Source organism: Manis javanica, chromosome 4, assembly GCF_040802235.1.
Source record: "Manis javanica isolate MJ-LG chromosome 4, MJ_LKY, whole genome shotgun sequence".
In the NCBI taxonomy this organism is placed as follows: Eukaryota; Metazoa; Chordata; class Mammalia; order Pholidota; family Manidae; genus Manis; species Manis javanica.
In genome coordinates, this window is record NC_133159.1 from 94,807,354 (window position 1) to 94,951,532 (window position 144,179).

Genomic DNA, 144,179 nt, shown 5'->3' on the forward strand with positions numbered 1-144,179 from the left:
ATAACTTCTTAGAAACATGCCTGTTACTCAAGGTCAGGTGGAATTCCAGTTAGCCGGACTATACTTCCACACATAACAACTGTGTTGCCATCTAGTGGTTGAGCTGATACTTCATTCAACTTCTTCAATCAACTACTGATCAAACATCTGAAAATATGGGTACTATTCTAGACAGCAAAGGTATAAAGAGTAAGATTTCATTCCTACTCTCTGGTTGTTCACAGTGTGCAGTTAAAGGATGAATGGATACAAAGATGAAAAAGAGTATTTTGTGAAACATCTCAGGAAGTAATGTCTTTTCAAATGGAAAAAGAAAAACAAACTCCCGTGTGTTTCCACATTCTGTGCAGGTAGCCATAAGCACAAGTGTGGTCCAGACAGCATGCTTGTACTAGCCCTAATGTAAGAATCCTCCCCGGGTTTCTGAAGTTGAAGTTCTGTTTGCTGAGTATTTGTAAGTTTCTGAGATAATCTTGTTTTATTTTATTTTTATTTATTTATTTTTTTTGAGAGGGCATCTCTCATATTTATTGATCAAATGGTTGTTAACAACAATAAAATTCAGTATAGGGGGGTCAATGCTCAATGTACAATCATTAATCCATCTCAAGTCTAATTCTCGTCAGTCTCCAATCTTCTGAAGCATAACGAACAAGTTCTTACATGGTGAACGAATTCTTACATAGTGAATAAATTCTTACATGGTGAACAGTACAAGGGCATTCATCACAGAAACTTTCGGTTTTGATCACGCATTATGACCTATAAACAATCAGGTCAAATATGAATATTCATTTGATTTTTGTACTTGATTTATATGTTGATCCCACATTTCTCCCTTTATTATTATTATTATTTTTATTTTTAATAAAATGCTGAAGTGGTAGGTAGATACAAGATAAAGGTAGAAAACATAGTTTAGTGCTGTAAGAGGGCAAATGTAGATGATCAGATGATCAGGAGTGTGCCTATGGACTAAGTATTAATCCAGGCTAGACAAGGGCAGCAAAACATCCACGGATGCAGCAGATTTCTCTCAAAGCAGGGGAGGTGACGTTCTGAGCCTCACCTCTGTTGATCCCCAAATTCTCACCTGATGGCCCCCCTGCGACTGTGCCTGTCTTAGGTTGTTCCTCCCTTGAGGAATCTTACCCGTCTCTGGCTAACCAGTCATCTTCCGGGGCCATACAGGGAAATGTAAAGTTGGTAAGTGAGAGAGAAGCCATATTGTTTGAAAAGGTTAGCTTTTTACTTCTTTGCAGATTTATGCCCTGTGGCTTCTATGCCCAGCACTTGTCTCGAGGTATCTTTACCACCTGGAGGAATTATGATACTCGGTAAATTCGATATGAGGCACGAATTCTATTTAAGGGTTGTAATTAGGAAGAAAGAAGAAAAGCTACAGATGTAGCATATGGAAGGAAACATGGGAGGATTGATTATTTCTTTGACATATCTTCTTGTAGAGTACCTTAAGTATGTATAGGTTTTAAACTAACTAATTTGCACACACATATTAACATAATAGGAATACGGTGACATAAACAAAGCAAATCTATAATTACCATCCATCTCCAGTGAAGCCAAGAAAACCATTTAGGCACCCTAGGCATTTGTGAAAATTTGTCTATGATATGATGGATATTGTCCAACTGTACTTGAACCGTCTGAGAGAAATCAGACAAATTAAAGCAGCCCATTTCTGGGATCTGTTCACATCCCATATGTTCTTTTAACCGTAGATAGTCTATAGTCATAAGATTTTGGAGTGCTACACCTTGCACCCCTCCCAACACCTGGTTGAGTTCCAACAGTACAGATCCGGTCAAATTCGTTGTCTCACTGTATGCACATGCCAGCCTAGACATCTCCCTCCTCATTCCTATGGCAAGTCCAGGAGACGGTGGGCTGGATGCAGCCACAACCGCAGCATCGTCCGGATCCCTGTGGAGGCTTTTTGATGATCATCCCCTGGCACAAGTCCTCCAGAGAGTGCTGATGCCGGAAGCTCCTCCTCATATCTTATCTTAGTTCATTTTCTGGATATCCAAGCTAGGCCTTGATCTTCTGCATAGAAACAAACAGACCCTTTGCCCACACTTTGACATGCCCTCTATACCACTGTGCAGAACTCATTGGAGGTCAGCACACAGTAACTGCTTTTTTTTTTTTTTTTTTTTATTAAGAGAAAGGAATATTATCAGAAAAGAGTACCTCCATAGCTGATCATCTGACACCCTTTAAGTGATCAACATTAAGGATATTTAAAGCATGCGTTGATCTTTGATTTACCAATAGTTTTAACCTATCAAGGAGTAATCCCCCTTTTCTTTCTTTCTTTCTTTCTTTTTTTTTTTTTAATTTTTAATCTATACCTACATGAAGAATACTATGTTTACTATGCTCTCCCCTATATCAGGTCCCCCCTAACAACCACATTACGATTACTGTCCATCAGCTTAGCAAAATGTTGTAGAGTCACTACTTGTCCTCTCTGTGTTGTGCAGCCCACCCTCCCCTTTCTCCCTCCCCCCCATGCATGCTAATCTTAATACTCCCCTTCTTCTTCTTCCCCCCTTATCCCTCCCTGCCCACCCATCCTCCCCAGTTCCTTTCCCTTTGGTACCTGTTAGTCCATTTTTGGGTTCTGTAATTCCGCTGCTGTTTTGTTCCTTCAGTTTTTCCTTTGTTCCTATACTCCTCAGATGAGTGAAATCATTTGGTATTTCTCTTTCTCCGCTTCGCTTATTTCACTGAGCATAATACTCTCCAGCTCCATCCATGTTGCTGCAAATGGTTGGATTTTTCCACTTCTTATGGCTGAGTAGTATTCCACTGTGTATATGTACCACATCTTCTTTATCCATTCATCTACCGATGGACATTTAGGTTGCTTCCAATTCTTGGCTATTGTAAGTAGTGCTGAGATAAACATAGGGGTGCATCTGTCTTTCTCAAACTTGATTGCTGTGTTCTTAGGGTAAATTCCTAGGAGTGGAATTCCTGGGTCAAATGGTAGGTCTGTTTTGAGCATTTTGATGAACCTCCATACTGCTTTCCACAATGGTTGAACTAATTTACATTCCCACCAGCAGTGTAGGAGGGTTCCCCTTTCTCCACAGCCTCGCCAACATATGTTGTTGTCTGTCTTTTGGATGGCAGCTATCCTTACTGGTGTGAGGTGATACCTCATTGTAGTTTTAATTTGCATTTCTCTGATAATTAGCGATGTGGAGCATCTTTTCATGTGTCTCTTGGCCATATGTATTTCTTTTTTAGAGAACTGTCTGTTCAGTTCCTCTGCCCATTTTTTAATTGGGTTATTTGTTTTTTGTTTGTTGAGGCATGTGAGCTCTTTATATATTCTGGACGTCAAGCCTTTATCGGATGTGTCATTTTCAAATATATTCTCCCATACTGTAGGGTTCCTTTTGTTCTATTGATGGTGTCTTTCGCTGTACAGAAGCTTTTCAGCTTAATGTAGTCCCACTTGCTCATTTTTGCTGTTGTTTTCCTTGCCCGGGGAGATATGTTCAAGAAGAGGTCACTCATGTTTATGTCTAAGAGGTTTTTGCCTATGTTTTTTTCCAAGAGTTTAATGGTTTCATGACTTACATTTAGGTCTTTGATCCATTTTGAGTTTACCTTTGTATATGGGGTTAGGCAATGGTCCAATTTCATTCTCCTACATGTAGCTGTCCAGTTTTGCCAGCACCATCTGTTGAAGAGACTGTCATTTTGCCATTGTATGTCCATGGCTCCTTTATCAAATATTAATTGACCATATATGTTTTGGTTAATGTCTGGAGTCTCTAATCTGTTCCACTGGTCTGTGGCTCTGTTCTTGTGCCAGTACCAAATTGTCTTGATTACTATGGCTTTGTAGTAGAGCTTGAAGTTGGGGAGTGAGATCCCCCCTACTTTATTCTTCTTTTTCAGGATTGCTTTGGCTATTCGGGGTCTTTGATGTTTCCATATGAATTTTTGAATTATTTGTTCCAATTCATTGAAGAATGTTGCTGGTAATTTGAGAGGGATTGCATCAAATCTGTATATTGCTTTGGGCAGGATGGCCATTTTGATGATATTAATTCTTCCTAGCCATGAGCATGGGATGAGTTTCCATTTATTAGTGTCCCCTTTAATTTCTCTTAAGAGTGACTTGTAGTTTTCAGAGTATAAGTCTTTCACTTCTTTGGTTAGGTTTATTCCTAGGTATTTTATTCTTTTTGATGCAATGGTGAATGGAATTGTTTTCCTGATTTCTCTTTCTATTGATTCATTGTTAGTGTATAGGAAAGCTACAGATTTCTGTGTGTTAATTTTGAATCCTGCAACTTTGCTGTATTCCGATATCAGTTCTAGTAGTTTTGGAGTGGAGTCTTTAGGGTTTTTTATGTACAGTATCATATCATCTGCAAATAGTGACAGTTTAACTTCTTCTTTACCAATCTGGATTCCTTGTATTTCTTTGTTTTGTCTGATTGCCGTGGCTAGGACCTCCAGTACTATGTTAAATAACAGTGGGGAGACTGGGCATCCCTGTCTGGTTCCCGATCTCAGAGGAAATGCTTTCAGCTTCTCGCTGTTCAGTATAATGCTGGCTGTGGGTTTATCATATATGGCCTTTATTATGTTGAGGTACTTGCCCTCTACGCTCATTTTGTTGAGAGTTTTTATCATGAATGGATGTTGAATTTTGTCGAATGCTTTTTCAGCATCTATGGAGATGACCATGTGGTTTTTTGTCCTTCTTTTTGTTGATGTGGTGGATGATGTTGACGGATTTTTGAATGTTGTACCATCCTTGCATCCCTGGGATGAAGCCCTCTTGGTCATGGTGTATGATCCTCTTGATGTATTTTTGAATTCGGTTTGCTAATATTTTGTTGAGTATTTTTGCATCTACATTCATCAGGGATATTGGTCTGTAATTATCTTTTTTGGTGGGGTCTTTGCCTGGTTTTGGTATTAGGGTGATGTTGGCTTCATAGAATGAGTTTGGGAGTATTCCCTCTTCTTCTATTTTGTGGAACACTTTAAGGAGAATGGGTATTATGTCTTCTCTGTGTGTCTGATAAAATTCGAGGTAAATCCGTCAGGCCCCGGGGTTTTGTTCTTGGGTAGTTTTTTGATTACCGTTTCAATTTCTTTGCTCGTAATTGGTTTGTTTAACTTTTGTGTTTCTTCCTTGGTCAGTCTTGGGAGGTTGTATTTTTCTAGGAAGTTGTCCATTTCTTCTAGGTTTTCCAGCTTGTTGGCATATAGGTTTTCATAGTAGTCTTTAATAATTCTTTGTATTTCTGTGGAGTCTGTCATGATTTTTCCATTCTCATTTCTGATTATGTTGATTTGTGTTGATTCTCTTTTTCTCTTAATAAGTTGGGCTAGAGGCTTATCTATTTTGTTTATTTTCTCAAAGAACCAGCTCTTGGTTTCGTTGATTTTTGCTATTGTTTTATTCTTCTCAATTTTGTTTATTTCTTCTCTGATCTTTATTATGTCCCTCCTTCTGCTGACTTTAGGCCTCATTTGTTCTTCTTTTTCCAGTTTTGATAATTGTGATGTTAGACTATTCATTTGGGATTGTTCTTCCTTCTTCAACTGTGCCTGGATTGCTATATACTTTCCTCTTAAGACTGCTTTTGCTGCGTCCCACAGAAGTTGGGGCTTAGTGCTGTTGTTCTCATTTGTTTCTATATATTCCTTGATCTCTATTTTGATTTGTTCATTGATCCATTGATTATTTAGTAGCAAGTTGTTAAGCCTCCATGTGTTTGTGACCCTTTTTGTTTTCTTTGTAGAATTTATTTCTACTTTTATACCTTTATGGTCTGAAAAATTGGTTGGTAGAATTTCAATATTTTGGAGTTTACTGAGGCTCTTTTTGTGAGCTAGTATGTGGTCTATTCTGGAGAATGTTCCATGTGCACTTGAGAAGAATGTATATCCTGTTGCTTTTGGATGTAGAGTTCTATAGATGTCTGTTAGGTCCATCTGTTCTAGGGTGTTGTTCAGTGCCTCTGTGTCCTTACTTATTTTCTGCCCGGTGGATCTATCCTTCGGGGTGAGTGGTGTGTTGAAGTCTCCTAAAATGAATGCATTGCAGTCTATTTCCCTCTTTAGTTCTGTTAGTATTTGCTTCACATATGCTGGTGCTCCTGTATTGGGTGCATATATATTTAGAATGGTTATATCCTCTTGTTGGACTGAGCCCTTTATCATTATGTAGTGTCCTTCTTTATCTCTTGTTACTTTCTTTGTTTTGAAGTCTATTTTGTCTGATATTAGTACTGCAACCCCTGCTTTCTTCTCACTGTTGTTTGCCTGAAATACGTTTTTCCATCCCTTGACTTTTAGTCTATGCTTATCTTTGGGTTTAAGGTGAGTTTCTTGTAAGCAGCATATAGATGGGTCTTGCTTTTTTATCCATTCTATTATTCTGTGTCTTTCGATTGCTGCATTAAGTCCATTTACATTTAGGGTGACTATTGAGAGATATGTACTTATTGCCATTGCAGGCTTTAGATTCGTGGTTACCAAAGGTTCAAGGTTAGCTTCTTTAGTATCTTACTGCGTAACTTAGCTCGCTTATTGAGCTGTTATATACACTGTCTGGAGATTCTTTTCTTCTCTCCCTTCTTATTCCTCCTCCTCCATTCTTCATATGTTGTGTGTTTTGTTCTGTGCTCTTTTTAGGGGTGCTCCCATCTAGAGCAGTTCCTGTAGGATGCCCTGTAGAGGTGGTTTGTGGGAAGCAAATTCCCTCAGCTTTTGCTTGTCTGGGAATTGTTTAATCCCGCCATCATATTTAAATGATAGTCGTGCTGGATACAGTATCCCTGGTTCAAGGCCCTTCTGTTTCATTGCATTAAGTATATCATGCCATTCTCTTCTGGCCTGTAGGGTTTCTGTCGAGAAGTCTGATGTTAGCCTGATGGGTTTTCCTTTATAGGTGACCTTTTTCTCTCTAGCTGCCTTTAAAACTCTTTCCTTGTCCTTGATCCTTGCCATTTTAATTACTATGTGTCTTGGTGTTGTTCTCCTTGGATCCTTTCTGCTGGGGGTTCTGTGTAATTCCATGGTCTGTTCGATTATTTCCTCCTCCAGTTTGGGGAAGTTTTCAGCAATTATTTCTTCAACGAGACTTTCTATCCCTTTTCCTCTTTCTTCTTCTTCTGGTATCCCTATAATACGAATATTATTCCTTTTGGCTTGGTCACATAGTTCTCTTAGTGTTGTTTCATTCCTGGAGATCCTTTTATCTCTCTCTCTGTCAGCTTCTATACGTTCCTGTTCTCTGGCTTCTATTCCTTCAATGGCCTCTTGCATCTTATCCATTCTGCTTATAAATCCTTCCAGGGATTGTTTCACTTCTGTGATCTCCTTCCTGACATCTGTGATCTCCCTCTGGACTTCAAACCACTGCTCTTACATTTTTCTCTGCATGTCATCCCATTGCTCTTGCATTTTTCTCTGCATCTCTGTCAGCATGTTCATGATTTTTATTTTGAATTGTTTTTCAGGAGGACTGGTTAGGTCTGTCTCCTTCTCAGGTGTTGTCTCTGTGATCTTTGTCTGCCTGTAGTTTTGTCTTTTCATGGTGATAGAGATAGTGTGCAGAGCTGGTACAAGTGACCGCTGGAAGAGGTTCCCTTCTTGTTGGTTTGTGGCCTTCCTCACCTGGGAGAATAGCGACCTCTAGTTGCTTGTGCTGGGCAGCTGTGTGCAGACAGGGCTTCTGCTTCCTGCCTGGTTGCTATGGGGTTTATCTCCGCTGTTGCTGTGGGCGTGGCCTAGCTGGGGCTGCTCCTCCAAAATGGTGGAGACCCATTGGAGGGGGAGCAGCTGGGAGGCTATTTATCTCCGTAAGGGGCCTCTGTGCTCCCTGCTGCCCAGGGGGTTAGAGTGCCCAGAGATCCCCAGATTCCCTGCCTCTGGTCTAAGTGACCTGTCCTGCCCCTTTAAGACTTCCAAAAAGCACTCTCCAAACCAAAACAACAACAGCAACAATTAGAGAGGGAACAGAAAAAAAAAAAAAAAAGGAAAAAACACTTGATTTTTTTTTTTGTCCTCAGGCGCCGGTCCCAGGCACCCGCTCACTGGTCCTGCTGCCCTACCTCCCTAGCACCAGGGTCCCTGTCCCTTCAAGGCTTCCAAAAAGCATCTGCCCACTGGTCCCGCAGGGAAAAACGCGCGATATTCTTTGTCCTCAGGCGCCAGTCCCAGGCACCCGCTCACCAGTCCCGCCACCCTGCCTCCCTAGCACCGGGGTCCCTGTCCCTTTAAGGCTTCCAAAAAGCACTCACCAAAAAGAGGAAAAAAAAGGGGAAAAATGCGCGATTTCCTCCGTCCTCAATTGCCGGTCTCAGGCACCCGCCCACCGGTCCCACAGGGAAAAACACGGGATATTCTTTGTCCTCAGGCGCTGGTCCCAGGCACCCGCTCACCAGTCCTGCCGCCCTGCCTCCCTAGCACCGGGGTCCCTGTCCCTTTAAGGCTTCCAAAAAGCACTCACCAAAAAGAGAAAAAAAAGGGGAAAAACGCGCGATTTCCTCCGTCCTCAAGTGCCGGTCCCAGGCATCCGCTCACCGGTCTCGCCACCCTGCCTCCCTAGCAACGGGGTCCCTGTCCCTTTAAGGCTTCCAAAAAGCACTCGCCAAAAAAAAAAAAAAAACCACTCCGGTTTCTTTCCACCCGCCGGGAGCCGGGGGGGAGGGGCGCTCGGGTCCCGCCGGGCCGGGGCTTGTATCTTACCCCCTTCGCAAGGCGCTGGGTTCTTGCAGGTGTGGATGTGGTCTGGATGTTGTCCTGTGTCCTGTGGTCTCTATTTTAGGAAGATTTTTCTTTGTTATATTTTCATAGCTCTATGTGTTTTTGGGAGGAGATTTCCACTGCTCTGCTCACACTGCCATCTTGGCTCCGCCCGAATCTTGTTTTATTTTATCTTGGCTTCCTTGTCATCAAAATAATACAAATGGCTAAATGATACATTCATTCTATTCTCACAGTTAAAAGGGCATTAACTACCATTATGTGTATCTCCATCTTACCTACGAGAGGGTAGTAGAATACATACATGTTAATTCCTTTATTCATGCATAGAACATAGGCCAGATTTGGTTTCATATTTGGTAATTGAAATTCCATCTGTCTCATTTTGCAAATAAAATTTCCTGAATGCAAAATTTGAACTTTGAAATAAATTTGGATTTTGAAATAAATTTCAAAACCACGCTATTCTAGCCTAAAATTTCATTTTAGACAACTGGGAAGTTTTCTATTTTCGGCAGGAGGGCAGCATAGTCCATAAAGATCGCTGTTCAAAATTTACTACAAATGTATTCACAATTATTTCTTCACTGAGACATGATTTTAAAAGTATCCAAATTGCTTTTTTTTTTTCATAATTAAAGATAATTCCTGTTTCATTGTCCACAACACCTGGTTTCACAACGGTTTGGGATATGCAGCTTTTATTGCTTTGGCTAATTTGGCCTGTGACAGTCATCTGTGATGTGTAACCAAACACCTCTCTTTCCCGCAGTCTTCTATTTTGGTACCTCTATGTGAACAGATGAGGGAAGACTTGGTCAGCAGTCCCAAAGAGGCTCTGGCTGGGTGGGGTGGGGTGGAATGGGGCAGAGCGAAGAAGGGTGGGGTGATCAGCGAGTGCCTGGGAAACAGGCTCAACTCATCCTTGACTGCAGCCTTGGTGAAACTGGGCTTCTGCTCGCAGTAGGCACACTGCCATGCACATACCTTAGTATGAGCGTGTTGCAGGCGTAGTGCTCAGGCATGTGTGTCACCACAGGGCGTGGCGTGGGGCCCACCTTCGGCACTGAAAGTATCAAAGGCACCCCTGCTCTGGGACTTCAAACCTTGGATGTTCAGAGAGTTATTTGTATATGTTTACCTTTCAAGTTGGCACTGTACTGCAATTGCCTGAGAAATATTTGCTTCTTGAGCTCAGCCAGAGAAATGGTGCTGCTCTTTCCCTGGAGAGCCCAGGCCTAATGCGCCCGGTGGCAGAAGACAAATCTGTGATTTCCTTGAGTGAGGTTTCATTTAGATTCCTTAATTAAAGTCGGCTTTATCTCGTGGGTAGCTGTTGAGGGTCAACTTTCATGTGAAGTTCAGGTTTACCGCCGTGGCACCATCCGGCGGCAGGCACGGCTGCGACGATAAAGCTTTGGCTAGAGGTCTCGGTTCTGGCGCGGCGCGGACTCAAGCAGGGGCGGTTCCTCTCGCGGCTGTCCCCGGGAGGCGACAGGCGCCGAGCGTGACGGATGGGAACAGCAGCCAATAGGCACCCGGCCTTGGCGGGGCGGGGCGGGGCGGGGCCTTCAGCCGGGCCTGCGGGGGCGGGACGGAGCCGACCCCGAGTGGGAGACGGAGGAGACCCGGTGTCTCCGCGGAGGGGACGGGACCGTCGTAGCTCGGCCGCGGAGGCGGTGTCCAGACGCAGGGCAGGTACTAGCGGGGCGATCCGGGGCGGGGTCTGAGGCCGGGGCTTCGGCGCCTGGTGCAGTGGGCGTCACACGCCTGGCGGCGGGAGCGGGTCTACGGGCTGCCGGACGCGGTCTGCTGGTGGCCCGGAGCCGCTGGCGGGGCTGTCGGCTCCCCGACCTGCAGTCTCGCCGCCTCCCCGGCCTCGGGGGACGCCCGACGGTCCCGCGGCGCGCCCTGTGGACCACTAGCTTGGGGAGACCCCTCGTTCGCCGCGGCGGCGGTGTCGGAGCCAGGCTGAGGGTGTCGGCGCCGCTCACTGACGGAGCGCCCGGCAGTCGTGGGGAACGGGGAGCCGGAGTCCCGAATCCAGCGGGAAACGCGGGCTTTGGCCAGGGTGAGCCGGTGAGCTTGAACGTACGCGCTGAGACGACGAACTTTAAACTTTATGCGTTTTGATTTAAACATAATCTTACAAGCACAATACTGAAAGTATTTTAAATCAAGCAGGATTTCGATTTTAAAGTCTTACAGAGGAACATCTGAAAGCTCTTGAGTAACTAGTATAGCAGAAGATGATTAGATTATGAGTCAGGGGCTGGAGTCTCATCCAGGACCCACGTACTAGATAAGATACCCTTTTCAAATGGACTTTTCGGGGCCTCTGTTTCCTTAACTGTAAAACTGGGATAGTTATGCCTGGGGGTATTCGAAGGGTCAGACGGGTAAGTGGGGTATTCTGTAAGTGCTAGGCATTGTAATATGTGCACCAGTAGAGTGCATAGTCTCTAAAACAACTACTGAGTGCCCGCACATAGTAGACACTCTGTAGCTTCACCCTAAAGCTAGTGATTCACCTACAGTGTTTTAGATAAAGTCCAAAATCTGTTTACTGTGTAAATAAGTTGTTTGAACTCTTTTGCCACAGAATCACCATTGTTTCAAATGTGGTCCATTTTTAACTGATTAGTGAATTTTTCTAGAATACCACATGTTATCTATACACTGTTACTGAATCATTTACCGACGGAAGTTTGATAGCAAAAAAATAATCTATTTCTTGGCTTCAGGTGAAGAAACTACTTAAATGTAGTTTAAGTTAGCTATAGCAATGTAAGCTGAGAGTATTGCTTCAATCAAGACTTTAATTTGCTTTTGTAAGATTTAAGTCCTCCAAAACAAAATTAATATATAGCTGTATTTTTTTGCACAGCCTTTATTATAGACATTTGCAGTCTTTTTTATGGATATTATGAGTGTGTGAGGGGCTTTAGTGGGGAGACTGGAAATGAAAAAGGGTATATAGCAGTTTGTAACCAGCATACTTTAACTGGGGATAATTGTAGGCATGTTCTGAAGTAGTTTCCCAGGCAGAAATCAGGAAATGTAGTAATTATAGCTCATGGCTGATAATTAGTTTTTTTGAGTGTTGAATGTGACAGTAGATTTTTTCAAATACAGATATAAAGGAGGAATATTAATTTTTCTGATGTGACAAGCAATTTTCTCAAGCTGGAAATTATATTTTAAATGATCTGTAGCAAGTCCTATATTATTAACAAGAATTTTAGACCACTAGATATCAAGATCAAATCAAATAAAGGAATAGAGGGAAAGTTCCTACTGAATATGATTTTTGTGTTCTTTTAAGTTTTATGTTTCAATAGTTCAGTAGAAGATGGGTGATTGGAAACTACTTTAAAATACCAGTTTTAAACAGGTACTCCATATGTAAGTTTTGCGGTGATTTATAATTTGTTGATCTTGGAGGTCTGAAGCCTTATATTCACATCATGTACTGAGTGCCTTTTATATTCCAAGACACAGTTTTAGCACTTATATTGTACTCGTGTGGCAGAATATAATTTCTTCCATCAAGGAGATTACCCTTTTACCAAATGGGCTAAAGTAAATACCAAGAAAGCTATTTTTAAAATTGATGATAACAACATCAACTAGCATTTATTGGAACCCACTCTGAGTCAGGCAGTGTTCTGAATTTTTTACATGCATTGATTGCCTTACTTAATTCTTATAACAGCATCATGAAAGGTGTTTCAGTTATGATCTCTTCATTAAGAGATATAGAGAGGTTGAGTAATTTGCCCATATCAAATAGCCTAGGTAGCAGAGCTAGGATTGAAACCAAACTGCTCAGCTCCAGAAATCCTGATCTTAACCTCTGCACTATACTGAGTTTCAAATTCTGTGAGTGAGATAGAGATGCAGTCCCACAGATACTTAAAAGAGAGTTCTGTAAAGAACGTTTTCAAAAAGAAGGAAAGAGAGAAAGAGAGAGAAACTGGTATTGCAAGATGCAGATGAAGGCATGTCCAAGCTGCAATTTAATTATGCTTTGTATATAAGAGCATTTTTTTCCTGGTGAATGACATGGGATTCTTTTTGTTTCTAAGCTCTCAGTCACTCAGTTACCACAATTATGGCAGTATCTTAATTTAAAAAAGGTGATTATTTTTCAATAAGAAGTTTAAAATGTCTGTTCTCAGACTATAAGTTAAGTAAGTTTCAATAAGGAGTTTAAAATTTCTGCTCTCAGACCATAGATTCAAGAAATGAAAGTGCTTCCCTGCCTTCAAGAAGCTTATAACCATACATGTTAAGTCCATACAATTTCAGTGTGGTAAGTTATAACAAACCTATAGATAGAACTTAATGGGAACATTGATGAGGGAAAATAATTCTCTATATGGTAGGGAGGAGGATTAGAGAGAAGATACCATATTTGAATTTGACTTAGAAGGATGAATAGGAGTTTGCTGAGTTGGAGAAGGGAACAGAAGATATGGATATGTGTGAAAGAAATATTACGTGAGAGTATACAGTATGTTTGAGAAGTGTGTTGTCCATTGTCACTAAATTTAGGTCAGAGTGTATAGAGATAAGTGGTGAGGCTAAAGGAGATGATGCGTGAAAATAAGCTGGAAAAAGAAAATTGCAGAGCTTGGTTGCTGATCACAAGATAACTTAAATTGCTAGAAATTAGGTAAGTGTGGGGTTTCAGTTTGGAATAATAACCTCTCATTTGGAATAATGAAGATTTATCCAGTTTGGCAAAATATTTCACTGTTTTATATGGTTAAAGATAATTTTTATATTTTGAAGTATAGTATATGTTATAAAACAATATACAGATTTAGGTGCGTAAAAAGTTCAGGAAAAGAAAAAATAGGTCTGTTAATGTCAGTGTGTTGAGGAGGCATATCATGTACATCATGCTAAGTACTTTGGACTTGATTCTAAAGACAATGGAGAGCCAGTGAAGTTTTAAGTAATTAGGACAGATAACATGGACATGGTATGGATAGAGAGAGGCAAAAGGTAGAGAGATAAGTTAGAAGGCTATTGCTACTGAAATAGTCTAGATAAGGGAGGATAAGGGCCTGGAGCAGAAAAATAGTAGAGATGAAGAGAGAACAGATGATGAAAATGCAGACTTTACAGCGCTTAAACATTGATTGGCTTTGAAGGTGAACAGAAAAGTAAATGACTTAGTTTCTTGGCTTGGGAAACTATGGGTAGAGGAACTTGTTGTATTTTTTAATGAGAGAGAAACATAATTGTTTCAGTTTTGAACATGTTGAGTTTGAAGTGTCTGTGGAACATTCAGGTGGAGATGTCAAGGGACAATCCAGAGCCTAGAAAGAGGCTGATATAGGTGTTTCAGATTTTGGAGTCAGCCACTAAGTAGTAATGGAAGCCTGTAAGAGCAGATGAAATTGCTCAGGGAAGGCATATGGAATTAGAAAGGGAAAAGGCCAAGGATAAATGATTTGCTTTGTTTGAATGGAAGGGATTATGTATTTATGTATTTATTTGTGCTAATTCTGTTTTATAAGGTGTGATTATAAAACAATAATATTGGTTTTAATTGAAGGTTTAACAACTTTTATACTGAAATGAGGCCTGTTCTTTCAAATTTCATTTGGGAATCACTCATTTATTCCAAAAGTGTATGCTGAAAGTATAATTGGAGTTCCTTTTTTGTATAAAAATCTTTAAAGCAAATTCACAGCCACTCAAGAAAGTAGGTCTTCTAGCTTTACTATAGAAGTTTCTTCCTCCTCTCTACCATTTCCATGCATATAGAATCTATTTACGTTGAATCAAGGCTATGAAAGATATAACTGTCCCTTCACTTGATTGTTAGCTCTTGGAAGTCAGAGATAGTGCTTTTTTTAAAAAGAAAACTTTGCCTCCATAAATTTAGATTATTAATAAATGTTTACTCATTGATTCATCTTTATAACCAGCCTAATTCAGTCTTGGCTCCAAATGGCTTAGTTGTTTCCAAAATTCATACTCATCTTCAAAGAATGAACATTTGCTACCACTGAGGAGACTCAAAAGAATAAATGACTTTTCAAAAAAGGCATATTCAAAAAAGGAGTATCAAAACTATTTTCCTAATTTGTAGTATCATTAGAATAAGTGTGTGGGTCTTCTGAGGCAGAGAGTGGCAAAGTCTTTATGTGAAGGCCTAGATAGTTAAATATTTTAGACTTTGTGGGCCATAAATCTGTCACAACTATCCAGTTCTGAAAAAGAAAAAAGAAAGAAACAAAGGCCATAGACAGTTCTTAAATGAATGAGCATGGACTGTGTTCCAATTGAAGTTTATTTATGGACATTGAAATTTGAATTTTATATAATTTTCACATCACAAAATATCATACTTCTTTAATTATTTTTTCAACCATTTAAAAATGTAACCACTCTACTCAGAGGCCATACAAAAACAGGTGGAGGGCCACAGTTGGCCCACAGGTAGGCCTTTGACCCTGTCCTAAGCAGTGTTTGAAGTACTTAGATTTGTAAGTTTAGTTTTTAAAAATAGTTCTTCAAATTCTGCTTCCTCATCCATTTCTTACATAAAGTAGAAAATACTCCCATTGAGAATACAGAGAAATAAACTTGTACAATGTCAGAATTTAAAGTATGTTTGAAAATATTTTTCAATATTCAATACTCCTTACTGAACCAGTAAAACACTTATTTTTTTGCCTAGGTGAAAGTAGGCATTGAAAACTAGATGGAATAAAAGACCAAAATTTGAAGCAGTGTCCTGCACTATCCCCAGAGGGTTGGACAGAATGGACTCTTATTTTTTTCCTCTCTAACTTGCATGAGTAGTTTTTATCCAAAGGAAAAGAAGTTTCTCTTCACATCATGGGCATTTTAGCAGGATATAAGAGTGAAGGATTAAGTCACTGATGATGAGGTAAAAGAAGGAAATTTAAAGGACTTTTACATATCTAGCCATCCCAGATGTTTATAACCCCCTATTCTTGAGGAGGAAATTCAAGATTTCCTTATAAATCTGAGATTCCTAGTTAACAACCTGAAAATAGAATTTTTAGCATTCATTGCAGTCAGTATTAATCCTTTTATATTAGTTAAAGGTTATCACTAGTACTCTTTTTTTTTTATTAAAGTATCATTGATATACAGCTTTATGTTGGTTTCACATATACAACACAGTGGTTCATTACCCGTATTATTAAAGCCTCACCCTCTCTAGTAGGTTACTATCTCTTAATGTAGTAAGATGTTACAGAATCATTGACTGTATTCTCCATGCTGTACAAGTTGGTCCCTGTGACCAACTTATTTTGTGTATGTGAATTATTGTGCCCCTTTATCCCCTTCACCCTCCTCCCACCTGCCCCAACCCCTCCCACTTGGTAACCACTAGTCCCTTCTCAGTGTCTGTGAGTCTACTAGCACTCCATTTTTTTAAATTTCTGACTTCCGTGGTTTTCATAGCAGTGATAAATGTTTACATGGCAAAAAATAATTCATTTTCCTTCAAAATTTAAATTCATAGAGATGGCATGTATGTGGATTTTTTTCCTGTGTAGATGTTAAAATTTAGGATAGGTTGTAGGGGTGGCGTATGCTCTTGTAGCTACTATTTGAGATGTGCTTTTTTTTGGTCTACTTTTTTCCATTGAAGTAAAAAAGCAAAAAACTCCAATTGTTTAGGATGTTTTTGAGTTGGTTAATTAGCAATATGAAGCATGATTTCATATTTAAATATCTGTGTTCAGTGATACTCTGATTAAATGAGTCTGTCAGTTCCAGAACTTGCTTTCTGAGGAAGCGTGCTGCTTAGCGTGGTCTTGTTAGCTTCCACCGTGGCCTGCCGCAGCCAGGGCCAAAAAGTGCGGAAGGTGACAATGCTGCCCATCAGCCTCTTTTTCTTCAGATACTTGCAAAATAGATCTCAGATTTAGCTGTGGCTTTATGAGCATGTGAATATGCAGACAGGGCTGTGTCACTGGTTGTGATGAGTATATGAACCTCTTATTAGATGATGCAGAAGAGATTCATTCTAAAACGAAGTCAAGAAAACAACTAGGTCAAATCATGCTAAAAGGCAGAATTACTCTGCTCCAAAATGTCTCCAGCTAGAAATGATGAATGAAGTAAGAAACTGTTGGGAAGGCAATACAGTTTGATTTTTTAGGTGTCCTTTGTTGGGAGTGTACTTCTAAAATATTTGTGTGAATTGTTTTGATGGTCGTATATTATTACCAGATGACAATAAATGTTGTGGGATTATTTTTATTAAACAAACAAAAAAGAGTTTATCAAGGCTGACGATGATAGGGCCTGCTAGGAGGAAATGACACAACCCGCTATACCACAGTATTTACTGCAACTCCCCCTTTCCCTGGTTCCTACTTAAACCGTAAGGGATAACATGGAACAAAAGAGGAACATGATGTGACTTGAAGTGTTGGTCAGTTTGATCACTATCATAATGTGATAGTTAACTTTACACAGTTAATTGATATTGACATAATTCAAGGCCCAGCAAAATATGTTTTGAATTTTACCTTCCAATGACAAAAGTGGTGGTATGTTATCTAACCATTTTATTTTTGAATTTTGAATGTATTCTTCATGTGCAATATTTTTAAGAGTTCAATGATAATTGTAATTTAAAAGAAAGCTAGATCAATTTGCCCTTAAAATTTATTTAATTATTAGAAGAAGAAAGCATGAAGTAGAACATACAGAGACATGTTCAGTAGCTGAGTCTGAAAATATTTTTATAAGCCTTTTCAAATATTTTCAAACAAAGAAAAAGAAAAAAAAAGTCGTCTCAATTTCTTCTTTATTCAAAGACCTTTGCTGAGGAAAATTCATTATTACTTTATTTAGTTGCCTTAGAGAAAAATGGCTACACATCTTTCACCAAAAGTACTCCTCTAGAATGCGTGTATATCCTGGGCTTTTGTTTGTTGGTAGTTTTGGGTTACGGATTCAGTTTCATTCCAAACATTGGTCTGTTAACGATTTTGTTTTTTTCTTGATTCAGTCTTGGCTTGGTATGTTTCTAGGAATTTATCCATTTATTCTAGGTTATTCTAGGTTGTTCCATTAGTTGGCATATAACTATAGTAGTCTCTCAGGATCATGTGTTTTTCTGTGTCATCAGTTTTAACTTCTCCTTTCCTTTCTGATTTTATCTATTTGAGCCTCCCTTTTTTCTTGATGAGTCTGGCTAGAGGTTTATCCATTCTGTTCATTATTTTTTTAAACCAGCTTTTTTAGTTTTGTTGATCTATTTTTTTAAGTCTCTATTTCATTTGTTTCCACTCTGGTCTCTATTATTTTCTTCCATCTACTAATTTTGGCTTAGAGTGTTTAATTTTTTATCTTAGTAATAACTTTGATCACTTCTAAGTGATACTGTTGGGCTTGAAGTTTATGTATTTATTGGACACCTAATACTTCATGTGTTTTAAATGTCAATTTGAGGGATGTCAATTTAATAACCATGTGCATGCAGTTTAATTTTTGTTGCTTCCAGGTTATCAAGTGAGATAAAAATATCCAATGAATATGTAATTTGGGGACGTGATTTGAAAACTTGAGATGTCTCTTTTCTAGCTTTTTAGCTTTAGAAGATAGAAAGTTATACATTGTACAATGGATATGAATTCATGTTTTAGGAGAGCCTGTTATATCTATACTTTTAAGTCCTTAAAAGTGCATCTTTTTAGACATATGCACCCCTGTGTTTATCGCAACACTATTTGAAATAGCCAAAATATGGAAGCAACTTAAATGTCCATCAATAGATGAATGATAAAGAAGATGTGGTACATATACACAATGGAATATTATTCAGCCATAAAAAGAAAACAGGATTTGTTTTCTTTTTTATGTAACACAAAATAGGAGTAGGCTACAATTACATATACACTGTAATTACAACTATATAACAAAATGCTCATGAAGAAAGGGAGGAAATATACCAACATTTACAACAACATGGATGGAGCTGGAGGATATTATGCTCAGTGAAATAAGCCAGGTGGAGAAAGACAGGTACCAAATGATTTCACTCATTTGTGGAGTATAACAACAAAGCAAAACTGAAGGAACATAGTAGCAGCAGACTCACTGACTCCAAAAAGGGACTAGTGGATACCAAAGGGAAGGGATTGGGGAGGGTGGAGGGAAGGAGGGAGAAAGGGATTAAGAGGCACTATAATTAGCACTCAAAATATAGGTAGGTCACCGGGAAGGCAGTACAGCACAGAGAAGGCAAGATAATGACTCTATAGCATCTTACTTCGCTGATAGACAGTGACTACAATGGGGTGGGCAGGTGAGGGGGTAATTGATAATACAGATGAACGTTGAAACCATGATGTTATTCCTGTGAAACCTTATTAAGATTATATATCAATGACACCTTAATTTTTTTAAGTGCGTCTTTTTATGTAACACAAAATAGGAGTAGGCTACAATTACATATACACTGTAATTACAACTATATAACAAAATGCTCATGAAGAAAGGGAGGAAATATACCAAAATATACTAGTGATTATGCTGGAAGTGATAAGCTTATTTTTCCCAAGTCTTCTTTATTTTCAGTATTTTTAAAAAGTAGTAGTATTACTTTATGACTTTTTAAACTTTTTAAAAATTGCTTTTTTAGTTTCTTGAAATTTTTTTAAACCTTTGAACACTATAGTAAGAATTTTGCTGCCTTTATTTTTCCCTGTCTTGCTAAGAAGAACTTAGCTAACTTTGAGTTTGTGATTTAAAAACTAGGTCACTTTAAAGTTATTTTGTAGCTATTTGTATAGTTTAAAAGTTCTAGTTAGGGGCAGTTATTTCTTATTTTAGAGGAGGTGTTAAACAGATTAATTAGATAAAAAAAGATTGAGGTAAACTTCATTTAATTATTTGGATAGTTACTAACACTGCCTTAATTTAATGAAATTCTAAAGTTTCATGTTACTGAAATTAATTTTATATGTAATTTTCCACATTGTGGCATCTTATAAAACTTCCTCTTCTGTTGAAGCATTTACATTTGACAGTTGTACCTAAGCAGTCTTTAAAACTTAGCTATGAACCAGCATTTTTTATCCCACCAGGCAGAAGTCCATACCAGTCCCAATGTACCTCCTACTGCAGGATCCTACTACTGTTAAGGACTCTTGAGTGGTTATCTTGAGGTTCCAGTCCCTTGACTTAAGGTGGACAGGAAATACCTCCCCCTTTTCCCTTAGAAGTCTGGGAAACATACACTACCTAGTTTCTTTAAAGAAGTCCGCTCTATTGTCCCATGGAATGCATACAATTAACAAATTTTAATTATTTTCTTACAATCTCCACAAAGGTAATGAACTGATGTCAGCAGAGCCAGTTTTTGACAGCCCCACTTCATAAGCCTTGACCTTCTCTTTAGAATGTGGAGGTATTTGATTCCTGTTGTTTTGATCTTGGCCTTTGAACCCCCTGCTGAAACTCAGAAGACAGGAAAAGTTGTGTTTGACATCCTGTTACATTAGCTGATATTATTGTTATGTCTGCCCACAAATAAGTAATACATAGAAGTTAAATGCACAAGCTTTGTAGTAAAGCAGAACTAAGTTTGTATTACCTTGGGTAGCTTACTTAATCAGTTCATTCTCAGATTCCTCACCCACAGAATGATGATAACTAACTGTCAGAGCTCTGAGGATTAAATGTAATAGCAAAAGTAGGTACTAAGAAAATACTTGGCACATGCAAGCACTTAATAAATAATAATTATTATAATTTAAAACATCACATTACTCTGTAAACATACCTCTTCTGCATCTTGTGGATTTTTTCTTTTTATATTTTATTTGCTGAAAATATTTGGATAGTGGTAATTAGTTCTGCTGATCAGAACTATGTAAGAACTAAATTAGTCTGAGGGAGTGCTTTGACCTCAGTCATACTACCAGGTGACATTAAATACTCTCCTGTTAACTTACAGCCTTTTTTTTTTTAATTTTTTTTAAAATTTTGATATCATTAATCTACAATTACATGAAGAACATTAAGTTTACTAGGCTCCCCCCTTCACCAAGTCCCCCCGACATACCCCTTCCCAGTAACTGTCCATCTGCATAGTAAGATGCTGTAAAATCACTACTTGTCTTCTCGGTGTGGCACAGCCCTTCCCGTGCCCCCCATGCACTATACATGCTAACATGCTACTCGTAATGTCCTCTTTCTTTCTCCCCACCCTTATCCCTCCCTTCCCACCCATCCTCCCCAGTCCCTTTTCCTTTGGTAACTGTTAGTCCATTCTTGGGTTCTGTGATTCTGCTGCTGTTTTTTTCCTTCAGTTTTCCTTTGTTCTTATACTCCACATATGAGTGAAATCATTTGGTACTTGTCTTTATCCACCTGAGCATAATACCCTCTAGCTCCATCCATGTTGTTGCAAATGGTAGGATCTGTTTTTTTCTTATGGAACTTACAGCCTTTTTTAAGGGAGAGGAACAATGGTGTGGATAATGAACTATATCATTAGTTTATTTGGAAAATATCTCTTAGAACTTTGAGATTCTACTATATATTTTTCATTTTTTCAAAGTATCTTTACATTTATTTTTCTTATTTTCATTTTTTTCTTATTGAGTATCTTTAAAATGCTGGTGTTTGTAAAAACATTATTTTATAAGTTAACTGCATTATAGTGGTCTTTTATTTTTAGTATTATTGTGTTTCAGTCCAAGGATGTGATTTAATCTGTGCTAATTAGCATATATGTTATAACAGAAGTTCTGCTATAGTTTGCATTCCTTTCACAAAAATTACCTGGAAGAGGTGATTTAGAAACCAATTGAATGGTTTGACAAACTGGCAGAATATTAGAGATTTGAGTAGTGTGGATTATCATTTTGTGGATCAACTAGACATACATAATCTAATTTCAACCATTAAGAGTGCCCACTGTACAAATTAAACTCTTCTCATCCTCTTTGGCCAGAACAATAACACTTTCTGTCTCTCTTTTGCTACATCTAACATCTGCGTCTCTATTTTGCTCTTTTGCTACATCTGTTTCATCCATGAATGAACCTCTTTATTCCTTTCACATCAAAAATTGAATATGCTTCTCAAATAAATGTATGGGTTTATAAAGGAGACATGGGGCAAGGTAGGAGATAAGGATTTTTAGCACACAAAGCACTTTTGGCTCCTGTGAATCTAATTTCCAAGCATGTATTGGTTTACATACAAAAGTAACTTTGGAAATTAGAATTTTCCTTTAAATTCTAAGAGGTATGGTTAATTGAAGAGTCTGCTACCACATTCAGGGATTTTGAATTTTTCTATAAATTCAAATATATAGTTGGCTAACTTCAGGAATGAGAAGCTGGTTTGGGACGTTAGTTCTTTCCCTACTTTAAGGCCTATTTTTCCAGTGGCCCATACAGACTCTTAGGACTGATATATTTCTATATGGGGTACAGTTTTACAGTAACTTACCTAGTTTGGGCTCAAAACGAGATTACCAGCTGGAACACCAGACTAAGGTCCACTGCAGCAGGAACACAGCTATTGCTGTGATTTCTAACCTTGATATTTAGACTGAGAAGTGGTTTTTCCACATGCATTCTTCTTTCTGCCTGCCTCCAGTGCGTTCTCCCCTTCTCTAGGCTACTTTTGTGTTTCCCTGTCATTCAGGAAAGCCTAAGGACTATCCAGATGCAAGTGACCTATAGAGATGTACTTGGCATCTTTCAAAAAATAGTTCTTGGTGTGAGTATAGTTAACAGTACTGTTGCTAAGAAAGTAGATCTTAAATGTTCTCATTACCAAAAAAAATTAGTAGTGAGGTGATGAAGGTGTTACCTAACCTTATTGTGGTAATCATTTCATAATATATACATGTATCAAATCATCACATACACCTTAAACTTACACAATGTTTTATGTCATTTGTATCTCAATAAAGTTCTTGCTTCAAGAAAAAATAGTTCTTGCTTCTTCTGAATACTCCTTCTATTTGAGTTTCAGAGGGAAGGGTTGTTTACATTTCTTACAGAACTTCTGGCCACCTGGTTACTTTAGCAGACTCCTGAGTATGCTCAGTTTACCTTTGTAAAATTGTAAACATTAAAGTTAATGCATGTGTAAAATTGAAATACCTTACTTCAGTACTTAGGGTTGTCTGTGGATGTATAAGTGATACATTACAATATGAAAAGAGCTTTAGAATTGTTACTTATATTAGTTATCACCTAAAAAAGCAATACATGTAGCTTTACTAAATATTTAATATACAGATCGACACTGGTGTCTTCCTTCTTGTCAGATTTCATCCAGGGGATTAATCAGAAGAGAAAAGTGGTCATTCCCACAAAAAGGAGTTGGCAGCAAAATCCTCACCTGTCTGTTCACTTTGAACTATTGCAACACATGACGTTTGTGTCTGAGCAGGTGGATTTACAAAATATAAACTGTGAGTGATAGAATCATTACAATCCTCTGAAAAAAAGATTAACAATGTAGCCATGAAAATATTTTGTATCTCATAGTAGTTCTCTAGTTTGTCATGGAGAAGTATTTTTAAAATTCGCCTAAGTTAAAATGTTACAATTTTTCTTTACCCCAAGAAAAATTCCAAAATTGTTGTTTTTCTGTAATGACAAGTAGTTATTGGCAGAAACTTTTAAAAATATTAACATACTCAGTATGTGTCTTCAAAGTAAAAGTGATGTTTTAATAATGAATGAGAAAACAATTGTTTTCCTAAAGAAACTCATGATTTGGATAGAGAATTTGATACTTAGGAATGTTTCCATTGCTATTTGTTGTTTCCCAAAACAGAGTATGTATGTCATCTATAAAACTCTCATATCTGCCCACTTAGAACTCTCAGAAACAGTTTTCTAGTCTGTTTTAAAATCTTTCAAAGTAGTATCAGTGGATTTTTAATCAGTTTGTTAAAAATTTAGGTAATGTGACACTGACCAATTATTTTGCAAGTATAGCTGATAGACATTGAAGAAGATGGAAATATGCAAGTCATATTTCAACAAAAACCTTTGCTTAATTGGTGAATGAAACAGACAAATGAGTATTTTGATTAAGGCAATGAGGCTCTTTTCATTGGCTCTGTATATTGTGGCGAGTTATCTTTTTCAGTTACTACAGCCCTTTGTACTAGTCAGCTCAGGCTATCGTAACAAAGTACCTCCCACTGAATGGCTTAAACAGCGGAAATTCATTTTCTCACAGGTTTGGGGGCTAAAAGTCTGAATTCAAGGTGTTGGCAAGGTGGTTTTTCTCCTCTTTCCTTGGCTTCATAGATGGCCGTCTCCCTGTGTCTTCCCTCGGTATTTGTGTCCAGATTTCCTTTCCTTGTAAAGACACCAGCCACATTGGATTAGGGCCCACCCTAGGGACCTCATTTTAACTTCATTATCTTTTTAAAGACTCTGCCTCCAAATACCGTCATAGTCTGAATACTGGGGGTTAGGATTTCAACATATGAATTTTGAGTTCACAGTTCAGCCCATAGTGCCCTCAGAATCAAGTACTGAAATAAACTGAATTAAATACTCGTTAAGTCAATCTCTTTTCTTCATAAGGGTTTGGAATAAAAATTTGAAGACTCCTGACTTAGATATTTCCCATTATCAAAATGTTTTTCTATCCTGAAAGTATTATGCTTTGTGCTCTACATAAGAACAAGGGCTTTAGAATTCAACTTTTGGTTTTCCCACTTGTAATAATGTATATGACTTTAAAAAGTTATCTAACCTTGCTATGCCTCTATTTCCTCAACTAGAGTTCTTCCCCTAAGGATTGTTATGAGGATGAAATGAGATTATGCATGTTGTATTTGGCAAATAGTAAATGTACTAAAGTCCATATTACTGTGGTACTTATTATTTAAATAAATTGTTTTGGTGTTATTCATTTATTCTTAAAGTATTCTAAGATGTTTTCCCATTCTACAAATGGGGCAACTTCAGATCATTAGAGGTACTTAAAATAATAGGCATTGTTAATTTTCATATATCTTTCCCCTTTGTACATTCTTATATTCAGGATTTAGTCATTCATTCAATAAGTGTTTACTGAGGGATTACTATATGGCACACACTCTTCTAGGTATTGGGATTATGGTAGTGAATAAGCTTATGTTCCAGTAGGGGAGAAAAAGCTGTGTTTCAGTAGGGAGAGTAAATAGTAAACTCTATGGAGAAAATATAGCAGGGTGAAGACATAAATATGTGGGGAAAGAAGCCGTCTTTTAGAAAAGATGGACAGGAGGGGTGAAAATTGAGTGAAAATTTAAAAATGGAAGCAAGAGAAATGATGGTGGTATGGATTAGTGCAGTAATGTGATGATGGTAAGTGGTCAGAGTTAGAGGTATTTTGAAGGTGGAGCCACTAGGAATCATCATTTGGCTTAGTCTGCTTGGGCTGCTATAGCAGAAATACCATAGACTGGGTGGCTTAAAGAACAAAAGTGTATTTCTCACAGTTCTGGAAGCTGGGAAGGCCAAGATCAAGGTGTTGTCAAATTTGGTTCCTGGTGAGGGCCCTCTTCCTTTTTGGCCATCTTCTCATTGTATCCTCCCATGGTGGAAAGGAGAGTCATACCTCTCATGTCTCTTCTTGTAAGAGTACTAATTCCATTCATGAGAATTGCACCCTGATGACCTAATTACCTGTCAAAGGCCCTACCCCCAAATACCATCATATTGGGGATTGGAGCTTCAACATGATCTGGGGACACAAACATTCAGTCCATAACAACACTGGGTTGGTAATGGGGAGAGCCCCTAGATTCACACTGCTGTGGCAAATACAACTTCCACTAGTACCCATTAGAATCAGTAAACAGCAAAGAAGAATTATAGTCATTTGGAAGTTTTTGAATAATGTGAATAACCAACCATGTAACACAGTCACAAAGCTAGCATTATTCTAAGTCTTAGGTTTATGCCTCAAAGTTCTGAATATAATCTGCGTTAAATCAACTAACATTTTTCATTCTTCCATTAAAAAAAAAAGCTTCAAAAAACTCCCACGGCAGATGTCTTAACAGAGCTGATAAAACTGTTAAATAATTAAACTTACTTTTTTGAAGATTCATATTTCTCACTTTGCAATTACATACAATAACTGCTTGAGAAGTTTATGTTGTCTATTATCATAATGTTAGGATTTTTAAAGCTTATTTGCTATTTTGGGAACCATTTTTAGTTACCTATAAGGCTGTTTCCTCTGATAGGAATGAGATAAAAGGCTGATATCCTGTATGTGCTTGCTTTAGAAGATTTGTTATTTAAGGAACAGTCAACAAGATGGTAAAAGTTTGAAAGGTAGAAGCCAGTTTAACATTTGCTGTTTTCCTCTACTGCTCTGTTCATGTATCATTTGCTTTAAAATATTTTTAGCTAAATTCAATGAAGAATTTAGTGCAAACTTTATTCCTGTGGATTTTATTAAAAATGTATCCAGAGGCTTTACAAATGAAGTACTATATTAATATTTCAATTAAGTATACTTAATGGAAAATTCAAAAAAGCAAATAATGTGAGCAGTTCAAATTCCTACCCGTCTTCCAGGGCAGATTTTATTATATTCAGTCTTGCTCTGACACATCTTCGCATCTTCTGCTGTACTAAGTACAAGAGTGACATTCTGAGGTTTAAGTTTACTTTAGGTCTTTCAAGACAGCATCACAGAAGCATTTATCCCTCTCTGGCTACTAATGCTCCCTTTCTTCTCATTGTCATGTCAGTGTTTCCATTTTGTCTAAGTACCTCCATCAAAAATGACTCTAGAATATTAACATTCTTAAGGTCATGGAAAAGGTATGCAGAACTATTTGTTGTAAGGGGGATTCAAAACTGGGAAATGATTACAGAATACTAGTAAGGGTAATGGGAGCATGCAGAAAGAGTGACTAACTGGATAAAGGGCTGAGGAAGTTTTCACAGAAAAACTTTGAACTTGAGGAAGCAATAGTAGCTATCATTTATTAGGCAGTTATGATATGTCAAGAACTGTTTTAAACATTTTATTCACATCATCTCACATGTAATCCTCACAACAACCTTATAGAATAAATGCCTATGTCTTTTGTAGCAGAGTCCTATAGTTACTTAACCTCTTTGTGTCTTGTTTCCTCATCTGCAAACTGAGGATAACAGTAGTGTTTATCTCATGGGTTGTTACAAGAAATAGATGAGTTAATATTGGTAAAGTGAATAGAACTATGCCTGGCTCATAGTAAGTGCTTAACAGAATTATCTGTAATCATTATGATCATTCTATAGATAAGGAATCAGGCTTAAAAGGATTAACTAATTTGACTAAGGTTACACAGCCAAGAACCAAGTCTGGTGGTATTTGAACCCTGTGGAACACCAACATTCCAGCCCTAACCCACTAAAAAGTGCAAATTATTTGACGTTACTGGAATGTAGCATGCAAGCAAGGCAAGTGGCAGGAGTCAAAGCTGAAATCATAGGACAAAACACCTTATATGTTATGCTAAGGAGTATACATTTTAATTGTCTCTGGTACACTGTGAAATATTTACATGTTTAATTTTATCACTTAAACCAGAAACTATTTTAGCAGCAAAACTATTTTGTGTATGAGCTATGAAAACACAAATGTGTTTATGTCTCACGTTTTATTAATTGAACTATCATTGACACACAATCTTATATTGATTTCAGGTATACAACACAGTGGTTCAACAGTCATATTACTAAGTCCACACCCCACCAGTGCTGTTACTATCTGTCAACAAAGGAAAATGTTACAAAATCATTGCCTATATTCTCCACACTGTACTACCATCCCCATGGTCAATTTATATTATGATTGAGAATTATTTTGCCCCTTTCTCCCCCTCAACCTCCACACCCACCAACTCCAGCCCTTCCGCAATGGTAACAACTAATCACTTCTCAATGTCTAAGAGTCTATTGCTATTTTGTTCATTTTGTTTTGTTTCTATATTCCACAAATAAGTGACATCATATGGTATTTGTCTTCTCTGCATGGCTTATTTCACTTAGTATAATAACCTCTGGATCTATCCATGTTGTTGCAAATGGCAGGATTTCTTTTTTTTTTTTGTTTTATGGCTGAATAATATTCCATTGCATGTATGTACCACCTATTCTTTATCCATCTATTGATGACACTTTGGTTGCTTCTGTATCTTGGCTATTGTAATTGCTACAGCAATAAACTTAGGGGTGCATATGTATTTTTGAATCAGGGATTTTATTTTCTTCAAGTCAATTCCTAGAAGTAGAATTACTGGATCAAATGATATTACTATTCTTAGGTTTTTGAAGAACCTCCATACTGATACTGCTTTCCACAGTGGGTGCACCAATTCGCCTTCCTACCAACAGTGTAGGAGGCTTCCATTTTCTCCACATTCTCACCAACACTTATTATTTCTTGTCTTTTAGATGGAGGTTATTCCAACTGGTGTGAGATGATACTTCATTTGGGTTTTGATTTGCATTTCCCTGATGATTAGCAATGTGGAGCCCCATTTTATGTGCCTGTTGGCCATCTGTATTTCTTCTTTGGAAAAATGCCTGCTCAGGTCCCTCTGCATATTTTTTTTTACAGCTTACATTCTTTTATTTTTTTTTAATTTTGGTACCATTAATATACAATCCCATGAGCAACATTGTGGTTACTAGACTTCCCCTATTATCAAGTTTCCACCACATACCCCATTACAGTCACTGTCCATCAGCATAGTAAGATGCTACAAAGTCACTACTTCTCTTCTCTGTGCTATACTGCCTCCTCTGTGTCCCCCCAACTTTATGTGTGCTAATCATAATGCCCCTTATTCCCCTTATCCCTCCCTTCCTAGCCACCCTCCCCAGTCCCTTTCCCTTTGGCAACTGTTAGTCCATTCTTGGGTTCTGTGATTCTGCTGCTGTTTTGTTCCTTCAGTTTTTCCTTTGTTCTTATACTCCACATGTGAGTGAAATCATTCGGTACTTGTCTTTCTCCGCCTGGCTTATTTCACTGAGTATAATACCCTCTAGCTCCATCCATGTTGTTGCAAATGGCAGGATTTGTTTTCCTCTTATGGCTGAATAATATTCCAGAGTGTATATGTGCCACCTCTTCTTTATCCATTCATCTACTGATGGACACTTAGGTTGCTTCCATTTCTTGGCTTTTGTAAATAGTGCTGTGATAAACATAGGGGTGCATATGTCTTTTTGAAACTGGGCTCCTGCATTCTAAGGGTACATTCCTAGGAGTTGAATTCATGGGTCAAATGGTATTTTCTACTTTTAGTTTTTAGAGGAACCTCCATACTGCTTTCCACAATTGTTGAACTAATTTACATTCCCACCAGCAGTATAGGAGGGTTCCCCTTTCTCCACATCCTCGCCAATATTTGTTGTTGTTTGTCTTTTGGATAGTGGACATCCTAACTGTTGTGTGGTGATATCTTAATGTGGTTTAAATTTGTATTTCTCTGGTGACTAGCGACGTGGGGCATCTATTCATGTGCCTGTTGGCCATATGAATTTCTTCTTTGGAGAAGTGTCTGTTCAGATTCTCTGCCCACTTTTTACTTGGATTATTTGCTTTTTGTTTGCTGAGGTGCATGAGCTCTTTGTATATTTTGGATGTCCATTCCTTATCAGATATGTCATTTATGAATATGCTCTCTCATACTATAGGATACCTTTTTGTTTTACTGATGGTGTCCTTTGCTGTACAAAAGATTTTTAGTTTGATATAGCCCACTTGTTCATTTTTGCTTTGTTTCCCTTCCCCGTGGAGATATGTTCATGAAGAAGTTGTTCATGTATACATTCAAGAGAGTTTTGCCTATGTTTTCTTCTAAGAGTTTTAATGGTTTCATGACTTGCATTCAGACCTTTGATCCATTTGAAGTTTACTTTTGTGTATGGAGTTAGACAGTAATCAAGTTTCATTCTCTTACATGTAGCTCTCCAGTTTTGCCAACACCAGCTGTTGAAGAGACTGTCATTTCCCTATTGTATATCCATGGCTCCTTTATCATATATTAATTGACCATATATGCTTGGCTTAATATCTGGACTCTCTATTCAATTCCACTGGTCTATGGGTCTGTTCTTGTGCCAGGACCAAATTGTCTATATTACTGTGGCTTTGTAGTAGAGCTTGAAGTTGGGAAGCGAGATCCCCCCTGCTTTATTTTTCCTTCTCAAGATTGCTTTAACTATTTGGAGTCTTTTGTGGTTCCATATGAATTTTAGAACTATTTGTTCCAGTTCATTGAAGAATGCTGTCCGTATTTTGATATGGATTGCCTTTAGTCTGTAGATTGCTTTATGCAGGATGGCCATTTTGAAATATTAATTCTTCCTACCCAAGAGCATGGGATGAATTTCCATTTATTACTGTCCAATTTAAGAGTGTCTTGTAGTTTTCAGGGTATAGGTCTTTGACTTCCTTGGTTAGGTTTATTCTTAGGTATTTTATTCTTTTAGATGCAATTGTGAATGGGATTATTTTCCTGATTTCTCTTTCTGCTAGTTCATCATTAATGTATAGGAATGCAAGAGATTTCTGTGTATTAATTTTGTATCTTACAACTTTGCTGAATTCAGATATTAGTTCTAGTAGTTTTAGAGTGGATTCTTTAGGGTTTTAATATACAATATCATGTCATCTGCAAACAGTGTCAGTTTGACTTCTTCCTTACTAATCTGGAAGCCTTTTATTTCTTTGTATTGTCTTATTGCCATGGCTAGTACCTCCAGTACTATATAGAATAAAAGCAGGGAGAGTGGGCATCCTTGTCTTGTTCCTGATCTTAGAGGAAAAGCTTTCAGCTTCTTGCTGTTAAGTATGATGTTTGCTGTGGGTTTGTCATATATGGCCTTTATTATGTTGAGGTACTTGCCCTCTATACCCATTTTGTTGAGAGTTTTTATCATGAGTGGATGTTGAATTTTGTCGAATGCTTTTTCAGCATCTATGGAGACGATGATGTGGATTTTGGTCCTCCTTTTTGTTGATGTGGTGGATGATGTTGATGGATTTTCAAATGTTGTACCATCCTTGCATCCCTGGGATGAATCCCACTTGATCATGGTGTATGTTCCTCTTGATGTATTTTTTAATTCGGTGTGCTAATATTTTGTTGAGTATTTTTGTATCTATGTTCATCAGGGATATTGGTCTGTAGTTTTCTCTTTTTGTGGTGTCTTTGCCTGGTTTTGGTATTAGAGTGATGCTGGCTTCATAGAATGAGTTTGGGAGTATTCCCTCCTCTTCTATTTTTTGGAAAACTTTAAGGAGAATGGGTATTGTGTCTTCTCTAAATGTCTGATAAAATTCAGTGGTGAGTCCATCTGGTCCAGCAGTTTTGTTCTTCGGTAGGTTTTTTGTTACTGATTCAATTTCATTGCTGGTAATTGGTCTGTTTAGATTTTCTGTTTCTTCCTGGGTCAGTCTTGGAAGGTTGTATTTTTCTAGGAAGTTGTCCATTTCTTCTAGGTTATCCAGCTTGTTAGCATATAGATTTTCATAGTGTTCTCTAATAATTCTTTGTATTTCTGTGATATTCATTGTGGTTTTTCTTTTCTCATTTCTGATTCTGTTTATGTGTGTAGATTCTCTTTTCTTCTTGATAAGTCTGGCTAGGGGTTTATTTATTTTGTTTATTTTCTCAAAGAACCATCTCTCAGTTTTATTAATTTTTTTCTACTGTTTTATTCTTCTCAATTTTGTTTATTTCTTCTCTGATCTTTATTATGTCCCTCCTTCTGCTGACTTTGGGCATCATTTGTTGTTCTTTTTCCAGTTTCAATAATTGTGACTTTAGACTATTCATTTGGGATTGTTCTTCCTTCTTTAAATAGGCCTGGATTGCTATATACTTTCCTCTTAGAACTGCCTTTGCTGTGTCCCACAGAAGTTGGGTTGTTGTGCTGTTTTCATTTGTCTCCATATATTGCTTGATCTCTGTTTTAATTTGGTCATTGATCCATTGATTATTTAGGAGCATGTTCTTAAGCCTCCATGTATTTGTGAGCCTTTTTATTTTCTTTGTACCATTTATTTCTAGTATTTTACCTTTGTGATCTGAGAAGTTTGTACAATTTCAATCTTTTTAAATTTACTGAGGCTCTTTTTGTGGCCTAGTATGTTTTCTATTCTGGAAAATGTTCCATGTGCACTTGAGAAGAATGTGTATCCTGCTTTTGGGTGTAGAGTTCTATAGATGTCCATTAGGTGCATCTGTTCTAATATGTTGTTCAGTGCCTCTGTGTCCTTACTTATTTTCTGTCTGGTGGATCTGTCCTTTGGAGTGAGTGGTGTGTTGAAGTCTCCTAGAATGAATGCATTGCATTCTATTTCCTCCTTTAATTTTGTTAGTATGTAGGTGCTCCTGTGTTGGGTGCATAGATATTTATAATGGTTATATCTTCTTGTTGAACTGACCCCTTTATCATTATGTAATGTCCTTCTTTGTCTCTTGTTACTTTCTTTGTTTTGAAGTCTATTTTGTCTGATACAAGTTCTGCAACACCTGCATTTTTCTCCCTATTGTTTGCATGAAATATCTTTTTCCATCCCTTGACTTTTAGTCTGTGTATGTCTTTGGGTTTGAAGTGAGTCTCTTGTAGGCAGCATATAGATGGGTCTTGCTTTTTCATCCATCTTTAACTCTGTGTTTTTTGATTGGTACATTCAGTCCATTTACATTTAGAGTAATTATCGATACATATGTTCTTACTGCCATTGCAGGCTTTGGATTTGTGGTTACCAAAGGTTCAGGGCAGCTTCTTTAGTATCTAATCATCTAACTTAGCTCACTTATTACACTATTATAAACATAATCTGATGATTCTTTTTTTCTCTCCCTTCTTTTTTTTTCTCCTCCACTCTTTATATGTTAGGTGTTTTATTCTGTACTCGTTGTGTTTCTGATGACTGACTTTGTGGACAGCTGATTTTATTTTGCCTTTTTTAGTATTTAGTTGGTCTACTTCCTTAGCTGTGGTTTTATTTTCTCTGGTGACAGCTCCTCAGCCTTAGGCATACTTCCATCTAGAACAGTCCCTTTAAAATATACTGTAGAGATCATTTGTGGGAGGTAAATTCCCTCAACTTTTGCTTACCTGGAAATTGTTTAATCCCTCCTTCTAATTTAAATGATAGTCTTCCTGGGTATTCTTGGTTTGAGGCCCTTCTGTTTCATTGCATTAAATATATCATGCCATTCCCTTCTGGCATGTAAGGTTTCTACTGAGAAGCCTGATGATAGCCTGATGGTTTTCCTTTGTAGGTGATCTTTTTTCTCTCTCTGGCTGCTTTTAATACTCTGTCCTTGTCTTTCATCTTTGTCATTTTAATTATTAAATGTCTTGGTGGTATCCTCCTTGGGTCCCTTATGTTGGGAGATCTGTAGAGTTCCTTGGGCTGAGGGACTGTTTCCTTCCCCAGATTGGGGAAGTCTTCAGCAATTGTTTCTTCAGAGACACTTCCTATCCCTTTTTCTCTCTCTTCTTCTTCTCGTACCCCTATATCCGAATATTGTTCTGTTTGGATTGGTCACACAGTTCTCTTAATATTCTTTCATTCCTAGAGATCCTTTTTTCTCTCTCTGCCTCAGCTTCTCTGTATTCCTGTTCTCTGATTTCTATTCCATTAACAATCTTTTCCACCTCATCTAGTGTGCTCTTTAATCCTTCCATTGTTTGTTTCATTTCTGTTATCTCTCTCCTGAATTCATCCCTTAGCTCTTGAATATTTTTCTGTAGCTCCATCACAGCATGCTTATGACTTTTGTTTTGAATTCTTTTTCAGGAAGATTGGTGATTTCAGTCTCACCAAGCCCTCTTTCTGGTGTTTGAGGGATTTTCGATTGAACAAGGTTCTTCTGCCTTTTCATGGCAATGGGAGTGGTCGCTGGCGAATGGTGCGTGTGTCAGCTGGGAGAATAAAGTCTGTGTCTTCCTGCTTGCTGGTTGCCTTGCCTGTCTCCGCTGTCTGTGCTGGTTAACCGCGCCCAGGGAGCAGCCTCTGGGTTAATCCCCTAGGCTGCTGTAAATGGGGTGGCCCTCGGGATGGTCTAAGGCACTGGTGGGGGTCTCAGGCCTCAAGGACAAGGCCCTTCATGCCTCCCAGTCTCTGCACCTATCTCCTCCATCTGTGCTGGTCAACCATGCCATGCAGGGAGAAACCTCTGAGTTGATCCCCTATGCAGCCTTGGGCGGGGCAACCCTTGCGTTGGCCTAGGGCACTGATGGGGGTTGCAGGCAGGCAGCGCCTGTTCTGTCGTGAGAACAAGGCCCCTTCTTGCCTCCTGTTCTATGCACCCATGTCCACTGTCTGTTCTGGTCAGCCACACACAGGGAGCAGCCTCTGGGTCTGGGTTGGTTAGATGTGGGCAAGGAGAAGCCTCTATGTTAAGCTGTGTGTTTACTGTAGGTGGGTCTGCTCTCCAGCTGGTCTGCTGCAATAGCGGGGTTTGCTCACAGGTGCTGGCAGGGAGGTAGGAATGGCAGGCTGCCTATCGCAGTGAGGGGCCTCAGAGCTCCATTGCCAACCAGGCGGATAGGGCTCCTGAAGCTCCTTAAAGTTCCCAGCCTGCTGGGCTGAGTGTGCCAGGACGATTTTGTCTACCTATTAAACCCTTGTCCCTTTAAAACTTTTTAAGCACCTGCTTTTCTTTTGTCCTAGGACAGCTGGTTGTGGGAATCTGTTCACAGTCTTAGTCTCGGATTTTGCTTTTCTGCTCCACTAATATCCAGAGCACCATGCAATGTTTGTCTGTGCTCCTGGGGCAGATTACTAGGGCTGGTTATTTACCAGTCCTGTGCTTCTTCTCCCTCCCTCCTCTAATTCTTTTCCTTCCACTGGTGAGCTGGGGTGGGAGAGTGCTCAGGTCCCACCAGGCTTTGTACCTTACTCTTCTCTATGAGATGTTGGGTTCTTGCAGATGTAGCCTGACTGGTGTACTGCATCTTCTGGTCATTCTTTTAGGAATAGTTGTATTTGCTGTATTTTCAAAATATATATGGTTTGGGGAGGAGATTTCTGCCACCCTACTCATGCCGCCATCTTTTTTTTTTTTTTTGAGAGGGCATCTCTCATATTTATTGATCAAATGGTTGTTAACAACAATAAAATTCTGTATAGGGGACTCAATGCACAATCATTAATCAACCCCAAGCCTAGTTCTCAACAGTCTCCAATCTTCTGAAGCATAATGAACAAGTTCTTACATGGTGAACAAATTCTTACATAGTGAATAAGTTCTTATATGGTGAACAGTGCAAGGGCAGTCATCACATAAACTTTTGGTTTTGATCACGCATTATGAACTATAAACAATCAGGTGAAATATGAATATTTGTTTGATTTTTATACTTGATTTATATGTGAATCCCACATGTCTCCCTTATTATTATTGTTATTATTTTTTTTTTAAATAAAATGCTGAAGTGGTAAGTAGATTCATGCCACCATCTTATCCTCTCTCCCCTCTGTCCATTTTTTAATCAGGTTATTTGGGTTTTTTTGGTGTTGAGGTGTATGAGTTCTTTATATCCTCTTGTTTGACTGATCCCTTTATCATTCTGTAATGTCCTTCTTTGTCTCTTGTTACTGACTTTGTTTTAAAATCTATTTTGTTTGATATAAGTACTGCTACTCCTACTTTTTTTCTCCCTGTTATTTGCATGAAATGTCTTTTTCCATCCCTTCACTTTCAGTCTGTGTATGTCTTTGGGTCTGAAATGAGTCTCTTGTAGAGAGCATATAGATGGGTTTGTTTCTTTATCCATCCTGCTACTCTGTCTTTTGATTGGTGCACTCAGTCTATTTACATTTAAGGTAATCATTGATAGGTATGTACTTACTGCCATTTTTTTGTTTTCTATTTGTTTTCATACTTCCTCTCTGTTCTTTTCTTCCTCTTTTATATTCTTATCTTTTTATTTGATGATTTTCTTTAGTGTTGTGATTGGATCTCTCATTAAAAAATTTTTGTGTATCTATTATAGCCTTTAGGTTTGTAGTTACCTTAAGGTTCAATGATAGCTTCCTAACTATATAACAGTCTATATTAAGTTGATGATTGCTCTGTTTCAAACACAGTCTAAAAGTACTTCTTTTTTTCTTCATCTTCCTCTTCCACACTTAATGTGTTAGGTGTCATAATCTGCATTTTTTCTATATCCCTTGACTAATTTTGTATATAGTTGATTTTACTACTTGTGTTTTCTTTTTTTTTTAATTTCATACTTGCTTACTAAGTAATTGAAACACTACCTTTACTGTGGGTTTATTTTCACTGGTGAAAATTATTTAGGCTTAAGAAGATTTCCATCTACAGAAGTCCCTTTAACATATCCTCTAATGCTTGTTTAGTTTTAGTTTTTGTAAATTCCTACAGCCTTCATTTATCCTGGAAAAGTTCAATCTCTCCTTCAAATTTGAATGATACTCTTGCTGGGTAGAAGATTCTTGATTGAAGGTCCTTCTTTTTCATTAGATATTAGATATTTCATGCCACTCCCTTCTGGCCTGTAAAGTTTCTGCTGAGAAGTCTCCTGATAGCCTGATGAGGTTTCCCTTACAACTAATCTTTTTTCTCTCTCTGGCTGCTTTCAGTACTCTCTCCTTATCCTTAATCTTGGTCATTTTAATTTTTATGTGTCTTTGTATTATCTTCCTGGGGTTCATTTTGTTAGGGACTCTCTTCACTTCTGTGACCTGGGTGTCTATTTGGTTCCCCAGATGGGGGAAGTTTTCAAAGAGACTTTTCTATCCCTTTTTCCCTCTTCTCTTTCTGGTACTCCTATTATGCAAATATTGTTTTGTTTGGAGTTGTCACACAGCTCTCTCAACATCCTCTCATTTCTAGAGATTCTTTTTTCTCTCTGTTCCTCAGCTACATTGTTTTCCTGTTCTCTAATTTCCTTCTCATTGTCTTCTCTACTTGCATCAGTCCATTACTCATTCTTTTTCAACTCTTCTCTTTGTTGACATACTCCATGAGATCCTCAATACTTATCTGCAGGTCAATGAGCCTATTTATGTCTGTTACTATGCAGTCTTTATCAAGAAGATTGGTGATCTCCATTTCATTTAGCCCTCCTCTTTCTGGTGTCTTATCCTGTAGTTTTGTTTGGAACATATTCCTCTGCCTTCTCATTTTGTCAGGGTTTCCATGTTTCTTCCTTTGTATTAGATGGACATGATACCTGGTCTAGAGAGTAACAGCTTCATGAATAAAGTGTCCTGTGGTGCCCACAAGCTCAAGACCCTTTACTCTCCAGTTCCTTGTTCTCCTTTGCTGTGAAACCCCAGTTGCTGTTGGTGGGATATAGGTAAGGATACCTTTCTGTCTGTCTGTGGGAAATGGTTTATCTCAGTTCATTGTGGCTGGCAGTTTGCCTCAGTTGCCCTTTGTGAGCAGAGCAGTGGCATTTCTGCTGGAATCATTGTGGGTGGGACCACCCTTTGCCTCCTCTACAGGAATAGCAGAGCTACTGGGTTAACAGAGTGGGTGGGGGCAGTTACTCAGCTCTGGAGCAGGTGTGTGGTGGTAATAAGTTGCAGGTTCACATTGTGGCAGTGGCTACAGGGCACACTGATATGCAGTGGGGCTTGGCATGCAGCACCAGGCTGGGCTGCCTACAAGGAGGAAGGAGTGCTTGTAGCTGGCTCCTGCAGGCACCTCTCTAATTGGGCTGAGACAAAGTTGAGAAAGCTGTGAAAGCCTTCCTTTGCCTGCCAGGCAGAAACCTCTGACACTGCTGGGCCAGGCTGGCCAGGCGAGCAGGTGGGTGCACAGGGAAGCACCTCAGGGCTGAGCCACCAGCAAAGGGAATGGAATGTTTGGGGCTCCCAAAAGTGCCCAACCTGTTGGGCAGAGGGAAGGCTGGAAAGTATCATCCACCTGCCCTTTCTCCTGTGGAGAGAACTCCATCCAACCCTCACCCACCTCTGGCACTCTTCCCACTACTGGTAAATCTTTCAAACTACAGCCTCTATTTTGGGTCTCAGCACAACCCACGGAGCCTGCCTGTCCCCACAAGCTGCTGGATTCTCAGCCTCCAAGATTACTCCAACTCTTCCCAGTGTCCAGCCCCACTAATCATTAGAATTCATTGCAAAGTGGACCCATGTTTCCAGAGAAGATCTCCAGGGCCAGGTGTGCAGATCTTCTGAGCACCTATCCTCTTCCTACTTCCTTCTTCCTCCCACCTGTGGACTGGGATGGGGGAAGAGCTGAGATTAATCATGTCTCTGCCACTTTACCCTTTTTTGTGTGATCTTCTCTTCTTTCAGAGACTGCTGTGATTTTGATAAGGATTGTGTTGGATCTATAGATCAATTTTGAGAGAATATGATATCTTAACAAAATTGTCTTTTAGTTCATTAATGTGATATAGCTGTTTTAGTTATTCTTTTTTTCTCAGCAGAAGCTTATAGTTTTAAGTGTAAAAGTCTTGTGCCCTTAAGTATTTCATGTTTGTTATGATACTATAAATGTTATTTTATTTCTAATTGTTTATTTCCAGTAGGTGTAAGTACAATTAATTCTTATGTATTGACCATACAGGATCCTGAGACCTTGATAAAATTTTCTGATGAATTCTACTGACTTGTAATTGTAGATTCATTAGGATTTTCTACATGTACAGTCATGTGGCTTACAAAAAAAAAGTACCTTTTCAAACTGAATACCTTTTATTTAATTTTTCTTGCTTTATTTCATTGACTATGACTTATCATACAGTGTTGAATAAAAGCAGTGAAGCAGTTTATCCGATCTTAAGGGAAGGTGTTCAATCCTTTAACATTTAGTGATATTAGCAGTACTTTTTCATGCATGCCCTTTATTAGATTGTAGAAATTCAACTTCTGATTTGCTGGAGAGATTTTTCCTCCAATTATGAATGGATGTCAATTTTTTTCATGTTTTTTTCTACATATATTAAGATAATCATATAGGGGTTTTTTGGTATGTATCATAGATATGATGACTTTCAATGTTAAAGCAACTGCATTCTGTTATGAATTCTACTTAGTCATGGCATAGTAACTTTTTAATATTTATTTAGGATTTTATTTGAAAATATTTTTATAGGACTTACAAATTCATGTTCATGAGTTATATTAATCTCTATTCTTCTATTGTGATGGTGATGTCTTTGGTTTTTTTAACATGGTAATTCTGGTCTTATGAATTAGAAAGTATTTCCTCACCCTTGATGCTACTTCTTTAGGTGTTTAATAAAATTTTGTGACACTCTCTCTGGTTCTGGATTTTTCTTTATGTGTATATTTTTTAATTAAAATTTTAATTTAAACTATATCTTATTGCATCAGTTTTGGTAATTTGTATTTTTCAAGGATTTATCCATTTAATAAGTTGTCTGGCATAAATTTATTCATAATAGTACTTTATATCCTTTAATGTAGGATCTGCAGTGATGCCCTTTTTTTCATTTCTGATATTGCTAATTTGTGCTTTTTCTTTTTTATTTGCTCAGTCCACCTAGAGGCTTGTCAATTTATTGCCCTTTTCAAATAACTTCTTTTATTCTATGATTTTTCTGTGTTGTTCATCTACTGGTATTTCATTGATATTCACTGTTACTTCCTTCTTCCACTTGCTTTGGATTTTGGGTTTTATTTACCTTTTTTTTCCTTCTAAGGGAAAAGCTTAAGTTATTAGGATTTTTTCAGCTGTTAGGTAGAATAATGACACTCAAATTTCACTACATGGTTTGGAAGATATAATATTGAAAAGGATGGTATACTTTGTGCAGCATTGGCAATAGGATAATTTAAACAGATGTTAAGCTTGAGCATTTAATCTGGAGAGAAATTTAAAATAAATTGAAATTTAATATGGTAAAAATGTGTTTCAGTTTAAGAGCACGAAATAGTTTCCTCATTCATTGTTTTTAAACCTTTTTTCTTTTGCAATGTAAGCATATATTTCCAAATATTTTAGTATTTACATATATCTTTTGGTTGTTGATTTCAAAAATTCGGTTCCATTGTGGATTAGAGAACATTTTTAGAATGATTTCAATCTTCTTAAAGTTATCAAGTCTTATTTTTTTAGACCAACATATGGTCTATTGGTAAATGTTCCATATACTTGAACAGAACATATATTCTTTTGTTGTTGGGTGTAGTGTTCCAGAATGTCACTTAATCAATTTCATTTGGTAGTGGTATTCAAGTCTTTTATATATTTATTGATTTTTTTGTCAATTTTTCTACCAGTTATTAATGAAGAGTGATCCTCACTAAAATTAATGGATTTGTCTGTTTTCTTTTTAGTTCCTACATTTTTTTGCTCTTGCACTTCAAAATGGTTATTAGGTACATTAACATTCAGGATTGTTAGGTCTTCTTGATGAATGACTCTCTTATCTATTTGAAATGTTCCTCATTATCTCTGGAATTTCTTTCCCAGAAGTCTAGTTTGTCTGATGTTAATATAGCCTATCCAATGCTCTTGCATTGTATTTACTTTAGTATTTATATCTCTTTACTTTAACAAATCTATGTCTTTATATTCTAAGTGAACTGTTTATAAAAATGTGGAGTTAGGTCTTGATTTTTTGTCAAGTTTGATTATCTTTGCCTTTTATTTAGAGCTGAGCATATTACATTTACTATAATTATTGCTACAGTCAGATTTAAGTGTACCATCTTGCTGTTCATTTCTGTTTGTCCCATGTGGGTTTTTCGGTTCTTGTTCTTCTGGTTCTTCCTTTTTTCCCCTCCTTCTTTTTCTGCACTGAGTATTTTTTAGAATTCCATTTAATCTTTTCTATTAACTTCTTGCCTATTTCTTTTTTCTTTCAATTGTATTTTAGAGTTTGCAACATACAACTTTATCTCCTTCAAATAATGTATCACTTCATATATAAAGTAAGAAACTTCGAGTACTGTATTTCCATTTTTCTTGCCCTCCTTTGTGCTCATCTTACATTTTACTTCTACATTGTGATAAATTCCACAGTACATTATTATGTTTACTTTAAACAGTCAATCATCTCAAAAGAGATTATTAATGAAAAAAATATCTTTTTGGTTTCCCATGTGTACCATTTTTGGTTCTCATCATTCCTTTGTTTATATCCAAATTTCCATCTAGTATCATTTTTCTTCAAATTGAATAACTTTCTTTAATATTTCTTATAGTGAAGCAGAGCCAGATTCATGGGCATACAATCAATGTGGTTGCACAGTGTCCTGCACTTAGAAGGACCCTCTGGAATATTATGCTCTTCAGTAGTGAACTTGAAATTGTGATAATTTTATCTTTGACTTTGTGTTTTGTAAGCGAAGTCTGATTGGGCAATGTAGTGTGCACCAGGGACTTAGAGCCTGAATTCACTTAGGGTCCAGCCTACTACCACCTCCCTATAACGGGTTCTCAACTGCCCTCTCTCCAGCTCCTGGCACACCTAGCTCTGCCTGGTTTCTCCTTCCCCACCTATACCCTCTGACCACTACCACCCTCTGCTCTCAGCAGAAGCCTGGGTATCTAAGGGTTGAGGTTAGGCATGTACATGGTGTCTTGAGGCGGGCATGATGATGACTACCCTGCCCACAATGTAGCACCGTGGTGTATCTCCTGAGCAGCCAGGTGGAGGCTTTGGTTTTGTTGGGGCAAGCCCATTATCCACCCTGATCCATACATCAAGTGTTTTGGGCAGAGATTTAAAGATCCTTGAGGGTTACCTATCTATCATGAGTTGGGGAGACAGGTCTGTGTGATGAGGAGATACCTGGATGTACTTCCTCAGACCATTACCTCAGCCAGAGCATGGCACATTGGTGGCTGGCAGGAGAGGGGATTCCAGCAGCCGTTAAGCCCAAGTGAGCATGTGCATGCTCTACATGAGAGGACTCGGCTCCCACGTTCCTGTGAGTATCCGCATTCTCCCAACAAGTATCCCAAGGGCCAGTGAACATTCTCTTGGCTGGTTCCGTGCCTAAGGGAACCCTCTTTTCCTCCCTCCAACCTTCCTGAATCTGGCTGTATTTGTTTCTTCTGGCCAGCTTCAAGGTACCCTTCAGGACAAGCAACAAAATAAGAATTATTTTCTTTCAATGATTCGGTGCACAGATTAAATGCTCCAATATTTGTATTTAAGATACATTGCACAATGTATAGATAAATGGTAAAACTCATGCTAAAAGTTAAAATTTTTTAATTTTTTTACTTAACACATTAAATAATAATTTAAAAAAAAACACCGTGACTAGTTGAAAGAGAGACTCCAGAAGAAAGAAAAAAGCTTCATGCATACCTTAATTTAAAGCACTTTTCCTGTATCTTGAATAAAAGAATGTGGGGCCCCACATTTTCAAATTGCACTGCAACCCACAAGTTACACCACTGGCCCTGAGTACAGGTTCGCTGTTGACAAATTCTCACAGCTTTTGTTTAACTGAAAATGTCTAATTCACCTTCATTTTGGAGGCTATGTCTAGAATTCTAGATTAACAGTTTTTTTTCCCCCAGCACTTAAAATATATTCCATTGTTTTCTGGCTTACTTTATTTCCCTTATATGTAATTTCCCCCACTCAGGCCACCTAAGAATTTTCTCTTTATCAGTGAATTTCAGCAACTTGATTATAGTTTGTCTTAATAAGACTTTCTTAGTATTTACCTTGTGTGGGATTTATTGAGTCTTTTGGATCTACAGGTTTAGAGTTTTCATCAAATTTAGAAAAATTTCAACTCTCATTTCTTGAAATAGTCTCTGCCTCCTCACCCCTTTTCACTTCTGGGATTCCCATTAGTAACAATTTGGGTTTACTTGCCAAAGTAAACCTCTTGATATTGTCCCACTGAGGTTCTGTTTTTCATTTTTTTCTCATTTCAGCATTAGCCTTTTCTTCTCTCTGTGCTTCAGTTTTGTTTTTTGACAGTTTCTATTGCTTCTTATTCAACTTCATTGATCCCTTCTTCTGCAATATCTAAAATCTGCTGTTTAACCCATCCAGGGAATTTTTCATTTCACATAGGGTATTTTTAAGCTCCAGAAGTTCCATTTGTTTTCTTTTTCATATCTTCCACTTCTCATTATGTTCAGATTTTCTTTTAAGTGTATGTTTAATTTTTGAAGTATCTGACTTGAAGTCTTGTCTGCCAGCTCCATCAAATCTGTAATTTTTGGTCCTTTTTCTGCTGACTGATTTTCCTCCTGATTATAGGTCTCATTTTTAAGCTTCTTTGCATGTTTAGTAATTTTAATTGGATGCTGGGCATTGTAAATGTTAATTGCTGAGTGTTTGAATTTTGTTTTCTTCATGTAAAAATTATTGAGTTTTGTTTTCATAGCTACTTATTTTACTTACCAATCAGTTTGATCCTTTTGAAGCTTTTTTAAAGCTTTGTTAAAATTGCTCTAAAATAGCCTTCTGTAGGGGTATTTTAGTCCTGCTGGTAAGCCATAATCTCCTAATGTCACTACTGAACTACCTGAGGGACCAACAAGGCTGCTCCTCTGTAGATCATTGGAAGTTAAACATCTCCCATCCTTTGTGAACTCTGGGTATTAATCAGTTTACAGGTCCCCAGTAGTTGTTCTTTCCCCAGAAATTTGTTATCCAGTCTTGTGCGTTGTTACCCTATGCGTTAGTAGCTTAGTATTCAACCCAAGATTCAGTGGGATCCTATATTGATTTCTGGAGCTTTTTCTCTGTGTTGCTCCTCCTGTCTGAAACTCTGCCCTGCAACTTCCATCTGTCTCAGCCCTTCCAAACTCTGATCTCTTAATCCTTAACTCAGCAAGGTTACCATGCTCTCTGCTAATTTCGGGAAAGACCCTCCAGAGTGAAAGCTGGGCCATCAGTGCCTGCCTCACTTGTTTTCCTTCTTTCAGAGATCACAGTCCTCTGCTGTCTGTTATCCAATATCTGAAATCATTTTTTAAATTAAAGTATCATTGATATACAATCTTATGATAGTTTCTTATGATTACAAGTATATCAAGTATATCAAGTATCACTGATATACAATCTTATGATAAACAACACAGCGGTTTCAACATTCACCCATGTTATCAAGGCCTCATCCCCTCCGTTGTGGTCACTATCAACGGAGTAAAATGCTCTTCTCCATGCTGTACTGCCCTCCCTGTGACCTACCTGTATTGTGATTGAAAGCATTTATTTTCTATATAAGTTGAGTATTATAGTTATGTATGTTGGGAAGTCTCGTCTAGTCCAGTTAACTCCATCATGGCCACAACCAGGGAGTCTTCCTTGTCCCTTTCATCAGTTTTCTTTCTAATTGAGGAAGATTTGCATAACAAAAAGTTAACCATTTTAAAGTGTGCCTTTCATCAGTTTTTAAATCAACTTTCAGAATGTTCCAAACCCTTCCTGTTTTGCAAGGTACTTATATTTAATCAAATAAAATATTTTAAAGGATTTGGAGTAAGAAACTTTACCTATGTAATACTTGAGTTAAGTAAAATAACAGCATCAGTATTCTCTTTCCCAAACAGAATTTCATTTACCTGAATGGGTTCAAATTGGTTTCTTTTAATATGTTAAAAACACAGAATCCTGTATATGATAGGGTTTTTTTTTTATACATTACACAGTCATGCTTGATTTTTCATATTTCTACTTCTTTTGTTCACTGAATGACTTGTTTATTCTGTTGCGATTTGCCCATTGTGATTATTGTGTGCCCTACCTTCTCATTTTTATGAGTCCTGCTTGATTTAGTAGTCTTTAATAGTTGAAGTCTTTGACTCATTTTGTGGTATTAAGAGAAGAAACAAACAGTTTTAAAAATTGTTGGAGCTATTGTATATCTCAGCCTGTGTTTCTGTTGGAATGTTCAAGCAAGCTTGAGAATGCAGTTTCTAGGGACAGTATGTGAAAAGGTTGGTTTTCAGGAGTTTTCAAAAGATGAAGCTTGGGAGACAGCTAGGACTTGAAAGCTGGGTCAACACACACAGTATTTAGAATGTCCACTGACAAGTGGAGGTCAAGGCAAGAAACTGGAGAGGTGAACATGGAATGTAACCCATCTTGCAGGCCAGGAGAACCATGGTGTAAGAGATGCTGGGGGGGCAAGGTAGCTTTCGGGACAGTCAGACCTGAGATGCCTTTAAGAAAAAAAGTGAGGCAGCTCTTGGTGAATGAGTCTTATTTTTTGGATGGAACAAAAATCACAACTTGTATGTATGAATAGGCAAGCCACATTATAAAGGGTTTAAGTCAATTTGACAAAAATTGAAACTGAGAAGTCAGATATAAAGACAGTTTATACTATCAGTACAGGCATTGATCTAGTTAAAATATATTAAAACTCTTTTGGTTTTGAAATAGTTTGTCCATTTTTGAAAGCTGCAATATATTAATACATATATTTGGGAAAAGTAGCGTTTCTCTTTATACTTACCTATGTTAGGAGTGTCTTATGTTGCTATGGTACTCTCTTGCCACTGAAACACTATCAGCATACATCATTTATATTTGTGTGTGAATTCCATAGATTAAGCCATTTGTTGCCAGTAATTTTCAAGTTCAAAGTTTTTTCCAAGCAGTTTTCATCTTTTTCTTCTCAGTTTGACCCATTCATACGTAAAACACATTTACAGGGGAAGAGTAAAGAAAGAGTTAACAAGGACTTCCATAAATCTCTACCAGGTCCTAGGAGAGAGAAAAATATTCCTATCTTGTTTCCAGTGAAGAAAACCTGAGTGTCAAGAATACCCTAAAATCCTTAGGAATCCTCCATAAACATCAGAACCAAGAAAAGGATTTTCAGCATTCTAATAATGAGCTGTAACTGAATAGGTCTTCAGGTTCTATTCATTAGTTTTTTATCAAGAGTTCTGGCCTGCCTGCCCCCCAGTAGTAGGGGAACTCAGAGTGCTGGCCTGGAACAGTGGTGGCACTGACAAAATAAAAAAAAGAGTTCTGCACATTAGCTTTGGTATTTTGAGGTGTTTTTTTTTATGGACAAAGTATCGTTCATTAATTTAATGTTTTTTGTGATGTCTGGGCTTGTGTTATTTGTTATTCTCATGCATAGGTTTTATACTTCATGTCTTTTTTTTTTTTTGGTATCAATCTACAATTACATGAGCGACATTATGGTTACTAGACTCCCCCCATCACCAAGTCCCCCCCACATACCCCATTACAGTCACTGTCCATTAGTGTAGTAAGATGCCGTAGAATCACTGCTTGTCTTCTCTGTATTGTACAGCCCTCTCCATTTTGAGGTTTTTATTTTGTTAGTTTTTTTTTTCCATCCATGTGAGTTTAATTTCTTAGGGTTTTTTAGAATAGCTTTTCTTTGCATCAGACTCTCATCAAAGTTTATCCGCTGGCAAAGCTGGTTTTCCTGTAAACTTGTAGGAATGATTTAAATAAAAGTTGATGGAAATGCCTAGAATAAACTCTGTGTGTGTGTGTGTGTGTGTGTGTGTGTGATTTCAGTTTTGGTCAGCTATACTGACAGAGCTAGGCCAAGATATTTTCCTGCTTGTTAATCAAGGCCACACAGACAAAGCTTGAGGAAGGATGACCCCTGCCTCAGGAAGTTTTGAATCAGTTGCTATTTATAAGCAGTATACAGTAGAACTTGGGATTGGGTCTTTAATCAGTTGATAGGAAAGGTTCTCTGCCAAATTTTACATTTGAGGAAACAGTTTATGGACCTAAATGACTGAACCTTCTATATAAAAGGAAGGAATGTGACGGTGACTGTAAGTATTTTTGCTGATTTGGGTCAAGGGTGTGGTGGCAGAGATGTGGGAAGTTCAGTCAATGACAAAATAGGTTATTACATTTTAAAGCTACTGATAGTTAATGGCACTTTGGACTGTCTTTAGCACTATGTTCATGGAATCCACTCTGTATATGCTACTAAGAGTAAAGTTGAGATAAGAGAATATGATGGGCTAATATTATCTCTCAACATGGGACAGGAGGAGGAAATTAGCAAAGGTGTGTTTCCAGACTAACTGGCTCTTTTTCTGGATATATGCATAAATCTTTTGATTACTTGAGATGTATTTCTGTATATGTATGCTTTTTATAATATTTTGTTGGTTCTTGTTTCATTAAGAGAAGTCTTCATGAAGAATTGGTTTATTACAAAATAATATTGGATACTACTACATGTAATCTCTTATAAAACCTCATTCTACCTAACTTTAGGAAACTAAATATGGCAAAACATTAAAGCTGACAATTTGAGACACACCATAATTATTATTTTCTCTGTATTGAATCACCATCTTAGGAATATACTCATGGAGTTGAATTACTTAATGGATGATAGGTACATTTTTACACATGCAATGTAAGTGAATTATTTAGGGATAAGTAAGCAGTGTTTTAGTGGAGTTTAAATTAGGAAATTTTAAAACTATTTTAACATATTCTTGTCTCATTTTAATAGGACTATTCAAGATAAAGTTGTAGACATTTTCAACATGGATCAATGGTCAAAGTTTTCCTTTTTAAAAAGAAATTTCCAAGTTAAAGATAAAAGGAAAGTACTGGAATTATTTGGATCCTAACTGACAGGATAAAGAATATAGTATTTCACAGTTACTTATAATGGAAACTTAGTAAAATTAATCATTTGTCATGCACCCAATGGGGAACATGGATGTTGGTTTTTCTCGTTCTGCTGTTCAGACATTTTCAAGAAGCCACTGCAAAAATATCAAACAAAAAATTTCTCGGTGGGAAGGAATAACTAATGGTACATCTAATCCAGATAAGTGGCATCCAAAGGACTCTGGAGTGAGGTACAGTAACTGTCATCAAGAAATTCTTCTCAAGAAAAATCCTGTTGCTGAGAGAAAGAGCAAAAAGTTGAATGCAAACTACTCTCAAAATGTTGGTGTAGGTATTAATGAAGATCCCGAAAGGCAAGATCAAAGTGAGGATGAAAGTGAGAAACATGAATATGATGATACACACTTTTTTAAAAATGGATCTGAGTCCAACTGGGTATGTTCTCAGGTCAAACAAACTGAAAGCTGGAAAGAAGTTGTTTTGGATCCAGACACTTCATTACCTCCAGGAAATTTCTATACCTCACAAATATTGTGGAAGAAAATAGAAGCACTTCCCCCAGATAAAATCTTAAATTTGGCTTTAGAACATTGCGACTCTTCAGAAAAAGAACTGAATTTCAGAGTTCTAGATAGTTCAGATGGAATAACCAAGAGCTTAGAAAATATTTACTCTGAGCCTGAGGGACAAGATTGTGGACCTTCTGTAAATCCTTTGCCAAAACCTCGTAGGACATTCAGATACTTATCTGAATCTGGTGTTATGCCATGTAAAGAAAGAAACTGTGACAGAAAATACTGTGAGCATAATTCTTGTGCAGAGTCTTCTTTGGCCTCTTCTCAGGAATCTGAACCAAAGAAATATGGTAGACAAATCAGAGGGAGATCTAAAAGGTATGTTTTTATGTGATAAGTAATGATTTCTAAGTATTTTCCATACAGAACTATTGAGCGTCTTTCTCCTTTTCAAACCAATTTCCATTTCTCTCCAGGGGTTAACAGCCCTAGCTGCATTGTACAGATGTTGATTGACCTGAAGAGGAGATATGTACAAGAGGAAATAGTAGAAGTAGACAATCTACTGACATAAGAGCGTCAGAAAAACTTTCATTTTATATCTTTAAGGATGTGTAGGCAAGCAAGTGTTTTCTGCTTCACTTCAGGCATGCTGGCCTTAGCCTCAGTATTCATTAGAGAGTGAATTTAATTTAATAAAGGTACCTCATGAAGAACATTAGTGTAATAGACTAAAAGCCCAGTTTTCTCATTGTACATATAGAGCACCAGTCTATTGTTCTTAGGTATCTGATAAAGCACCTTTTACTTCTGCACAGGTCCTTTACTTACTAATTTCTATCATACCAATTTAAAGAGAATTAGAGTTTTAAAAGATACAACTTAAAAATATGTCTCCTTGCTTAAGGAAATCCTTTGAATTTGAGGATATTCAGCACTTTCGAAATCGGAACTCACAGAATATTCATGAAGAACTTAGGAGAAAATCTGGCTCAGCACTTTATTACACACAGTCTGAGGACAATATCTATGAGGATATCATATGTAAGTGTCCACAAACTTTGCAATTAAATTTAATGAGTATGTATTTCATAGAGCCCTTAACTATAGAATGGTATTTTCTCTTACAATCAAGCTTATCTTGCTCTAGATTTTTCTACGATGGAAACCTTTATTGTGTAAGTTCTTTTATTCCTTAGTGGATTTGACCGCTAGTTGAATGGACTGCTTGTTTCAGAATCTGGACTGAAATGAGACTGCTTGCTCATTTCAGAAGTAGATGTTGATAATGTCGTATCTTGAGAACTCGTTTAGCTTGGTTGGATACCTGAGTGTTTATAAGTTTCAAGTGCAATTGATTTTGAGGCCTACATCCCTACAGCAATGTAAGTCACTTTGTTTCCATTTAATTATGTTCATCTAAACTAATTTTTTCAAGATCCCAGCAAAGAAAATCCATATGAAGATATCCCAGTGCAGCCTTTACCCTTGTGGAGATCCCCTTCAGCATGGAAGCTGCCACCCCCTAAAAGCGCTTTCAGAGTACCCAAGGTATAACCAGAGAATTCATAGAAGAAAATATTAGAACCTTGTTTATGACCCCTACAAAAAGGTTAAAATGGTCTAACTAGGGCCAAAACTAAGAGACATTGAAATGTGGGTTTTGTTGGTTGGACAGCATACAGCTTTCTGTTTTCTTTCATTTGGGGTTTTTCTTGTTTCTTTGTTTGTTTTTAGCACTTCAAAAAATTTTGAATATGTACACTTTTAGATAGTCCATGAACTGTCAGTTCACCACAGCTACTACATCTCCCTGTTAGTTCACATCAGCCTAAATTATCTGTCTTATCCCTGAAAGCATTCACCAGCCCTGGATGCAGAGGCTGCCTTGAGTTAATGAGGACTCTGAGTCATTATTTTCTGGAATCTTTATTACACTATAGTAGAGAATTTGGGATTAGAAACCTGAGAAACTTCTTTACAAATAGTGAAAAAAAATTATGGTATCCTCACTTGGGATAATTTTAAGGGAAGAAATATTTTTCTGGGTTAGCTTTGACTTTGAGAACACAGGCAGTAACTAAATGATCCTTACCAGTACTTTTTTCTGGTTTAGCTTCCTCACAAACCTCAATTCCTTCACCGAAAGACTATGGAACTGAAGAGCTCACAAGCTTATTTACGGTCTAAGTTCACAAAGGACACCACTTTGCCTGTCACTTTAACTGAATGGAAGCTTTTCCGAGCTGGAGAAGTTGTAGACAGGAAAAGGAAAAATCTTCCAAGGGTAAGGACTCTGGTACTTTCATCTTTGATTCTTCAGCATTTCCGTAAACGAGAATGAATAAACTTTAGACTGCAATGAATAATAGGTTAGAACTGATCTACTGGAGTTAGAATATTTGGAAAGCAGCCTTAAGTTTAAGTTTTTGCTCATGCAAGAAAAATGCATAAATGGCTTTTTCCAAGGATTCTTTATGGACTTGGAAAATTGATTTTAGATGGAGAGCTTCACTTCAGTTACCTTAGTTCCCATTAGAATCAGCTGCCTGTTTCAAACTAGAATCTCATATCAAAGTCCATTCTAGTAACTGGCTTCATTCAGTGTTGTTATTCTCACTCATTTATATAATTGCCAGAGTGAATTCAATTTTGTTCCTGAGTTTACATATTTTCAGTAATGACACAGTATATGCCATTACTTTGGGACAAAATTTCCCATTTAAAGGAAGGAAAAAAATATTGACTATTACTTAGGAATTGAAATTATCAGCAATTATACTAAATAACTGACTTCTTTCTCAAGGGGGAAAAAGCCATAAGTCTGTTAACTCTCTCAACTAAAGCCATTGAAACCAAAATGAGAAACTGGGACTATTTGTAGACGGATTTTTTTTTTTTAAAGAGAAGCACTTGAGAAATTATATAAAATATTTTAAAACTCTTTATGTTACTTTGTTCTTCGTAATTCAGAATATTTTCAGGATTACTATAAAGAATGAAGAAGTCAGATCATTTAGAATTGCTTGCCTTAATCCCATCTGAATTAGCTGTATGTATTCACTGAGCACACAACTTTTGTACCTGAGTTTAACATTAAACAAAAATCACAGCTGTTTCTTGGTTTATTAACTGCTGATTGGTTCCTTGGGAAATATTCTCTTCCACAATCACTCTAATTCTGATCTATTTCCTGCCCCTCCCTCTTTAATATGTGAAGAGTAAAGACACACAGTTTTTAAAAAGCACTATACTGATCTCTTTCAGTGGAAAAAAAAATCTTTAGCTATTTATTCTCTTGTGTATGGTGAGGAATATTTGAAAATCAGAGATTTAAAGATTTGCTAGGTATTCTACAGTAGTTCTCTCCTTTGATAGATCTTTGCTAGCACAACAAATTAGCCTCCCATAAGGCCCAGAAACAAGAAATCATGTGTTTGCAAGGGCAAGAACACAAACACATAAGGGATTACATTTAAGGTGTGGCTCTTCCATGGCATTAACACATATTTAGGAATTAAGGATGGTAGAGTTTGAGACCTGAGGAGGTGTGCAGTGCTTTCATTTCATGCCTCAGTATTTTATGTACCAAAAATCCCGAGTACTCAAAGGAACACCCTTTCTGACTGTGGGTGACACGATCCAACCTTTCCTTTTCTAATGTTTTCCCAAAGGTTTTTTTGAGGTGCTGTGAGGTGAAGAATGGTGAAACTCTTGATTGTCAGGCAGGAACAAACTGTTAGCTTTTCTACTTGTGATCATCCTTGGATTAAATCCTTTTAGGATGCCCCATTTGCTAAGTTTGGCTTTGGAATTCCTTCAGGAACAACATTCCATGAGGAAAGCAGTTTTCATTTATTTCCCCTTTGATGATTAGAGCTATCCTTGGAAGGAAAACTGGTTTCATAGTTTGAAAATCACTGACTGAGTCCATATGCCTCATCCCCACCCTTGCTTTCTTTTCCTGCTGTGGAAGCCTGTGTGGGATTGTTTGCTACAGTAGATTTCCTGGTGTTTTATATTGTTCATGTCAAGTGTGTACAAGCAGTATGGTTTCTATCATTTCTTAGGAAGTATATTCTACAGTATTTCCTGCAACTAGAAAGTAAATGATGTAGGCTCCTCTCCTTAGCTCATAAATAAAATTTAAATTTTATTACTTTATCTCATATGTCTAGAACAGATAGTTGCCTTTCCTTAAAATATTTGAGTATACTTTGAGTATACTTTTCAAATGCACATTAATAAATGCACTACTTTAACCATTATGTCCCCAAAATACATGTTTACTCATACATCTTTCCTGTAGCCCCTAACAATGCCCTTTTATGTTGGATTCTATTATTTGTTTTTTTATAGTGGTGATATTTAAGAACATTGGTAATTTTTCACTTGAAAAGAACAGAGTCATCCAAAAATGTGGGAATAATCTGCATATTGGAAGCACATGTTTCTCACATGTTATTTTTCTTGCACTGGACTGATTCACTACCTATGGATTGCCAGGATTGCTAGAGAAACAAGAACAAAACAAAAAACATTTTTCTCAAGCAACTTTGTTGGTTATCCTCTTATATGATGTTCCTAACAATTGCAATTCTGGGCATTAGATATGTTAAATAAGGATTAATAATTAAGAAACATCTTGGAATCTTAAGAAAAAAGAAAAATATATATGGAAAACTAATGAAGTACTCCTTTTAAATGTGGCTATTGATCAGCTTTGGTTCTTTCCCGTTTTTTAACCTGTGTGTGTGTGTGTGTGTGTGTGTGTATCTTTCACACACACCTTCCAGCAGCAAAGAAATAATTCTAATGAGTAATGCTTATTAAATGGTGCAGTTTTTGTGTTTGAGCATATTTGAGAGTCTCCTATTTTTATTTATCTAATAAATTATAACATCAGTGCTCCCAGTAGCAGAGTACTCCCTTTGACAAAAACTTTCTAAGCATGATTCTTTGCAAAGAATTCCTGGGAACAAAAATAACTGAGCTTCACCCTGTCCTCCAAGTGAGTAAGTATTCCACTTCCTACTCTGGGCAAGTGAAAACTTGAGTCCAGTAGTAAAGGCTTGGTCACTATAAGGAATGCAGCTAATAGCCACGTCTCCTGTATGTTGGGATGTGGCGTGACTAGGAATCTCTCAAGGAGCCTGTGCTGGGTTCTTTGGGAAAAGAGTACCTTTCCCATTTCTCTTACCCACTGTTACATGGACTTTGTATTAAGACAACATATCATCTAACTAAAGATCATTTTATATTCAAGATTGAGAAATGAAGATTTTTATTTATAAAATGGATCTTTATAAGACTCACTAATTAATATCATGAAGCTGCAAAGCTTGTTGGTGTTGGTTTCAGCTTGTACTTGTCTGGTCTTTTTTCAGCTTGTATTGAAAATAGATGACATATTTGAATCTAAGAGAGGGAAAAAGAGGGTAAAGTTACACCCTTATGCTGGAAAAGATGTGCCTCCCTCAAAAGGTAAGAATTGTTCCAGCTGTCCATGGCTATCACCATAAGAGGAAAGAATCATTATATAACTTAATATTTGACATAAATTATAATTTTTAGATTACTTTTCTATCCCATTTAAATATAGACTTCTTTAGCATAAGGGGCTATTTTTTATTCTTCTTCAAATCCCTTTTATTTAGTTCTGTTCCAAGTAATAACTATTAGATGTATATGTAAATAAATTAAAATATAATTTTAAACCAATGAGACTAATTGTCATAGGCAGATTGCATTATTATTTTGTAGTCCTACTTTGTTTGACATATAGTCATTTATCACGATGGACACTTCCAATGGAAAAATGAAAACTGAAGGTATGTGGTACTCACCATGTAGTCATCTAACAAGTTTGGTAGTTTTATCATTCAGATACTTAGAGACAACTTACAGTGTATCAATTAAACCTTCCACATCCATAGTGAATTATTAGTATTTTCTTTGAAACTTATGCAAGATTCTTAACTTAGTTGTCTGGCAAAGAATATGCAGAATTTAGTAGTTTTTGTCTATCAGATTCAGAAATGAGAAACAACAGCCAAGTCATATAAGAGAAGAATGCTTTGTATTTTTGCAGATTTCCAAAGATAGAAATGTCTTAATTTCTCTTGAAAATCTATTCTACACTCTTACAATTACTTTCTGAAAATAAAATCCTCCCCGTTACAATTTAAGTCTCTTTCTTCTGTGATGTTTAAAATCAACCTGTCACCATTTTACATGTAAATTTTCATATTTTCAAAAGTTTTAAAACATGTTTCAGTCTTCTGCAGAAGAAATATGTTTGGTTATTGTTACTAATAACAACAATTTATTGAATGAAGTAATAGTTTCTTTACATCTTTTTCTCATGTATGACATATGACACTAGGAGGTAAGGACTACCCTAATTTTACAGAGGAAAAGCTGAATCAGAGGCAGAAGCATGGATTTGAATCAGTGAGCATGGCACCACAGTCTTCCCCTTTTTATCACCAACAGTTCCTCTCAATTTTTCTCATAAAGCTTGATTTTTAGCATTTTAATCTCCTCTCCATGTGTTTCCTTATCTTCAAAAAGGATACTGTCAAAGGCTTTTTTTTGGTATAAATCATAAGTAGTTACAGAAGATGAAAACTGATACTAAATAAGTATGCTGTGTCCTTTCAGATGCATTTTCATTAATTTGTTAACAACCTTATATGGCAGATATTATTGCCACTATTTTATAGTAAGGCAGTAAATTATAAATTGCAAATTATGTAAAATATCAAGACCCTGGAGTCAAGACAAATTCTTAGAAAGCATTATCATTTTCTCATAATAACAGCAGGCTATTGATAACTGTTCTCCAGACATGCCACTCTCAGTAGGTTATTACTGATCTCTTATTTTATTTGTATGCCTTATGCTTTGTGATTAGGAACATTTAAGTAAATTTGGCTGTAAGACAAGTCTTTGAAGAGCCAAATCCTTTTTTCACTGTATCATTAGTAAAAAAAAAAAAAAAATTCAACAGGATGAATTGCCAACCAAAGGAAAAAAAATAAGAGGAGCAGTCCCTAAATTGTAACCCATTCCTACAAGTTAGTTTTTCTTCTGCATGGCTCAAAGAAAATATGCATTTACCCAGTCGCTGTCATCAACTTCTCCAGTGGACCAGAACAGTTTCTCTCATGCTTGAGGATCTCCTGGCTCCATAGTCACACTTCTCAGATTTTTGTTTTCCTTATTAAGCTTTTGTCTGTGTATCAACAATAACTAGTAGAGCCAAATAATTACATTTATCTACTCTGTCAGTACATGCTAGGTTTTACTGAATCTATTCCAACCTAAACATTTCTTAACTTTCAGTTATCAGGTGTTACAAAATGATTTACTGCCTTTCCTCAATTCTATCATAATTTTGTGTTGAAGTCACATAAAAAAGAAACAACCTAGTACTTTTTTGATCCTTACAGATTCTCAGTAGATCTCCCTAATTGCTTATAAACCCCTTAACCTTCATTCAGTATCTTGGAATGCAGATCATCAAAACCCACAGATATGAATATATTAAAGCCACTTAAATGATCTTTTACAAGGTCTTTTCCAGTTGTATTACTTTCCCTCCTTTTTCCCTTTCTTTTTCTTTCTTTCCAGACACCTCAGAGGTTCCTAAGAGGTGCCTGGTGCTAAGGATATACAAATAGTACTCAGGAGCTCAAAATGTTTATTCCTTCATACAACAGTATTTGTAGCCCCAGTATACTTTTTGTCAGGGTAATTAATTTGAAGTTTTAAAACCTATATTGTACACAATATTAAAATAGCTACTTCTGTAATTTCTCTTATGTACCTTTCCCACTTATCTTATGAAAAGGCAGTATTCTCTTAATGTTCTATTAGCCCTTATAAAATTTAAATGAGCAAAGCAAAAAATTATAATTATAAGGAATAATATTAAATGAAAAGTCAGTTTCCCAAACATCCTCCCACCAATCCCAGACAATTGCACATGCAAATATTTTTTCTATCCAAATAGTTTTATACCAGACTTCGTATGTCTTGCTTTTTTCAAGTAAATGTAATTAATATATTTCAGAACTTTTTCACTATCAGCACACAGATCCACATAGCTGTACTGTTTCATTGTTTAAATGTAAAAGGATTTTATTTAGATGGTAGACATTTTGGTTGTTTCTAACATTTAACCTGTGAATATTTTAATTCTGTGTGTGTGTGTGTGTATAATTTTGCTCTTCAAACAATGCTGCAATATACTTCTTTTTGTTTATATTTTTGTATATTGGTAAGAATACATTTTGTATATTGATGTAGAATAAGTTCCTAGCAGCAGACTTAATCAAAGAACATATACATTTAAAATTTTTATTGCTGCTGCCAAATTGCCCACAGCTTATGTTTCTATGAACAGCATTTGAAAGTGACTTTTTCTCATAATTTTCACTAACACTGTTTTTATTCTTTTTGCCAATGTCATGTTCAAAATTGTATCTTATTTATTGTTTTGACTTACATTTCTTCAATTATGAATTTGGACAGTTACCATGATTATGAACAGTTATAAATCTCTATGGATTGCCTTTTCCTACCCTTTATTTGTTTTTCTGTTGTGCCTAATTTTTTCCTACTCATTTGTAACAGCTATTTGAGTATTAAGAAATTTAACCTGTGTCTATAACGTGTATCACAAATATTTTTCCGGTTTATTGTTCACCTTTTTAATTTACTAATGATTTTTTGGTTAGATAAAAATTTTTACATTTTTATATAATCAAGCTTACATACATTTTTCATTTATGACTCCTAGGCCTTGTTTTTCCTGGTACATACAAAGATTTTCCTTCCTTTACATTTTTTTAAACTTTGCTTTAACTTTTCAGACTTAATCTAGAAATTTTTTGTTCCCTTGTTCATAAAGCCTTTTTTTTTTTTTTTTTGGCAAATTGCCTGTGTGCGTAGCATTGTGGTATAAAACACTCCTGTAAAAGCATAGCCTTTATCCTCAAGATACTTAAATCTGATTGGAGAAAATAAGAGCAGTTCAAAGCAGTCTGAGTACTGTAAGAATTCAGAATACAGGAAAGTTCAGTGTGGCCTAGAGTTAGCTTAGAAGCATCATAAAAGAGGTCAAATGTTACTTCATAAACTTACTTGTCAACCTCTCTCAGCCCTATATTTTTCTAAATTAATAGTTTATTCCATGTTGAGATTTTTGTGTAGCCAGGTTGGTGTTCTGGAATAGAAAGGCAAGGATATGAATGTAGAGGTGGAATCTACTCTGAAGTAGATGTCTTAAAACTAGTCTGAAATGCTGTTAATTTCCAGAATTCAGGACTGTGAGGGGAGCTGAGGGAGGGGCGCAGGGTGTGGGAAGAAGATGGAATAGAGTAGTTTCCCTCCTGATATAACTAAGTGGTTTGGAGGTACAACTAAGACTTAGCATCTGTATTATTTCTTCCTCCAAGTCCCCAGGTCCATGGAAGTTTAACATTGTTCTTATCCTCATGTACTTCTTAACTGTTGGACATTACAAATGGAAACTCTTTCTTTTCAGGCGAAACCAGTGGGAACGAAAGTGATGCTGAGTATCTGCCAAAGAGTGAGTGAGTCAATGGGCTGCTCCCTTTCTCCTGGTGATCATGGTAATAGGTGGAGTGACACCTGCCTTTGTGATTAAACATGTTTTTCCCACATGAGGTTTCATTTTGTAGGTGATTTCTTCACTACAAGAACCTGTTGAGATTTGGGGCACTAATCAGTACACTGTCAGATGTTTGACAGCTTTAAAAATCTCCCATGGTGGAGTGAGGCAAACCAGTGTGCTCCTAAGATGGAATGTTCTTAGGGGAGCGGCAGAGCTGCATGTTCAGACATATGTGCAGCAGTTTCCCAGCAGCCAGAACAGTGTGTGACACATCCTCCTCTCATCCTCTGACACAAATACTTAGCATTAAATATCTGATCTTTCATAGTCACTCAAGTGTAAGTATTTAAGTAACTTTGATATATCTGTCATTGAGACAGGAAACATTGATCTGTTCCTAATTCATAGGCATTTATTTATATTCCAAATTAATGAGTAATTTATTTTCTGTTAGGATATAGAATATGCCCTGAATTTTTGGCTGTGTTTGTTTGAACACTTCATGGTGCTCCATTTCCTTCATCTAATGGATTTTCACAGCAAGTTGTTTGGTTCCTGTTTAATTGACTGACATACTGAGGCATGGGAAAAGTTGGAGAAATGAATTATCAAAGCTGAGGACAGGGCAATTCTAAGTCTGATCCTCTGAACTTATGATTAATGGTCATGTGCTCCACTGGCCTGAATTGCTTTGGATGTTTGATTCTATAGCCTGACTGAAGGTGAAACCTAAGTCATTACCAGGTTCAGCCCAGATGTGTAAAGATGACTAATTAGTTCTGCTGCTACTGAGAAACAGGACTTAAAATTTTCTTGACTTGAACTGAGCCATTCAGGGTAAGGAAAGCTTTGCTTAGAGCACTGAATGTACTGGATAATTCTGGGGAGCCACTCCAAGATGAATTTTTTAAGTGTTCTTAATATTTTGATCTGTAGTATTATTTCTTTAGGAGCAGAATGAATCATATCTCAAAAGAAAAGCAAGCAGTTAGAGGATGAGTCTTTCAGTCGTTGGCTCAGAATGACACAGAAAATCCCTGGGACACTTAGACTTTCTTTTGCAAAGTACTGTACTTCCCCTTAATGGTTCAGAATTTGGAGATAAATGAGAATAAAGGATAAATGCTATCCAGTTTTGAATGGTGTTGTTCATACTGTTCAAATAGTATGCTTCCTTAATTTCATTCTTTTGAGAAATAGTCTGTTAATAGATGTCTTCTACTACTTCATTTTATATCACCTTGCATTTAGCACCATTTGTTGATAAAAGCTTATGTCCATTATTCAGTCCATGGCAGAAAGGCAAAAGACGTTTCTTTAATGTAAGGATAGTTTTTGTTTTAGATTTATCAGATTTGTCCCTTTATGTACTTACCCCCTGTTGGACTCGGTTCTTTCATCAGATCTTCCATCCCCACCTCTGATTCCAACATCTGCTGTCAGGCGAGTACTTTTACTTGACATTTTCCATGTGTGCTGGTGTTATGCCATAAAAGACAGGATACCATAGGGTATGTATGAGGACATACATAGAGTATCAGTTGGGGCACTGAACATCGGTCCCACCACAGGGCCCCAGGTCACTTGTGGGAGTCTGCACTTGTCCCCCGAGTGTGTCATAGCCCTAACAGGTGTGTGTGTGTGTGTGTGTGTGTGTGTGTGTGTGTGTGTGTGTGTGTGGCAGACATTGGTTAGTCAACATTCTTTCAGCAGTGACTGAGTGAAGAGTAGTCCCACATGGCTCATGACCTCGGAGTGTCAGAGAGAAGACAGGGCCACAAAGGACAAACAGTGCTCCTTGATCTCATTGCAGATCGCCACAAGCGCTTAGCACAGCTGCAGCAGTCTTCCAAGAGGAATCCACACTACCAGACCCTAGAGCGAGATCTTATAGAATTACAGGAGCAGCAGCTCTTTGAACTCTTCGTGGTGGTGTCTCTACAAAAGAAGCCATTAGAAATAAGCTACATTCCCCAGATCATACAACAGTTCCCTAGCAAGGTAGGTGCAGGGGGGCCAAGAGGCATTCAGGAATGGTCCTGTCTGTGTCTCTGTGTGTTTTATTTCCTTTCTTCTTCTTTATTGTTATCTCAGTCAGCTTTTACTAATGCACTTCTTGTAGGATCTCGTGAGTGACTCTGATGACAACTTATGTCAGGCATGAGCTGCAGCCAAGGGCATAAACAAAATCCATTATCTGAGTTGGCTTTTTGTTGTTTGCTTTGCTGTTTATTAAGTGCCCTTTAGCAAGTTACAAAGCCTCAATTTTGTCATCCTTAATGAGGGCAGTAATAAATGTGGCAGAACAGGCAGAAAAATAAATGTTTATTATTTATTACCTGTCACATGGTAAGCACTTGATAAATGGTAGCTATCATTAACAATGTTATTTGATTTGCTCTACCTTTTCAAAAAAATGATTAATTTATTCATTTAATCAAATATTTCTTAAATACCTACTTAAATTTGCTGAGATTAGGTCCTGAGAATACAACTAAAATAGATTTTCTTGGTCCATGCCCTCACAGGGTTTACAACATAGACTTCAGATGCAGCTCTATCTACCCTTTAGAGTGGCAAATGCAAATAGAAAAACTGATCATTACATCAGGGCTCGCAGACTGGTGGCCTCCCAGCAAATTGAGCCCAAAGACTTTTTTTTTTGGTTTGCATAGTGTTTTTGTAAAAATAATAAAAATAAATTTTTGTTGCCATTGTTTAAAAATCAAATTTCACATAAAAATCTGTATTTCTGCTTTTTCCTGAGACAATGGAAAGAGGGCTAACACTCAGCCCACATTCATAAGTGGCAGGAATTGGCTGAAGCTGAGCAAGGAGCAGGACTGACTTCATGGGCATGTGACCAATATAGTCATACAAGGGTTTAGTGCTCTGTAGTGAACATTACAGTTCTTAGTAATTTTGTCTTTGAGCTTGTGTTTTGTAAGTGAGGTCTGATGGGGTACTGGGGCATGTGCCAAGGTCTTAACGCCTTGGTTCATGCATGATTCACTTCCAGCCGCCTCTCCAAGATGGATTCTCTAGTTGTCCTCTGTTCCTGGCAGGAGTTGGGGTATGAAGAAGGTCAGGATCTGGCAAGCACTACCCTGCAGGGTCTCCAGGTAGCGCATAGGGAGGCCCTCCCTGCCCTGGTCTGCCAGTGCTGCTTGTGTTAAGTGGGTGGCTTGGGTTAAGGTTAAGCCTGTCCACCATCCCCAATCCAAGTACCAAGCACATCCCTGCATGGAAGCTACAGCCCCTTGATGGTTGCCCAGCTTCTGTGGGTTATAGCAGTGGGGCCCATGGGAAGGGGAGATGCCAGGCTCAGCTTCCCCACCCCCGATCATGACACACAGATACTTTTAGTCCTGTGACTGCCCAGAGGGAAAACCCCACAGCTGGTGGGCTGCTTATGCACCAGATTTGGGGCCAGGGTCCCTGGGCATCTGTGAGGGTGAGGGTCTGCACTTGTCCTACATTTGATCAGTCTTAACATTTGAAGAGAGAAATCTCAAGGTTGAACCTGTTTTCAAGACAGCCAGAATTAATGGGTTCAGAACCAGATTAAGGAGCCATTTGGCTCTGGCAGTGATGAAGGAGTGTCCCTAAGGAAGCGACTTAGCATCTTTGTTATGTTAGGCACCCAGATATTAGGGAGAGGAAGAGCTGACCAAGGCCCTCTTTTCTGTTGTGGAAAACCCTAAATGAAGATGTGAATTGTCTAACAACATAAAAATAATAGGTTATTGATACACCTAAATTTCACTAGAATGCCTTTTCATTTCTTAAGAGCTTAATACCCTATGCTCATGTGAAATAAGTCAGGCAGACAAAGACAAATACCATATGATTTCACTTATTTGTAAAATATAAAAACAAAGCAAAACAGAATGAGCAAAACAGTAGACACATAGACATTGAGAAGTGACTAGTGGTTACCAAGGGGGCGGGGGATAAAGGGGCACAATAATTAGGAATCACACAATGTTAGTTGTTCATGGGGATGGTAGTACAGTGTGGAGAATATAACCAATGCTTTTGTAACAACTTCTTATGTTGACAGATAGTAACTGCACTAGTGGAGATATAGAGTTAATAATATGGGTAAACCACTGTGTTTTATATTTGAAACAAATGTAAGATTGTGTATCAGTGATACTTCAATTAAAAAGAGCTTAATACTCAAGTGACCCAGAATGACTACATTTTTGTTTTAGAAGTTAAAGGATAGATCCATTCAAATTAGTTACATGAAAACAATCACTACATTTATTATCTGCTTGTTTTTATACTAATTTTTAAATTAGTATAAACTGACTTAAACTTTTGCTTTAACTAAATTTAGACTATTGTTTAAAGTACAGTACCAGGTTTGTACAAAAATCTTCCATGCTAAAATTTTACAGGAAGTTGCAAACCAGTAGTTAGGTAGCAGAGATTATATGTTAAGGGAAATGATTACACAGGGGGTGTATTTTAAAAACAGTATCTTTTCTAAATAACATTCATTTGTCTTTTCAAAACATCTTTGATTATTGATTAGAGAGTATTTCGGCCTCACTAGGTTTTTGTTACCAGTATATTGCAGAATAGATTTTTATTTTATGCCCCTTGATTCATAAAAATACTGAGTTCCCACTAGGATGTGAATCCTGAATTAAGATTTTACCTCTAGATAAGAAATTATTTTCAGTCGTATCTCTTATATCAGATTATAGGAGTGCCATTTCTATGTAAAAATAGAATTCTTTATTCTTAGTAACTCTGTTCTAGGTGTATCATCAGTGGTGACCAGTCTTAGCCTCCCTGTTTTGTTAAACAGCACAAAACCATGCTGAGATGACTACTCAGGCTTATCAGAGACCTCTTTTCCCAAGACCAGGCAGAGTTTTTAAATATCTGTTCTCCATTTACAGAGAATATTAATCAACTACAGTGCTGTCTTTTTCAGGGTGACCATGGCTTTAAGCAATCCAGAGACACTGAGGAGAGGCTCAAAGTTATCCCCAAATTTTGTTTTCCTGATTCAAAGGACTGGGTGCCAACCTCAGACCTCAAGAGGTAAATGGGCTACTTTATCTGTTTTCTATTTGTTGAAACTGCAAAAGTGAATTAGAATATTTCAGAAAGGGGTATGGCCAGCAGTGAAGCCGTGTGGACACTGTGGCAGGTCAGGGATGCTGTGGGAGGAAAGGAAGAAACAGAATTACAACATTTCCTACATGGACTCAAAAAAGAAAAGCACTGAATAATTTCAGCATCAAAGGGAAAACAAGTTTGCCAATTCTGCAGAAAAAAAAAGGTTCCACTTTACATACAATCAGGAATGCCACCAAGTGGACAGAAGAGGAGAAAGGCCTTAGGAACTACTTAGAAACAGAGATAAAACAGAGAAATGTCTGCATCTTTTTTCTCCTTCAAGTTGATAGAAGAGGTCCAGCCCAGATTATATGTTCCCCTGTGGATAAAGGGGAGGTTTTGTACAAAGGGAGGTTCCATTTGGCAGGTGTGAGTGTACTGAGAAGGGAAGTACAAAGAATTGCTTCCTGGTATCTAGAGGAAATTAACCATGCTCAGTTCATAAAGCATCAGCATCTGTGAATCCTACTTTATATATATAACTGCTTTGTTCCAAGCTGTAAGCATTGATCATGCTATGTAGGCCGAAAAACATGATTATGTACATTATGTCACATGCCAGTGACCTGTTGGAAGGCAGCTGCAGGTGTTATCTAAGTAGCTGCTCTGCCATTCCAGCTCATGTTGCCACCAGACTAAGCTGCCGTCTCTCATGACCAGCTTAGTTAGCCTGATCGCCACTCTCATCTCTGAGCTGTCAGTCCTAACCACATAGGCAGCTTCTTCCATACTGGCTTGGCTGCTCCATGGTTGGCTTTCCCCCCAACAAGTTCTGTGTGCTTTTTATAGAATATATGGAAAACACAGAGTAGTAAATAGAAAGCAGAAACTAGAAATTATTGGTATGCTGGTTACTCAGAGATAATCACTGTAAATATTTTGGCATATTCCCTTCCAGTCTTTATTTCTGGCCATATACAGACATATGTATTCATTGTTCAAATTTGGATTTCTTTGATTGTTAATAATTTCTTTATTAGTCATCTTCAGGTCTTCTTTTTGTAAATAATATAAGCATGTCTTTAGCCTGTCTTTCTAACGAGTAGAGAACTTTCCTATTAATTTTTATAATTAAGAATATAACCCTTTGCCTATCCCTATTCCATGTGACCTCTCAGAACTAAATAGAAGAATTCAGAAGGGAAAAACAGCTTATCAAAATCCCTTATAGTTCACCTGTATGTTTGACTAAGTTGGGCATTCAACAGAAGGAAAATAGACTTAACAGCTAGCCTGGATAAACAAAAAAGTAAAAGGAGGCCATGATATTAACAGCTCATCCTGTATCTATTCTATCACTCTAGTATAAGGCAAGGTATTCTCAAGGCCTGGACATTCTCTCAGGAGGACTGTGACTTATAGTACATGTAGTACTAATGCATCCTCTTACATCACTGAATGACTGCTGTTGGACTCTAGTTTTCAGTTGTTTGTTCAATGAGGAATATCATAGCAGTTGTTTGGATCTCAAACTGTTGACTGTTTTTTCAGTGAGACGTTCTCCTTTGTCTTAACTGGTGAAGATGGGAGCCGGTGGTTTGGTTACTGTAAGAAGCTCTTGGTAAGTACCAGACTTGCGCTACAGGCAGGGTTGGTCAGGAGTAGTAGAGTCAAACTAGGAACTTGAGAAACACTGTCTCTGAATGAGTTTGAGGGCCACCTGATGATTTGTGTATTTACTGAAGAAGCTGTGTTAGCTTTAAACAGTAAGAGCAAAGCTGGGTGGGGTTCCTCAGAGTGTTCCAGAATAAAAAGGCATGGATTTATTTTATTTGTTTCTTTATAATAGATGAAGGAACCACTGACGTAGTGGCTAAATATCAGTCTGGGTATATCAAGGAATGGAGTACAGTGAGCCAATCAAGGAAGCTCAGAATTACTTTCTTCTTAGTGGATTTATTCTGCTAAACCTGGAATAAATCATGCTATCATTTTTCAGCATTTTCCCATCTTTCTGTGTCCATTGGGATAAGAGCCTTGGTTTCTACTCTGTACTAAAGAGTATTAAAAGAGTTTTAATAGTCCAAATTAGTAAAGCCTTGTGATGATTAATTTTTGCCTGTTGTTTTCTTCTTTCAGCCAGAAGGCAAAGGAAAGAGACTCCCTGAGGTATACTGCATGGTCAGTCGCCTAGGCTGCTTCAACCTTTTTTCAAAGGTGAGTAGAGAATGGGCCCTTTGAAAAGTAGTGTTCTTTCCAGGCTCTGAGTGTGTGTTTCTGATGACTTCACTGGACAATATTAAGTGGCATAGGCTTTAACATACTTCTTTAGAAAGGGTTCCCCGATTAGAACCACAGGTTTGAAGGCTTAAACTTAGATCTCTAATCCAGGTGCAGTTGCCATGTCATCCTCATTTTCATTTTCTAAACCTCCCAACTCAAAGGAGAACATTGTCTGAAGCTGATCGTGTTTCATGTCTTTCCTGGACACCAGACTGCAGGATGTCATTGTCCGTGTCATCTTCTTTGCCTCTACCTTAGTGAAAAAAAAGGGTCTCCTCTTCTAAAAATAGATTTATTTTAGTAACTTTTCTTAGGGATGAAAAGATATCCCCAAGAGATACAATACCTTTAATGAATTTTATTCATTGGCAAAAGCTTCTTTCTCTTAAAATCTGTTGGTGTTATTTTCAAGTTTGTGCACCAAGTTTGGCAGTTCTTTAATAGGATTCTTTTGTTTTTCAACTGAATCCCTAATAACATATTTTACGCGTATAGATTCTGGATGAAGTGGAGAAGAGAAGAGAAATGTCTCCAGCCCTCGTTTACCCTTTCATGCGAAGTGTCATGGAAGCTCCTTTCCCAGCTCCTGGACGCACAATCACAGTTAAGAGCTATCTCCCTGGGGCTGGAGATGGGGTAAGTTGCTCATTATGAAAAGGTTTGATAGTTGCCAAAAAGCAGGCTTTATACTAATAGAACTTCCAGAAGCCTCAAGGCATAGTTTTCCCTTTTCCATAAACTGTGCAGAATATGGTTTAGTTCCAAAAGGCACTGGAGAAATAGCCAGTTAATCTGTGAGATGGTTGAAGCAGAGGTTTTCTGCCATTCCTAGATTGAGCCTCTTCTTAATGACAATTTCAGTATGATAAATGAAGAAGATACCTACTATTGTCAGGTTGCATAACGGATTGTACCAGAAATTTATGACACAAAAATAAGGTGTTAGGTTTTGAGATTAGTGCAGGCAGCTTCACAAACTGTTCTCAGCAGACCCTTTTTCTTGAATTTTACTTGTAAAAGAATGACAGGATCCATTGGTGGTGTCATTAGGGATTGTTTTCCAACCCCAAGTCCCCTGATTTAAATCTCTGTATTTCAGTCAATTGAACTCTGCCGACCATTGGATTCCCGACTGGAACATGTTGACTTTGAATGTCTCTTTAAGTGCCTGAGTGTGTCTCATCTCATCCAGGTCTGTGCCTCTCTCCTTTTGGAGCGGAGGGTAATATTTGTTGCCAACAGCCTCAGGTGAGAGATAAATATCGTCTGTCACTTCCTACTAGCTTTTTACTTATTCTTACTGTTTTTAAATTGGGACACATTAAAAAACTGTAGGATCTCAAATACCTAATGCTATAGTGACATGGATACCAACTGGTAAATAATCCAAAAACTATTTGTATTAGGCTATAGCAGTGACTTTCTGGGGTTTTTATTAATTTACCTTACTAAATGTGTTTTACATAAACTTATTAAAGGTTGGTATTGCTTTTCTAACTATACACCAATTTTTAGCAATATAAATTGTAGAAAAGAACTGGATTGAGATCAAAGATTTTCAGTGTTGTTAAAATTTCAAGTAAAATGTTAAAAATTAATGATTAATCACAGAATTGTTCATCTGTGATCACTAACCAGCACCAGTTTGTAATTCTGTAACATAATATCTGAAACACTTCCATATGTTGCTCTGTACGTGACACCATTTGCTTTCTTTGGCTAGCACCCTGTCAAAATGTGGCCATGCTGTGGTTGCCACCCTGTATCCATTCACCTGGCAGCATACCTATATCCCAGTCCTGCCAGCATCTATGATCGACATTGTGTGCTCACCTACTCCATTCCTTATTGGAATCCTATCTTGCTCTTTACCACAGCTCCAGGACCTACCCATTGAAGAGGTAAGGTGGAAGAAATAGTACCTATTGGAGCACTGTCAAATGAAAATAAGTGATCTTTAAGAGTGATGGAGCTGTCATTAGTTAATATTAACATATTATTATTAATATGTTATCATTTTTTGTATCTTTTTATTAAAGTGAGAAAAATTCTGTAGTATACATGAATCCAAAGTTGTATCTTATTTATAATAGTGAACCATGGGCTCATTCTTGTGTTATTCTGAAAGGAAGGTCTTATTGTTTTTAATCAAACAAAAATTACTTGGGTTAACTTAAAAAATCATTTCATATACTTGAAACCAATGTAAGATTGTACATCAACTATATTTCAAGAAAAAAATTGTTTCAAATACAGTACACGTATAGACAAGTACCCAAAGCAAAATGTATAGCTCAGTGACTTATCACAAAGTAAATGCTTATATAACCAACACTCGAATAGAATGGAAACATTATAGCAATGGAAACAGTGTCTGGCACCTAAGTCCCTATCACATCTCCTAATCACTGTTCCCTTCCCTGCCCCCTTCAAAAGTAACTACTCTCTTAACTTTTATGGTGTTCATTTATTTGTTTTTCTTTGTAGTTTTACACATTAGGCATGTATCTGTAAACAATATAGTTCAGCTTTGCCTGCTTTTTAAGCTTGTTATAAATGGATTCAAACAGTGTATATGTATTTTTAATCTGGCCTCTTGATCAACATTTTATCTGTAAAATTCATCCACATTGATGAGTTTAACAGTAGTCTATCATTCTAATTGGTATAGTATTCCTTTGTGTGACCATATCACAAATCCATTATCCATTCTATAGTTTATGGACATTTGAGTTGTTTCCAGTTTGGGGTTATTATGAGTAACGCTGCTATAAATTTATTGTACATGACACTTGGTACATATATGCATGCAGTTCTGTGGTTATATACTTGGAAATGAAAATGCTGAGTCATAGGAGGCATATCTTCAACTTTAGTAATAAATTCAAACTGTTTTCCAAAGCAGTTGTGACGTGTCAACACTTGTTATCATCAGTTTGTGTAATTTAGCCTATCTGGTGGTGTGTAGTGGTATTCTTGTGTGGTTTAATCTGCATTCCTTGATTACTATTGGGGGTAAGCATCTCTCTACATATTTATTGGTAATTGAATAACATCTTTTATAAAATTCATTATCTATCTTCCTGGATTATTTACCCTCATTGATTTGTAAGAAGCCTTTTTATATTCTTGTTATCAGCGCCGTTGTGGCTTGCCTTTTCATTCTCCAAAATGGTGTTTTTTAATGCAGAGTTCTTAATTTTAATGTGATCAGAATTATTTTTTCCTTTATGGTTAATAGGTTTTTTTGTGTGAGCTGCTCAAATTTTTTTTTGGTATCATTAATCAACAATTACATGAGCAACATTATGGTTACGAGACTCCCCCTCATCAAGTCCCCACCACATACCCCATAACAGTCACTGTCCATCAGTGTAGTAAGATGCTACAAAATCACTATTTGTCTTCTCTGTGTAGTACAGCCCTCCCCATACACCCACCCCCACATTATGTCTGCTAATCGTAATGCCGTTTTTACCCCTTATCCCTTCCTTCCCATCCATCCTCCCCAGTCTCTTTCCCTTTGGTAACTGTTAGTACATTCTTGGATTCTGTGAGTCTGCTGCTGTTTTGTTCCTTCAGTTTTTGCTTTGTTCTTATACTCCACATGTGAGTAAAATCACTTGGTACTTGTCTTTTTCTGCCTGACTTATTTCACTGAGCATAATACCCTCTAGCTCCATCCATGTTGTTGCAAATGGTAGAATTTGTTTTCTTTTTATGGCTGAATAATATTACATTGTATATATATATATATATATATATATACCACATCTTCTTTATCCATTCATCTACTGATGGACACTTAGGTTGCTTCCAGTTCTTGGCTATTGTAAATAGTGCTGCAATAAACATAGGGGTGCATACATCTTTTTCAAACAGGGCTGCTGCATTCTTAGGGTAAATTCCTAGGAGTGGAATTCTTGTGTATTTCTATTTGTAGTTTTTAGAGGAACCTCCATACTGCTTTCCACAATGGTTGAACTAATTTACATTCCCACCAGCAGTGTAGGAGGGTTCCCCTTTCTCCAAATCCTTGCCAACATTTGTTGTTGTTTGTTTTTTAGATGGTGGCCATCCTTACTGGTGTTAGGTGATATCTCATTGTGGTTTTAATTTGCATTTCTCTGGTGAGTAGCGATGTGGAGCATCTTTTCATGTGCCTGTTGGCTATCTGAATTTCTTCTTTGGAGAACTGTCTGTTCAAATCCTGTGCCCATTTTTTAATTAGATTTTTTGCTTTTTGTTTGTTGAGGTACATGAGCTCTTTATATATTTTGGATATCAACCTTTTATCAGATCTGTCATTTATGAATATATCCTCCCATACTGTAGGATGTGTTTTTGTTCTGTTGGTGGTGTCCTTTGCTGTACAGAAGCTTTTCAGCTTGATAGAGTCCCACTTGTTCATTTTTGCTTTTGTTTCCCTTGCCTGGGGAGATATATTTATGAAGAAATTGCTCATGTTTATGTCCAAGTGATTTTTGCCTATGTATTTTTCTAAGAGTTTTATGGTTTCATGACTTACATTCAGGTCTTTGATCCATTTCAAATTTACTTTTGTGTATGGGGTTAGACAATGATCCACTTTCATTCTCTTACATATAGCTGTACAGTTTTGCCAACACCAGCTGTTAAAGAGGCTGTCATTTCTCCATTGTCTATCCATGGCTCCTTTATTGTTTATTAATTGGCCATACACGCTTGGGTTAATATCTGGACTCTCTATCCTGTTCCACTGGTCTGTGGCTCTGTTCTTGTGCCAGTACCAAATTGTCTTCATTATGGTAGTAGAGCCTGAAGTTGGGAAGCGAGATCCCCCCGCTTTATTCTTCCTTCTCAAGATTGCTTTGGCTATTTGGGGTCTTTTGTGGTTCCGTATAAATTTCAGAACTATTTGTTTCAGTTCGTTGAAGAATGCTGTTGGTATTTTGATAGGGATTGCATTGAATCTGTAGTAGGCAGGATGGCCACTTTGACAATATTAATCCTTCCTAGCCAAGAGCATGGGATGAGATTCCATTTGTTAGTGTCCTCATTAATTTCTCTTAAGAGTATCTTGTAGTTTTCAGGGTATAGGTCTTTCACTTTCTTGATTAGGTTTATTCCTAGGTATTTTATTCTTTTTGATGCAATTGTGAATGGAATTGTTTTCCTGATTTCTCTGTTTGTTCATCGTTAGTGTATAGGAAAGCAACAGATTTCTGTGTATTAATTTTGTATCCTGCAACTTTGCTTAATTCAGATATTAGTTCTAGTAGCTTTGGAGTGAAGTCTTTAGGGTTTTTTACGTATATATCATGTCATCTGTCAGCAGTGACAGTTTTACTTCTATACCAATCTGGATGCCTTGTATTTCTTTGTGTTGTCTGATTGCCATGGCTAGGATTTCCAGTACTATGTTGAATAAAAGTGGGGAGAGTGGGCATCCCTGTCTTGTTCTGATCTTAGGGGAAAGGCTTTCAGCCCCTCACTGTTAAGTATGATGTTGGTTGTGGGTTTGTCATATATGGCCTTTATTATGTTGAGGTACTTGCCCTCTATACCCATTTTGTTGAGAGTTTTTATCATGAATGGATGTTGAATTTTGTCAAAATCTTTTTCAGTATCTATGGAGATGATCATGTGCTTTTGATCCTTCTTTTGTTGATGTGGTGGATGATGTTGATGGATTTTCTAATACTGTACCATCCTTGCATTCCTGAGATGAATCCCACTTGATCATGGTGTATGATCCTCTTGATGTATTTTTGAATTGTTTGTAATATTTTGTTGAGTATTTTTGTGTCTATGTTAATCAAGGATATTAGTATGTTATTTTCTTTTTTTGTGTTGTCTTTGCCTGGTTTTGGTATTAGAGTGATGCTGGATTCATAGAATGAGTTTGGAAGTATTCCCTCCTCTTCTATTTCTTGGAAAACTTTAAGGAGAATGGGTTGTGTCTTCTCTATATGTCTGATAAAATTTAGCAGCGAATTCATCTGGTCCAGGAATTTTGTTCTTGGGTAGTTTTTTGATTACTGATTCAATTTCATTGCTGATAATTGGTCTGTTTAGATTTTCTGTTTCTTCCTTGGTCAGTCTTGGAAGGTTGTATTTTTCTAGGAAGTTGTCCATTTCTTCTAGGTTATACAGCTCATTAGCATGTAGATTTTTCATAATATTCCCTAATAATTCTTTGTATTTCTGTGGAGTCTGTAGTGATTTTTCCTTTCTCATTTGTGATTCTGTTTATGTGTGTATATTCTCTTTTTCTCTTAAATCTGGCTAGGGGTTTATCTATTTTGTTTATTTTCTCAAAGAACCAGCTCTTGTTTTCTTTGGTTTTATTCTTCTCAATTTTATTTATTTCTTCTCTGATCTTTATTATGTCCCTCCTTCTGCTGACTTTGGGCCTCATTTGTTCTTTTTTCAGTTTCAATAATTGTGACTTTAAACTATTCATTTGAGATTGTTCTTCCTTCTTTAAATAGGCCTGGATTGCTATATACTTTCGCCTTAGAACTGCCTTTGCTGCGTCCCACAGAGGTTGGGGCTTTGTGCTGTTATTGTCGTTTGTCTCCATATATTGCTTGATCTCTGTTTTAATTTGGTCATTGATCCATTGATTATTTAGGAGCATATTGTTAATCCTCCATGTGTTTGCGAGCCTTTTTGTTTTCTTTGTACAATTTATTTGTAGTTCTATACCTTTGTGATCTGAGAAGTTTGTACAATTTCAATCTTTTTAAATTTACTGAGGCTCTTTTTGTGGCCTAGTATGTGGTCTATTCTGGAAAATGTTCCTTGTGCACTTGAGAAGAATGTGTATGCAGCTGCTTTTGGGTGTAGAGTTCTGTAGATGTCTGTTAGGTCCATATTTTCTAGTGTGTTGTTCAGTGCTTCTGTGTCCTTACTTATTTTCTGTCTGGTGGATCTGTCCTTCAGAGTGAATGGAGTGTTGAAGTCTCCTAGAATGAATACATTGCATTCTATTTCCTCCTTTAATTCTGTTAGTATTTTTTTCACATATGTCCGTGCTCCTGTGTTGGGTGCATATATATTTATAATGGTTATATCCTCTTGTTGGACTGACCCCTTTATCATTATGTAATATCCTTCTTTATCTCTTGTTACTTTCTTAATTTTGAAGTCTATTTTGTCTGAAACAAGTACTGCAACACCTACCTTTTTCTCTCAATTATTTGCATGAAGTATCTTTTTCCATCCCTTATTTTTAGTCTGTGTATGTCTTTGGGTTTGAGGTCTCTTGTAAGCAGCATATAGATTGGGCTTGCTTTTTTATCCATTCTGTTACTCTGTGTCTTTTGATTGGTGCATTCAGTCCATTTACATTTAGGGTGATTATCTATAGATATGTACTTATTGCCATTGCAGGCTTTAGATTCGTTGTTACCAAAGATTCAAGGGTAGCTTCTCTACTATCTAACTAACTTAACTCTCTTATTAAGCTATTATAAACACAGTCGGATGATTCTTTATTTCTCTCCTTTCTTATTCTTCCTCCTCCATTCTTTATATGTTAGGTGTTTTATTCTGTACTCTTTTGTGTTTCCTTTGACTGCTTTTGTGGATAGTTGATTTTATTTTTTTGCCTTTTGTTAGTATTTGGTTGGTGTGCTTTCTTTGCTCTGATTTTATTTTCTCTGGTGACATCTATTTAGCCTTAGGAGTGCTTCCATCTAGAGTAGTCCCTTTAAAATATCCTGCAGAGGTGATGTGTGGGAGGCAAATTCCCTCAACTTCTTCTTTTCTGGCAATTGTTTAATCCCTCCTTCAAATTTAAATGATAATTGTGCTGGGTACAGTATTCTTGATTCAAGGCCCTTGTGTTTCATTGCATTAGATATATCATGCCATTCTCTTCTGGCCTGTAAGGTTTCTATTGAGAAGTCTGATGATAGCCTGATGGATGTTCCTTTGTAGGTGATCTTTTTTCTCTCTCTCTCCAGCTGCCTTTAATACTCATCCTTGTGTTTGATCTTTGCCATTTTAATTATTATATGTCTTGGTGTTGTCCTCCTTGTGTACCTTGTGTTGGGAGATATGTGGGCTTCAGTGGTCTGAGAGACTGTTTCCTTCCCCAGATTGGGGAAGTTTTCAGCAACTGTTTCTTCATAGACACTTTCTATCCCTTTTTCTCTCTTTTCTTCTTCTGCTACCCCTATAATACGAATATTCCGTTTGGATTCATCACACAGTTCTCTTAATATTCTTTCATTCCTAGATATTCTTTTATCTCTCTCTGCCTCAGCTCTGTATTCCTGTTCTCTGATTTCTATTCCATTAACAGTCTCTTGCACCTCATCCAGTCTGCTCTTAAGACCTTCTATTGATTGTTTCATTTCCGTTATCTCCCTCTGGACTTCATCCCTTAGCTCTTGCATATTTCTCCGCAGGTCCATCAGCTTGGTTATGACTTTTATTTTAAATTATTTTTCATGAAGATTGGTTATATCTATCTCACCAAGCCCTCTCTCTAGGGTTGTCTGAGCAATTTTTGACTAGACCAAATTATTCTGCTTTTTCATGGCGATAGAAGTGGTCGCAGGCGGGTGGTGTGTGTGTCAGCTGGGAGAACAAAGTCCTTTCCTGCTTGTTGGTCGCCTTGCCCTTCTCTCCTGCCTGTGTTGATTACCTGCACATGGGAGCAGTCTCTAGGATAATCTCCTGAGCTGCCGTGGTCAGGGTGGCCCTCAGGATAGCCTAGGGCCCTGCGGGGGGTTCGCAGATGCGCCGGGTGTGTTCTCCTGCAAGAATGGCACCCTGTCGTGCCTTCTGGACCTTGCTCTGGCTTTCTTTGTCCATACCAGGCAGTTGCACACTGGTAGCAGCCTCTGAGTCTGTCCCAGTTAGCTGCATGCTGGGAGAAGACTCTGTGTGGTTGCTGTGGACAGGGCTGTTCTCCGGCTGCTCTGCAGCTGTGGTGGGTCAGCCAGTTTGCTTGCAGCACCAGCTAGTGGGTAATGAATGGCAGGCTGCTTATCACTGTGAGGGGCTTCAGGGCTGCGTTACCCACCAGGGGGTTAGGGCACCTGAAGTTCCTTAAGATTTCAGCCTGCTGGGCTGAGTGTGCCGGGATGATTTTTCCAGCTGTTAAGCCCTTGTCCCTTTAAGTCTTTTAAAAAGTGCCCGCTTTTCTTTTGTCCCAGGGGAGCCGGCTGTGGGGACCTGCTCGCAGTCTCCATCTTGGATTTTACTGTTCCATTTCTCTAATATCCAGTACACCATGCAATGTGTGTCTGTGCTCCCAGTTCAGATTACTAGGGCTGGTTATTTAGCAGTCCTGTGCTTCCACTCCCTCCCCACTCTGATTCTTTTCCTCCCCCCAGTGAGCTGGGGTGTGGGGAGTGCTCGGGTCCCTCCAGGTCACAGCTTTGTATCTTACCCGTTTAATGATATGCTGAGTTCTTGCAGATGTAGATGTAGCCTGGCTGTTGTACTTTATTTTCTGGTCTCTGTTTTAGGAATAGTTGTATTTGTTGTACTTTCAAAAATATATATGGTTTTGGGAGGAGATTTCCGCTGCCTTACTCACGCCACCATCTTGAGCCCCCTCTTAAGTTTTTCTTTTTATTAACTTTGTGGAGATACCTTCCATCATTATCTTCTAGGAGTTTTGGAAGCTTTAGTATTATGCCTTTAATTTTTATTTATGAATGGTGGGATTTTATTTTTTTGTATATGATGGGCAATAGGGAGCATTTTTTTAAATGTGTCTAGCCAACTATCCCAGTACTATGTATTGAAAAGACTGTTCTCCATTACTCTATGCAGATTAACTTCCTCCTGCCCCCAGTTTTTTGAGACATAATTGTCATATTATACTCTATTAGTTTAGGATGTATGACATAATGATTTGCTATATGTATATATTGCAAAATACATACCACAGTGAGTTTAACATCCATCTTCTCACATTGTTAGAAAATTTTTTTTCTTATGGTGAGAGCTTTTAAGACCTACTCTCTTAGCAACTTTCAAATACACAATACAGTACTGTTAACTGTTGTCACCTTTCCATTACATCCCCAGGAATTATTTACCTTGTAACTAGAAATTTGTACATTTTGACCATTCCCCACCCTCTACTTCTGGCAACCACCAATCTGTTCTCTGTATCTACAAGTTCAGTTTTTCTGGATTCCACATAGAAGTAAGGTCAGACAATATTTGGCTTTCTCTGCCTGACTTACTTCACTTGGCATAATGCTCCATGGCCCATCCATAGTGTTGCAAATGGCAGGATTTCTTTGTTTTTTATGGCTCAGTAATATTCCTGTGTATGTATATGTGTGTATACACACCACATCTTTCTCTGTTCATCCATTGATGGACACTTAGGTTGCTTCCACATCTTGGCTATTGTAAATAATGCTGCAATGAACATTGGGGTGCAGATATCTTTTTGAGATAATGTTTTTTCCTTTGGATATAACCCAGAAGTGAGATTGCTGGATCATATGGTAGTTCTATTTTCAATTTTCTGAAGAACCTCCATACTTTTTCCCACAGTAGCACCAATTTACGTTCCTACCAACAGTATACAAGGATTCCCTTTTTTCCTCATCCTCACCAACACTTATTATTTCTTGTCTTTTTGATGATTACCATTCTAACAGGTGTGAGATGATATCTCATTATGGTTTTGATTTGCATTTCCCTGATGACCAGTGATGTTGAACAGTTTCATGTGCTTGTTGGCCGTTTGCATGTCATCTTTGGAAAGTGTCTATTCAGGTCCACTGTCTGTCCATTTTTCAACTGGATTGCTTGTTTCTTTGCTATTGAGTTGTCTGATATTAAACCCTTATTAGATATAGATATATCATTTGCAAATATTTTCTCCCATTCTGTAGGTTCCCTTTTCATTTTGTTGATGGTTTCCTTTGCCATGCAGAAGCTTTTTAGTTTGATGTAATCCCACTTGTTTTTGTGTGTGTGTGCTTGTTGCCTTTGCTTTTGGTATCAAGTTTAAAAAAATCATTGCCAAGACCAGTATCAAGATACTTATACCCCATGTTTTCTTCTAGGGGTTTATGGTTTCAAGTTTATATTCAAGCCTTTAATTCATTTTTAGTTGACGCTTGTGTATGGTATAAGATAAGGTCCAGTTTCCTTTTTTTTTATGCATCCAGTTTTACCAACACTATTACTGAAGAGACTTCCTTCCCCCATTGCATAATCTTGTCTCCTTTCTCATGAAGAGAGAAATGAATCAAGTATCTGTCGGTTTATTTTTGCACTCTCTATTCTATTCCATTGATCTAGATGTCTGTTTTTAGTTCAATACCACACTGTTTTGATTACTATAGCTTTCAGGTCACTGTATATTTCTACTACAGAAGTCAGGAAGTGTGACATCTCCAGTTTTGTTCTTCTTTCTCAGAATTTCTTGGCTCTTCAGGGTCTTTTATAGTTCTTCAGAAGTTTTAGGATTGTATGTTCTATTTCTGAAAATATGCCATTGGCTCTGTAGATTGCTTTGGGTTTTATGAACATTTTAACAATATTCTCCCAATCCATGAGCACAGAATATTTTTCCATTTATTTGTGACTTCAATTTATTTCTTCATTATCTTAGAGCTTTCAGTATATAAATTTTTCACCCACTTGGTTAAATTTATTCCTAGGTATTTCATTGTTTTTGATGCAGTTGAAAATTGGGTTGTTTTCTTTATTTCTTTTTCAGATAGCTCATTGTTAGTGTATAGAAATGATTTTTGTATTAACTTCTTATTAAATATTTATTCTGGAATTTTGAATATATATATATAAGTAAACAAAAGAGTAAAGTAAATCCACAACTGCTGGTGAAGATGTGAAGAAAAGGGAACCCTCCTACACTGTTGGTGGGAATGTGAATAGATGCAGCTGTTATGGAAAGCATTATGGAGGTTTCTCAAAAAACTAAAAATAGAAATACCATTTGACCCAGTAATTCCACTCCTAAGAATTTCAAAAAGTTATATGCACCATTATGTTTATCACCACACTATTTGCAATAGCCAAGATATGGAAGCATTGTAAGTGTCCATCAAATGCTGTATGGATAAAGAAGATGTTGTACATATACACAATGGAATATTATTCAGCCATAAAAAGAAAAGAAATCCTCCCAATTGCCACAAAATGGATGGATCTAGAGGGCATTATGCTGAGTGAAATAAGCCAAGCAGAGAAAGACAAATACCAAATGATTTCACTTATTTGTGGAATATAGAAACAAAGCAAAACAGAAGGAACAAACCAGCAGTAGACTCATAGAAACAGAAGTGACTAGTGGTTACCAAGGGGTTGGGGTTTGAGCAGGTTGGGAAGCAGGGTGAAGGGGAAAAGGGGGCCCAATAATTCACAATCACAATGCAAGTTGGTCACAGGGACGGTAGTACAGAGACTACAGTTAATGATTCTATAACATCTTACTACGTATAAGATTGTGAATGCACTAGATGGGTTGAGGATTTAATAATATGGGTAACTGTTGAACCAGTGTTGTATATTTGAAACCAACATAAGATTGTATATCAGTGATACTTTAATAAAAAAAGTAAAGTAAATATTATCACCCTACTTTTCAGTATTTACCAAGTTATAGCCAGTCTTTACCCCTTCCCATTCCTCTCTCCCATATTTTGAGTCTAGTTTATTTGAATTGGGTTCCAAATAAAGTCTACCCATGGCATTTGATTAGTCTCTCAATATATAAATTTGTCTACCATCATTTTTTTTACTTGAAATTTATTTGTTGATGTGTTAATGAGTTAACTTTTAAGTGGGCTACAGCTTTAAGTTAATTTTGTTTAAAACTATTCCCATTACTTGAAAGAATCAAACCACTCTTCCTAATCTAGGAGTGCCTAATATGAATGGCTACTGCTTTAACTTACCTGGCTCCTTTATCCCATAGGTGCTGATAGTTGACCTCTGTGCAGACAAGTTCTTACAGGAGGTGAGTGACAAAGTAGGTGATTACATAATGTTTGGGGATAATTGGAGAGAAGATATGTGAAAGTACTTAGAGAAGATGACTCAGGGAAGACTTTTAGTTCCTACACATACTTGACTTGACACTATGGTCAGACTGACCTGAAAAATTTGGCTTGGGTTTATAGCTGTCTGTCCCAAAGAAGGAAGAAGGAAACAGAATAAATGTCATTCTCAAAACTGGTAAGCCTCCCTTCAAGTCCAGATAGGTTGACATATAAGCCTCTAGCTTAATTAAATTTAACAAGCACTCAGTGCTGATTATTTCTAGATTTTGTTAGTCAGAATCTAAAGGTGAGTGAGACAAGTTTGAGCCCTCAGGTATCATATAGTCTAGTGGCAGGGATGGGAGCAGACATATCCATAAAGTTTTAGAAATGGTGTAATAAAAATTTGTAAGGGGAAAAAAGAAGTAATTTATTCTGGATATTGAAGTGGAGTGGAAAGTTAGTAAAGCCTTCCTAAAGCAGTCCTGTATGTGACCTCAGTATGGGTTTGTGAGCACTGGACACAGAATGAAAGAATGTTTGCCAAGACTGTCTTTTTTCAAAATCAATTGGCTCATCACATTTGAAAGACCATTTATTTGACAGTGATCTTTGTAATACAGCATAAGACTCATGGATGAGAGATATTTAGTGGAAAAGTAACAGAACGTGTTATGAAGTGTATTTCTTAATATAATCAAAATCCACCATAAACATCATGGATTCTGCTCAAGATAGGGAAAGAAGCCTCAGACTTAAAGTTCAACCACAATATATACAAAGTCATCTGTAGAATTTTGGGGATTCTTACTAGTGCATGTTTGAGACTCTCAAAGTTCATGGAAAATCTCAATTTCTTCTCTTAAGGTATCTGATGAGGATGAAATTCTACCACCTAAACTCCAAGCTGCCCTGATGCAGATTTTGGAAGAACGAAATGAAATCTTGGCTCAGGAACAAAATTTTTCACAAGGTATAAGACAAATGATCTGAGGACTTAAGGACAAGGCAGTAAATATTTACTGAGTGCCCAGTACCCTGTTAGCAGATATATAAAAGTAGTATGAGATTGCCTATGCCTTGAAAAGCTTATAATTAGCTCTCTTGCTCACCTTACTAGGTATACAGGTCCCCTTCTATTTCAGGACTTTTGCAGTTGCTCGGTTCCATTTATGGAATGTTGTTCCCCCACATGTCCACACGGCTCCTGCTCTTTCTTCCTGCAGGTCCATGCTCAAATATCACTTTCTCAGGGAGGCCTTCCCTGACTGTCATGTTTAAAATTGTACCTGTTCCCTTAGCACTCCCTATGCTCCTCTTTAACCTTATTTTTCCCTATGGCTTTTCTCACCATCTGATGTGCTAGATAGACTATAAGTTCCCCAAGAGTAAGGACTTCTGTTTTGTGTTCTATTACTAATATTTTAAACAGTACTCAGTAAATAGGTACTCAACAAGTATTTGCCGAATAAATGGGTGAACAATATTTATTGGGTGGCTTTCTCTGAACCAGGCATTATGCTCAGCACTTAGCTTACATCTTATTTTATCCTTGTAATACCCTTATGAAGTAGGTATCATTGTCCAATTCCCATTTGACAAATGAGAAAACTATTTGCTGATGGAGAACATTAGGGAAGGAGCAGCTTAGAGGAGTAATTATAAAACCTCAGTTTAAAATACTACATTTAAGATACATATTAGGTATACAATATCCAGCAGACATCCAACTGCATGTATCAGGTAGGCATTTATATACGTGAATTTGAGATTCAAAAGAAAAATTTAAACTAGAGATATACATTTAGAAGTTGCTGTCTTAAAGCTGTGGGACCAGAGATGAGATAGAGTGAATATAAATAGAAAATAACAAAGATTTAAGAATTGAGCTCCAGGTTGTTTGGGAATAGTGTGGTTAGATTTCTAGCATTTGGCAGTTAGGAAAAGAAGAATCTAGCCAAGGAAACTCAATGGTGCCACTAATAAAGGAGGAGAAAAACCAGGAGAATGTATGAAAAAGAAAACAGGAATGCAATATTGTAGAAGCGGAGTGAAGACGGTATTTCATGAAAGAAAGAGTAAACAGTTATGTGTAAGTCTGCTAAGAGGACAAGTAAGATGAAGACTAAGGATTGACCTGTGGGGGAAGGTATCTGGAAACCTTTGTAACAGCAGATTCAGTGAAATGGTGGGGAGAAAGCAAGACTGATAAATGTCCAAGAGAGAATTGGAATGACATTCAGCTCTTTGAAAAAATTTAATGAAAGTACACAGGGCCAGAAATAGCTAACAAACTCATGAAAAAGAACAGTATTGATGGGCTTGCCCTACAAAACATCGAGATTAATCATCAATAAGAGATCATTTGGTTTGGGTACAGAAATAAACAAATCGAGCAATGGAAAGAATAGAGTGTGCACATGCATAAGAAACTTGATTTGGGTCAACATCAACATGCAGATCCGTGGGAAAAGAATGAACCATTCAGTAAATAATATGAGGACAATTAGTTCTCTGTTTGAAAAGAAATGAATATGGATCCATACCTGACATTATATAAAAAATTAATTCCAATGAATTAAAGACTCAAATGTTAAAGTAAAACATTAAAAAATATTTAGAAAAGAACAGAAGAAAATATTTTATATTTTGTGACAGTACTTAGATTTCTTAAATGTGGCACAAAGAGCACAAACTATAAAGGAAAACATTGATTAATTGACAATGTTACATTATTTAAATGTTCATCAAAGGGTACCATGGAAAAGAAATAAAAATCAAGTTACAAACTAGGAAAAGATGTTTCCAACAAATATAACTAACAGAGGAATAATATCTAGAAATTATTATTTTTTATGTCTACAATTCAGTAATAAAAATATGAACAATGCAAAAAAAAACCCTGGAAAAAGATATGAATGACCATTTTCTAGAAGAGGCAATATTGAAAGACCCAAGACATATCTGAAGAGATATACAACCTCATCAAAATAGTTACATCAAAATATAAACTAAAACCACAGTGAGATACAATTTTATGCCCACTGTATTGGCAAAACTTTAAATCCGATGATGTTTATGAGAATGTGTAAATTAGTTCACCCATTTGGAAAAAACAATTTGACATCATGTAGTAAAGTTAAAAGTATATATATATATGAACAGAGAGAGGATTAAAGATGGTGGCGTGAGAGGTGAGACAGAGGTCTCCTCCCAAAACCACATATAATATGAAAATATAATTAATACAACTAATCCTGAAAGAGCAACAGGAAAGAAGGCTGCACCAGACTGCATACACCTGGAGAAAAGAATAGACCTCACGGAACGGGGTAATGTACCAAAACCGTGATACAGTAGGACCCAAGCCCTTCCCCCACCCCAGCTCACCAGTAGGAGGAAGAGAAACAGAGCCGGGAGGGAGTTGAGGCCTGGGGCTGCTGAACACCTAGCCCTGGAGATCTGCTCTGAGAGCATGAACCTACATTTCATGGTGCTCTGGTGATTAGTGGGGTTGGAAAGCTAAGACAGGTGGAATACCTGGAGAGACTGAAATTCCAGCCACTTGTGGAAAACAGGGATCCATATCCAGCGGCTCTGGGACAAAAGAAAGGCGGGCACTCTGAGAGACTTCCTAACAGCAAGAGGGCTGCTAAAGGGGCAAGGATTGTGCAGAGCTTACTGCTCAGGAGAAAGGACAGGTAGACAAAATAGCTGGGCACACTCTGCCCAGCAGGTTGGGAACTTTCAGGAGCTTCAGGTACTCCATGCCCCTGGCTGGCTACACAGCTCCAATGGCCCCCACTGTGATATGCACCCTGCTGTGCCTTCCTCCTGGCCACCCACACCTGGCTCACAAACCGGCAGTCCCTGCCCTGGTGTCAGGCCAGCCAGAGAGAAGCCCCAACTACAGCAGCTACAAATGCAAAGCATAGGCTTACACCTGTGTGTTCGGCCCACTGATTCTGGCTGTGGAGACAGGCATAGCAATCAGGAAGCAAGAAACAGCTCTTTCTTCCCACCAGGCACCAGCACTGCTCCCCTGCAGCCCCTGACAATGCTTCAAGGGTTGAGCAGCTCCAGAGAGGAGAGCTTCTGGGCACTAGAGGGCGCCGCATACAAATATGAAATGTCAAAGGACCCTGAATCAAACCAAAATCCCAAAAATACCAGAAAAGGGGTCAAGTGAAATAGAATTCATCAATCTTCCTGAAAGAGGTTTCAAAATAAAAATTATAAACATGCTCATGGAGTTACAGAAAAATATTTAAGAACTCAGGAACAAATTCAGGACAGAGATGCAATCATTACAGAATACAATGGAGGGATTTAAAAGCAGATTGGATAAGGTGGAGGAGATGAAAACTGAAATAGAAATTAGGGAAGAGGAATACAAAGAAGCTGTGTCACAGAGAGGAAAAAGGTCTCTAGGAATGAAACAATATTGAGAGAACTGTGTGACCAATCCAAACAGAACAGTATTCATATTATAGGGGTACCAGAAGAAGAAGAAGAGAGAGAAAAAGGGATAAAAAGTATCTTTGAGGAGGTAATTGCTGAAAACTTCCCCAATCTATGGAAGGAGATAGTCTCTCAGGCCATGGAGGTGAAGATCTCCCAACAAAAGGGACCCAAGAAAGACAACACCAAGATATAATGATTAAAATGGCAGAGATCAAGGATAAGGACAGAATATTAAAAGCCAAGACCCATCTACCTGTCTGTATGCTGCCTATAAGAGGCTCACTTCAAACTCAAAGACATACACAGACTAAAAGTGAAGGGATGGAAAAAGATATTTCATGCAGCTAATAGAGAGAAAAAAGCAGTAGTTGCAGTACTTGTATCAGACAAAATAGACTTCAAAACAAAGAAAGTAACAAGAGACAAAGAAAGACATTATATAATGATAAAGGGGTCAGTCCAACAAGAGGATAAAACCATTATAAATATATATGCACCCAACACAGGAGCACCGGCATATGTGAAACAAATACCAACAGAATTAAAAGGTGAAATAAAATTCAATGCATCCATTCTAAGAGACTTCTGCACTCCACTCACTCCAAAGGACAGATCCACCAGACAGAAAATAAGTAAGGAGACAGAGGAGGCATTGGACAACACATTGGAACAGATGGACCTAACAGACATCTACAGAACTCTACATCCAAAAGCAGCAGAATACACATTCTTCCCAAGTGCACATGGAACATTTTCAGGAATAGATCATACACTAGACCACAAAAAGAGTCTCAGTAAATTCAAAAAGATTGAAATTGCACCAACCAGCTCCTCAGACCACAAAGGTATGAAACTAAAAATAAATTATGCAAAGAAAATGAAAAATCCCACACATATGAAGGCTTAACAACATGCTCCTAAATAACCAATGGATCAATGACCAAATAAAAACAGAAATCAAGCAATATATGGAGATAAATAACAACAATAATTCAACACTGTAAAATCTGTGGGATGCAGCGAAGGCTGTGCTAAGAGGGAAGTATATTGCAACACAGGCCTACCTCAGGAAAGAAGAACAATCCCATATGAACAGTCCAAACTCACAACTAACAAAACTAGTAAAAGAAGAACAAATGAGGCCCAAAGTCAGTAGAAGAAGGGACATAAAAAAGAATAGAGCAGAAATAAATATAATCGAGAAGAATAAAACAATAGAAAGAATCAATGAAGGTAGGAGCTGGTTCTTTGAGAAAATTAATAGATAAACCCCTAGCCAGACTTATCAAGAGAAAAAGAGAGTCTACACACATAAAAAGAGTCAAAAATGAGAAAGGAAAAATCAACCACAGAAATACAAAGAATTATTAGAGAATACCATGAAAAGTTATGTGCTAACAAACTGAATAACCAAGAAAAATGGACAACTTTCTAGAAAAATACAACCTTCCAAGGCTGACCCAGAAAGAAATGAAACTCTGAACAGACCAACTGGCAGCAACAAAATTGAATTGGTAATCAAAAAACTACCTAAGAACAAAATGCCTGGACCAGATGGCTTCACCACTGAATTTTATCAAACATTTAGTGAAGACCTAATACCCACCTTCCTTAAAGTTTTCCAAAAAGTGGAAGAGGAGGGAAAACTTCCAAACTCATTCTAAGAAGCCAGCATCACTCTAATACCAAAACCAGGCAAAGACAACACAAAAAAGAAAATTACAGACCAATATCCTTGATGAATATCGATGCAAAAATACTCAACAAAATATTAGCAAACCAAACAAAAATACATCAAGAGGATCATCCATCATGATCAAGTAGGATGTATTCCAGGGATGCAAGGATGGTACAATATTAGAAAATCCATCAACATCATCCACCACATCAACAAAAAGGACAAAAACCATATGATCATCTCCATAGATGCCAAAATAGCATTCGACAAAATTCAGCATCCATTCATGATAAAAACTCTCAACAAAATGGGTATAGAGGGCAAGTACCTCAACATAATAAAGGCCATATATGACAAACCCACAACCAACATCATACTTAACAGTGAGAGGCTGAAAGCCTTTCCCCTAAGATCGGAACAAGACAGGGATGCCCACTCTCCCCACTTTTATTCAACATAGTTCTGGAGGTTCTAGCCATGGCAATCAGACAACACAAAGAAATACAAGGCATCCAGATTGGTAAGGAAGAAGTCAAACCATCACTGTTTACAGATGACATGATATTGTACATAAAAAACCCCTAAAGAATCCACCCCAAAACTGCTAGATCTAATATCTGAGTTCAGCAAAGTTGCAGAATACAAAATTACTACACAGAAATCTGTTGCATTCCTATACACTAACAACAAACTAGCAGAAAGAGAAATCAGGAAAATAATTCCATTCACAATTGCATCAAAAAGAATAAAATACCTAGGAATAAACCTAACCAAGGAAGTGAAAGACCTATACACTGAAAACTACAAGATACTCTGAAGAGAAATTAAAGAGGATACTAACAAATGGAAACACATCCCATGCTCATGGATAGGAAGATTTAATATTTCAAAATGGCCATCCTGCCTAAAGCAATCAACAGATTCAATGCAATCCCTATCAAAATACCAACAGTATTCTTCAACAAACTAGAGCAAATAATTCTAAAATTCATATGGAACCACAAAAGACCCTGAATAGCCAAAGTAATCCTGAGAAGGAAGAATTAAGCTGGGGGAATCATGCTCCCTAACTTCAAACTCCACTACAAAGCCACAGTAATCAAGACAATTTGGTACTGGCACAAGAACATAACTGTAGACCAATGGAACAGACTACAAAGCCCAGATATAAACCCAAGCATATATGACCAATTAATATACAATAAAGGAGCCATGGACATACAGTGAGGAAATGACAGCCTCTTCAACAACTGGTGTTGGCAAAACTGGACCGCAACATGCAAGAGAATGATACTGGATTCTTGTCTAAGCCCATACACAAAAGTAAACTCGAAATGAATCAAAGACCTGAAGTCATGAAACCATAAAACTCTTAGAGGACAACATAGGCAAAAATCTACTGAATACAAACATGAGCCACTTTTTCCTGAATGCATCTCCTTAAGCAAGGGAAAAGAAAACAAAAATGAATACTATATCAAACTAAAAAGCTTCTGCAAAGGACACCATCAACAGAACAAAAAGACATCCTAAAGTATGGGAGAATATATTCATAAATGACATATCTGACAAGGGGTTAATATTCAAAATATATAAAGAACTCACACGCCTCAACAACCAAAAAGCAAATAAGCTAATTAAAAAATGGGCGGAGGATATGAACAAGACAGTTCTCCAAAGAAGAAATTCAGGTGGCCCACAGGCACATGAAAAGATGCTCCACATCACTAATTATCAGGGAAATACAGATTAAAACCACAATGACATATCATGTCACACCAGTAAGGATGGCCAGCATCAAAAAGACTAAGAACAACAAATGCTGGTGAGGATGTGAAGAAAGGGGAACCCTCCTACACAGCTGGTGGGAATGTAAGCTAGTTCAACCATTGTGGAAAGCAATATGAGGTTCCTCAAAAAACTAAAATTAGAAATACCATTTGACCCAGGAATTCCACTCCTAGGAATTTACCCAAAGAATACAAGTTCTCAGATTCAAAAAGACATACGCACCCCTCTGTTTATCACAGCACTATTTAGAATAGCCAAGGTATGGATGCAACCAAAGTGTCCATCAGATGAATGGATAAAGAAGATGGGTACATATACACAATGTAATAACATTTAGCCATAAGAAAGACACAAATCCTACCATTTGCAACAACATGGATGCAGCTGGAGGATATAATGCTCAGTGAAATAAGCCAGGCAGTGAAAGGCAAGTATCAAATGATTTCCCTCATTTGTGGAGTATTAAGAATGAAGCAAAACTGAAGGAGCAAAACAGCAGCAGACTCAGAGTTCAAGAAAGGACTAGTGGTTACCAAAGGGGAGGGGTGGGAGAGGGGAGGTGGGGAAGGAGGGAGTAGGCATATTGAAGGGTATTATGGTTGACACAAATGGTGTGTGGAAGATCACAGGGAAGACAGTGTAGCACAGAGAAGGCAAATAGTGACTCTCTGGCATCTTACCACACTGATGGACAGTGACTGCAATGGGGTATGGGGGGGTGCTCGATAATATGGGTGAATGTAGTAACCACATTCTTTTTCATGTGAAGCCTTCATAAGATTGTATATCAATAATACCTTAAAAAAATTTTTAATTAAAAAAAAATGTAACTTAACAGATGAGATTATGTTAAGGCTCCTGAAATGGAGATGGTAACCTAGATTTGTCCCGGAGGGCACATCACCAGGGTCTTAACAAGAAGACAAAGAGTGAAAGAAGGCAATATAACAAAAGCAGAGATCAGGAAAAGGGAGAGTTTGAAAGATTCTACACTGCATACTTGGAAGATGAAAGAAGGGACTGAGCCACATGACGCAGGCATCCTCTAGAAGCTGGAAAATGCAGGGAAACAGAGATTCTTCTCTCAGGAAGGACTGAGCTCTGTTGATACCTTAACTTTAGCCCAGTGAGACTTGTTTTGGACTTCTGACTTCCAGAACAGTAAAATAATTAATTTAAATTGTTTTTAAAAAAAGAAAAGTATACATATCCTCTAACCCAGCAATTCTATTTTTACATGTATACTCTAGAGAAACTCTTGCAGATGAAAACTAGGAAACAAATTCAATAATTTCTATTGGCATATCATATGTGATAGCAAAAACTAAAAATAACCTGAATGTCCATTAACAGAGGAATATAGCATTAAAAAAGAATCTTAAAAACACAGATTGAATAAAAAAGTGAGTTGCTGACGAACATCATGTTTCATATAATGTGCAAAGACATACAAAACCTAACAATATGTTGTTGGGATTGTGTGTGTATGTAGTGAAACTATAATGTAAAGCAAGGGACTGATAAATACAAAATTCCAAATGGTGGTCGCCCTCTATTGGAGAGTAGGTGAACAACAACACTGAGAGGGGATCCCACAGAGAGCTTCAAAAATACATGTGATGTTCTGGTTTAAGCTTTGTGGTGGATACTTGTGTATTCATTTCACTGCTGACCTTATGAAATATTCTTACATGCAAAAGAACATATAAAGCATATACATTGAAACAGAAACAAATAATATGAGATAAATTATAGAAAAACAAAATTTTAAAAAGAAAGGGAATTAGGTGTAAGAAAGTGGGTATAATAGGTACAAACAACTCTTCCAATAAATTTTGCTGCAAAGTGGAGGTGAAATGGGATGGTAAATAGAGGGGATGGGAGGGAAGGGAAAAAGTGTTGATAATAAAAGCAGCTGATGGACCGTGGAGTCTCAGCTGCAGATGGAAGAGATGAGAAGGAAGTCTGTTGAACAAAACAAAACAAAACAAAAGATAGGTTAGATTCAAAAGGTAATAGCAGAAGACACTATAGAAATTGCCCAGCAGCCACCTCATTATACAGATAGGGAGAGGATAGGAGAGGTAGAGCAAGTTGCCCTCTATATTCAGCTGCTTCATGGTGGAACTCTGACTAAACCTAGGTCCCTGATACCCAGTTCAGGGTGGAGCCCATAGGAAAGAGCAAGAGACATTGTGAGAGAAAAAAAATGGGATATATAATAAAAATTCTTTGAGCCTAGAACCTGGAGGGCCATGTATTGTAGCATATCATAATGGTCAAGAATCACCTGCCTTGGGCATCCAGCAGCTTTTCCACTGTACTAGATGAGAAGACCCTGGAAAACGTCTTTGTTTCAAGCTTCAATTTCCTCAGCTGTAAAAAGGAATAATAATACCTACCTCATTGAATTATTACATTTGTAAGAGCACTTCATGCAGTGCCTGACCCATCTTAAGCACTCAGTAAATTATTATTTATCATGGAATAATCATGGTGCAATAGGAAATGGGAAAGTTAAGAGAGAAATTGATTGGTGGAGAAATATAATGAATTTGGTTTGGGAAATGTATTGTTTGATTCATTATTTGATTGATTTGATTCATTATTCTACCAATTCCCCAAAAGGGGAAATGGTGACTTTTAGACAAACAGAATTAAAGTGCTAATGGGACAGCCAAATGATGATTAACCACAGGTAGCCTGAAAATGTAGAAGGTGAGTTTTGGTGAATTACCAGAGCTGGACATCTCAGACTGGGAATTATCAACGTGAAAAGCCAGCTCTATTGCTATTCCAGTTAGCTCTTTAAGAAAGGAATGTTGAAGAAAAGTGGTCTGAGGACCATGGTCAGGAAGAGGAAGAAGAGGCAAGAGAAAAACATGTGCAGTCATAAAGGCAGGCAAGGAATGAGGAAATGAGGAGAGGATAAAGTTGTGGGAGATGAGAGGAATGAAAAAGAGGTCAGCACAAATGCAGTGTAGAATTTAAACGACAATAAAAGTAGAAGAGCAGATAAAATTTGGCTAGTTCTCAGTGATGGCCTTTGAAAGAGCAGTTAGAGTGAAAATCACAGATGTGCAAGCCAGGGGGAAACATGTAAAGAGTAAGTGTGGGAAGAAAATGAAGGTAAGATATAAGCCACTTGATTTTTGCAGGTCATGGAAAGAGCAAGAAAGCTAAGAATGAGGATTCCTACATTTGTCAGTTCTTTGATTATGATTTCCATGGCATTACTTTCATAACAAGCCAGTGTTTTCATAAACAAAATTTAAGGGATATTTTTTCTTTTCTTTCTTTTTTTTTTTCATTTTGCAGCAGATGTTATCCTCAACTCTCTGGTGTCTGAGGCATTTGTCAGGTTTTTTGTGGAGCTTGTGGGACATTATTCTTTGAGTATGACTGTCACGGAGCATGGGGAGCGTGTATTCCAAAGGGAGCCATTCCGTAAATCCCACACCTCACGAAGTGTACGCCATTTCCTGGATCTCTTCATGGAAACTCAGATGTTTGCAGGATTCATCCAGGACCGAGAGCTTCGGAAAAGTGGGGTGAAAGGTCAGTTTCATCATAAAGTTTTGCCTCTCTATTTAGTGAGTGCTTGAAAGGTTTCAAAATAATATAAACCAAAAAACAGCATAAAGCTATAAGGGCTCAATATCTGAGTTGTTTATTTTGAGAAATATTTACTTTGTAATATTGTTTTAGCTATGGAAGTGTGTTGATAGTGAGCACAGAGTTTCATTCAACTTGATTTCAATCTTGAGTGTTAGACAATTTCACAACGTGCATTTTCCTTATAGGTTTGTTTGAGGTCCGGGCCCTCCAGTATTTGGAAACAATTCCTGAGTCTGAGCCCAGTGGGGTAAATAGAATTTTGCGGAGTCTTGGTGAGTTGCTGTGTCTTCCTGTTAGATAAATGTGGTTGAAAATACTTTGCAATAAGCACACCTCATCACACAAACTTTATAATCAGATCAACAATATAACAAGTAGGCTGACTAGAAACCGTGACCTTAGTTCCAAAGTGTTTTAGAGAACAAGAAGTCTTCCTCGGAGGTTGGAATTCTCCGTCAGTTGTCCATGGGACCATTTTCCTTAAATTAAGCTCCTGTATGATATAATAATCTGCATATCATGGTTATTAATGTTTTCTAGGTCACCTTCCTGGGAGAATCTTATAAAAACTGTGGACCTTTTTCCCAGAAAAAAAAGTTTTCTGGGAAAAATTTTGCATACAATTTTGCATACAGTTCATGCACCTTGGAGCCCATCCCTAGACTCCAAATTAAAAACACCTGGTTTAGAGAGGATCTGAGGTGAAAGATTTCCTGGAAGTCTCTAACTTTATATTTCATAAAGAAGCACAGTTGTTTGTGATTTTTCAATTATAATTAACTTTTAATTATCAAGTATAATATGGGAGAACAGTAAGTCATGTGGTAGCCCAAAACACTGAAGAACCTATATTCTGTGGTAATTCTATTGGTCTTTAAAATATATGCCCGTAATTAAAATTAAGCCCTATCTGTAACGTCTTTCCATTTTGACGGGTGAGGATTTAATAATTTATGTAACTGTTGAATCATATGCTGTATACTTGAAACCAATAGAATATGGTTTATCAACTATACTTCAATATAAATAAATAAAGTAAAATAAAAAATTAGGCCCTATCCTTAACTAGCTGAGAAACCATGGACAATTTATGCCTAAAGGTATTTCATCTTTATACTATGGCATATTTCATACTTTATACTGTAACAGTGGTTCTCAGCTCTGAATACAATAGTATAATCTCTGGGGAGCTTAAATAAAAATCCCCTCCTACCCCGAGCTCCAAGAAATCACTAGGGAGCAAGCCAGGTGATTTGAACCTAGAATTAGGGTTGAAAGCCACTGGATTAGATAATGTGTGACTTCTATCTCTACAATTAGACACTCGGGGTTTTACTGACAGCCTGAGATGGCAGCTTACTCCTGGGCTGTTTTGAATGACTAGATTGTTAATACCTTGCTTCAAATAATGTAAAATAAATAAAAATGAACCAATGAGAGCCCACTCTACTCTTTTCTCCTTTTAGGAAGTAAAATGAAATTTCTGCAGAAGAAATAAAATCTTTGAGTGACCACCTCCATCCTAAAAGAGAACAAAAAGTGCTAAAGAAAATCCATTTCCAAGACTCAGGCCGCCCTGACGTATTCCACAACAGCCTGGGAAGCTGGAAAGGTTACAGAGTGGGCCAGGCTCTTGCAGGAGGAGTCTCCTGTTGCTGCTGTGGTGGTCACTGGAGAATTGTTGGGAGTAGTCTGGAACCAGTGCTTTCTTTACTCTGTCTCCTGGGTTTTTTTAAGTGGCCTTCTCTGTTTGATTCTTGGGCTCATTTGTGTTTCATTATTCATCTGTGAAGGCACTTGTCTTTTACGAGGGAAAGACTTAGTGTTCCAGTTAAAAAAACAGCTCAAAGATTAACACAATGAGAGAACTGCTGAGTTTAAGGCACTAGGGAGGCATGATAAAAGTGTAGAACACTATCCCTGCACACATAATCTCAACACTGAACTACCATGGCAGCTATGGGGCTGTTGGAGCTTAGAAATATACTCATCATGTATCTTTTTTTTTTAATGTTCTGTCTAGGGGAATCTCACTTATATGGAAACCCTACTTATTAGGGCTGTTATCATATAGAAGCAGACATCTTGCAACTTCTCAACATTATGTGACATTTGAATAGCTTGTCATGCATATCAATGATAAACTTTGTGGCATTATAGTTAATAGGAAAATGTTCTTTCAAGGGCATGAGAACCAGTTTTTTTTTTTAAGTGTCCACCCTGTGCCATGCACTATTGTACATGAACATATATGTCATCTTACTCAGTCTTTTAGTCAACTTCATGAGTTATTTGCATCTCCATTTTACTAATGAAGAAACTGGAATTCAAAGAGATTAAATGACTTGTCCCAAATTGCACAACAGAGCCAGAACTGAAGACAGGACTATTTGTTTATGAACACAGAGAAAATCGGTTAGCCCTGCAGGAAATTTGAGCTCTGTGGGAATATAGCTATTAAAAAAGTTCTCTTTTAAGCTGAAGTATACTAGAGCCAACTCTCAGCTCTGAGGATAAGGAAATTCAAACTTCAAATGCCTAAATGAGATACTTTTTTGGTTTCCCAAGAATTGCTGATCTTCTTGCTCTAGTTAAATTGGAATATGAACCCAGAATATGAACATTTCCTGCACACACACTGTATAATTGCCCCAGCCCTAAATATTTAAAGTGGTGGTGGTGACTGGGAAGAGGAATTTGTCAGGAATGGTGCAATTTTAGTAAATGCCATTTGTTTTCTTCAACTCCAGCTGTTCTTAACTGTCATAAAAGTATTCAAGCCTAACAATCTTACAGGTTGTATTATGATACACTTTATTGATGTGTACAATACTGTCATTACAACTAATTTGGGTTTGCATGAATTTATCTGAAACAGACACCATTTTGAGACTGGTGCTGTTAATTCCTATAGATGTAGATCCAGAAAACAGTACTGAGCCTGTGTCTTTTAAGAAATGTTTAAGAAGCTTACCCCAGCGGGGCTCCTAAGAGAACATCTCCATATTTGGCCTCTTCTAACACTCCAACCCTGAGGGAACAATTAATTGGGAATTAAGTTCTCATTAGAGTGTACGTTATTGTGGTGGATCTTGGCCATCTCTCTGAGACCTTTTTCTCAGGGATGACTGTGTTTTATCCCTGAGAGCTGAAGCAGTTTCCTTTTTTTAGGTCTGTTTTTTGTTTTGTTTTTGTAAAGTATGAATTCCGAGCATGTTTGCAAAATTGCTCAAGTTTGTGTAAAATATTGTTTACAGATCTTTTAATGAGTGAGCACAAAAGTTCCGTGGATCTCCTGGAGAATTTTAAATAAAATTGCCTAAGATGCAAAAATCTTCTACTTAACTTCTACTTAAATCTATAGCTAGCACATTTATGTGATGGTAGGTTAAAAGATAATCCAAATCGATCCTGAACACTAACCAGATTTACCAACCGGGGCCAACATTTTCAGGCTCGTAGCAAAGCCTGGATGTAGATTGCACGACGGTCAGGGTATATAATATAACACCCTTATTTGGTCTTTGACTTAGTCGCAGGGATGTGGGAGCGACGGGCCGGAGACCAAGAAGCAGAGCGCGGCTGGGAGGCTAGGCGGGGCACTATTCTATTACCGGAAATCGTAAAGGCAAATAATAGGACTTTCTGTGGCCTTGAAAGCAAAATGACAGGGTTTTTTAAAGTTGGGGTTGGTGGGCAGTTATCGATCTCAATCTCCATCCCTAAAGATCAGGTTCCTTTTCTTACGGAGATCCTAAAGCTTCGCGACTTCACTTGAATATTGGCGCCTACTTCTACAATCTAGGAAAGAACTGCACTGATCCAATTGATTGTCAGGGCGCCGAGAACGAACGGTGGGGATACAGCAAAGTTCAAGGGCAGCAAAGCCCAGCACAAGAGACAATAAGTTTAAGGGGAGAAGGTAGAAAAGGAAGCCTAAGTGAAAAACAAGGTTCTTTCTCCCCGCCAAATCCTAAAGCCAGTATCCCCTCCAAACGATTTAAAGGATTCCCCTCCCAGATACCAGCTTCCTGAAAGAGACCAAAAGCCCAACTTCTTTCCAACGCGCTATCAGTCGGAAGCAAAATAGTGGAACAGGCGGGGACAGGAAATTGAGAAATTCCCTTGAATCTAGGAAACAGCGGAGTGCGGGACGTCACGTCCGACCAAAACAATATGGCCGGGCAATTCCAACCAACCGGGCGAGCGCGCTTTCGGAATTATCACCTGAGCATGCGCCAAATCCAACGCGTAGGCGACGGGGAGTATATCAGCGGCTGGCGCAGGCGTAATAAAAGGGACCTGAATTTGCGCCGACTCAGAAAACTCAGGCGAGCCTGAGAATGGCGGGCACGGGTTTGGTGGCCGGAGAGGTTGTGGTGGATGCTCTGCCGTACTTTGACCAAGGCTATGAAGCGCCTGGGGTGCGGGAAGCGGTGAGTTCGGGGTATCTGTGTAGCTGGCCCAGCGCTTGCTGGCCCTTAGTGCTGGAAGAAGCGTCTTATAATTTACGGCCTCTCTCCTGGCCCCCGTTTCGTTCTTAGGCGGCGGCGCTAGTGGAGGAAGAAACTCGAAGATACCGACCTACGAAGAACTACCTGAGCTACCTGACGGCCCCGGATTATTCTGCCTTTGAAGTAAGTGCAATGTCGTGAGCCCACCGTATGAACTAGGGTCCTGTGAGTCTTTATTTTGGATTGAGAGCCTTAGCCACGTAGAAGCGAGTTTTAAATTCCGAACTTAACTATTGCTTGCCTAGCTGCTGTTTACCTATTTGTACACGTGTAATCAGTCCATGCGAAACACCTAAATAGATCAGCCTTCTCCAGGGTTTTTATCCCGAGATTCAGAATTGGGACTCTGCGAACTACCTAACTGCAGAAATAAGTGTGTCAGTTTTTACGAGTTAGGTTCCTTGTGTAAATTCTCAAAAGGAGCCTCTCCTCTCAAAGGTCGATTCTAAAACAAGTGATGGAGAGTTTTTAAATACATACAAGCCTCATTTGCTAAGCTTCTGAGAACCACTGTACGGCGACCTTTGTATCCACGCCTAGGTGTTAACCAAGTCAGTGTGAATGACTGAGGCAACAAACCCTATGTCGGTAATATACCGTTTAAATATTTAGCCTAGAAGTGCACCCAAGATACTGTATAGTGTCTAATGAGCTAAATGAAATGTAAAATATCATTTCTAAATTAATGAATTCTATTAGGCATTTTAATAATATATGTTTGGGGTTTCTCCCATTATAGGTAAGTATTTATGAAAGAATTCTGTTATTAAAACGCAGTATTTGTATTGAAGTAGCAAGAAAAAAATGTTGGTTAAGTTTTTAAGTAGGAGAGAGATGTTCCTCTGATACACTGTTTCCCTTTTTCTAAATGTCAGCCAAATATAGATGTTACCACATGAAGAACTAAGTACAGCAATGCTTCCTTATTAGATTGAGTTTTTAATGTTTTGGATAACTGCACTCAATGACAAACTTTAAAATAGTTGAACCAGTTTTTTTTTTTAGCTCTCTTAAATACAACATATGCCCTCTGTCTTAGTAATTAGGATACTGATTATTTAACCTTTTTAAAGAATAGGAGCTAAATAATGTCCTGAGCTCACTCTCTCAATCCTGTAAATAGCCCTGTGAACTGTATGACTATATGCTTATTATGCCAATTTTTTAAGATGGAAAAAGTGCAGCTTAGAAAGCCTAACTAATTTGCCAAGACCTTAAGTACTCCTTAATCTGCCTTTTCGAATCTGCTCTTAAATTAGTAAATTTATTTATGATGGTCTGGCACACAGTAAGTATTCATTAAATAAAATATACCAGGTATTGGGAAAAAGGATAGGCAAGGTCTATATACTCATGGAGCTTTCTAGGGCAAAGACATAATTAAGCAACTGAGATTGATAAACCTATATAGAGAATTAAAGTAGTGAGGGATAGAGGGTGGCTGGGTGACTGCTTTAGGTAGGATGGTTGAGGAAGGCCTAGCTAAGCGGGGATGAGAATGCTCCATGCTCAGGGATCTCTTTTGTCTTCACCACTCAATCTTCATTACTTAGAACAGTGCCTGTTACACATAAGCACCAGATATTTATCAGTTGAATGTATGAAGAACTTCTAAGGCAGTTTTATTTAATTAATACTTACTGTGTGCCAGACACACCTAGAGTTCTTTTCATGACTTAGCCCCCTGATGTTTGGCTCAAGCTTTGGAGAGAGTTGAGTTAAAATTCCAGGTCTATTACTGGCCGTGTGAATTACATAAGGGCTCCTTCCTTTGTTACAGGGCTCCAGATGGCTTGCACTGCATTTTTATAGTTTCTCTATTACCTGTTAGTTGTTCCTCCTTGTATGTCACTGTGCATAGCCTTATAGCTAGAATGTCTCAGTTTTCTGAAGGAAACTAAGATAACCACACTTTATAGAGTTGTGTGTAACTAAGCAATAATACAAAAAAATACTTTTTCCAACAAGAAATGCTTAATGCAAAACTTAAAGAGTGTGGGCTTCTGAAAGGCTTCTTTTGCTTACTCTTTAGTTTGATTGTTAAGATAGGTGAAACCCTCAAAAAATGGAAATTAGGTGGGATTACTGAGATACTACTATAAATGAATATTTCACTTAAGCAGTTCTTTACTTTCAGGTCATGAAATATACAGAACAGAAGTGGAATAGGATATTGACCAAAATAATGGACCTAAAGAAGTAGAGCTATACCATATCTTTATTTTTTTATTTTTTTTATTTTTTATTAAGGTATCACTGATAAACACCCTGTGAAGGTTTCACATGTAAAACAATGTGGTTACTACACTCACCCATATTATCAAGACCCTCCCATACCCCTTCAGTGTAGTAAGATGCCACAGTCACTACTTGTCTTCTCTGTGCTACACTGCCTTCCCCATGACGCCCCCACCCCTGACACCATGTGAACTAATCATGATACCCCTCAATCCCCTTCTCCCTCCCTCCCCACCTGCCCTCCCCCACTGCTCCTCTTTGGTAACCACTAGTCCCTTCTTGGAGTCTGTGAGTATGTTGCTGTTTTGTTCCTTTAGTTTTGCGTCGTTATTATACTCCACAAATGAGGGAAATCATTTGTATAGCATATCTTTGAAAATAGTAAAACTGTTAGAGCAGATAGCATAACTGGTTTCTTTTGCTTCTTCCTCCTCTGCAAAGAGTAAAGTGTGAAAATGGCAGCCAGGACCAAAAAGAAAGTGTAGGTTTAGACTAACAGTCCTAAAGCAAATTATTTATGTCCAAGTCTACTCCTCTCTTCCTGTGCCCTCAGTGAATACAGAGATCCATAGTTCTCGACACTGGCTTCCCTTTACAGTCAGCTGGTGAGTTAAAAACAAAAGTTATAATCATGTCCAGTTTCTTTCTAAGAAAATTCAATCAGAGTTGGGGAGAGGGGTGAGATGTGACACACTGGAATTGTTTTCAAAGCTTCCAACTGATTCTGATGTGCTGCTGGGACTGAGAAGCACTAATCTAAGATTAATCCTTCTCTTCTGTAGACCCCTTTACATAGGAAATGTGTGTGTGTGCTTCAGATCCTACAGTGCACTTACCCCCAGAGAATATGAGGGGGGAGGGAAATGATCCATTATAATGGGTAGTAAGAAATATGAATATTTAAGTAGGTTAGATTCATTATTCGTTTGTTGGTTGTTAATTTCAGTTTGTTCATACGATTTTGGAAATAATTCTCTGATTTATACCTCAGACTGACATAATGAGAAATGAATTTGAAAGACTGGCAGCTCGACAACCAATTGAATTGCTCAGTATGAAACGGTAAGTCTTTTTTCTGGGTTTAGCTGAACTCAAATCATTGTTTAGCTTTAATTTACAAGTAAAACTGCTATAACCATGTAAAAAGCAGTGTTGAAAAGAGAAAATTCTTGTGTTTTTACATGTTTATGTTTTTTTATGTATTAAGTGGCTCATAGTCCTGTATTAATGTTTAAAAATATTCTTTGCACCATTATCTAAAAATGCAAAATCCAACAGTGAGAATAGTATATTGTAATGAAGTTCATGTTTAAGAATTCCCAAGGAAATGTTCCTAATTAGACATCTAGTTCTTCACGGATAACAGATAGAGAGTGAAACCAGTATTAATGACTTGTCATGATCCCTGCTTCCTTCTTAACACCAGGCAGCATTAGTAAACACAGAATGCCTGGATAGTTTGACTTTGGTTCTCCTCCTGTGCCACTTTCTACAAAACTGTTTCTCCTTCCTCAGGGAAAAAACCAAAACACCCTTTGCTTCTTCCTTTAACATGGAGAATTGGATGCCATGATATCTAAGGTCCCTTTCAGCTCTAAGATAACTATGAAATTATGAGTCCCACTATGTCAAAGCAGAGGTCCTGTGAACAGTAGTGCTGTCCTGCCAGCATATTGTACAGATTAGAAGAGGGCTTTGAGTCTGTAGAACCAGAGGACTGGGTTTGCTGTGCTCCATTTCCTGTCTGGCTATTGTGTGCGATAAAGGCAGAACAACTAACAGGACTCCTCAGTTCTTCCATTTCCAGGTGCCTGTGTTGTAAGGATTTTTGTGATAGTGGCTCCTTTATGGCAGCATTTTTTTTTTGGTACCATTAATATACAATCACATGAGCAACACTGTGGTTAATAGATAACTCCCCATTACAGTCACTGTCCATCAGCGTAGTACGATGCTTTAGAGTCACTACTTGTCTTCTCTGTGCTGTAGTGTATGGTAGTATGTTTTAAACAATAGGTAAGTGACCCATTAAGCAGTGGATTATAAAGTAAATTTAGTAAGGTACCACAGCACTTTTTTAAGGAAATAGGGTAGAAAATGTCAGCATGTATTGCATGTAAAGGTAAGTATTGTTTTGTGAAACAACTTCTCAGCTATGTGTATTTGTGTACTGGGTCACGTGTAAAATATCTCTTATGTGGGGTATAGTCAGAAGTTTGAAAAATGCTACAATTATGGTATATGTGTAAGCTTGTTTTTTTTTTTCTTTTTTTTTTAAAGGCAGTGGTTTATTATTTTGATTCCAGTTGCATATTCCTCAGTCTTTCATAGGAATAATTTGGACTTTTACAGTATCTAGTAAAAAATATTAAAATAGAAATTAAAACTTAATTTGTAGTGACTCAAAAATGAGCTGAGATTTATGAAGAGCATATTTTCTGGCTATATTGTCAGTATTGAAAGATGGGATAGGATGAAGAGAGAATAGAGTGAGGTCCAAATGCAAGGAATTATATCCCTTCCCATTTTTTTCTTCAGAGTAGTGTAGGTCTTTGGATCAGAAACTGGATGATGTAGTGTTTTTTACAAAAATAATAGCATAGTTTTTTTGTATCCTGTTCTTTTCCCTTAATATATTACAAACACCTTTGGTAACATCTTTTAATAATACAACAATGCTTTATATGAAAGTATTGTAGTTTACTGTTAAATTCACATTGAGTAGTTTTTTACTGCTGTATGTAATGATGCTAAATCTTGCTTATAAACTGATTGTTTCTTAAAATAAATAGGTTTCTAATTGCAAGGTCTGCATCTCCAGTGTCCTGTGATTTTTACAGTGTACATAAACCCTTGAGGCAGTCTTTTGGAAGGAGAAGTAAAGGTTTGGGGAATGATGGAGTTTTATTGTTGTTTAATTGCAGATATGAACTTCCAGCCCCTTCCTCAGGTCAGAAAAACGACATTACTGCATGGCAAGAATGTGTTAACAATTCTATGGCCCAGTTAGAGCATCAGGCAGTTCGAATCGAAAATCTAGAACTAATGTCACAGCATGGATGCAATGCCTGGAAAGTATATAATGAGTAAGAAGTTTTTAGTGTTATTTTAAACCCTTCCCCGCACACCTTTGGTATTTTCTTTAAATGTGGGAATTGGGATAAAAATAGTATAACTGGGCTTTCACTTGGGATCATGTCCTAGAACTGCAACCTGTAGGAAAGACCACTGCTTTGAGACCTACCTCAAAGTTGGAAGAGTACTAAGGGCATCTAAACCAAACTGTTTATTGTGTAATACTCTAATTAAAGTGAGTATTGTGGTCTGATTTACAAACCACAATCTGGCAGAATGTCCTCCTTAATGTGGGGGATTACTTATCCAGTCAATTCTCATTGGTTGCTTATGAGGTTCTGTCAAGTGGCCTTAGCAAATACTGTATCATTTCTCTTAGGGGGAATGTGCATACACATGTGTGTTCACACATATCCCACATATATTATAATCCTAAATCCTAAAAGCAACTCATCTGGCACATTCTGTTTTCTTTATTTTGTAAAAGAGAAAAGAAAGTTTAGAAGTGTTAAGTAACTTGCCGAAGTTGGAAATTAAATTCCGTCTTTGATCATCTCTGTCTGAGGCCTGAAACAAAAAGGCAGAGCATCTTGTACTTCAGCTGGAAAAGTGCACATCCAACAGCTCATAAGTTTTTGATGTTCAGTGATCCCACAAGTGATCAGAGAACAGGTATTGCTTTTGGGGTTAGAAAAAAGTTTGCATGAGCAGGCAAATTCACAAATACAGAATCTGCAAATAATGAGAATTGACTGTAAGTAGAGAATTAACACCAGAAACAGTGTCAGACCACTGAGCTTCTATTTCTGTTCCATGTAACTAGCATTAGCTTTGGATTTTGTTCTCTCTCTGGTGTTTAGTTTACTTATTTGTAAAATTTGGTTGTTAAATGATCTCAATGGTCCCTTTGAACCCTGAAATTCTGCTATTAAGTAGAGTTTAAGGAAAAAAGGTTCACTAGAACGTCATGACTCTGCAGAAAACAATGTTTCCTGAAACAATAAAGCAAAACCACAAAATGATACTTCCCTCAGATTTTTAGAATTAAATGTTTTAAATTTTTATGTCCACATAAGGATTCATTGGGCAAAATCCAGAAGCTGGGAAACTGTGGAACAAACAGTTCCATTTATTTGAATATGTTGCAAGGGGGATAAAGGAAAAATGGGATCAGGATGATTAGGAAATTTAAGAGGCAGATCAATCAAAAAAATGTATTTCACAAAGTGGAAAAACGTGATCCTTTTACTCAAGAAGCTTTATCTAATTGAGACAAAATAATCTGTACCAAATAACCAGTGGTCCTCTTCTGTCAGAATGGGGGCAATTGATGAATTATGTGCTGTGATCTTCAAACTACAGAGATCAGAGAAGAGACATTAATAATTGAGGTCATTAGATGCTGCACATCGCTAATCATCAGGGAAATGCAAATTAAAACTACAATGAGATATCACCGCACACCAGTTAGGATGGCCAACATCCAACAGATGGAAAACAGCAAATGCTGGCAGGATGTGGAGAAAGGGGAACCCTCCTACACTGTTGGTGGGAATGTAAATTAGTTCAACCATTGTGGAAAGCAATATTGAGGTTCCTCAAAAAACTAAAAATGGAAATAAAATTTGACCCAGTAATTCCACTCCTAGGAATTTACCCAAAAAAAACAAGAACCCTGATTCAAAAAGACATATGTACCCCTATGTTTATCACAGCACTGTTTACAGTAGCCAAGGTATGGAAGCAATCTAAATGTCCATCAGTAGATGAATGGATAAAGAAGATGTAGTACATATACACAATGGAATATTATTCAGCCATAAGAAGAAAACAAATCCTACCATTTGCAGCATCATGGATGGAGCTAGAGGGTATTATGTTCAGTGAAATAAGCCAGGCAGAGAAAGACAAGTACCAAATGATTTCCCTCATTTGTGGAGTATAACAGCAAAGCAAAACTGAAGGAACAAAACAGCAGCAACTCATAGACTCCAAGAAGGGACTAGTGGTTACCAAAGGGGTTGGGAAGTGGTGGGGGAAGAAGGGAATTAAGGAGCACTGTGATTAGCACTCACAATACAGGTAGGTCACAGGAAAGGCAGTACAGCACAAAGACAAGTAATGACTATAAAATCTTACTATGCTGATAGATAGTGACTAATGGGGGGCGGGGTGAGGACTTGATAATGTGGGGGAATGTTGAAACCACATGTTGTAACCTTTATAAGATTGTGTATCAATGATTTTAATTAAAAGAAAATGGGATATTTAAAAAGGGTAAGATTTGGATATTTAGAAGAGAGTGAGAACATTCTATGAATGGAGGGAAATATGTGTGCACTAGGGGAGAAACATTAAATTGAAGGAATGTCACTTTCAACTTGCCTTGAAATCTTTAATAATTCCCCACTACCTGTAAGATAAGGTACAGACTTTAACATGGTATTCGAGGCGAGAGACTGTAATTGAGACTAGTTCTGTCCTTTACTCTTGTTTTGTCCTCCTGGAAAGCCTTTACATTCTACCTAAATTAAGTTTATATGAGGCGCAGCTGTAATCTGCTTCTTTGTCTTGCCTGATTGAAATTCTGCCTTTGGTACTTTCTACCTCTGAGTAACTGTACAAATTATGATGCTTATCACTTGTTTTCCATTTAACCACATAACACTCTATAGTGTTGGCCATTCCCCTGAGCATATTTTGTCTCCTCCAAATCCCATAGATGCTTCTCCAGAGGAGGTGTACTACAACTTATCAAAGTAAATTTTCTTTGCTCATGAAAATATTTGAGAGTGTCAGACATGCTGGTTAGAAAGCTTTTATAGTTTTAAATAGGTCTTGTTGCAGGACTGCTTAAAAAATATATATTCATTAACAAGGAGAGAGTTCTGTGCTTGCAACTCAAGGAAAACCTTCAAGTTCAGCCCCCAATTTTACATATCAGCAGACTTAGCCCAGGGATTTCAGGTAACTCATGCAAGGATACACACAGCTGTTTAGCGTAGAGTTGGAAGTAGAACTCAAGTCTTCTGGCTCCTGTGATACAATGCAGTAAATTTTAATAGAAATATGTTCAGAGTACTTGAAGGAGGAACCTCTATACTTAAGAGGGAACATGGTAGGAGGGAGAAGACAGCCATAAACTGGGCTTTCAGGAAGAGGTAATTCAAAGGAAACCTCCCTGTTAATGGTCAGAGGTCAGGAAAAAAGTACTGGCTTTATTGTCTTGGAGTGATTGTTGAAGTCAAGCAAAGTGGGATAAGCTGAAGGAAAGCCTGGAGAGGCATAGCTGTTTGAACACCAAATCTTGAAAGAACTGCATTTAGAGAAAGGAAATCAGTCAATAGAAATAGAAGAGGAACTCAGGAGAACAGCAGGAAATTTTAATTACGAAAGCCAGTAAACTTGGATCTAGAGCAAGAGCCTAGGAGGGCCAGTGTGGTTGATATGGACCCTTAAAAGAAATTTCTGCATTTAGAGAAAATTGATATGTGTGTGAATTATATCTCAATAAAAAAAAGGTTGAAATCTACCCTTGAATCACTTCTCTAATGATAAGAATTGCATGCTATTCTGTATTGCTCAACTTTTCCCGTGTGCTAGCTAGAGCCAGCTTGGACTGGAATATCAATCTCCAGCCTTCCACAACAGTTTTTTTCTCTTTCTAGTTAGCAGTGGACAGGAGGGGAGAATGACAAGATAAATGTAGATACAGAAACATAGAACTATAAAGGAGTTAAAACGAGAACACTCATATTTCCCATCTTCTCTGTGAAAAGTAATGACAATTTAAGAGCTGACATAAGTACATAAAATCAGAGTATCATTAAACTGTTTTGGTCAAGAGACTTGAAGTAGAATTCAGCTCTGACTTTGCTGTCACCTTAACCAAGTTACTTAATTGTTTTAAGGTTAGTGTTCTCACATGTGATATAATCATACTTACCTCAAAGAATTCTTGAGAGAATTAGCTGATATTTATAGATTATCTAACATGGTGTTTAGCACAGAAAGCTCAATAAATATTAACTACTTAGAAAAATTTGACCTTGTCAGACCTTAGAATTCCACTTTTAATGGTACTATTAGATTATAGTGTACGTTAATCTGATTTTCTTCTTTTCCTTCCTTAGAAATCTAGTTCATATGATTGAACACGCACAGAAAGAGCTCCAGAAGTTAAGGTAAATTGTTTTCTCCTCTAATTTTAGAATAAAGTTTAGGTGAACCCTTAGTAAGAGTTAAGAAAAAGAAATCAATGGACTTTAGCTTTTTGAGATTAAACAGTTGATGGTCCACTCTGTCTAGCATATAGTGTTTGGTTTATCCTGAGTGAAGGTGATAAGGTCTGAAAACATCTCTACTAGGACATTTGTAATTTACAACTCTGTAGACATTGAAAAGGCATTTTAAAACTAGACAGTTACAGAATAATTTGTATAGTCTGACTTATTTAAAAAAGCTAATCTCTCCATGCACATACACATACAGGAAAGAGTCTGTAAGGATGCCCACCGTAAACTGAACAGCAGTTACCAAGGAGGAGGAACTTTGGGTTTTTATTTTGTGTGTGTGCATATATGTATATATGTTTAGTTTTTCACAGTAAGCATGTTTTATGAAATTCGTAATTGAAATATAATTAGAAAAAAGGTAATTATTGAAATTAGTTTATGAACTGTATGTACCTGTTATTCTCAAGGGTAAAGATGTATTATATTGACTATTGGTTTTTCTGTTGATTTTAGTCTTTTGTTAAAATACAGGTAGGTTGTATAAATAATTTTTTACAGGAAACATATTCAAGATTTAAACTGGCAGCGAAAGAACATGCAGCTCACTGCTGGATCAAAATTAAGAGAAATGGAGTCAACGTAAGTATCCATAATTACATCATCTTTTAAATTGCTTAGCACATTTTAAGATCAAGATTCAGCAATATGATTCAAACAGTATTCAGATAGGCTACCACAAGTGTCAGATACACTTTTCTTCTGAATTCCACTTTTCACTGCCACTGCCTCTCTGAAGAGTGGACTTGAAGGCAGTGGGAGAGTTATAAACAAAAACAACCCCCGCTAATTGATGCTGTTCTTCAAATGCCCCGTTTTCCAGTATTTCTTTCTCTGAATAGGATTCTACCTATAATCTCCTTTTAAAGGGGGAGAAAAATTAGATTTTTTTTTTAACTCTTAGAGAAGGGACATTCCATACTTTCTTGATAATTTCTCTCAGTATTTTCCTCTTCGTGTATGTTTTATTTTTAAATGTTCTTCATGTACACATCAGTTAATGTAAATCCCTACATATAATCATGTATTTAGGGTGCTTTTTCTCTTGCTTTGTTGTTTCCCTATTCACCCTCATCACCACATCATTTTCCTTGTTCCACATTCCCCTCTACCTCCACGTAACCATGTTATCAGTCTATTATACATCTTTTCATATTTTTCCTCAAAGCTAATATCTTCTAAATATTCATGTGTTTCTTTTCATGTGTTCTAGAGATTATCTCTGGGTGAATGGGAAGGCTCCTTGAATCTGTAAAATTTATCAGTTGTAGAAATTTTTACACCATTTTTCTTCAACACCACCTTTGCACTGTTGTCCCTCCTTTCTGTTAATCCAGTTAAATACTGTCTTCCATCACTCTTTCCTGTCTCTTCAACTCTTCTAATTTGCTTTTTTTAATTAAAATTTTTGAAGGTAATTGTAGATTGACATATAATTTCAATAATACAGAGAGCTTCCACGTACCCTTTATTTATTTTCTACCAGTTGTGCCTCACTTTTTAAAATGGAAAGTTAAAGGTCAAGGTTAGTGTTATGGCCCTGGCTGAAAATGTATATACAAGAAAATATTATAAGAGAAATTTTACATTGAGTGATTTTCTTTTTCTTTTTCTTTTTTTTTGTTTATTTTCTTATTTGTCTTTCTAGTTGGGTATCCCTGGTCAGTAAAAATTACGAGATTGAAAGAACTATTGTGCAATTAGAAAATGAAATCTTTCAAATGAAGCAGCAACATGGAGAGGCAAACAAAGAAAACATCCGGCAAGACTTCTGAAAAGACAAATTAATTTGATGGGTTGAAGGGGAGGCAAGTTGGGCTTTCACAGAAGATAGGCATCTGAACTATGAAGGACAACAGCATCTTACAGAAATCAATTGTTAAGTGTTTAGAGGTCACAGTATATGGACTATTACATTCTCTTTGTACATTTTACCAAAATAAAAAATTTCAACTTGTTGGTATTTTTTTTTTTTTTGCCATAAGAAAAACTTTAGATTCTTCTTAAGTTAAGAAAAGGGCCTGAAATGCAAGAAAGGTCCCTTCCCCTTGTAGACGTGACTATTCTGTCACATCATTTCCACTATCCTCTGTCCCATCTCTTCTCTCCCCAACAGATTCAGCCTAGCTAAAAATGTGCCTTTGTTGAATTAAATTATTCCCCGTTTTTCATCTGCACTTCCAAGACAGAGTGATTAGATGGAAAACATGGGCTTTTGGCAAGGTAAAAGGAAGCATACATATTAAGGAATCCCTGGAGCATTCTGAGCCCAGGAATGGCAAGACCCAAGATCACCATTGCTGACAGTGGGCAACTCCTGTACTTCTAGATCATGTTTGATCTTGACTAGAACATTCCTCTGTAGCTCAAGGGAGCGCCCCTCCACACCCATCTGCTCAGTCTCCTATAAGCTTTGTACTCTCACTCCCTTTCTTTGAATTCCATGTTTTCCTTATCCCAGGTCTAACTGGATTGTAAAGTTTATTAAATAAAAACTAAATAACAAAGCCCATTATTGGAGGAAGGAGTAAGATGAAGTACTAGAACAATGCTTCTCAAATTTTTCTTCCTGGAGAGATAGTACCACTTTGGGTTGCTGGTTTAAGATAACTTGAAGTGATGTGACATGAACACCAAATGTTGCGATCTTTTGATTTTTTTTTCCCCCATAGGAGGTCTCATTCCACTGCATACTCCAATTTGTGGCATCTTTTACTCAGATCCAAGAAATTGTATCTTCTGCTATTCCCTGCCTGAAAGAGTAGACTTCAGGTAATTCCTGCCCTTTCCCAAACTCTTCTCTCCAGTGATAGCCTCTCAGAGTCCTCTGTTGTACTATTTTTCCAGTAAATCCTAGTCCTGTGGTAGTCACTAGTATTGCAAACACTTGCCTGTTTCTTTGGCCTCAGTGAGTTCGGTGTGCCATGTCCAAGACGTATTACTCCAGAAAGAGGCGGCTGTGGTGACAGTCACTAAATATGACTGGTAGTTCTGTTAGACTGATCATACTCAGTTTTTGTCCCATTGATTGAGACTCCTTTCTTGTTCATAAATAATTATGTAGAGTTTGAGGGTGGCCCCAACAAAGTATAGAGAAAACAAGTCCACATGACATTGTATGAACTACAGCAAGTTAACATGTGAGCCAATGAACCGCCTGTTTCATAAGTCATTGAGTTGAATTTTCTATCACTTGCAACATATAAACTGTTCTGTTTATGCCCCTCTAGATAAAAAACCCAAGTTTCTGCTATTTTATTTGTTTTTCTAAAAAGAGATGACATACAGCAAAATACTTGATTTTTACAATGTTTATCTCACAGTATGCACTTTGATTGGAGTTTCTGTCATCGTACAGGGAAAATACTGGGCAGAGTTAAGAATGAAATAGTCATACTCAGAGAAAGTGAGCTTCCTAGCCCGTATGAAAGAAATCTTTCAAGTTCACTGGCATCTATATAATCTGCCTTAAATATTTTAGTTCATTACCCTTTGTAATATTTTAAAATTTAATTTTAATTAAAAAGTACATACTTTCTTCCCCTACCCTTCCTCCCTCTTTTCCTTTCTCCTGTCCTGTCCCAGTCGAGTAGTTTTCTTTCTTATTGAAGTATAGTTGGTACACAATCATACAGGTTTCAAGTACACAATACAGTGGTTCAGTAGTCACCCACATTATTAAATCCTCACCTCCATTAGTGCAGTTACTACTCTACAACATAGAAAGATTATTCAATAGCAATCCAGTATTTTTGCTACCCAAACTTAGTGGTATAAAACAGTTAACAGTTGGGATTGACTGGGCTCAGAGAGTACCCAAGAGTTTCTCTTAGAGTTGTCAGATAGTGGCTGGCACACTTTTTCTTGATGGTTTTTTCACTCATTTAACACCTGGGCTACGAAGACTCAAATAACTTGGAATTGAATATTCAAGAATCTTTGGGCACCTCTCTCTTTATTTGTCTATGTGGTCTCTTGGCATGTCTGGTGTCTTGACGCGAGCCAGACTTTGTATATGATAGCTCAAGATTCCAAAGGCATATGTCAGAGAGTCCAGCAGAAGCTAACAACCTTCTATGACTTGGCCTCAGAAGTCACACAGCGTCACTGTTAGAAGCAGGTCAGTGAAGGGGAAAATTTCTCAGATGGGAATAGTGTTAAAGAATTTGTAGTTGTGTTTTGTTTATCTTGGACTTATTTTAATCTCCCCCACTTCCTTTCCACCTGTTCAGTCCTAATGTCATTAAGTAAAGCACAGCAAAAGAGACATCCACATAAATGGTGGGCCCTAAATCCATTCTGAATGGTGTCCTTATAAGAGGAGAAGAGACCCAGACAAAATATGCAGGAAAGACAATGTAAGCACTAAGGGAAGAACACCACGTGAAAACAAATTGGAGTGATAAATCTGCAACCCAAGGAACACCAAGGATTGCTGGCAACTACAGGTCGGGAGAGAGGCATGGGACAGATTCTTCCTGAGCCTTCAGAAAGAGCTTGGCCTTGCTGACACCATGACTTCAGACTTGTAGCCTCCAGAACTGTGAGACAATAAATTGTTCTTTGAATCCACCCAGTTTGTGGTACATTGTTATGGCAGCCCTAGGAAATTAATACAAATATGTTAAAGCTGAGAGCCACAGTTCTATATTGAAAAGGATTAAGTGAAGGCTGTGATGCTTTTCTCCACCCCTTGCCCTCTGCCCTCTCTCAGCAGGAAATTGGAAGAGATTTGGAGAAGCTGACTAGCCCAAAAGAAAAAGACCCTAAAGTTCTTGAAATTAAGGGTTTCCCAACACATGTCCTTGCCAGGTTACTCAGCAGTGAGGCTCAGCAACCCCTCTCCCTGCTGCCCACACACAAAGCTTCTATTCTGTGTTTCTGCTCCCCCACTCCTAAATATGAACAGATAATTGAGGATTACCACAGGTGGCTGAGATGTTTTTGCAATGAACGACAAGGGACAAAACAAGTGGAGAAAATAACATGTGGTGCAAGAAGAACTTTTTTTTTAAAGAAGCATAGCCTTAGAGAAGTAAGATAGGGCTGAAAAAAAATTTTTTTAAGATGCTATTTTATTAAGGAACATTCAGAGAACAAAATGGCTCTTAGAAATTAAAAAGTATGGTAGTAAAAATTAAAATTCAGTAGAAGCATTGGGAATTAAAAAGTTGACATTTCTCCCGGAAAGTAGAGCCAAAAAGGCAAAACAGAAAATAGGGGGAACAAAACGAAAGAACTAGTCCAGAAGATCAATATCCAAATAATTTTGAGATCCAAAAAAATAGAACAGAGTAAATGGGAGGAAATCATCAACCAAGCAATTAAGAATTTTCTGGAACCGAAGTATATGAGTTTCCAGATTGCAAGTTTCCAACTCTGGATGAAAATAGACCAACTCCAAAGCATATATGTGAAATTTCAGAATAACAAAGATAAAGGGAATTACTTTGCAAGATCTGAAGTAGAAGAGATGAAAAAAAAGTATCTTCAGGCTTCCCAATATTAGCTCTGGAACCTAGAAGGAAGACAATGGAGCAGTGCCTTCAGAATTCCTTTCCAACCTAGGACTCCATGCCTAGTCAGATTGCTCTATGTCCTGATGAAATTCCTGTTCTACCTTCCTTATCCTGCTGGAAGTGTTCTGCTGTGTCCTACTCCTAGAGAGCTTAGAAGTAGAAAATTCACAGTTCATCCCCTGAACATACTCCTGTCAAGTATGCAGTACCTAGACTGCATTCCAGCCTTGCCAGAAACCCCAACAATCCTTTTTTTTTTCCTTCAGTATTTATTTATAACTCTGTTCTCTTTAACTTTCTCAGAATAGGCCCATGTGTAACTGTCAGGGAAGCTGAATCCAGACCATGACCCAAAGATTTCAGCTTATATTTTTCCTAGGGGCTTTCATCCAGCCATTGAAATATTGCCTTCTGCTATAGACCAAATATTTGTGTTAGCCCCCACCTTCACCCCAAATTCTTACATTGAAACCTAATCCCCAATGTGAAGGTATTTGGAGGTGGGGCCTTTGGGAGGTCTTTAGGTCAAGAGGGTGGAACCCTCAGGAATGGAATTAGTGCCCTTATAAATGAGACCCCAGAGAGCCCTATAAAACCAGTGAGAATACTACTATCTATGAAGCAGAAAGCTGACTCTTACCAGACAGGAATCTGCTGATGCCATGATCTTGGATTTCCCAGCCTCCAGAACTGAGAGCTATCAACGTTGTTTAATCTACACAGTCTATGGTAGTTTTACTAATAGAAGCCCAAAGGACTAATACACCTTCTCTTTACATAGTTAAATTGTGCTTGCTTCTCAATTTTTATATGGATTACCATTTATATTCATTTACGTATAGATAGTTGTAGTAGGCTGAATACTGGCCCCCGAAGATGTCCAGGCCCTAATCCCTGATATCTGTAAATGTGTTACTTTCCTTGGAAAAAGGAATTTAGCAGATGTCATTAAATTAAGGTCCTCAAGATGGGGAGGTCATCCTGGATTATCTGGGTGGTTCAATGTCCTTAGGGAAGTAGTAGGTCAGAGAGAAGATGCCAAACTGCTGGTTTTGAAGATGAAGGAAGGGGACCAAAACAGGAGTGTAGATAGCTTCTTGAAACTGGAAAAGGAAACAAATCACCCCTAGAATGTTCTCCCAAAGAAACATCTTTGTAGATCCATTTTAGACTTCTGACTTCCAGAACTATAAAATAATAAATTTGTTTTGCTTTAAGCCACTAAGTTTATGTTAATTTGCCACAGCCACCAATAAATAATAAATAGTAAATAATAACTGCTTAACTAAGGTAGTAAGAAGTATATGTTTATTATAGGCAATTCAGAAAATGTAGGCTAAACAATGAAAATCATAAGTACACTGCTCAAGATAGCCACTCTATATCAGAAGGTACTCATTTTATTTAGTTTTATTTATTTGTGTCAGAGGATCACACAGTCACAGATAGAAACCCCACATTTCATTTGATTTCAACACAAATTTGTTGGATACTCTGGAATCAGAAATGAATAAGATTGACTAATGGGACACTTTATATTATTTATATATTATTTATATTATTTATATTTATATTTTACCCTTCTTTCTCCCTAAGGACTAGCATTTATTACATTAGATCCTCTTTGCTTTCTCTTTCCTTAGAATGTATTTCTGTATATTGGAACTCTATATGTAAATGATAGAAAGGTGACTAAAACTATTGTAAGCAGTAACAAAATATTTATTGGGTCATTTAACTGGTAAGGACAGAGGAGGAATTGGCTGTAGGATCAACTAAATCCAGGGATTCTATGTTATCCTAATTGTTTTTTATCTCTCTTTTTCTTTTTCTCTTTTTCTGGCCTTATCTCTCCACCAGCAGATAGGCCTCCTCTGTAGAACAGGAGCCAAAGACAAGGCAGCTCCAGATTCACATCATCCCACTTCAGCAGTCTCAGAGGAAAGCGAGTAGGTCAGTGTGCGTGATTCCAGGAAAGATCCCTATTGACCTGGTCTTGATTCTTCCATGTTCAGTCCTTGAACTCAGATGCATGGTCGGGCTTGGGGCACTATGATGGGCCAAAGCCTGGGTCTTGGTGATAGAGTACCAGAGTTGGCAGTTGATTGGACTGGAGTGATAATTCCCGAAAATAGGATGTGGATGTTGCTTTTACCAGCAAAAAGATAAAAAGAAGTTGGGCAAATAAAAATAACTTGCCTATTATACTTTGACTCTTCCCTAAGTTAAAAGATAACCTCTTTGGAAACGCAATTTAAAACCACAATGAGATATCACCTTACACCAGTTAGAATGGCCCCTGCCCAAAAGACAAGAAATAAAATGTTAGTGAGGATGTGGAGAAAGGGGAGCCCTCCTACACCATTGGTGGGAATGTAAATTGGTGCAACCACTGAGGAAAGCAGTTACAGAGATTCCTCAGAAAACTAAAAATTGGAATACCATTCTATCCAGTAATTCCACTTCTAGGAATTTACCTGAAGAAAACAAAATCCCTGATTCAAAAAGATAAATGCACCCCATGTTTATTGCTCCATTATTTACAATATCCAAGATATGGAAGCAACCTAAGTCTCCATCAACAGAAGAATGGATAAAGAACAGGTGGTACATATACACAAAGGGATATTATTCAGCCATAAAAATAAAAGCAATCCTTGGATTAACACATAGTCTACAGGCACACACCTGATCATCTACATTTGCTCTCTTACAACACTAAACTATATTTTCTACCTTTATCTTGCATCTACCTACCACTTCAGCATTTTATTTAAAAATAATAATAATAATAATAATAATAATAAAGGGAGAAATGTGGGATTCACATATAAATCAAGTATAAAAATCAAACAAATATTCATATTTGACCTGATTGTTTATAGTTCATAATGAGTGATCAAAACCGAAAGTTTCTGTGATGACTGCCCTTGCACTGTTCACCATGTAAGAACTTATTCACTTGTAAGAACTTGTTCACCATGTAAGAACTTGTTCGTTATTCTTCAGAAGACTGGAGACTGACAAGAATTAGGCTGGGGGTGGATTAATGATTGTACATTGAGCATTGACTCCCCTATACAGAATTTTATTGTTGTTAACAACCATTTGATCAATAAATATGAGAGATGCCCTCTCAAAAAAAAAATGGTTAAGATGGGAGATTTTATGTGTATTTTATCACAATAAAGAAAAGTAAAAAACAAACAAACAAACATTAAACATCTAAAGCATTGCAGTATTAAAGCCCTTTCAATTGCTAGGGTTGCCAATCATAAGAGAGCTCAATTCTTGCTTTTTCCCACTACTTATATGGGTGAATGTTTATGAAAGTAAACTGAATAATAATTAGTGATGACCTAAAGTAGAAGCCTATGTTAAAGTCCAGCCTAGAAAGAGTCCAGCAAATTATTTTTAAAAGAAAGGCTTGAACTTTTTCTTTTCAAGTGGAGCATCTTAAGCACCACAGACTACAAAGATTTAGATGATCCTGTTACTTGTACTGAGCTGCATAGCATTCCATTGCATGAATATACCACATTTTACCATTTTCTTCCTGGGCTTTTGATTATTTCCAATTTTTTATTATTAAACAGTGCTACAGTGAACCTTCACATATATATGTCTCTCCTTGCAGATATGTATCAACATTTCTGTAGTGCATATACCTAAAGAGGAATTGCTGGCTTTTCAGATTTGTTCATGTTCAGTATTACTAGATCTCACCAAGTTACTTTCCAAAGATATTAAATGAGTTTATTCTTCCACACTCAAAATATGACAGTTTTTGAAGCTCCACATCTTAATACCTGGTATTGTCAAACTTTTTCATTTTTGCCTAATTTTACGGTGCTGAAATTTTGTCTTATTCCAGCTTGCATTTCCTTAGTTACTAATGAGCTTGAACATCTTTTCAGATGTTCTTTTGCTATTAATTGCAAAGTAGTTTCTTTCTTTGAAACTAATTTCTGCACTTGTGAATTGTCTTTTGATATCCTTTCCCAAATTCTTATTAAGGTATTTATCTTGAGTTTTAGGAGTCTTTCATATCTTTTGGAAAAATAATCCTTTGTTATGTGCATTACAAATATCTTCTCCAGCAGCCTGTTGACTTACTTTATTTTGCTTAAGCTTTCCTTTTATATACATAATTTTCCATTTTTAAGAGTCAAATTTATCATAGTTTCCTTTGTGGTTTGTATCTCTTCATCAAATTGAAGAAACAGTCATTTGGGATGAAATTTATAACTTTTACTAGGGCTTAATAATGAAAGGTTTGGATATTCTAGTTTAAGTTTTGGATATTGTAGTATAAGGTCTAGTTTAAGGTATATTTGTTGCTATTTCTTGACCAAAGTAATCTATGCTTTTAGCTGACTCACTGGTTCAAGTTATTATATAAGGGTTTTTAAAAAGTTGTCATACTATCTTTACTCTTTGAGTGATGACCTCTATTAAAGCATGATTATGTAAGTGTGGAAAAAATAAATAAAAGCAATCCTGCGGGTGGAGCCAGGATGGTGGCGTGAGTAGAGCAGTGGAAATCTCCTCCCAAAAACACATAGATCTATGAAAATATAACAAGAAAACTCTTCATAAAATAGAGACCAGAGGACACAGGACAACATCCAAACCACATCCACACCTGCAAGAATCCAGCGCATTGCGAAGGGGGTAAGATACAAGCCCCGGCCCGGCGGGACCCGAGCGCCCCTCCCCCGGGCTCCTGGCAGGTGGAAAGAAACCAGAGTGGTATTTTTTTTTTGGTGAGTGCTTTTTGGAAGGCTTGGAGGGACAGGGACCCCGGTGCTAGGGAAGCAGGGCAGCGGGACCAGTGAGCGGGTGCCTGGGACCGGCACCTAAGGACAAAGAATATCGCGCGTTTCTCCCTGCGGGAACAGTGGGCAGGTGCCTGAGACCGGCGCCTGAGGACGGAGGAAATCGCGCGTTTTTCCCCTTTTTTTCTCTTTTTGGCGGGTGCTTTTTGGAGGCCTTAAAGGGATGGGGACCCCGGTGCTAGGGAGGCGGAGAGGCAGGGCCAGTAGGCGGGTGCCTGGGACCGGTGCCTGAGGACAAAGAATATCGCGCATTTTTCCCTGCAGGACCGGCGGGCGGGTGCCTGGGACCGGCGCCTGAGGATGGGGGAAATCACGCGTTTTTCCCCCCCTTTTTTTTTCTCTTTTTGGCGAGTGCTTTTTGGAAGCCTAAAAGGGACAGGGACCCCAGTGCTAGGGAGGCAGAGCAGCAGGACCGGTGAGCGGGTGCCTGGGACGGGTGCATGAGGACAAAGAATATCGCACCTTTTTCCCTGCGGGACCGGTGGGCGGGTGCCTGAGACCAGCGCCTGAGGACAGAGGAAATCATGTGTTTTCCCCCTTTTTTTTTCTCTTTTTGCGAGTGCTTGTTGGAGGCCTTAGAGGGACAGGGACCTCGGTGCTAGGGAGGCAGAGCAGCAGGACCGGTGAGCGGGTGCCTGGGACAGGCGCCTGAGGACAAAGAATATCGCGCGTTTTTCCATGCAGGACCGGTGGGCGGGTGCTTTATGGAAGCCTTGAAGGGACAGGGACCCCGGTGCTAGGGAGGCAGGGCAGCAGTACCAGTGAGCGGGTGCCTGGGACCGGCGCCTGAGGACAAAAAAAAATCGCGTGTTTTTTCCTTTTTTTTTTTTTTTTTTTCTCTTTCCTCTCTCATTGTTGCTGTTGTTGTTTTGGTTTGGAGAGTGCTTTTTGGAAGTCTTAAAGGGGCAGGACAGGACACTTAGACCAGAGGCAGGAAATCTGGGGATCTCTGAACACTCTAACCCCCTGGACAACAGGGAGCACAGAGGCCCCTTACGGAGATAAATAGCCTCCCGGCCGCTCCCCCTCCAACGGGGCTCCACCACTTTGGAGGAGCAGCCCCAGCCAGGCCACGCCCACAGCAACAGTGGAGAAAAACTCCATAGCAAATGGGCAGGTAGCAGAAGCCCGGTCTGCGCACAGCTGACAAGCATAAGCCACTAGAGGTCGCTATTCTCCCAGGAGAGGAAGGCCACAAACCAACAAGAAGGGAAGCTCTTCCAGCGGTCACTCGTACCAGCTCTGCAAACTATCTCTATCACCATGAAAAGGCAAAACTACAGGCAGACAAAGATCACAGAGACAACACCTGAGAAGGAGACAGACCTAACCAGTCCTCCTGAAAAAGAATTCAAAATAAAAATCATGAACATGCTGACAGAGATGCAGAGAAAAATGCAAGAGCAATGGGATGAGATGCAGAGAAAAAAACAACAGCAATGGGATGAAGTCCGGAGGGAGATCACAGATGTCAGGAAGGAGATCACAGAAGTGAAACAATCCCTGGAAGGATTTATAAGCAGAATTGATAAGATGCAAGAGGCCATTGAAGGAATAGAAGCCAGAGAACAGGAACGTATAGAAGCTGACAGAGAGAGAGATAAAAGGATCTCCAGGAATGAAACAACACTAAGAGAACTATGTGACCAATCCAAAAGGAATAATATTCGTATTATAGGGGTACCAGAAGAAGAAGAAAGAGGAAAAGGGATAGAAAGTCTCTTTGAAGAAATAATTGCTGAAAACTTCCCCAAACTGGGGGAGGAAATAATCGAAAAGACCATGGAATTATACACAACCCCCAACAGAAAGGATCCAAGGAGGACAACACCAAGACACATAGTAATTAAAATGGCAAGGATCAAGGACAAGGAAAGAGCTTTAAAGGCAGCTGGAGAGAAAAAGGTCACCTATAAAGGAAAACCCATCAGGCTAACATCAGACTTCTCGACAGAAACCCTACAGGCCAGAAGAGAATGGCATGATATACTTAATGCAATGAAACAGAAGGGCCTTGAACCAGGGATACTGTATCCAGCACGACTATCATTTAAATGTGATGGTGGGATTAAACAATTCCCAGACAAGCAAAAGCTGAGGGAATTTGCTTCCCACAAACCACCTCTACAGGGCATCCTACAGGGACTGCTCTAGATGGGAGCGCTCCTAAAAAGAGCACAGAACAAAACACACAACATATGAAGAAGGGAGGAGGAGGAATAAGAAGGGAGAGAAGAAAAGAATCTCCAGACAGTGTATATAACAGCTCAATAAGCGAGCTAAGTTACGCAGTAAGATACTAAAGAAGCTAACCTTGAACCTTTGGTAACTACGAATCTAAAGCCTGCAATGGCAATAAGTACATATCTCTCAATAGTCACCCTAAATGTAAATGGACTTAATGCACCAATCAAAAGACACAGAGTAATAGAATGGATAAAAAAGCAAGACCCATCTATATGCTGCTTACAAGAAACTCACCTTAAACCCAAAGACAAGCACAGACTAAAAGTCAAGGGATGGAAAAACATATTTCAGGCAAACAACAGTGAGAAGAAAGCAGGGGTTGCAGTACTAATATCAGACAAAATAGACTTCAAAACAAAGAAAGTAAGAAGAGATAAAGAAGGATACTACATAATGATAAAGGGCTCAGACCAACAAGAGGATATAACCATTCTACATATATATGCACCCAATATAGGAGCACCAGCATATGTGAAGCAAATACTAACAGAACTAAAGAGGGAAATAGACTGCAATGCATTCATTTTAGGAGACTTCAACACACCATTCACCCCAAAGGATAGATCCACTGGGCAGAAAATAAGTAAGGACACACAGGAACTGAACAACACACTAGAACAGATGGACCTAATAGACATCTATAGAACTCTACATCCAAAAGCAACAGGAACTTCTTCTCAAGTGCACATGGAACATTCTCCAGAATACACAACATACTAGCTCACAAAAAGAGCCTCAGTAAACTCCAAAATATTGAAATTCTACCAACCAATTTTTCAGACCACAAAGGTATAAAAGTAGAAATAAATTCTACAAAGAAAACAACATGCTACTAAATAATCAATGGATCAATGAACAAATCAAAATAGAGATCAAGGAATATATAGAAACAAATGACAACAACAACACAAAGCCCCAACTTCTGTGGGACGCAGTGAAAGCAGTCTTAAGAGGAAAGTATATAGCAATCCAGGCACACTTGAAGAAGGAAGAACAATCCCAAATGAATAGTCTAACATCACAATTATCGAAACTGGAAAAAGAAGAACAAATGAGGCCTAAGGTCAGCAGAAGGAGGGACATAATAAAGATCAGAGAAGAAATAAACAAAATTGAGAAGAATAAAACAATAGCAAAAATCAACGAAACCAAGAGCTGGTTCTTTGAGAAAATAAACAAAATAGATAAGCCTCTAGCCAAACTTATTAAGAGAAAAAGAGAATCAACACAAATCAACATAATTAGAAATGAGAATGGAAAAATCATGACAGACTCCACAGAAATACAAAGAATTATTAAAGACTACTATGAAAACCTATATGCCAACAAGCTGGAAAACCTAGAAGAAATGGACAACTTCCTAGAAAAATACAACCTCCCAACACTGACCAAGGAAGAAACACAAAAGTGAAACAAACCAATTACGAGCAAAGAAATTGAAATGGTAATCAAAAAACTACCCAAGAACAAAAGCCCGGGGCCGGACGGATTTACCTCAGAATTTTATCAGACACACAGAGAAGACATAATACCCATTCTCCTTAAAGTGTTCCACAAAATAGAAGAAGAGGGAATACTCCCAAACTCATTCTATGAAGCCAACATCACCCTAATACCAAAACCAGGCAAAGACCCCACCAAAAAAGAAAATTACAGACCAATATCCCTGATGAATGTAGATGCAAAAATACTCAATAAAATATTAGCAAACAGAATTCAACAGTATATCAAAAGGATCATACATCATGACCAAGTGGGATTCATCCCAGGGATGCAAGGATGGTACAACATTCAAAAATCCATCAACATCATCCACCACATCAACAAAAAGAAAGACAAAAACCACATGATCATCTCCATAGATGCTGAAAAAGCATTTGACAAAATTCAACATCCATTCATGATAAAAACTCTCAGCAAAATGGGAATAGAGGGCAAGTACCTCAACATAATAAAGGCCATATATGATAAACCCACAGCCAGCATTATACTGAACAGCGAGAAGCTGAACGCATTTCCTCTGAGATCGTGAACCAGACAGGGATGCCCACTCTCCCCACTGTTATTTAACATAGTACTGGAGATCCTAGCCACGGCAATCAGACAAAACAAAGAAATACAAGGAATCCAGATTGGTAAAGAACAAGTTAAACTGTCACTATTTGCAGATGATATGATACTGTACATAAAAAAACCCTAAAGACTCCACTCCAAAACTACTAGAACTGATATCGGAATACAGCAAAGTTGCAGGATACAAAATTAACACTAACAATGAATCAATAGAAAGACAAATCAGGAAAACAATTACATTCACCATTGCGTCAAAAAGAATAAAATACCTAGGAATAAACCTAACCAAAGAAGTGAAAGACTTATACTCTGAAAACTACAAGTCACTCTTAAGAGAAATTAAAGGGGACACTAATAAATGGAAACTCATCCCATGCTCCTGGCTAGGAAGAACTAATATCGTCAAAATGGCCATCCTGCCCAAAGCAATATACAGATTTGATGCAATCCCTCTCAAATTACCAGCAACATTCTTCAATGAATTGGAACTAATGATTCAAAAATTCATATGGAAACACCAAAGACCCCGAATAGCCAAAGCAATCCTGAAAAAGAAGAATAAAGTAGGGGGGAATCTCACTCCCCAACTTCAAGCTCTACTACAAAGCCATAGTAATCAAGACAATTTGGTACTGGCACAAGAACAGAGCCACAGACCAGTGGAACAGATTAGAGACTCCAGACATTAACCCAAACAAATATGGTCAATTAATATTTGATAAAGGAGCCAAGGACATACAATGGCAAAATGACAGCAGATGGTGCTGGCAAAACTGGACAGCTACATGTAGGAGAATGAAACTGGACCATTGTCTAACCCCATATACAAAGGTAAACTCAAAATGTATCAAAGACCTGAATGTAAGTCATGAAACCATTAAACTCTTGGAAAAAAACATAGGCAAAAACCTCTTAGACATAAACATGAGTGACCTCTTCTTGAACATATCTCCCCGGGCAAGGAAAACAACAGCAAAAATGAGCAAGTGGGACTACATTAAGCTGAAAAGCTTCTGTACAGCGAAAGACACCATCAATAGAACAAAAAGGAACCCTACAGTATGGGAGAATATATTTGAAAATGACAGATCTGATAAAGGCTTGACATCCAGAATATATAAAGAGCTCACACGCCTCAACAAACAAAATACAAATAACCCAATTAAAAAATGGGCAGAGGAACTGAACAGACAGTTCTCTAAAAAAGAAATACAGATGGCCACATGAAAAGATGCTCCACATCGCTAATTATCAGAGAAATGCAAATTAAAACTACAATGAGGTATCACCTCACACCAGTAAGGATAGCTGCCATCCAAAAGACAGACAACAACATATGTTGGCGAGGCTGTGGAGAAAGGGGAACCCTCCTACACTGCTGGTGGGAATGTAAATTAGTTCAACCATTGTGGAAAGCAGTATGGAGGTGCATCAAAATGCTCAAAACAGACCTACCATTTGACCCAGGAATTCCACTCCTAGGAATTTACCCTAAGAACGCAGCAATCAAGTTTGAGAAAGACAGATGCACCCCTATGTTTATCGCAGCACTATTTACAATAGCCACGAATTGGAAGCAACCTAAATGTCCATCGGTACATGAATGGATAAAGAAGATGTGGTACATATACACAATGGAATACTACTCAGCCATAAGAAGTGGAAAAATTCAACCATTTGCAGCAACATGGATGGAGCTGGAGAGTATTATGCTCAGTGAAATAAGCCAAGCAGAGAAAGAGAAATACCATATGATTTCACTCATCTGAGGAGTATAAGAACAAAGGAAAAACTGAAGGAACAAAACAGCAGCAGAATTACAGAACCCAAAAATGGACTAACAGGTACCAAAGGGAAAGGAACTGGGGAGGATGGGTGGGCAGGGAGGGATAAGAGGGGGGAAGAAGAAGGGGGGTATTAAGATTAGCATGCATGGGGGGAGGGAGAAAGGGGAGGGTGGGCTGTACAACACAGAGAGGACAAGTAGTGATTCTACAACATTTTGCTAAGCTGATGGACAGTAACCGTAATGTGGTTGTTAGGGGGTACCTGATATAGGGGAGAGCATAGTAAACATGGTATTCTTCATGTAAGTGTAGATTAAAGATTTAGAAAAAAGATAGAAAGAAAGAAAAGGGGGATTACTCCTTGATAGGATAAAACTATTGGTAAATCAAAGATCAACGCATGCTTTAAATATCCTTAATGTTGATCACTTAAAGGGTGTCAGATGATCAGCTATGGAGGTACTCTTTTCTGACAATATTCCTTTCTCTTAATAAAAAAAAAAAAGCATTTTCTGTGTGCTGATCTCCAATGAGTTCTACACAGTGGTATAGAGGGCATGTCAAATTGTGGGCAAAGGGTCTGTTTGTTTCTATGCAGAAGATCAAGGCCTAGCTTGGACACCCAGAAAATGAACTAAGATACGATATGAGGAGGAGCTTCCGGCATCTGCACTCTCTGGAGGACTTGTGCCAGGGGGATGATCATCAAAAAGCCTCCACAGGGACCTGGGCAATGCTGCGGTTGTGGCTGCATCCACCCCACCGTTTCCTCGACTTGCCATTGGAATGAGGAGGGAGATGTCTAGGCTGGCATGTGCATACAGTGAGACAACGAATTTGACTGGATCTGTACTGTTGGAACTCAGCCAGGAGTTGGGAGGGGTGCAAGTTGTAGCACTCCAAAATTTTAAGACTATAGACTATCTACGGTTAAAAGAACATACGGGATGTGAACGGATCCCAGAAATGGGCTGCTTTAATTTGTCTGATTTCTCTCAGACTGTTCAGTACAGTTGGACAATATCCATCATATCATAGACAAATTTTCACAAATGCCTAGGGTGCCTAAATGGTTTTCTTGGCTTCACTGGAGATGGATGGTAATTATAGATTTGCTTTGTTTATGCCACCGTATTCCTATTGTTAATATGTGAGTGCAAATTAGTTGGTAGTTTAAAACCTATACATGCTTAAGGTACTCTACAAGAAGATATGTCAAAGAAATAATCAATCCTCCCATGTTTTCTTCCATATGCTACTTCTATAGCTTTTCTTCTTCCTTCCTAATTACAACCCTTAAATAGAATTCGTGCCTCATATCGAATTTACCGAGTATCATAATTCCTCCAGGTGGTAAAGATACCTCAAGACAAGTGCTGGGCATAGAAGACACAGGGCATAAATCTGCAAAGAAGTAAAAAGCTAACCTTTTCAAACAATATGGCTTCTCTCTCACTTACCAACTTTACATTTCCCTGTATGGCCCCGGAAGATGACTGGTTAGCCAGAGACGGGTAAGATTCCTCAAGGGAGGAACAACCTAAGACAGGCACAGTCGTAGGGGGGCCATCAGGTCAGAAATTGGGGATCAACAGAGGTGAGGCTCAGAACGTCACTCCCCCTGTTTTGAGAGAAATCTTCTGCATCCGTGGATGTTTTGCTGCCCTTGTCTAGCTTGGATTAATACTTAGTCTATAGGCACACACCTGATCATCTACATTTGCCCTCTTACAGCACTAAACTATGTCTTCTACCTTTATCTTGCATCTACCTACCACTTCAGCATTTTATTAAAAATAAAAATAATAATAATAAAGGGAGAAATGTGGGAGCAACATATAAATCAAGTATAAAAATCTAACAAATATTCATATTTGACCTGATTGTTTATAGTTCATAATGAGTGATCAAAACCGAAAGTTTCTGTGATGAATGCCCTTGTACTGTTCACCATGTAAGAATTTATTCACTATGTAAGAATTCGTTCACCATGTAAGAACTTGTTCGTTATGCTTCAGAAGATTGGAGACTGACGAGAATTAGGCTTGAGATGGATTAATGATTGTACATTGAGCATTGACCCCCCCCTGTACTGAATTTTATTGTTGTTAACAACCATTTGATCAATAAATACGAGAGATGCCCTCTCAAAAAAAAAAAAAAAAAAGCAATCCTGCCATTTGCAACAATGTAGAGGGTCATATGCTCAGTGAAATAAGCCAGGCAGAGAAAGACAAATACCATATGATTTCACTTATTTGTAGAATATAAAAACAAAGCAAAACATAATGAGCAAAACAGACTCATAGAGAGGTGACTAGTGGTCTAGGAACTGCCCCTTCTAAATCTGAAAGAGAATCAGATGTGAGCATAATGTCATCAATGTAGTGCTACAACCACACTGTTTGCGGTTTCCTCCATGTGGCCAAGTCCTGGACTACAAGTCCATGACAGATGGTGGGACTATGGAGATAGCCCTGTGGAAGGACAGTGAGTGTCCACTGCTGGCCTTCCCACATGAAGGCAAACTGTTCCTGACATTCCTGTGCAATGTCAACAGAGAAGAAAGCATTAGCAAGGTCTAACATAATGACACATTCCCAGTTCATGGCTGAGGGTGTCCAGAAGGTCTGCTGTAGAGGGGACAGCAACATGCAAAGGGGGTGTGACTTTATTCAGTTCTCTGTAGTCTACAGTCATATGCCAGGAGCTGTCTGGCTTTCTCACTGGCCACACTGGGCAATTAAAAGGACTATGAGTGGGCTTTATGACGCCCACCTTCTCCATCTCCTGTAGAGTTTCTCCAATTTTATGTGCTGCACAGGCAATTTATACTGCTTAATACTTGTCACCCACCAAGGTATAGGCAGAGCTACAGGTGGGTGCTTAGCATGTTCCCTCAGAACTGCCTTTACCACACATACCCTCAGTCTGAACTCACCTGCAATGGTCTGTAACCACAGGCCCTGCAGGATATCGACCCCAAAATACATTCAGGGATGGGAGAAATGTACATGGTATACTCCTTTGGGAGTAAATGCCCTATCCCCAATGGGATTTGGGCTTTCTTCACTCTAAATTGCCTTACACCATAGTCATCTATCACAGCAGGGGACCCGGGAAAACACAGGGTTGCCATGAATCAAAGAACACTCAGCTCCTGTGTCCACCAGCACCAGGACATGCTGTACATTCACAGGGGACCAATGAATTTTTAATTCTACATGTGGCCTCTCGTCCCCACCATGTCCCCCAAGGTGGAGACTTTGACCCCACCTCAGTCGAACCGCGATGCCCAATCATCCTCCTGTGGGGGTGAGGGCTCAGGCGAATCCTGAGTACTGTCTTCCCTGAAGTTTTGCAGGGACACAGGCTGGGCATGAGGCCTTTACTCTGGTTTCCGTGTCCTAGACCTCAGGGGCTGGAATTGCTGCTCTGGCTTTAATTGGTGCCACAGCTCTAACAATATTCTATTGGGCTGCCCGTTGAGTTTTTCTTTCACTACCCCAGCCTTTATCAAATCAACCCACATCTGGGTCCTCAAGACCTTCACGGGGCCCTTTGCACCAGGTTTCTCATTCCTATAGTGAACACCTCCTCATCAAGGCCCTGGGGGTCCATATTATACATGATGTTTTTCATACCCAATTCCCACAAGTACCTGTTGGAGCTCTGCATACATTTTCCAACTACTAGGAAAACATGGTAAATCACCCTGATTAGGCCAAACTATCCTGATGGCAGCTGTCAGCCATTCCAGGAGTGTGATTCCCTGAGGCATGATGAGCATTTTGCAACAGCTGCTGGAGGGAAGGTGAGTCATCAGGGAAGCCATTCTACTCATTTCAGTACCCAACACAACAATGTTTTCCACCCCCATATCCCAGAGATGTAAAAACCATGTAGGTAGAGATTCCAGTGGCCTCTGCCTATACCGGACGCTCATGTCCACCAGCTCATCCTGGGTATAGGGGCAGAGCATGGAGTGCTCCACAACCTGGCCAGGGGGCTGCTCCTTCCCCTGAGGAGACCGTGGTTGTTTCGTTTTTATTTTCTCAATTACGGCTGGGCGGGCCTTTAAAACAGGAGAAGATGGTATCTCCAGCGTGGCCTGGGTACCAGATCTGCCAATGGCCCCGCCTCCTCCTCTTCTCCCTGGGGCTCCTCCTCCCCCATTTCCGGGATTGAAGGCACTACTCTTTCCTCCCCCTCCCCCATGGCCTCCTGCAACGCAGCAGGAAAAGCCGCCTCCCCACTCGTGGCTGCTAAAGAATCTTGTAGGAGCGTGAGCTGCCTTTTCAGTAACTGTCTCTCTTCTTTAACAGCATCCCATAGGCTATCGCCCAGCTTCTCCAAGCGATGCTGAAGTGTGTCTCTCTCCCGCCTGAAACCCTCAATAATCCTCTCTCTCCTGTATAACATTTTCCACTATCTCGATGAAGAGACCCTACAATGTCAGCCACTACATGGCCCCCTAAGGTCTACAAGCAGTCTTCCAACTCTCGGAGGGCTAATTCTTCAGCTTCCAGTGTTTCCACCCTTCCCCCATTCTGGGGAAGGCCCAACCCCTCTAGGAGGTACTTTACCCTAGACCAATTCCCCACTACAGGTTCCCAAGTTGGAAGCCCCACAGCTGGGGGGATAATAACAGGTGCAGCGGCACCCTCTGCCGCTGCATCCACTGGGGCCTCCCCACCACCCACAGGAGCAGCCCTCCCAAAGGTCACACCCATTATGACAGATTTTCAGGTTCAGAGGCACCCTGCCGACTGCCACCAGATGGAAGTTTGGGGAGAGGAAACCCCAGGGCAAAATACCTCTAAAAAGCTAAATCAGTCAAAGGGAAAAATAAAGTTTAAAACCCGTTTATTGCTTACAAGCTGCAGTTCAGGGCCATATCTCTCCTCTGCTGCTGAAGAAGCAAGCAAGCAAGCAAGCCCCTCCCTTTAAACTCTCAGATTCAGACACACCTTCAGTTGCCCAGGTAATTACCCATTGATACGGAGATGAACTTCTCTCCACCCCTGAGGATATGCAGGTGCACTAAAGCCAGGTGAGATATTCTGGAAATTTTACAACTTTACCCACACACCTACTTACCATGATATTTTTCTTTATAGAGAAAAATGTAATTAGACATGTTATATTTATTATGGTATAATTTTAGTAGTGAAGATAGGATGTTTTTACTGGTCAATTATACAGTTTGCTTTGGGAAATAGCCATTAAAGTCACTAGCTTTTTAACTTGCTGTAGTTATTTGTAGAGAGATAAGAGATAAGTAATTTGTTATTAACAAAATCTGCAGCTTTAAATAACTTCCTTTTAATATATTAGATTCAAGATTACCCCTATAACATCTGCTGCACTTGGTTGGATTTTTATGTCTTTCAAGAGAGAAAGGGATAAACTCAGAGCTTACTGTCTCAGTGATTTATTGTAGCAAAGACTATTACCTGTCCCTCTAATTTATGTTATCCCCTTCTGTAATAATAGTTTTAGCTGGGCACATGGCTTCTCAACTAAAAGCTAATTTCCCAGTTTCCCATCCAATCATGTGTTTATGCCATGTGACTAGGCTGTGTTCAGTGAGATAGGAATTGAAGTGATGTGTCCAGCTTTCAAGTTATGCCCTCAATTTCCACATTACCAACCAGGAATCTTACACCTGGATAGTGATGGTTTTCTCACATTGCACCATAAGTTACTGTCAAGCTAACATTAGAAGAAAGGGTGGCATATAGACAAGGGAAAAAGGATACTGTACTGATAATGATGTGAACAATATGCTTAGTATTTATTTTACTTAAATAATTATATAGTCTACGCACAATAGCAGTACATTACCTTTTTAATAGATTTGAATACAACACAGCAGTTCATATTCATTAAAATGAGATCTTACTTTATAGTAAAAAACCATTAATATTGACTGTAGTGTTTTGATTTCTCTTCAGCTAAACTTTGGTTTTTCCTAAAGCTGATTTTGCTCCATCATAAAAAATATTACAAGAGAATGTCAAGCTAATTAATAGAAGTATACTAGTAAAGTTAATTTATATACAATTCGATATAGATAGAAATGTCTTTATATCAACATTTTGTTATAACCAAATTTTGTTCATGTGAATACATTGTATCACTCTGCAGAACCCTGAAGTGAGATGAAAGGACCCCAAATATCCTATTATATTTCAATAATTGAAAAGAAATGCTTTAAATACAATAGAAGAAGGAAGGGTGTTAATATCCTAATCTAAACTCTTCTTTATCTAGTTCTTAAAAAAGTTTTGGTTAAGTAATTTGGGTTTGGAGTTTAAGATTACATATATAAGGATAGTAAAAAAACTCCGCCTCCTCTTATGTCAGTGTTCTTTTCTTCCCCATTCTATACAATCAAATTCTTTCAAAGGAAAGATGTGTGTACAACTTAGAAAATTGCTTTCTCGAATTGAATTGTTAGTCATCATATAGGCTTTCATTTACAAATAAATCTTAACCACTCACTAAAATTGGATCTAAGATCATCTACTTAGCCACACTTAAATATCCTTTGCATTATTTTATGTCTCATACTTTTCACTAAGTTTGAAGGGCTTCCCTTCGGTCCACGTTCTGTTATGCTCTCCTAGTTTTAAGAAACTGCTTGTTTCTTGTAGTATTCTTATTTGACCGTACAGGGTACAAGGTCATTAAAAAGTCAAATGAATTACTCAAGCTGCAATTCATAAACCTGCCTGCTCTCCATTCCATTACTTGAATGAGAAAGTAGTGATAATTAATTTACTCTGATGTTCACAAATTGAAACGTTTTTCTGTTTTCTTCAGATGTTAAATTTGGTCTCACATAGACTCACTTTCATTGTGAAAAATATAAAGGCTGACACACCAGAAGAGCATGACTATCAACTTGCCCTGCTAAATTGTCAAATTTGTACTTGGGAGATTTGCAAAGAAACAGAGTTCTACTTTATATAGAACAGCAATTACATTGCCACGTTTAATCTCAATTTGTAACAAAAGTAAACATTAGCAGATATTGTTGCACTCCAGTTATTGCAGTTCTTTAATATTATTTTGTTCTATAAAAAAACTGTGATAGTATTCTAATAGCACAGGAAAAACAAAGTCAGAAACCAGAGTAGCATGAAACCCTGGAGACTGAAGCATAAGTACATGAAATTTCATCATGAGTAATGTAAGTCCAGGGAGAGGAAATCCTGGGGCAAAATACCTCTGAAAACTGAAATCAGTCAAAGGGAGAACTAAAGTTTAAAATTCATTCATTGCTTACAAACTGCAGTTCGGGAACTTCCCTCTTTCCATCTCCAGCAGCAGCAAAACTGGCCCTCCCCTCACCTCTCAGGTACAGATAAGCCCTCTGTTGCTCAGGTAATTACCCACTGATATGGAGATGAACTTCTCTCCACCCCTGAGGAATGATGCAAATGCACTAAAGCCATACTTCTTTCCACCTCTGAACGACTACTGCTATGCAGATTACTAAAGCCAGGTGGGATATTCTGGAAATATTACAATTTTACCCACAGTAATAATACAAATTCCCAGAATAATACAAATTTACTGAATTTAATCAATTATAGAAAGGGATTATAAGGGAGGAACCAGATATCTTAATACATCACAGCGTTCTTGTGGTGTAAGAGAGTATAACAAAGTGAGCATATCTTTTTGTGTTATTACCGACTAATCTATTATAATTGATGTAATTACTACTTTGCTATTTTCTCCTAGTACTCATTATTGCTGAATATGTAATTACAGCACAGGATATAATTTATTCTTTGGCAATATGTCAATTGCAGTCCCAGCATTTTCAATTATGTTTCCCTTTATAGATTGTAAAGTGCAGTGTAAGCCCATCTATTCCAGGGTTAAAAACTTGGTAATTCAGTGAGCACTGAATGTTATTTCTAAACTACATGTAGTTGAGGAAAGGACATTTTGAAAAACAAGGCATCATAAGGTCAAAAAAGTGCCGTAGGCCATCAGCAATATAGATGCATTATCTCCAATTGATTTTCCACACAACTTCCTTCCCTCAAAAGCTGCCAGAGGAATCATTGTCTTACCAAAATATTTTGCACATACACTTTGACACTGTGGACTCTTTGAGGAAATCAATCTGCATTGCTAACCACTTTTTTTCCCCTTCATTCACATCCTCATATTGGTTATTTGTGTCTTTTTTTTTAATGTTAGCCACTTTAACATTAGTTTTAGACTGACAGTGCTTTGTTATCTGTTTTTATTCCAAATTTTAAATTTCTGAACTTTGCTCATGGCGCTTTTAAACTGAAGGAGAGTGATGTGCTTAGCTAAGAGCCATTTGGTAGTATAATATTTGGTGATTTAAAAAAAAAGTGGCATTAAGTACAAATTATATAAAGTAAGATATTTTGGACTATTGCCAAAAAAAAAGAAAAATTCAAATGGTGTCACAATTTCTTTGTGACCTGAAACAGCACTCTGCAAAATTTCTAGCTATGGACCACCTCTGCGGAGCACCTGTGACCTCCCAGTGTACTACTCTACAAGGCCCCTAGCGATGTGCTCCATTAGCCAGGGGTGTATCCTGCCAAGACATGGTTACCACCAGCTCATCATTGCCTTTTGATTGGTATTCATTATTAATGTTTAGCTGTCTGTGGCTATTCTATCTTCAAAAATGGAGCTGATGTACATTGCCAAAGGGGCATGTGATCTTAGATATTGAAGGTTTTATAAAGGTTTGATCTTGGTATCAAGACTACAAATGTCAAAATTGCTGAGGAAACTGTTCATATAAAAATCTGGGTTCACAAAATTCTTCTACAGTTAAATTATGAAGGTGAAAAGTTGAGTGAAAAGGTAATTATTGTATGTTGCCATTTAGTCCCCCAGGGAAAAAAGCTGAGATGGAAGTTGGTATTCAGGAAATTATCAGGGAATGTTCTTGGGATCAACACCTGGGGGCGGCAAAGGAAGGACTGGGCAAGAGGAGAAGGTGAACTGTGATGCAGCTGCAACAAGGCCTCAGTCAGGCCCTCCTGGGAGCTCTGGAGCTGCGATGACACTTGAATGTTTCTCAGCTGCGTTGGATTGGGGGAGCCCTTGTAAAAGCCATCAACCATTTACTGAATGTGGGCTTCTCCTGGTGAGGTCGGGGGACATTGGACAAAGTGGCTTTCTTCAGTTAAAGGTAAGTTCCAGAAAGGAGAGAGGAACTTAGCTAAGAGTTGCAAGCTATTTACTCTCCCTGAAGCTGGAGTGCTTCAGACCTAGAGGGGGTGATCCAGGTAGCACACCACAGCACCCACTGTGATAGCCGTGGACATTCCATTTAAAAATAGCTGAGCTCTCCAAGACACCATGAACCCACAAACTGCAAGAAAATGAACTCCGCCAATAACCACATAAGCTTGGAAGAGGATCCTGAACCACAGATGAGAACTCCACAGATGAGATGCTCCACAGAGGGCCCCACTAAGTCATGCCTGAATGCTGATCTATGAAACACAGGTAATGGATGTACATTTTAAGCTGGCATGTTTGTGATAATCTGTTATACAACAATCTAAAAATAGGTCCCAGGAGGTTAAAAACCCCAGAAAAATCAACATTTGAATATTTGTTTATTGAAGTCACATGATAATTTACATTAGCAGAAACTAAGAATACTCTCCAAATAATTTCAAGTTATAAGAAAGTCCAAGCACAGACAACCTAGGCACAAGAACACCAGAAAAATCTAGAAAAAAAAGATGCAGCATAGTCCAGAGGCTCTTCATTGTGCCATTCAGGACCAGCCTTGGAGCTTAGAATTTCAAGTGACTCAAGTCATACCTGTTGTCTCAACCACAGTCCTAACTCTAACCAGCCATCTCAAGGCACTGGTATCTGGTTTAAAAAGACTGGGTAGATATGACAAATCTACCCTGACTTCAGAAGAGAGTTACTGAAGACTCAAGCCTTTATTGATAGGTCATATGTGCCATGTTCATGTCAGAAAGACAAAATACTTCTGTCAGTTTGCTCACAGGTCTGGGGCTAGACAGCCACAACATCTCCCCATCCCACATCATCCTCAAACAATGTAGACTCGACCCTCTATCACTGACAGGAGCTGGCTCTGCTCTCTGGAGACCTACACCAAACTGAGGCACCATAAGAGCAGTGAAAGGCTCCAACTGTGACTATTCCATTCAGTACAAAGGAGAAGAGTAGGAGAGGAAAGCACCAAACCCGTCATGCATATGCGGGACCTGATGGAGATAAAGAATTTTTTACAATGGGAAATTGGACAGAATCAATGTGGCTGTAGAAAACTCAGGTGTGAGAAAAAAGAACAGAAATAGAGCAAGGAAATAAAGTAAAAAGGAGAGCACCTTTGTGAGGGGAGTAAAAAGTAAAGCAAATAAAAGGTCCGTGAAGGGAAACAAAATGTCATATATGACAATGAACAGCATAGTAATCATTTTAAGCCATTTTTGACACTCCAGGACTTCTCCAAGAATAAACAATATGCAGCCCCAAAGGCCTAACTGTATGGTCTGGAAGAGAAAGCCAAGAATATCTGAGAGAGAGTCTACATTTCCAAATGCATCAGTCTGCTGTGAGGAAGCCAAGAATATTTTATGACACCCAGGAGCCTAGGAAAAGGCAGTCAGGGCACGCAACTGGGGACTGGGAAGAGTTCTCACCAGCAAATGTTAAAAGGGAGAGAATAAGACAAGATGACACAAAATCTAAAAGGAGAAGAGAGGCTCTGTCTGAAAATCTGAAACAAGAAAAAAAAAACAGAAAAAATGGGAAAAGAGGGAGATCAAGGAGTTAGAAACAAACTCAACCTTTAAAGAATAAAGTTTCACAGCTACAGTGTTGTTAAGTGAATTATTCCTTATTTCAGTGACTCATTCTCTTTTTTTTTAAATTAAGGTATGATAGATATACATTCTTATGAAGGTTTCACATGAAAAAACAATGTGGTTACTACATTTACCCATATTATCAAGGTCCCACCCACACCCCAATGCAGTCACTGTCCATCAGTGCAGCAAGTTGCCAGAGATCCACTATGTGCCTTCTCTGTGATACACTGCTCTCCCCATGATCCCCCACACCATGTGTACTAAACATAATACCCCTTAGTCCCACTCTCCCTGCCTCCCCACCTGCCCTCCCACACCCCTCCCCTTTGGTAACCACTAGTTCATTCTTGGAGTCTCTGAGTCTGCTGCCATTTTGTTCCTTTGGTTTTGCTTCATTGTTATACTCCACAAATGAGGGAAATCATTTGGGATTTGTCTTTCTCCACCTGGCTTATTTCACTGAGCATAATGTCCTCCAGCTCCATCCATGTTGTTGCAAATGGTAGGATTTGTTTCTTTCTTATGGCTGAATAGTATTCCATTGTGTATATGTACCACACCTTTATCCATTCATCTACAGATGGACACTTAGGTTCCTTCCATATCTTGGCTATTGTAAATAGTGCTGCGATAAACATAGGGGTGCATATGTCTTTTTGAATCTGAGAAGTTTTATTCTTTGGGTAAATTCCAAGGAGTGGGATTCCGGGGTCAAATGGTATTTCTATTTTTAGTTTTTTGAGGACCTCCATATTGATTTCACAATGGTTGAACTAATTTACATTCCCACCAGCAGTGTAGGAGGGTTCCCCTTTCTCCGCATCCTTGCCAACATTTGTTGTTCTTAGTCTTCTTGATGCTGGCCATCCTTACTGGTGTGAGGTGATATCTCATTGTGGTTTTAATTTGCATTTCCTGATGATTAGTGATGGGGAGCATCTTTTCATGTGTCTGTTGGCCATCTGAATTTCTTCTTTGGAGAACTGTCTCTTCATATCCTCTGCCCATTTGTTAATTGGGTTATTTGCTTTTTGGGTGTTGAGGTGTGTAAGTTCTTTATATATTGTGGATGTTAACCCCTTGTTGGATATGTCATTTACAAATATATTCTCCCATACTGTAGGATGCCTTTTTGTTTTGTTGATGATATCCTTTGCCGTACAAAAACTTTTTAGCTTGATGTAGTCCCATGAGTTCATTTTTACTTTTGTTTCCCTTTCTCAAGGAGATGGGTTCAGGAAGAAGTTGCTCATGCTTATATTCAGGAGATGTTTGCCTATGTTTTCTTCTAAGAATTTTATGGTTTCATGACTTACATTCAAGTCTTTAATGCATTTCAAGTTTACTTTTCTGTATGGGCTTAGACAATAATCCAGTTTAATTCTCTTGCATGTAGCTGTCCAGTTTTGCCAACACCAGCTGTTGAAGAGGCTGTCATTTCCCCATTGTATGTCAATGGCTCCTTTATCATATATTAATTGACCATATATGGTTGGGTTTATATCAGGGCTCTCTAGTCTGTTCCATTGGTCTACCTCATTCTCTTTTATACACTGGTTTAGATAGAGCCAGTTCCATACCTCAAAGAAGACAGAGAATGTCTTTGCCACTTTATAGCTTCCATATCTGGTTGGGGCAGAAAGGCCAAAAACTAATTAAGGGGAACATTCAAGGACAAGTTATGATTCTGATCTGAGTAGCTGCAAAAGTGGTTGCTTATAAACTCAATGTTTATGTCCATTCCCCCCCACATGCCACCCACCCCCTGCCAAATTCATATATTGAAGCCCTTACCCTCAATGTGATGGTACTTGGAGGTGGGGCCTTTGAGAGATAATTAGGTTTGGATGAGGTCATGAGGGTGAGACCCCCCCATGATGGGATTAGTGTCCCTATACCTAGAGAAAGAGACTGGAGATCATTCTCTCTCTCCACCGTATGAGGATACAGTGAGAAGACAACCATGTATAAGCCAGGAAGAGGATCCTCACCAGAACCCAACCATGCTGGTACCTTGATCTTAGACTTCCAGCCTCCAGAACTGTGGGAAATAAATTTCTGTTGTTTAAGCCTTACAGTCCATGTTATTTAATTATGGCAGCCTGAACTGACTATGTTACTCATGATTTCCTGAGTGATTATTCACAGAGATAGAGAAAATGGATGTGTTATCGTTGAGATGGCTGAGATACAGCCACGTGGAGATGTTAAAGAAGTAATTGGTTATATATATTCGGGCACCATCAACATACTGAATCAATGATGTTGAAAACCAGAGAGTAGTTGAAGACTTCAAATAATAATAGTCAATATATATTGAATGCTTTAATGTACCAGGAACTGTTTTAGGCACTTGGTGTGGATTATCTCATTAATCCTTACAATAGCCCTGTGAGCTAGAAACAATTGCTATCCTGAGTTTGCTTATGAGAAAACAGGGGATTAAGGATTCTTCTGAGTGAAACTGAATCATCCTAGAAAAAAGAACACAGACAGTGACATTAGGGATTCCCAGTGAATAATGAAAGCCCTACTTCCCCTACTCATAGCTTACAGTTTTACTCCTAAATATCAAGGTAGCCAGAGAACATCATACACTTCAGAAATCCTCCAAAATGAAATACAAAGACCAAAACAATCAAACAGTGAGGAAAGTGCAAAAAAGAAAGAAAGAAAGAAAGAAAGAAAGCCATAGCAACAGAGAAAAACAATGTTTTTGTCTTAATTTATGGCTCAGTATGTGGTAACTTTTAATTAAGTTTCAACATGTGCCTCACTTAAATAAATAAATAAATAAATAATAAAAGTAGCTAGGATTAACTCATCTACATCCTGGACCTGGACCTTTAATACATCATAACCCTACCCAAGAGTCTACAGTAGCTCTCTACTGTCTCCACATCAATTCTAAACCCTATTCTCTGGTTTATAGGCACCACCCTTACCTGGCTTCACCCCACTTCCCTAGAACTCTACTTCCCGTGAGTTCCCAACTGAGGCCTTCAAGTTCAGTCAGGTAAGTGGACCCACATCTTTATTTCTGCCCACACTTCTCTTCTCTATCTAAACCCAGCCCATCTCCACTCTCTCCCTTTACTAAGTTTCTATACAGTACGGTATTGTCATACTTTCTTCTTTCTCTGTGTTGACAGCCCACAGGCTATACTACAAAATTCACCTGTTAATTATAAATTATCTCCATCTCCAGTGTTGTGTGTGTGTGTGTGTGCACGCGTGTGTGTGTGTGTGTGTAGGCTAAAGATGCTCCTCCAGAGCAGGAGTTGTACCTTGTATCTTCCCATATCATCTACCATGATAGTGGGCATATAGTTAGACACTGAATAGATTCAGAGGTTTAGACACAGAAGACATTTCAGGGACAACGTAGTCCAACCCAACTTTATAGACTAATTAACATAGGTTCAGAAAGATTAAATTGTAATCCTCCTCTGAACTCCCACATTACTTTGTACTTCTTTTATGGTATTTATTGCTTTCAATTTTTATGTTAATTATCTTCCTACCTGTTATACCAGTATCTTTTTTTTTTTTCTTTTTCTCTCCTTGTTTTACCGGTTTTCATTGGTATTTTTACTTCTCTTCTGCCCATTGTTGACATGCTGGTGGTGTTCCCTAAGGCTCTGTTGTGTCATTTCGCTGGAGCCATCCTTCCGTAGGCTTCAATTACCACTAATAAACTGGGTGACTCACTAATCTGTATCTTCAGCTGTGACTCTCTTCCCAGCCATCCCTAGACAACTCCACAAGGATGTTCTGCAAGATTCTCATATTTGCTATCTTTAACACCTCCCTAATCCTTATGTCCAACTGGCCACCAAATCCCATCCATTCACTTTGGAAATGTCACACTAATCCTGATTTCCTTTGCATTCACTTCCATTTCCATAATTTCAGGTCCTCCTCATCTTTGAATGATAGGAAGAGCCTGTTCCTCCTCGTTATAACCATTGTTTTCCTACTACATCTTTAAAGCTGCAACCAAAGTAATGTTTCCAAAATTAACCTAACAAGTCACTCCTTTCTTTAAAAATCTTCATTGACTTTTTGTTACTTATAATTAAAAGATTAGATTCTTACCACGGCATGCAAAGCTTTTCAAAGAGAGGCAGATAGTGCCTGTGGTTATGTCAAACTTCCAGGAGTAAACTGTCACATAACTATGTGACCTCAGGCAAGTTTGTTTATTCTTTGTGTCTGTTTCCTATGTGAGAAGTATACACAATGATCATACCTATCTGACAGGGTTGTTGTAAGGGATACATGAATCAATGCACATAAAGTACCTAGAACAGTACCTGGCACATACTAAGTTCTAAATTAGATTTCTAAATCTATGACAAGTTACCTTTTAAGTGGCAATGTCAATTCATTGTCTAAACCGAATTCTTGAACCATAGTGAAATTTTCATAATTCTCTACACCCACTATGACTATCTTTCCATTTTTCTGTCCCTTTTCATATAATTTTTCCTCTCTTTAGAATATCTTCCCTTGCTGCTGATGAATTTATGCTATCCTTCAAGGAATAAGTATGGGTCATAGTCTCTTTGCAGTCTTCCCTGCTGCCCTTCCCCATGAAGTGATTACATTCTTCTTTATCTGTGTTTGCTAAGTAGTAGACATACTTTTATATTTACTATCACACATTATATTAGAGCTACTTATTTGTAAGTCAGTCCTTCAAGCCAGGATATGAGTTCCTAGTGTCATGTCTTAATTGTGTCCCAGATACCTAGTACATCACCTAATACATACTGGGCATTCAATGACTGTTTATTAAAATAAAATTTAATTTTTAAAATAATTGAGTAAAATTTAAAAACATTTGTGGTTAGGAAGACTGAAGTAGATTATAAATGTGTCAATTTTTCACAAAGTCAATCTATATTTCAACATAGCTCCAAACCCAAATACCAATTTGTTTGTGTTTGTTTGCTTATTTGGTTAGGATTTCATGAAATGACCTTAAAGTTTATCTAAAAGAATAAATGTCTGAGATGAGCCAGGTAACATCTGATAAAGATGAGTAATAGATGGCTACCCATACCAAATAACCAGATAATAAAGCCTATTATAAAGCTATAGAAATTCACACATATAGGCACTAGTGCAGAAATGGATCTAAATCAGATTGAAGGAAAAAAACTGAAAGAAAAATAGACCTAAATATACATAAAATTTAGCATATATTAAAAAATCCCTTTCAAATCAATGGGTAAAGATAGAATATGCAAAAGAAATAATGTTGTGGGAAACTATAAGGCCATTGTGAAAAAATATATAACCTCAATCTTTTCTTTATATCTATGTATAACCATAAATTCTAGATAAATTAAAAATTATAATGTAAAGAATAAAACCACTAAAAGCACTAAAAGAAAGTATGCATGCATTATTTTAACTTGTTGGAATGGTGAATGCCTTTTGAAAGGTTTATCTAAACACCTAGCAACCATAAAAGAAAACAGTAATAAATTCAACTATTTAAAAACTTAGGTTACAAACCAAAGTTACATTTATATTAGCTTTTGGACAAATAACTGTTTTTACAAAAATATATTAGTCTTTTAAATCATGTAGAAAACAAAAATTTACATTACAAACCAAAGGTAGAATGATACTAGCTTTTATAATTGCCCAAATACTTACCTTTATTGAGAACTTTATTTCTTCATATGGTTTCAAGTTACTCTCTACTTCCCATTCATTTCAACCTGCAGAACTCTCCCTAGCATTTCTTACAGGGCAAACTTAGTAATAATGAACTCCCTAAGCTTTTTTTTTTTTTTAAGGTATGATGAATATACATTCTTATGAAGGTTTCACATGAAAAAAAAATGTGGTTACTACATTTACCCATATAATCAAGTCCCCACCAATACCCCAATGCAGTCACTGTCCATCAGTGCAGCAAGATGCCACGGATCCACTATGTGCCTTCTCTGTGCTACACTGCTCTTCCCGTGAACCCCCACAGCATGTGTACTAAACTTAATACCCCTCAAACCCCTTCTCACTCCCTCCCCACCTGCCCTCCTACACTCCTCCCCTTTGGTAATCACTAGTTCATTCTTGGAGTCTCTGAGTCTGCTGCTAATTTGTTCTTTCCCTAAGCTTTTAAAAAATAAATAATGTTTCAATTTCTCCCTCACTTTTTAAAAATTCATTTTATTATCATTAATCTACAATTACATGAAGAATATTATGGTTACTAGAATCCCCCCTTCACCAAGTCCCCCCAACAAACCCCATTACAGTCACAGTCACTGTCCATCAGCATAGTAAGATGCTATAGACTCACTACTTGTCTTCTCTGTGTTGCACATCCCTCCCTGTGCCCCCCCACACAATATACATGCTAATCGTAAGGCCCCCTTTCTTTTTCCCTGCCCTTATCCCTCTCTTCCCCCTGCTCCTGCCCAGTACCTTTCCCTTTGGTAACTATTAGTCCATTCTTGGGTTCTGTGGTTGATTCAGCTACTGTTTTGTTCCTTCAGTTTTTCTTTGTTCTTATACTCCACATATGAGTGAAATCATTTGGTACTTGTCTTTCTCTACTTGGCTTATTTCACTGAGCATAATACCCTCTAGCTCCATCTGTGTTGTTGCAAATGGTAGGATCTGTTTTTTTTCTTATGGCTGAGTAACATTCCATTGTGTATATGTACCACTTCTTCTTTATCTGTTCATCTACTGATGGACATTTAGGATGCTTCCAAATCTTGGCTATTGTAAATACTGCAGCGATAAACATAGGGGTGCATCTGTCTTTTTCAAACTGGAGTGCTGCATTCTTAGGGTAAATTCCTAGAAGTGGAATTCCTGGGTTAAATGGTATTTCTATTTTGAGCATTTTGAGGAACCTCCATACTGTTTTCCACAATGGTTGAACTAATTTACATTCCCACCAGCAGTTAGGAGGGTTCCCCTTTCTCCACAACCTCGCCAACATTTGTTGTTGTTTGTCTTTAGCATGGTAGCCATCCTTACTGCTGTGAGGTTATATCACATTGTGGTTTCAATTTGCATTTCTCTGGTGAGTAGCAATGTGGAGCATCTTTTCATGTGTCTGTTGGCCATCTGAATTTCTTCTTTGGAGAAATGTCTGTTCAGCTCCTCTGCCCATTTTTTAATTGGATTATTTGCTTTTTGTTTGTTGAGGTGTATGAGCTCTTTATATATTTTGAATGTCAACCCTTTATCGGATCTGTCATTTATGAACATATTCTCCCAATCTGTAGGGTACCTTTTTGTTTTATTGATGGTGTCCTTTGCTGTACAGAAGATTTTCAGCTTGATATAGTCCCACTTGTTCATTTTTGCTTTTGTTTCCCTTGCCCGGGGAGAGATGTTCATGAAGAAGTCGCTCATGTTTATGTCCAAGAGATTTTTGCCTATGTTTTTTTCTAAGAGTTTTATGGTTTCATGACTTACATTCAGGTCTTTGATCCATTTTGAATTTACTTTTGTGTATGGGGTTAGAAAGTGATGCAGTTTCATTCTCTTACATGTAGCTATCTAGTTTTGCCAGCACCATCTGTTGAAGAGACTGTCATTTCCCCATTATATGTCCATGGCTCCTTTATCATATATTAATTAACCATATATGTTTGGGTTAATATCTGTGGTTTTTATTCTGTTCCACTGATCTGTGGCTCTGTTCTTGTACCAGTACCTAACTGTCTTGATTACTGTGGCTTTGTAGTAGAGCTTGAAATTGGGGAGCAAGATCACCCCCACTTTATTATTCCTTCTCAGGATTGCTTTAGCTATTCGGGGTCTTAGGTGGTTCCATATGAATTTTTGAACTATTTGTTCCAGTTCGTTGAAGAATGTTGTTGATAATTTCATAGGGGTTGCATCAAATCTATTTATTGCTTTGGGCAGGATGGCCATTTTGACGATATTAATTCTTCCTAGCCAAGAGCATGGGATGAGTTTCCATTTGTTAGTGTCCTCTTTAATTTCTCTTAAGAGTGTCCTATAGTTTCCAGGGAATAGGTCTTTCACTTCCTTGGTAAGGTTTATTCCTAAGTATTTTATCCTTTTTGATGCAATTGTGAATGGAATTGTTTTCCTGATTGCTCTTTCTATTGGTTCATTGTTAGCGTATAGGAAAGCCACAGATTTCTGTGTGTTAATTTTGTATCCTGCAACTTTGCTGTATTCCGATATCAGTTCTAGTAGTTTTGGAGTGGAGTCTTTAGGGTTTTTTATGTACAATATGATGTCATCTGCAAATAGTGACAGTTTAACTTCTTCTTTACCAATCTGGATTCCTTGTATTTCTTTGTTTTGTCTAATTGCCGTGGCTAGGACCTCCGGTACTCTGTTGAATAACAGTGGGAGAGTGGGCATCCCTGTTTTGTTCCTGATCTCAGAGGAAAAGCTTTCAGCTTCTCGCTGTTCAGTATGATGTTGGCTGTGGGTTTATCATATATGACCTTTATTATGTTGAGTTACTTGCCCTCTATGCCCATATTATTGAGACTTTTTATCATGAATGGATGTTGTATTTTGTCGAACGCTTTTTCAGCATCTATGGAGATGATCATGTGGTTTTTGTCCTTCTTTTTGTTTATGTGGTGGATGATGTTGATGGATTTTCACATGTTCTACCATCCTTGCATCCCTGGAATGAATCCCACTTGGTCACGGTGTATGACCCTATTGATGTATTTTTGAATTCGGTTTGCTAATATTTTGTTGAGAATTTTTGCATCTATGTTCATCAGGAATATTGGTCTCTAGTTTTCTTTTTTGGTGGGGTCTTTGCCTGGTTTTGGTATTAGGGTGATGTTGGCTTCATAGAATGAATGTGGGAGTATTCCTTCCTCTTCTATTTTTTGGAAAACTTTAAGGAGAATGGGTATTATATCTTCTCTGTATGTCTGATAAAATTCTGAGGTAAATCCATCTGGCCTGGGGTTTTTTTTCTTTGGTAGTTTTTTGATTACTGCTTCAGTTTCTTTGCTGGTAATTGGTTTGTTTACTTTGTGTTTCTTCCTTGGTCAGTCTTGGAAGGTTGTATTTTTCTAGGAAGTTGTCCATTTCTTCTAGGTTTTCCAGCTTCTTAGCATATAGGTTTTCATAGTACTCTCTAATAATTCTTTGTATTTCTGTTGGGTTCATCATGATGTTTCCTTTCTGATTTCTGATTCTGTTGATGTGTGTTGATTCTCTTTTTCTCTTAATAAGTCTGGCTAGAGGCTTATCTATTTTGTTGATTTTCTCAAAGAACCAGCTCTTGGTTACATTGATTTTTTTATTGTTTTATTTTTCTCAATTTTGTTTATTTCTTCTCTGATTTTTATTATGTCCCTCCTTTTGCTGACTTTAGGCCTCATTTGTTTTTTCCAATTTTGATAATTATGACATTAGACTATTCATTTGGGTTTGTTCTTCCTTCTTTAAATATGACTGGATTGCTATATACTTTCCTCTTAAGACTGCTTTTGCTGCATCCCACAGAAGTTGGGGCTTTGTGTTGTTGTTGTCATTTATTTCCATGTATTGCTGGATCTCCATTTTAATTTGGTCATTGATCCATTGACTATTCAGGAGCATGTTGTTAAGCCTCCATGTGTTTGTGAGCCTTTTTGTTTTCTTTGTACAGTTTGTTTCTAGTTTAATGCCTTTGTGGTCTGAAAAGTTGGTTGGTAGAATTTCAAATATTTTGGAATTTACTGAGGCTCTTTTTGTGGCCTAGTATGTGGTCTATTCTGGAAAATGTTCCATGTGCACTTGAGAAAAATGTGTATCCTGTTGCATTTGAGTGTAGAGTTCTATAGATGTCTATTAGGTTCATCTGTTCTAGTGTGTTGTACAGTACCTCTGTGTCCTTACTTATTTTCTGTCTGGTGGATCTGTACTTTGGAGTGAATGGTGTGTTGAAGTCTCCTAAAATGAATGGATTGCATTCTATTTCCTCCTTTAGTTCTGTTAGTATTTGTTTCACATATGCTGGTGCTCTTTGTTGGGTGCATATATATTTATAATGGTTATATCCTCTTGTTGGACTGATCCCTTTATCATTATCTAATGTCCTTCTTTATCTCTTATTACTTTCTTTGTTTTGAAGTCTATTTTGTCTGATACCAGTACTGCAACACCTGCTTTTTTCTCCCTATTGTTTGCATGAAATATCTTTTTCCATCCCTTGACTTTTAGTCTGTGCATGTCTTTGGGTTTGAGGTGGGTCTCTTGTAAGCAGCATATAGATGGGTCTTGTTTTTTTATCCATTCAGTGACTCTATGTCTTTTGATTGGTGCATCAAGTCCATTTACATTTATGGTGATTATCATAGGTATGTACTTAATGCCATTTCAGGCTTTAGATTTGTGGTTACCAAAGGTTCCAGATTACTTTCCTTACTATTGAAGAGTCTAACTTAACTCACTTAGTATGCTGTTACAAACACAATCCAAAGGTTCTTTTCTATTTCTCCTCCTTTTTCTTCCTCCTTCATACGTTATATATTAGGTATCAAATTCTGTACTTTTTGTCTATCCCTTGATTGACTTTGGGGATAGTTAATTTAATTTTGCATTTGCTTTGTAATTAGCTGTTCTACTTTCTTTACTGTGGTTTTATTAGCTCTTGTGACAGCTATTCAACCTTAGGAACACTTCCATCTATAGCAGTTCCTCCAAAACAGACTGTAGAGATGGTTTGTGGGAGGTAAATTCTCTCAGCTTTTGCTTATCTGGAAATTGTTTAATCCCTCCTTCAAATTTAAATGATAATCTTACGGGATAAAGTAATCTCGGTTCCAGGCCCTTCTGCTTCATGGCATTAAATAATTCATGCCACTCCCTTCTGCCCTGTAATGTTTCTGCTGAGAAGTCTGATGTTAGCCTTATGGGATTTCCTTTGTATGTGATCTTATTTCTCACTCTGGCTGCTTTTAACAGTCTGTCCTTATCCTTGATCTTTCCCATTTTAATTACTATGTGTCTTGGTGTTGTCTTCCTTGGGTCCCTTGTGTTGGGAGATCTGTGGATCTCCATGGCTGGAGAGACTTATCTCCTTCCCCAGATTGGGGAAGTTTTCAGCAACTCCCTACTCAAAGACACTTTCTATCCCTTTCTCTCTCTTCTTCTTCTTCTGGTATCCCAATAATGCAAATATTGTTCTGTTTGAATTGGTCACACAGTCCTCTCAATGTTCTTTCATTTTTAGAGATCCTTTTTTCTCTCTATGCCTCAGCTTCTTTGTATTCCTCTTCTCTATTTTCTATTTCATTTATTGTCTCCTCCACCATAACTAACGTGCTTTTAATACCCTCCATTGTGCTCTTCAATGATTGGATCTCCAACCTGAATTCATTCCTGAGTTCTTGGGTATCTTTCCATACCTCCATTAGAATGTTGATGATTTTTATTTTTAACTCCTTTTCAGGAAGAGCCACAAGTTCCATATCATTTAAATCTTTCTCGGGAGTTGAATTAATAATTTTACTCTGGACAAGGTTCTTTTGGCGTTTCATATTTGTATATGGCACCCTCTAGTGTCCAGAAGCTCTATTCTGGAGCTGCTCAGCCCCTGAAGCAATGTCAGGGGTCACAGGGGAGCGGTACTGGTGCCTGGGGGTAGGAAAGAGCTGTTCCCTGCCTCCTGGCTGCTGTGCCTATCTCCACTGCCTGAGCCAGTGGGCCGGTCACACAGGTGTAAGTTTTTGTCCCAGAGCAGCCGGATATGGATCCCTGCCTTCCACAAGTGGCTGGAATCTAAGTCTCCCCAGGAACTCTGCCTGTATTAAATTTCCAACCCGGTAGTCATGCGAGTCTCATGAAAGCACCATGAAATGTAGGTTTGTGCTCCCAGTGCAGATTTCCAGAGCTAGGTATTCAGCAGTCCCAAGCCTTCCACTCCCTCCCTGCTCCGTTTCTCTTCCTCCCGCCAGTGAGCTGGGGTGTGGGAGGGACTTGGGTCCTGTGGAGCCACAGCTCTGGTACGTTACCCCATTCACTGAGGTCTGCTCTTTTCTCCAGGTGTGTGCAGTCTGACACCATCTTCTTTCCTGTTGCTCTCTCAGGATTAGTTGCGCCAACTATATTTTCTAATTGTATCCAGTTTTAGGAAGAAGCCTCTGTCTCTCCTCTCATGCTGCCATCTTTAATCTCTCTCTCTCCCTCACTTTTGAGGGACAGTTTTCCCTCGAGAGAGGGCCTGGGGAGATAGATTTAACCAATCTTCCTGAAAAAGATTTCAAAATAAAGGTCATAACTATGCTGATGGATGAGCAGAGATCTTTAATCTCTCTCTCTCCCTCACTTTTGAGGGACAGTTTTCCCAGATGAGAGATTCTTGGTTAACAGTTTTTTCTTTCAGCACTTCGAATGTATTGGCAATAAGCCTTCTGGCCTCCAAAGTTTCCAATGAGAAATTTGGTCTTATTGGGGATCCCTTGTATGTGTCAAACTCACTGTCTTTATCTTCTGACAATTTGATTATAATGTGCCTTGGTGTGGTTCTTTTTGAGTTCATTATACTTGCATTGAGCTTCTTGGATGTTTATGTCTTTCAAATTTGGGATGTTTGGGGTCAATTTTTGTTCAAATAATATATCTGTCCCCTTTTGTTTCTCTTCTCCTTATGGGATCCCTACAATGTTTATTTGGGTCCAATTAATAGGCAATTGGTATATTACCTTAGACTCTGTTCAGTTTTCCTTTTCTTTCTTTCTGTTCCTCAGACATTATAATTTCCATTGCTCTATTTTCAGGTTCACTGATTCTTTCTCTGCCTAGTTAAATCTGCTATTGAACCACCCTGGTGAATTTTATATTTCATTTATTGTAATTTTTAGCTTCAGAATTTCTTTTTGGTTTCATTTTATCTTTTCTGTCTCTATTGATACTTCCATTTTGTTCATATGCTGTTTTTTTGATATTATCCACTTCTCCCTCTGAATATCCTTAAGAGAGTTGTTTAAAACTCTTTGTTTGCCATCAAGTTTTTCTCAGGGACACTTTCTGTTGGTTTATTTACGTTCAGTGGGTCATACTTCCTGTTTCTTTTCATGCCTTGTGTTTTTTTTATTGATAATTGGACCATTAGGTCTAAAAATGTGGTATCTCTGGAAATCAGATTCTCCTCCTTCCTGAGAGTTTCTCTTTCTTTGTTTTTGTTTTCATTTTTCTTTTTGTTTGTTATAAAAAGGGGATAAATCTAAGATGTAAACTTAGGGTCTCCTGAAGTCTTTTCTGAACTTGCACCTTCCCTGGGCAGGCACAGTGACTTTATAAATTGCCTCATATATGTCATTGCTGTGGAATATCCCAGTTCTTAAATTTCCTTAAATGTCCTAATGT

At 38.0% G+C, this 144,179-nt stretch overlaps 2 protein-coding genes and 1 pseudogene across 7 annotated transcripts; all 3 read left to right on the forward strand.

Annotated features, from left to right (window-relative positions):
- The first annotated feature begins 10,360 nt into the window (after positions 1 to 10,360).
- On the forward strand, positions 10,361 to 92,727 carry DENND2C (DENN domain containing 2C). Of its 5 annotated transcripts, none has more exons than XM_017661807.3 (19): positions 10,361 to 10,473; positions 47,218 to 48,235; positions 48,765 to 48,901; positions 49,296 to 49,408; positions 49,974 to 50,144; positions 53,245 to 53,341; positions 57,411 to 57,455; positions 59,314 to 59,501; positions 62,452 to 62,561; positions 64,131 to 64,200; positions 64,719 to 64,796; positions 65,358 to 65,498; positions 65,962 to 66,110; positions 66,586 to 66,763; positions 77,773 to 77,814; positions 78,704 to 78,809; positions 89,088 to 89,327; positions 89,573 to 89,659; positions 90,854 to 92,727. In XM_017661807.3, the coding sequence occupies exons 2-19, from the start codon at positions 47,409 to 47,411 to the stop codon at positions 90,883 to 90,885; spliced, it is 2,811 nt and encodes a 936-aa protein (XP_017517296.1). In that variant the 5' UTR covers positions 10,361 to 10,473; positions 47,218 to 47,408; the 3' UTR covers positions 90,886 to 92,727. The 5 variants fall into 5 exon arrangements, 4 of the variants coding, with proteins under 4 accessions (XP_017517296.1, XP_017517300.1, XP_036875902.1 ...); XM_017661811.3 differs by having other exon boundaries at positions 89,091 to 89,327; XM_037020007.2 differs by lacking the exon at positions 10,361 to 10,473 and adding an exon at positions 10,493 to 10,854.
- Positions 11,145 to 47,211, forward strand: LOC108398044 (small nuclear ribonucleoprotein E-like; annotated as a pseudogene).
- Positions 92,728 to 92,875: 148 nt separating the features above from the next.
- Positions 92,876 to 105,464, forward strand: BCAS2 (BCAS2 pre-mRNA processing factor). 2 transcript variants are annotated; one of them, XM_017661812.3, is made up of 7 exons: positions 92,883 to 93,823; positions 93,932 to 94,024; positions 97,131 to 97,201; positions 99,064 to 99,225; positions 103,348 to 103,398; positions 104,008 to 104,088; positions 105,155 to 105,464. In XM_017661812.3, the coding sequence occupies exons 1-7, from the start codon at positions 93,731 to 93,733 to the stop codon at positions 105,279 to 105,281; spliced, it is 678 nt and encodes a 225-aa protein (XP_017517301.1). In that variant the 5' UTR covers positions 92,883 to 93,730; the 3' UTR covers positions 105,282 to 105,464. The 2 variants fall into 2 exon arrangements, with proteins under 2 accessions (XP_036875903.1, XP_017517301.1); XM_037020008.2 differs by lacking the exon at positions 99,064 to 99,225 and having other exon boundaries at positions 92,876 to 93,823.
- Positions 105,465 to 144,179: the final 38,715 nt, after the last annotated feature.

What these genes read in the sequence shown, in the direction of transcription:
- DENND2C (XM_017661807.3), top strand. Translation starts at nt 47,409, where the DNA reads ATGCACCCAATGGGGAACATGGATGTTGGTTTTTCTCGTTCTGCTGTT. An exon ending in AGATGTGCCTCCCTCAAAAG is followed by an intron (nt 53,342 to 57,410) that starts GTAAGAATTGTT and finishes CTTTCTTTTCAG; the next exon opens with GCGAAACCAGTGGGAACGAA. An exon ending in TCCCTGGGGCTGGAGATGGG is followed by an intron (nt 65,499 to 65,961) that starts GTAAGTTGCTCA and finishes TCTGTATTTCAG; the next exon opens with TCAATTGAACTCTGCCGACC.
- BCAS2 (XM_017661812.3), top strand. Translation starts at nt 93,731, where the DNA reads ATGGCGGGCACGGGTTTGGTGGCCGGAGAGGTTGTGGTGGATGCTCTG. An exon ending in AAAGAGCTCCAGAAGTTAAG is followed by an intron (nt 103,399 to 104,007) that starts GTAAATTGTTTT and finishes AATTTTTTACAG; the next exon opens with GAAACATATTCAAGATTTAA. An exon ending in TTAAGAGAAATGGAGTCAAC is followed by an intron (nt 104,089 to 105,154) that starts GTAAGTATCCAT and finishes TTGTCTTTCTAG; the next exon opens with TTGGGTATCCCTGGTCAGTA.